Source organism: Garra rufa, chromosome 1 (genome assembly GCF_049309525.1).
Source record: "Garra rufa chromosome 1, GarRuf1.0, whole genome shotgun sequence".
NCBI classification, from domain to species: Eukaryota; Metazoa; Chordata; class Actinopteri; order Cypriniformes; family Cyprinidae; genus Garra; species Garra rufa.
In genome coordinates, this window is record NC_133361.1 from 86,122,212 (window position 1) to 86,261,176 (window position 138,965).

A 138,965-nucleotide genomic window follows, 5' to 3' on the forward strand; every position below is an offset into this window, starting at 1 on the left:
GTCATAAATGCACTAGATGTTGTATTTAAATCTAAATTTAACATTCAACGACTGACATGAATATTTTTGCGCAGAGTAGCCTATTAATTGTCTCACGCCAACACGCTCATTCAGTAAAGATTTAAACTTAACACAGACTGCCAGAATGGACTTTAATGCATAAATGGAAATGCTTGTGTGAATTTGTGACATTTACAGATAAGGATATGACTGTAAACTGAAAGTTTTCATATGAGATGCAAACGGTTCTCAAAGCACCTCAAGCCATTACATTATTAGCTTCAAGTTTAAAATAAGGAATTCTGATGTTTTGGGCAGCTTGGATCACGTAACTCTCCTGCAGCGTCTCAGTCTGTTTCCTCCACTATTTTTAGATGCATTTTGTCTATAGAAATGCGTCATTCAGTGCTGTAATTTGACGTGATCCTCTGAAGTGCACACTGTGGGCGGACCCGACTAATCGATAATGAGAATCGAATTTCATTATCGATAATAATCGATTTTATCGATTAGTTGTTGCAGCCCTAGTAAATTCAGAAGTTAATTTGCTGGTATCTGAAAATTTGTTTTGCCATTAAAATTGTTTTAAAAGTCTGAAATGTTGGTGTCAGTTGATAACTTAATATGAAAATGTGGGAAATAAACAGTGGTGCTGACTGTCTCTAACTCAGATAAACTCTGCCTTTGTTCAAAACCCGCTTTGGCCCAAGATATTCAAATGATAAGGCATATGTGAGGTTGATGAATGATAGGCAAATGTTTTTATTTCCTGCCCGTAATTAGGCCCACCTCAAGGACCAGCTGTTAACAAACTGTTCGATATTGACATGGACCGTTTTTTCTGTGACTGACCAAATAATAAAATTTCAGTTGACTAAGTTGAATTTTTTGAACTACAACTCTCTGGCTGAGTGAACGCTGGCGCAACTGGCTGCCGCTGTTCGCCGAACTTTACTTGAACTTTACTTGATTTCGTCGAATTTTAATTTTTGTCTGACAAAATGTGGACTTACCATTTCTGCATCATTGTGTGGATTAACTTATCATTGTTCCATTCGGCAACCTCGCTGTTTGTATATACAGCGACTGAACTTTACCGGCTGCGGTGTTTCTCTGATCAGCCCCCGCATCTGTTTTACACTCAACCGGACATCATCTATCGACCTCGCCCGAAATACATCCATCGAGGTTCGCGACGGGGCTTCAGGTATGACGAGTCAAAAACTATACGGTCATTTTGAATTTTGGACCCTTGGCCCTCGAGTCGCACGGAAATCTCAGCGGTCTGTTGACCAAAGCGTGTTAGCCAGCATTGACAGATTGGCTAAACCCTTACTGGGGGACACTGGGCTCAAAATTGGACTTTTTAATGTTCGTTCACTTTCAAACAAAGGCATTCTTATAAATGACATCGTGGAGGACAGCGCGTTTGATTTCTTCTGTCTCGTTGAGACCTGGCAGCAAGAAAATGACTTTTTAGAACTCAATAATGCATGCCCTCCTGGGTTTGTTTACATATCGCAACCTCGCGCCTGTGGACGTGGAGGAGGTCTTGCGATTCTACATAAACGGTCTTACAAAGTTTCTCCATTAACTTTGTCGACATATGCTTCTTTTGAATCAGTTGTTTTATCCATTAGCAGTCCTACACCCACTATTTTAGCTGTTGTTTATAGGCCACCTAAATACTATAACGCATTTTTAACTGATCTCTGTTCATTCTTAACTTCACTGTGTACTCTGTCACCTAATATTATTTTGTTGGGTGATTTTAATATACACGTGGACAATGCTGGTAACTCAGTTGCTAGGGAATTTATTTCCTGCCTAGACAGCTTTGGTCTTAAGCAATATGTGAACTTCCCAACCCATTCTAAAGGACACACACTGGACCTTGTCTGCTGCTCTGGTGTTACACCAATGGATTGTGCAGCCACTGTTCTACCCATATCAGATCATAAACTGCTCTCTTTTAATGTCAATATTACGCTCTCTAGATCCAAACAACAACGTTCCATGATGTTCCGTAATATAAAAAAGATTAATGTTTCAGATTTCGCAGCTGCTATCACTGATCTTTCTCAAGGTAATCATCTTTTTTCCACTGATGATTTGGTTTCCTTTTATAATTCTGAGCTGCAGTTGCTCTTGGAAAATTTTGCACCTCTTAAATCCCGCACAGTATCTTTTACTCACTCTGCACCTTGGTACACTTCTGATCTTCGTCAGTGTGATGGGTCTCTGTTCTCCCTACTACGGCCGGCCAGTGGGCGGGGCCAGGAGACTCATCAAGTGAATGATGTCCACCTGTTCTTCCTGCCATAAATGCTGGGGCTGTGTTGGCATGAGGAGAGCCTGCTCCCGACTTTTGTTTGTTAGTTTATTTTGGGATTTCATTATTAGTTAAACTTGGTTCGGTCGGACGTTTTGGCAACATGGTCCGACCGAAATAGTGTTTATGTTGATTTTGTGATTTATTTGTTTTTTTACTTATGTTAATAAATATTCTTTGTTGCAACTAAACCAACCCGACTTTGTCCTCCATTGATTTGTCACGGCTCTGAGCCTGACGTGACAAATATGGGGGCTCGTCCTAATTCGAGTAGTAGGTAATTTAATTTGTTTGTTTCGTTAAATTGAAAACAAATTCGTTAAGTATGGATTTTTTTTTAGCAATATTTGTATTTTACGAATTCTTGGAGGATTATGTCAGTTGGTTTGGTTTCTTAGTTTGCGGGAGTTCGACTTTGATTTGGGTAAGTGTTGGCTATTTGTATATTTGAGGAGAGATTGTTTTGGATTATGATTTCCCTGGATAGGTTTAGCGGGGTATCCTTGCTAGGATACTTCGATTTTCTTTTTTTAGTTTGTTTTGTTTGTATGGTGAAAGCAGTTAGAGCAGTTATCTCGGGAACACGTCCGTGTTTGGTAATGGTGACTCGTTAATCGGTCCCTATTGCAAACACTGGTTTATAGTGTATAAGAACCCGCTGCAAGTAACTGTACGAAGATTAGGGTTGATGTTAGGTAGTTTTAAAATTTAGTTAGAGGGAATTGTTTTCCAATTTTATTCTCCTCAAATATTTCACGAGTTCGCGCTTACATATAATTAGCCGGAGAATAGAAATGCATGTTTGGCGTGCTGTCCGGTGAAGGGCTCCGAGCTCGGGGATGGCCCGAACCCAGAGTACCCCCCAATAGGAGTAGTGAGAACTCGGAGTGAGGAGATGGGGTGGTGGAGGGTTACTGATAAACCATCAAGTGAATGGAGGTGAGTCAGCTGTATTTAACCTATGGCGCTGATTGACTTGAGTGGGCTCCTCTTGTGCTGTTTACGCTAAGTATCTGACGCGCTTCTCCCGAACTTTGTTAATGAAACATCATTTCACGAGTTCGCGCTTACATATAATTAGCCGGAGAATAGAAATGCATGTTTGGCGTGCTGTCCGGTGAAGGGCTCCGAGCTCGGGGATGGCCCGAACCCAGAGTACCCCCCAAAAAGCAAATAGATAGAAGGACAGCCGCCGGATTAAAGACACCCCCCAAAATAGGCACTAATGTGACGGGGGCTGATGATCGGGAAGTTGGCAGGTAGGCAGGCCCGAGTGCTCTGGTTTGAGGCTACAGTCAGGTAGGCCCTGCCGGCTGTTGATGTTGAAGTACGTGATTTGGGGTCGGAAGGACTACTGAGATGATAGGCGGGAGATTATGGCACGCGGCGTTGGATAGATGAGTCTCGCTTGTGGGCGGCGAGTATGTAGGCCCGACCGGGAGGGCTCTCACCGGCGGGGAGGCAGAATGAAAAGCCCGCCTGGGAGGGCTCTCTTGGCAACGATGGGAGATCAAGACTCCTAGCGTTGCACCAGGCGGGGGGAAGGGAGAGTTTAGCCCCTGGGTGGGGGGATGAGAGAAAAACCTGCCTGGGAGGGCTCTCATGGCAATGATAGGAGATCAAGACTCCTAGCATTGCACCAGGCAGGGTGAAGGCGTAGCGTTTGGCCCGCCCGCTGGGTGGGAAGGGAAAAATGAACGAACCTGCCTGGGAGGGCTCTCATGGCAATGATAGGAGATCGACTCCTAGCATTGCACCAGGCAGGGGGAAGGTGTAATGTTTGGCCCGCCCGCTGGGTGGGAAGGGAAAAATGAACGAACCTGCCTGGGAGGGCTCTCATGGCAATGATAGGAGATCAAGACTCCTAGCATTGCACCAGGCAGGGTGAAGGCGTAGTGTTTGGCCCGCCCGCTGGGTGGGAAGGGAAAAATGAACGAACCTGCCTGGGAGGGCTCTCATGGCAATGATAGGAGATCAAGACTCCTAGCATTGCACCAGGCGGGGGGAGGAGGCGTAGAGTTTGGCCCACCAGGCGGGAATGGAAAACTTGCCTGGAAGGGCTCTCGTGGCAATGATGGGAGATCACGGCGCTTAGCATTGCATCGGACAGAGGAAGGCATACCGTTTGGCCCGCTGGGCGGGAGGCGGAAAGACAAGCCCGCCTGGGAGGGCTCTCATGGCAGCTATGGAGATTAAGACTCCTAGCGTTGCACCAGGCGGGGGGAGGAGGCATAGAGTCTGGCCGGCCGGGCGGGAAGGGAAAGTGAAAGAACCTGCCTGGGAGGGCTCTCATGGCAATAATGGGAGATCAAGACTCCTAGTGTTGCACCAGGCAGGGGAAGGTGTAGGGTTAGGCCCGCCAGGCCGGGAGGGAGAAAAGACCCGCCTGGGAGGGCTCTCATGGCAACGATGGGAGATCAAGACTCCTAGCATTGCACCAGGCGGGGGGGGGGGGTGGGGGTAGGGAGACCTGGAGTGGGAAGGTTACTTTGGATGGCTTATGGGCCGATGAGGGTTTTGTGGGCTTCTTTGATATGTCACTGGCTAGTTCTGATTTAGCTCTGAAAGGCTTCTGATGTCCATCTTCCTAGGGTTTGGATCTGCTGTTTGGAGAGGCCTTTCTGGGCTGCTGATGTTGCTGCCCCGATGCGAAAAGAGTGGATTGAGAAATTTCCTGCTAGGATGCCTGATGATTGCAGGACGGACTTGAGATGTATTTTGGAACCAGAAGCTATTAGCAGGTCTTTTGGCTTCGTCTAAGAACGAGGGCTCGCGGGGGGATTTAGCCTGGGTATTTCTGAGGCAGAGAAACTGAAGGATGGACTGGTAGGGTTGGATTGGAGAAGGGAGGTTGAAGATGTAGATGAGGTGGCCTTTTTTGGCTTGGTCTGTCTTGCTTTGTTTAATTAGGAAGGAAATTGTACCGTTATCGTGTACTGTTAAATCTGAAATGGTGGGGTTGGTATTTGGATCAAATTTAGAAGAGATGGTGAGTTCCAAGCATCTGAGGAACCCGAAGAAGGCTAAAATGAACATGGCATCGACTGTCGGGGCAGTACTGAGAGGCTGGTAACTGGTGCGGAGTGTGTGTGAGAGGATGTATAGCATTATGGGAAGTCTAGGGTAGGGCCGGGTGGGCCTGGATCGTTGAAACCCCTGATCAGTAGAGAGGTTTGTGAGTTATTTATTTTGGGAGAGGGTGCCCCGAACATCAGCTTGTGGAAAAATTGAATGCGCTCAGGTAGCTCTTGATGGGCCCGGCTTGGAGTCCCTTGATCCTGTCGAGAAAAGAGATGAATGAGGTGATTGAGAGTAGGGAAAAAATCCGGGAAGGGTGTGTTGTATGAGAGGTAGAAAGCTTTGAAGCATTTCCACGCAGTTATGTATGACTGGAGGGTTCATGGAGAGAATGCTTGGAGGATGGTGTTGAGGGACGCGTCGAGGAGGGGTTTCAGTGGGTGGTTTAGGGGAATCTTAATCCTGAATAATGAGGAACTGGAGTTGGGGATTGTTCCGCCTCTGGAGCCAGCATCCTGAATTTCTGCCAGTATCTGTGCTCGGATGCTGTGGGCCACTTGGGGAGGCTCTGAAGCTGTGGCATTTGATGGCATGGGCATTGGTGTTGCAGTGAAGAGCGAGTACTGTGGTTGAAGGAGTGAGCTGTAGGAGGCTGGTGGAGGGGCTGTGTGAGACAGCCAGTGCGACCAGGCGCTCGCTTGAGCTGCGAGCCCCGAGCTGACGGCAGAGGGAGGCGGGGCTGTGTGTGACAGCCAGTGCGGCCAGGTGCTCGCTTGAGCTGCGAGCCCCGAGCTGACGGCAGCGGGAGGCGGGGCTGTGTGTGACAGCCAGTGCGGCCAGGTGCTCGCTTGAGCTGGGAGATCCGAGCTGACGGCAGCGGGAGGCGGGGCTGTGTGAGGCGGCAAGTGCGGCCAAGCACTCGCTTGAGCTGCGAGATCCGAGCTGACATGAGCTGGAGGCGGGGCTGTGTGTGACAGCCAGTGCGGCCAAGTGCTCGCTTGAGCTGCGAGATCCGAGCTGACGGCAGCGGGAGGCGGGGCTGTGTGAGGCGGCAAGTGCGGCCAAGCCCTCGCTTGAGCTGCGAGATCCGAGCTGACATGAGCTGGAGGCGGGGCTGTGTGTGACAGCCAGTGTGGCCAGGTGCTCGCTTGAGCTGCGAGATCCGAGCTGACGGCAGCGGGAGGCGGGGCTGTGTGAGGCGGCCATTGTGGCCAAGCGCTCGCTTGAGCTTCGAGCCCCGAGCTGCCGGGGGCGGGCGGTGGAGCTGAGACTGGTGGCCAAGCGCTTGCTTGGGCTGCAAACTCCACGAGAAAGAAGTTGGTGGCCAGGGCTGCGATTGGCAGACGAAGCGGCCAAATGCTGGCTTGGGCTGCGGGCCCAGGCATTGCTTGAGGAGGAGCTGCGGTGGAGGGCTGGGCTGCGGCCATTGTTCTGTGTAGGGTTGTTTGATTCCGAAATTTTTGGAATCAATTTCGATTCCTGGTTCAGAATCGATTTCCTCACTGTTGTTTTCAATTCTTGCCATTTAAATTGGAGGAAGCTAATTTTGCAATGACTGCAGGATATTGAAGTCAAAGAAAGTAGCTTTCTCATAATATGAAGCTTCATTGTAAAAATATGAAAATGTACAATATTTTTGTAGCTCTGACAGATTTTAAATTGTAATTTGTCTGCATTGCCCATGGAATTAGTCATAACCCAGGGCTCAGCAGTGGACATGCATTTATTGCAATACTAAAACAAGTGTTACAACCACCTGGCTCAGGGTGAAGCAACATTACAAAGAGAGGGGAGGCCACACACAAACTGAATTTAACAAAATAAACATTTAATTAGAAATAAATCGAAATACAAAAATTAAGTAAAAATAAAAGAAAGAAACAACAAAAAGAAACAATCCAGGACTGAAGAGGGAAGACGAACGGCACCAAAGTCCAGCGCTGCTTCTACTGTCTGAATCAAAGTCTTTTAAACCCAAACGCCAATCATAGGTAACACTCCACACCTGTATTCAAGTCTCACTCTGGAAAAGACAAAAATCACAGAACACCACCTAGTGGACTAATGCGGAAAGGACACGGCAACCGTGACACCTCCCCTCTTAAAACAGAGGCCCTAAAAGGGAACTCTGTAAACACCAATGATAATAAACAAAAACACTAAACACAATCAAACCGGTTTACACCGACATGCAACTTGAGGGCTCCCATACAAATCTCACTTACCCCCTCTCATCTCAGCACCTACTCCAACTCCATTGTCTACTATTTTCAGGCGCCTTGAAAACACCAAACAAAAAAAGAAGGAGCAAATAACAGAGTGACAGTTCTTTTTTTTTTTTTTTTATTCCTCAACCGGAGAACGAGATAGAGCATCAGCCATTACATTGTCCCGCCCTCGAATATGGCGAATATCTAAGCTGTATGGTTGTAATATTAAAGCCCAACGAATGAGTCGTTGGTTAGGACTTCGCAATGATTGTAAAAACGTAAGTGGATTGTGATCTGAAAATACAACTACAGGCATTGCACCACCTCCTACATACACCTCGAAGTGTTGCAATGCCCACACCAAAGCCAGTGTTTCCTTTTCAATCGTGGAATAATTTAGTTGGTATGAATTAAATTTCTTAGAAAAGAAACTGACTGGACGATCAACTTCATCATCATCTTTTTGCAGTAATATAGCTCCTGCACCCACCTGGCTTGCATACACGAAGGAGTATCTGAAAAGAGTGCAGGGAACTCAGTTATCAAATCGATCAATTGTTGACAATTTTCTTCACTCAAATGTTTCAACATATCGTCCAATTTAGTCAATTGCTCCGAATTACAAAGTCGAGGTTGAACGATACAATCAGGTGGACTTCTCTCCCCTTCGTTGACATTTGTAGCCGTAGTCCTAAAAGCACTACTCACTTCCGAAACCAACGCCACTGGCTTGATTTCAGCACCAGGGACAGCATTCTCACCTACGCGACAAAAGTAAGATTTTAACAAATTTACGTGACAAAGTTGGGTAGATTTTCTCCTATTCGGAGTCGAAACAATATAATTTTGGTCCGATATACGTTTAACAACAGTGTAAGGTCCAGTAAATCTTGCCAAGAAAGACGACCCAGTAACAGGTAGTAACATTAAAACTTGATCTCCAGGACTAAATTCGCGGCACTCAGATCGACGATCAAACCAGGTTTTCATTTTCAACTGTGCTTTACCTAGGTTTTCACGGGCTAATTTACCTGCCAAATATAATCTATGTCGGAAGCCATTTACATAGTCCAAGAGATTTACTGGCGGTTCAGTTTCAGTTATCTCATTCGTCAAAAGTGTTAGTGGACCTCTTACTTTGTGACCAAACACCAGATCATTAGGGCTAAAACCCAAACTCTCTTGAACAACTTCGCGCGCTGCTAACATTAACCACGGGAATCCCTCTTCCCAATCTTTATTCAGTTCATGGCAGTATGCTCTCAACAACTGCTTTAACGTTTGATGGAAACGTTCGAGAGATCCCTGACTCTCCGGATGAAATGCACTACTTTTGTGATGCTTCACACGCAGTTGTTGTAATATTTGTGCAAACATGTGGGATGTGAAATTAGTTCCTCTGTCAGTTTGGATAATCTTTGGAATACCAAATACTGAAATGAATTGTGACAGAGCCTTCACAACTGCCTTAGTGGTTATTTTCCGTAAGGGATAAACAGCGGGGTAGCGAGTCGTCTGACACATTACCGTTAACATGTAAATAGAACCTGATTTAGACGGACTTAACGGACCCACACAATCGATAGTTAAATACTCAAAAGGATTACTCACAGCAGGGATGGGGTACAATGGCGCAGGAGCTAATACCTCATTAGGTTTGCCTACTATTTGGCATGTGTGGCAAGTCTTAATAAAACTCGACACATCTCTCTTCAGCCGAGGCCAAAAAAAGTATCGCATTACGCTATGGTAAGTTTTCTTAACCCCCCAGTGTCCAGCTATATCACCATGAGCCGTTTTTAGCACCAAATCACGCAATCCGGCTGGAATAACGATCTGAAATATTGGTTCACCCAAGGCACGATCGCTACCCGGCGTCCACTTACGAATCAAAACGCCGTCTTTTATAAAATAACCAGAAACTGCGCTTTCAGTGTCATCATTGGATTGAACGGACGCAAATAAAGTTGTTAACCCGGCATCTTTTCCCTGAGCCGCAATGAGCTCATCACGGGAGATCGACGAAGGAAGCAAAGTCAAGTTAGCTAACGGGTCAAAGGAAAATTCCCCTTCACTCTGGGTCACATTTTTTTCGGCACGCATTGCTCGAGTTACAGCACAGGAGACAAAAACGTCAGGAAAATCTTGGACGTTCTTATCTGGATCCGCAGACAAGGTTGGAGTAGTTTTCACCACTGGAGGTACCGCAGCACGCCACACGCGATTTCCGGCCAAATTATTTCCCAAAATTAGATCTATGCCTTCCATGGGTAACGAAGGTCGTAGCGCAATCTCAACGTCTCCGTTTACAAGTTCAGAATCCAACTGAATTTTGTGTAAAGGAGCAGAAAATATTTCTAACCCAATTCCTTGGATCAGAACACTCTTCCCTGTACTTGATTCGGAAGAGAAATTTAATTTGGAGTCCAAAAGAAAGGATTCTGAAGAGCCAGTGTCGCGCAAAATCTTAACAGATTTTTTAACAGGACAGTTAACCAAGGAAACAAATCCCGTCGTAATAAAAGGACCATAATTTGTCTGATTCCCTACGTACTCATCTGCGTTTTGATTTTTGTCAGGAATTTCCCTAACGCAGAATCGTTCACTAGGTGCACAAGAATAAACTGACGCAAGTCCAACTGCCTTAGTGGACTTATACTTGCTTTTCAACACTGGACATTCTTTTTTCCAGTGGCCCTTTTCCAGACAGTACCTACAAGAGGAATTTGGATCGATTTGTCTGGATCTATACACAACGTTTGACATCGGTCGCTCTTGATTTTCATAATTGCGCTCTTTTTGATACCCACTGGAATTTTTATGAGTTAACACGAATTCGTCCGCTAAAACTGCTGCTTCAGCCGCCGTTTTCACCTTTTGTTCATTTATGTAGGTTGCGATTCGTTCAGGAACAATATTTTTGAACTGCTCCAAAATCATCAAGTTACAAAGACTGTCAAAAGAATCTACTCCTAACGAAGTGCACCAGCGATTAAAGTGACTTGTGAGCTCGCGCGCAACTTCCAGATGAGTTTGTCTTTCTCCCTTTCTCCATCCCCTAAATCGGCGACGGTAAGCTTCAGGGACCAGTTCATACGCTTTTAAAATGGTGTCTTTTACGATTTTATAATCTTTTCGATCCACTGGTGAGAGTGAAATAAAAACTTCTTGAGCTTTACCCTCCAGAATGCTTTGTAATAAAAGAGTACATTCGGCATCATTCCAACCCCGATCTTCAACAACACTTTCGAACAATGAAAAGAACGCATCCAAATTTTTCTCATTAAATTTAGGCAACAATTTGGCCATACTTGTAATATTTAAAGCAGTGTTTGCAACCAGCTGCTCACCCGAGGAGTTAATGCTTACGCTTCCTATTTTCCCCTCGGCAACTAGTTTCATACGTTCTGCCTCTTGAGCCAATTTAGCCTCCTGAATTCTTTGTTCACTCTTAAACTTCTCAAATTGTCGTTCACGTTCTCTTTCTTGAACTCGCATTTTCTCTAATTCGAGCTGTCTATCTAACTCGCGTTCCTTACTCTGCAAATTCAAAATTTCTAATTGTTGCTCAAAAGTTAAACCTGTCTGTATCCCCGTCCTAACAAGCGGCGTTGAAGTGCTCTCAGGTGACAACGCTTCTTCAGATTGTATATCTAAAGTTAAAATCATCCCCTCGATTAATTTCTCTTTTACAATATCACGAAAAGTTTTTAATTTTATACTTTTAGTTACTGCTACCTCCAAATCAAAGTGCTCAACTACTTTACACAGTTGCTCTTTTGTAAGCTCATTCAATCCTTCTATTGTAGGAGCAGCCACAAAGTCATGTAATTTATCCATTTTTGGTAGTTAATGTAAGCTACTATACTCATTCAATTTTTCAAAGCCGCAATAAATAACGTTGCCGTTTTATCAAATATCCCTAAATGCACAGACCAGAGGAAAACATTAACCAAATGAATATCACTATAAATGCAAGAAGAAATTAAGAACCATCCCGTATCTAACAAAGACATAAACTAAATAACTCAACCCTAGTCTTCAGTACGCCCACATGCAGCTCAGCGGCTAATCCGCCTACCCGCGTCCGACGCACCAAAAACAAAAAATCAAAATAACAAACTAAAATAAAAAATAGCGTTACCGCTCTACAACCTAACACGGGAGTTCGTATGGCTTTGACGGTCTAACCCGTCTACTCAATACTTCTTAGCATTTAAAGCATAAACCCTTACTTACCTCTGGTCATGTACAAAAAAGGTTTAACCCGCTGCCAAAGTCCTTATACTTTGACTGCAGGAGAATTCTTTCCTCTCCAGTCCCAGCCAAAATTATCCAAAATTATCCAAATCGAAATCCAATCTTTGAGTGTGACATCCTACAAACACTCCCCAAATCAATCAAAACATTCCATAACAATTACTCAAACTCATTCCATTATCTCTTCAACCAAATTATTTTACCAAATTTACTAAATTTATAGACGAGCCCCCATAATGTTACAACCACCTGGCTCAGGGTGAAGCAACATTACAAAGAGAGGGGAGGCCACACACAAACTGAATTTAACAAAATAAACATTTAATTAGAAATAAATCGAAATACAAAAATTAAGTAAAAATAAAAGAAAGAAACAACAAAAAGAAACAATCCAGGACTGAAGAGGGAAGACGAACGGCACCAAAGTCCAGCGCTGCTTCTACTGTCTGAATCAAAGTCTTTTAAACCCAAACGCCAATCATAGGTAACACTCCACACCTGTATTCAAGTCTCACTCTGGAAAAGACAAAAATCACAGAACACCACCTAGTGGACTAATGCGGAAAGGACACGGCAACCGTGACACAAGTCATGAAGTGTCTAATGTCCACAGTTCAGCTGAATGATATTTACTTTAACAGTATGCGTCGCACAAAATTAGCAAACGATACAGTGAAACAAAATAAACAACTTTAACAACAACACTAATGTTAGAGCTTGTGGATTAGCTGTCAATCAGGTGCACTCTAGAGACCACTGATTGGTGCTCTCTGCATTTTCTTTCAGAATTATCATTGGCTGATAAAGGTTAAAGATAGCATTTATATATAGGGTGTAAATAAGATGACGTCATTCACGTCTATTCCGTCGTGCAGCGCTCAAATTTGTGGACAATTATCAGTGAGCAAGAGCCGAATTAATGGGTGTTTCAGACGAGCTCTGTAATGATCGTTTCATTCAGTTTATTTTCATGAATCGCCGAAAACGTTCGGCAACATTTGATGACTAGCAGCTGAGATATGCAGCCTTCGTGGGATGCAGTCTTTCGTTTGACAGGCATCTATATACATAGATATAAGTTGTTGAACGGAACACGGCTCTGAATAAGGAGTCAATTCCCCTTGATGGGATCGATTCCAAACTTTGGAATCGACTCTCAATTCCTAATGCTTCGGAATCGATTCTTTGGAATCGATTCTCAGCCCTGTGAGAGGCCTCGCACGGGAGAAAGACATTGGCGTCGGCGCGGCCGGAGGTTTGTGTTTCCTTTTGGTCGACTTTGGGGTTAGAGGGGGAGAGGTTAGTTAGTTGCGGATTATTGTACAAGTTAAATACTTCTGTTTTGTTTAACTTGCGTGAAGGCTGGACATCGGATTTTGCCAGCGCTAGTTTCATACTCGCCATAGTCCGTTTCTCTATGGGCGGAATTGATTGCCTGACCGAGCGGATGATGCTGGGGAATCGGCTGGTGTTCTCGCCGATGGAGGCGAGGGCAGGCCGAGGCGTTGTGAGGCGGTCCGGGCCGAGCAGCGGCCGCGAGATGAGGCCTGGGGCTCAATTGAAGCGAAATGCGGGGAAGACACGGTCCTGGAGCCGGCCGGAGGAGAGTCGGAATCGTCTCCTTTTGTGGCAGTTTGTCTTTGCGACGTAGTAGCGGACAGGCGAACCAGTTACTGATAAACCATCAAGTGAATGGAGGTGAGTCAGCTGTATTTAACCTATGGCGCTGATTGACTTGAGTGGGCTCCTCTTGTGCTGTTTACGCTAAGTATCTGACGCGCTTCTCCCGAACTTTGTTAATGAAACATCATTTTTTGGTAGATTTAATAGCCTTCTCTTTGATTTGAAATTGACTTCAAAAATTGAAGAATTTGTTAATGCTCTGTCGGAAGACTTATTAAATGGTTTCACTAAGGACCAACTAATAGAACTGGCAGGTCACTATGAAATTAATTTGGTAAGTGTTGGACTTTCAAATAGTCCTATGCGTGTTCAAAAATGGTTCAGGAGTCAATCAATGAAAGTTTAAAGTTTTATTAAGTTCAGTAATAGGAGAAATCAAGAGTATCAAACAGCGCTGGAGAAGAACTCTGTGTGTTTCCGAGTTCCTCTGAATTCTCTTTCAGAAACACTCCCTTATATATTTTACTTCTTCCTTGCATCTTCTCTCGACTGTTGGCGTCTTAAAGCAGAAGTTTCTTGCTCATACATCCTGTTAGACTTTCAAAAGTATCTGTTCTTATCTTAGAGCTTCCTGTTATGATCTGCTATTCTCAGCGCTCTGCAGCACTTTTGCACATAATATTTCGTTTAACCCTTTCAGACAGTTTCACAGTAATTAGCACTCTATAGTTTAATTATTAAAGCCTTCTTATGCAAATGGAAAATATATAAAACATATTCAAACTGAAAAGTACCACATAAGTCAAGATAAACGTCTAAAGGATAACGTTAAGTTATTGGTAAAAACTGAATTAACTGAACGTGGAATTTTAGCATCTCAGCTTTCAGTCGATCTGTCTGATTCAGTTGATGCCACAGCAATGTCTCATTTAACATTTGAGCAACAAAAACAGTTGTTGTTAATTCAAAAGGAGATGAAAGAAAAAATATTGGAAGTACAAAGTCGTGTTGAGATGTCTAAACTTCAAGTTCAACAACAACAACTAGATATGGAACGTTATCGTTTAGATTTGATAAAGGAGGGTAAATTATTTGTATCTGGAGGTGTCGAATATGGTATGGAACGGAATATGGCTTCGTATAATTCTGATCTAGTGGCTAATATGAGGTTGGTCCCTAAGTTTGATGAGAAAGATGTTGAGCGTTTCTTTTTGTTGTTTGAGCGCGTGGCAGAAGCGCGAAATTGGCCTGATGAAGATCGCACGCTTATGTTGCAGTCTGTTTTTACAGGTAAAGCTCAAGAAGTGTATTCGTGTCTTAGTGTAGAAGATGCTAAGGATTATTTGACAGTTAAGAACGCTGTATTGAGGGCTTACGAGTTGGTCCCAGAGGCTTATAGACAAAAGTTTAGATCTTGGAAAAAAACAGAAAAAACAAACACGTTGAATTTGTGCACGACATCTCAGTTTATTTCAATCGTTGGTGTACAGCATCTGGCGTGAAAACATTAGAAGATTTGAAAGAATTGATGTTGCTTGAACAGTTTAAAAACTCCGTTTCAGAACGTATAGCAACATATATTAGTGAACGTAAACCCGATATGGTCAGTGAGGCAGCCGTTATGGCTGACGAGTTTTTTCTGATCCATAAGACCTCTGTTAGTCATAAAAACACGGAAGGAAATTTTTCGAAACAATCGTGGTATGATCCTAGTAAGTCATCAAAATTTGTGCGTGCTTTATCTGAGAAACAGAGTTATGCCTCTGTTGGAGAAAAAGAAAGATCAAACATGTGTAATTATTGTCACATGATGGGCCATTGGAAGAATGAGTGTCCGTCTTTAAAAATGTAAAAGACATTCCAAAAACGAAATCTAAGTCTTTACCTTCAGTTAAACCTGTAGCTTTCGTGGTGACTACCTCAGAAGTACATAATACACAACAGAGTTGTTCGTTAGTGGATTCAACTTTCTCCCCATTTGTTACTGACGGCTCTGTGAGATTGGTTAATTCTACTGAGGCCGTATCGGTTAAAGTCCTCCGTGACACTGGATCAGCAGAAACTTTAGTTTTAGAGTCTGTTTTACCTTTTTCAAGTGACTCTTATACTGGAAACAATGTGTTGATTCGAGGTATTGGTTTGAATGTAATATCTGTTCCCATACATAAAATTGTTTTGTATTCTGACTTGATCCAGGGGGAGGTGGAGGTTGCAGTGCGTTCCTGTTTGCCTGTTGAAGGAGTGCAGGTAATCCTGGGTAATTATTTGGCTGGTGAACGCGTTTGGCCAAGTGTTTCACCAAACCTGGTGGTAACACCATCTGTGACTTCTGAGACAGGTGTTGACACATTTTTTTGTTCATCAAATGTGTTCCCCGTCATGTGTGACAACACGTTCTATGTCAAAAGAGCAACCTGATCTTAGGCCTGAATTAGGAAGGGTGAATGCACCTCTAGAAGTTCCCTCCATCTTGTCTGTGTCACGAGATGATTTGATTAAAGAACAAAAATCTGACTCTACTCTCACCGAATTGTTTGATCGAGTTGTTCCCTACAATACAATTGTTGATCTTCCTTCGGGATATTATCTGGAGGAAGATGTGTGTCGAAAGTGGGTACCACATGGAGAATTTGTAATTGGCGATCCTGTAGTGCAAATTGTAGTACCTCAGTCACTCCGCCACGTTGTTTTGAAAACAGCACATGATATGTCTGGACATTTGGGAGTGAAAAAAACATATAAATTGCTGTTGAAAAACTTCTTTTGGCCAAAATTGAAGCGTGATGTGTCTAAATACATCAAGTCTTGTCAAACGTGTCAGCTTACGGGTAAGCCAAACCAGTCTCTGAAACCAGCTCCTCTCTATCCAATTCCTGCTATTAGCCAACCATTTGAACACCTTATAGTGGATTGTGTTGGACCATTACCAAAGTCAAAAGCGGGTAACGAATATTTGCTTACTGTGATGTGCCAAGTGACAAGGTATCCGGCTGTTTACCCGTTACGTTCTCTAACGGCAAAGTTAGTTCTAAAAGCATTGACTCAGTTTATCTCAATTTTTGGAATACCTCGAATTATTCAGTCTGATCAAGGCAGTAATTTTACTTCCAATTTGTTTAACCAGGTTCTGAAGCAGCTTCATATTCAACATAATCTTTCCAGTGCTTTTCGGCCTCAGAGTCAAGGTGCTCTGGAAAGATTTCACCAAACGTTAAAGTCTTTGTTAAGATCATATTGTGTTCAGATGGGTAAAGACTGGGAAACTGGGTTACCCTGGTTAATGATGTCGGCCCGTGAAGCCGCTCAGGAAAGTACTGGATTTAGTCCGAATGACCTTGTTTTTGGTCATGATGTGCGTGGTCCGTTATCTGTTTGGAAAAAAAATGAACCACCTAAAAATGTTCTGGCATATGTAAGTGATTTCCGTAGGCGGATTTTTGAAGCATGCCAGTTGGCAAAAGAATCTTTGAGCAAAGCACAAGATCGAATGAAACGACTTTTCGATCGTCGTACAGAGTTGCGTTCGTTTCAGTCGGGTGATCAGGTCCTTGCTTTGTTGCCTATTGTGGGTTCACCATTTCAGGCCAAATTTGCAGGTCCATATAGGGTTGCTCGTAAAATTTCTGATCTTAATTATTTAATAAACACACCAGATCGAAGGAAAAAAACTCGACTGTGTCATGTCAATTTGTTAAAACCTTTTTATGGTTCTGAATATTCTGTAGATTCTAACGAAAATAAAACAGACACGATTGATGTACCTAACCCTTGTGTTAAACCTGTTTTGCTTGCAGGTTCTTCCGATGTTGCTGACTCGGAGTGTCCAGTCACTTCATTCTTGATAGATGGGGGTCAGGATGAAATTGATCCTGGAGATTCTGTTCTCCAGGGTCGGTTACGAAATTCAGAAGCATTGACCTCTTTGAATGATCGGTTTAGTCATTTAACAGAGGTGCAACGTATGGATTTGATTATCTGATTTTTGAATACGTTACACTTTTTCCCGATTCTCCGTCTTGCACAAAACTGATTGAGCACGACATCGATGTGGGAGATTCAGCTCCTATTCGTCAGCGCTATTATAGAGTATCTGAGACAAAAAAAACAACAACTAGAGAAGGAAATTGATTATATGTTGGAAAATGGTATCATTGAACCTTCTTGTTCTAGTTGGGCATCTCCATCGTTGCTGGTGAATAAACCTGATGGTTCGTTCAGGTTCTGTACTGACTATAGAAAAGTAAATGCAGTGACAAAACCTGATTCGTTTCCATTACCTCGAATTGAAGATTGTATTGATCAAGTAGGAAACGCAAAATTTGTTAGTAAATTTGATTTACTAAAAGGTTATTGGCAAGTGCCTCTAACTGAAAGAGCTCAAGACATTTCAGCTTTCGTGGTGCCATCAGGGTTGTATTCGTACAAGGTTATGAGTTTTGGGTTGCGGAATGCACCAGCAACGTTTCAGCGTTTGATGATTCGTGTTATTTCTGGGTTGAGGGGATGTGCTGTATATTTGGACGATGTAATCGTCTAAAGTCAGACTTGGGAGGAACACACAGGTCAAATTAGAGCATTATTTGATCAATTTTTGAAGGCTAATTTAACTGTTAATTTGTTAAAATGTGAGTTTGCGAAGGCCACAGTTGTTTATTTGGGGAAGGTGGTGGGGCAAGGCCAAGTGCGCCCTGTCCGGGCAAAAGTGGAAGCGATCGATAATTACCCTACTCCTACCACAAAGAAGGAACTTATGCGATTTCTTGGAATGGTAGGGTTTTATTGTTGTTTTTGTAGGAATTTTTCTACAGTGGTGGCCCCTCTGACAAATTTGTTACGCACAGGGAAAGATTTTTGCTGGACTTTGGGTTGTCAACAAGCATTTAAAAAAATAAAAATGCTCCTTACAGAGGGTCCTGTTCTGAAAGCTCCAGGGTTTGATCAGCCATTTCGCTTGCAAGTGGATGCTAGCAATGTGGGTGCTTGGGCCGTTCTGTTACAAACTTCTGAAGAAGGCATTGATCACCCAGTTGGGTTCTTTTCTAGGAAGTTTAATTCTTATCAACTTAATTATTCAGTGATTGAAAAGGAGGCTCTTGCCCTGATTTGGGCTTTGCAGCACTTTGAGGTGTATGTGGGATCGACGGTGGGTCCTCTGTTGGTTTTTACTGATCACAACCCTTTAGTTTTCCTTCACTCCTTACAAAACCCAAACCAAAGGTTAATGCGGTGGTGCTTGTTTTTGAAGGGATACCTGTTGGAGATTCGCCACATTAAAGGTTCTGAGAACGTCACTGCGGATGCATTGTCTCGTGTCTAAGTAGTTTAGGTGTGGTAAAGTTGTCTTATTTCTCGCTCTTTCTTCTCTCTGTTCTTTTCTTTCTTTTGCTTCCTAGGCGCCAAGGTTGCTGGAAGGAGCTGGAGTTGGAGGATAGTGGAGATCGGGACAAATACCTTTTACTTGAATTGCTGGGATTTTCTTTTTTTTTTTGGCAACATGGTCCGACCGAAATAGTGTTTATGTTGATTTTGTGATTTATTTGTTTTTTTACTTATGTTAATAAATATTCTTCGTTGCAACTAAACCAACCCGACTTTGTCCTCCATTGATTTGTCACGGCTCTGAGCCTGACGTGACAGTCAGTTAAAATCTAAAGGCAGGCGTTTGGAACGCCTTTATGGACGGACTGGTCTTACTGTACATAGAGAACTGTACAGCGGGCACATTCTTCTTTATAAGAATGCTATTTCTACTGCCAAAAGTGATTACTATGCACATTTAATTGACTCTGGAGACAGTAATAACAAAGCTTTGTTCTCCATGGTCAATCGCCTTCTGAAACCACCTGATAGTCTTCCTGCATACCTGTACTGCACTGCTCAGTGTGATAAGTTTATGGCATTTTTCAATGACAAGATAAGTTCTATTTACTAGCATTTGGCCTCTCCGGCTAATCTACATTGTAACTTACCGCACAGTGTTTTGTCTAATATACCTTCTGTTTTTTTTATCTGCTTTTTTCTTGCCATCTGAACAAGAAATTTCCAAACTGATTTACAAATCTAATTCCTCGACATGTATACTTGATCCCTTACCAACTCATCTCGTCAAAGCCTGTCTGCCTTCCCTTTCCTCTTTTATTACTCGCATTGTTCATTCCTCTCTCAGCTCAGGTATTGTTCCGTCATCTCTCAAAATAGCTGCTATAACCCTAATTCTTAAGAAACCTGGTGCAGACCCTAATAATTTAAATCATTTTCGACCAATTTCAAATCTCCCTTTTATTTCTAAAGTCCTTGAAAAAGCAGTTGCAGTACAGGTTCAGGAACATCTTACCAACAATAACCTTTATTGGATTTCGCTCTAAGCATAGCACAGAAACTGCTTTGGTCAGAGTAACCAATTATCTTTTAATGGCTGCTGATGGTGGGTTTTTATCGATTCTTGTTTTACTCGATCTGACAGCAGCTTTTGATACTGTCTCACATACTATTTTGCTCAGCCGGTTATCTGCTATTGGCATCTCTGGTATCCCTCTTGCCTGGTTTGCCTCTTATCTGTCCAACCGTACACAGTTTGTACAACTTAAAAAATTTAACTCAAAGCCTTTCTCTGTTAATTGTGGTGTCCCTCAAGGCTCTGTCCTTGGCCCTGTATTGTTTCTTATCTATCTTCTCCCACTTGGTAAAATACTTTCTGACTTTGGTATTAATTTTCATTGTTATGCTGATGACACACAGCTTTATGTATCCACTAAGCCTGACTCCACTCTTCCACCCGACTCTCTTACTAATTGTCTCCATAAACTTAAAACCTGGTTCTCTGCTAATTTTCTTCAACTTAATAGTAGCAAGACTGAAGTTCTCCTTATAGGATCTAACTCCAGTCTTACTCTCAAGTCCCATACATTTTCTTTATCAATTGATGGCTCCTCTGTTTCACCTTCCTCCCAGGTTAGGAACTTAGGGGTCATCTTTGACAGCACCCTCTCATTTGAAGCACACATTAATAGTATAACTTGGTCTTGTCAATTTCATCTTCGTAATATTGCTCGTCTTCGTTCATTTCTCACTCCACATAGTACTGCTATTCTTGTTCACTCACTTGTCACTTCTCGCATTGATTATTGTAATTCTTTATTATTTGGTCTATCACACAAATCTCTCCACAAACTTCAGCTGATTCAGAATTCTGCTGCTCGTATCATAACTCGGACACCATCTATGCAACATATTACTCCAACTCTTCAACAGCTTCACTGGCTTCCCATTAAGTCTCGCATTGAATTTAAGATTCTTTTGATTACATACAAAACTCTCCACAATCTGGCTCCACGTTATCTCTCAGAACTCATTCAACCCTACACTCCTTCTCGCTCTCTTCGTTCTTCTTCACTGGGTCTCCTTCAAACACCCAATGCTCGTTTAACCACTATGGGTCACAGAGCCTTTAGCCGTGCTGCTCCTCGTCTTTGGAATTCCCTCCCAGCCAACTTACGTGACATAGACTCTTTATCCCAATTTAAGGCTCAGCTGAAAACCTATTTATTTAGATTAGCTTATCTTACATAATTGCTGTTCTTAATTACATTATTTTTACTGCTGTCACTTTGTAATTGCTGTTTTTTTTTTTTTTGGTTTTTATTATCTTAATTCTTTTATATTTCTGCTTTTCTGTACAGTGAGCTTGAGTGGCTTGAAAGGCGCCTTAAATAAAATGCATTAATTAATTAATTAATTAATTAATCTGCTGCATTTGATTTTTCAGCTGCTCCTCCTTCAGTTTGAGCTCATTTGTCAATTGCTGTGTCTACCGTATTTGATTTTTCATCTGCTCCTCCTTCAGTTTGAGCTCATTTGTCAGTTGCTGCATCTACCGTATTTGATTTTTCAGCTGCTCCTCCTTCAGTTTGAGCTCATTTGTCAGTTGCTGCATGTGCTGCGTTTGATTTTTCAGCTGCTCCTCCTTCAGTTTGAGCTCATTTGTCAATTGCTGTCTACCGTATTTGATTTTTCATCCGCTCCTCCTTCAGTTTGAGCTCATTTGTCAGTTGCTGCATCTACCGTATTTGATTTTTCAGCTGCTCCTCCTTCAGTTTGAGCTCATTTGTCAGTTGCTGCATGTGCTGCGTTTGATTTTTCAGCTGCTCCTCCTTCAGTTTGAGCTCATTTGTCCAGCGTCTGCTGCGTTTGATTTTTCATCCGCTCCTCCTTCAGTTTGAGCCCATTTGTCAGTTGCTGTGTCTACCGTATTTGATTTTTCATCTGCTCCTCCTTCAGTTGCTGCATTTCCTCCTCCTTCAGTTTGAGCTCATTTGTCAATTGCTGTGTCTACCGTATTTGATTTTTCATCTGCTCCTCCTTCAGTTTGAGCTCATTTGTCAATTGCTGTCTACCGTATTTGATTTTTCATCTGCTCCTCCTTCAGTTTGAACTCATTTGTCAGTTGCTGCATGTGCTGCGTTTGATTTTTCAGCTGCTCCTCCTTCAGTTTGAGCTCATTTGTCAGTTGCTGCATCTGCTGCGTTTGATTTTTCATCCGCTCCTCCTTCAGTTTGAGCTCATTTGTCCTGCGTCTGCTGCGTTTGATTTTTCATCCGCTCCTCCTTCAGTTTGAGCTCATTTGTCAGTTGCTGCATCTGCTGCGTTTGATTTTTCAGCTGCTCCTCCTTCAGTTTGAGCTCATTTGTCAATTGCTGTGTCTACCGTATTTGATTTTTCATCCGCTCCTCCTTCAGTTTGAGCTCATTTGTCAGTTGCTGCATCTGCTGCGTTTGATTTTTCAGCTGCTCCTCCTTCAGTTTGAGCTCATTTGTCAGTTGCTGCATCTGCTGCGTTTGATTTTTCCATCCGCTCCTCCTTCAGTTTGAGCTCATTTGTCAGTTGCTGCATCTGCTGCGTTTGATTTTTCATCCGCTCCTCCTTCAGTTTGAGCTCATTTGTCAATTGCTGTGTCAACCGTATTTGATTTTTCATCCGCTCCTCCTTCAGTTTGAGCTCATTTGTCAATTGCTGTGTCTACCGTATTTGATTTTTCATCTGCTCCTCCTTCGGTTTGAGCTCATTTGTCAATTGCTGTGTCTACCGTATTTGATTTTTCATCTGCTCCTCCTTCAGTTTGAGCTCATTTGTCAGTTGCTGCATCTGCTGCATTTGATTTTTCAGCTGCTCCTCCTTCAGTTTGAGCTCATTTGTCAGTTGCTGCATGTGCTGCGTTTGATTTTTCAGCTGCTCCTCCTTCAGTTTGAGCTCATTTGTCCAGCGTCTGCTGCGTTTGATTTTTCATCCGCTCCTCCTTCAGTTTGAGCTCATTTGTCAGTTGCTGCATCTCCTGAATTAGATTTTTCAGCTGCTGCTCCTCCTTAAGTTTGAGTTCCTGTTTCAGCTGCTCCTTCTGTTTAAACTCATTTGTCAGTTGCTGTGTCTCCTGAATTAGATTTTTCAGCTGGTCCTCCTTCAGTTTGAGCTCATTTGTCAGTTGCTGCGTTTCCTACGTTTTATTTTTCCATCTGCTCCTCCTTCAGTTTGAGCTCATTTGTCAGTTGCTGCATCTGCTGCGTTTGATTTTTCATCTGCTCCTCCTTCAGTTTGAGCTCATTTGTCAGTTGCTGCATCTGCTGCATTTGATTTTTCAGCTGCTCCTCCTTCAGTTTGAGCTCATTTGTCAGTTGCTGCATGTGCTGCGTTTGATTTTTCAGCTGCTCCTCCTTCAGTTTGAGCTCATTTGTCCAGCGTCTGCTGCGTTTGATTTTTCATCCGCTCCTCCTTCAGTTTGAGCTCATTTGTCAGTTGCTGCATCTGCTGCGTTTGATTTTTCATCTGCTCCTCCTTCAGTTTGAGCTCATTTGTCAGTTGCTGTGTCTACCGTATTTGATTTTTCAGCTGCTCCTCCTTCAGTTTGAGCTCATTTGTCAGTTGCTGCATCTGCTGCGTTTGATTTTTCAGCTGCTCCTCCTTCAGTTTGAGCTCATTTGTCAGTTGCTGCATCTGCTGCGTTTGATTTTTCATCTGCTCCTCCAGTTTGAGCTCATTTGTCAGTTGCTGCATGTGCTGCGTTTGATTTTTCATCCGCTCCTCCTTCAGTTTGAGCTCATTTGTCAGTTGCTGCATTTGCTGCGTTTGATTTTTCAGCTGCTCCTCCTTCAGTTTGAGCTCATTTGTCAGTTGCTGCATGTGCTGCGTTTGATTTTTCAGCTGCTCCTCCTTCAGTTTGAGCTCATTTGTCAGTTGCTGCATTTGCTGCGTTTGATTTTTCAGCTGCTCCTCCTTCAGTTTGAGCTCATTTGTCAGTTGCTGCATTTGCTGCGTTTGATTTTTCAGCTGCTCCTCCTTCAGTTTGAGCTCATTTGTCAGTTGCTGCATGTGCTGCGTTTGATTTTTCAGCTGCTCCTCCTTCAGTTTGAGCTCATTTGTCAGTTGCTGCGTCTGCTGTGTTTGATTTTTCAGCTGCTCCTCCTTCAGTTTGAGCTCATTTGTCAGTTGCTGCGTCTGCTGTGTTTGATTTTTCATCTGCTCCTCCTTCAGTTTGAGCTCATTTGTCAATTGCTGTCTACCGTATTTGATTTTTCATCTGCTCCTCCTTCAGTTTGAGCTCATTTGTCAATTGCTGTGTCTACCGTATTTGATTTTTCATCCGCTCCTCCTTCAGTTTGAGCTCATTTGTCAATTGCTGTGTCTACCGTATTTGATTTTTCATCTGCTCCTCCTTCAGTTTGAGCTCATTTGTCAGTTGCTGCATCTGCTGCATTTGATTTTTCAGCTGCTCCTCCTTCAGTTTGAGCTCATTTGTCAGTTGCTGCGTTTCCTACGTTTTATTTTTCCATCTGCTCCTCCTTCAGTTTGAGCTCATTTGTCAGTTGCTGCATCTGCTGCGTTTGATTTTTCATCTGCTCCTCCTTCAGTTTGAGCTCATTTGTCAGTTGCTGTGTCTACCGTATTTGATTTTTCAGCTGCTCCTCCTTCAGTTTGAGCTCATTTGTCAGTTGCTGCATCTGCTGCGTTTGATTTTTCAGCTGCTCCTCCTTCAGTTTGAGCTCATTTGTCAGTTGCTGCATCGGCTGCGTTTGATTTTTCATCTGCTCCTCCTTCAGTTTGAGCTCATTTGTCAGTTGCTGTGTCTACCGTATTTGATTTTTCAGCTGCTCCTCCTTCAGTTTGAGCTCATTTGTCAGTTGCTGCGTCTGCTGCGTTTGATTTTTCAGCTGCTCCTCCTTCAGTTTGAGCTCATTTGTCAGTTGCTGCATCGGCTGCGTTTGATTTTTCATCTGCTCCTCCAGTTTGAGCTCATTTGTCAGTTGCTGCATGTGCTGCGTTTGATTTTTCATCCGCTCCTCCTTCAGTTTGAGCTCATTTGTCAGTTGCTGCATTTGCTGCGTTTGATTTTTCAGCTGCTCCTCCTTCAGTTTGAGCTCATTTGTCAGTTGCTGCATGTGCTGCGTTTGATTTTTCAGCTGCTCCTCCTTCAGTTTGAGCTAATTTGTCAGTTGCTGCATTTGCTGCGTTTGATTTTTCAGCTGCTCCTCCTTCAGTTTGAGCTCATTTGTCAGTTGCTGCATTTGCTGCGTTTGATTTTTCAGCTGCTCCTCCTTCAGTTTGAGCTCATTTGTCAGTTGCTGCATTTGCTGCGTTTGATTTTTCAGCTGCTCCTCCTTCAGTTTGAGCTCATTTGTCAGTTGCTGCATGTGCTGCGTTTGATTTTTCAGCTGCTCCTCCTTCAGTTTGAGCTCATTTGTCAGTTGCTGCGTCTGCTGTGTTTGATTTTTCAGCTGCTCCTCCTTCAGTTTGAGCTCATTTGTCAGTTGCTGCATCTGCTGCGTTTGATTTTTCATCTGCTCCTCCTTCAGTTTGAGCTCATTTGTCAATTGCTGTCTACCGTATTTGATTTTTCATCTGCTCCTCCTTCAGTTTGAGCTCATTTGTCAATTGCTGTGTCTACCGTATTTGATTTTTCATCCGCTCCTCCTTCAGTTTGAGCTCATTTGTCAATTGCTGTGTCTACCGTATTTGATTTTTCATCTGCTCCTCCTTCAGTTTGAGCTCATTTGTCAGTTGCTGCATCTGCTGCATTTGATTTTTCAGCTGCTCCTCCTTCAGTTTGAGCTCATTTGTCAGTTGCTGCATGTGCTGCGTTTGATTTTTCAGCTGCTCCTCCTTCAGTTTGAGCTCATTTGTCCAGCGTCTGCTGCGTTTGATTTTTCATCCGCTCCTCCTTCACTTTGAGCTCATTTGTCAGTTGCTGCGTCTCCTACGTTTGATTTTTCAGCTGGTCATCCTTCAGTTTGAGCTCATTTGTCAGTTGCTGCATTTGCTGCGTTTGATTTTTCAGCTGCTCCTCCTTCAGTTTGAGCTCATTTGTCAGTTGCTGCATTTGCTGCGTTTGATTTTTCAGCTGCTCCTCCTTCAGTTTGAGCTCATTTGTCAGTTGCTGCATGTGCTGCGTTTGATTTTTCAGCTGCTCCTCCTTCAGTTTGAGCTCATTTGTCAGTTGCTGCGTCTGCTGTGTTTGATTTTTCAGCTGCTCCTCCTTCAGTTTGAGCTCATTTGTCAGTTGCTGCATCTGCTGCGTTTGATTTTTCATCTGCTCCTCCTTCAGTTTGAGCTCATTTGTCAATTGCTGTCTACCGTATTTGATTTTTCATCTGCTCCTCCTTCAGTTTGAGCTCATTTGTCAATTGCTGTGTCTACCGTATTTGATTTTTCATCCGCTCCTCCTTCAGTTTGAGCTCATTTGTCAATTGCTGTGTCTACCGTATTTGATTTTTCATCTGCTCCTCCTTCAGTTTGAGCTCATTTGTCAGTTGCTGCATCTGCTGCATTTGATTTTTCAGCTGCTCCTCCTTCAGTTTGAGCTCATTTGTCAGTTGCTGCATGTGCTGCGTTTGATTTTTCAGCTGCTCCTCCTTCAGTTTGAGCTCATTTGTCCAGCGTCTGCTGCGTTTGATTTTTCATCCGCTCCTCCTTCACTTTGAGCTCATTTGTCAGTTGCTGCGTCTCCTACGTTTGATTTTTCAGCTGGTCATCCTTCAGTTTGAGCTCATTTGTCAGTTGCTGCATCTGCTGCGTTTGATTTTTCATCCGCTCCTCCTTCAGTTTGAGCTTATTTGTCAGTTGCTGCGTCTGCTGCGTTTTATTTTTCCATCCGCTCCTCCTTCAGTTTGAGCTCATTTGTCAATTGCTGTGTCTACCGTATTTGATTTTTCATCCGCTCCTCCTTCAGTTTGAGCTCATTTGTCAATTGCTGTGTCCACCGTATTTGATTTTTCATCTGCTCCTCCTTCGGTTTGAGCTCATTTGTCAATTGCTGTGTCTACCGTATTTGATTTTTCATCTGCTCCTCCTTCAGTTTGAGCTCATTTGTCAGTTGCTGCATCTGCTGCATTTGATTTTTCAGCTGCTCCTCCTTCAGTTTGAGCTCATTTGTCAGTTGCTGCATGTGCTGCGTTTGATTTTTCAGCTGCTCCTCCTTCAGTTTGAGCTCATTTGTCCAGCGTCTGCTGCGTTTGATTTTTCATCCGCTCCTCCTTCAGTTTGAGCTCATTTGTCAGTTGCTGCATCTCCTGAATTAGATTTTTCAGCTGCTGCTCCTCCTTAAGTTTGAGTTCCTGTTTCAGCTGCTCCTTCTGTTTAAACTCATTTGTCAGTTGCTGTGTCTCCTGAATTAGATTTTTCAGCTGGTCCTCCTTCAGTTTGAGCTCATTTGTCAGTTGCTGCGTTTCCTACGTTTTATTTTTCCATCTGCTCCTCCTTCAGTTTGAGCTCATTTGTCAGTTGCTGCATCTGCTGCGTTTGATTTTTCATCTGCTCCTCCTTCAGTTTGAGCTCATTTGTCAGTTGCTGTGTCTACCGTATTTGATTTTTCAGCTGCTCCTCCTTCAGTTTGAGCTCATTTGTCAGTTGCTGCATCTGCTGCGTTTGATTTTTCAGCTGCTCCTCCTTCAGTTTGAGCTCATTTGTCAGTTGCTGCATCGGCTGCGTTTGATTTTTCATCTGCTCCTCCTTCAGTTTGAGCTCATTTGTCAGTTGCTGTGTCTACCGTATTTGATTTTTCAGCTGCTCCTCCTTCAGTTTGAGCTCATTTGTCAGTTGCTGCGTCTGCTGCGTTTGATTTTTCAGCTGCTCCTCCTTCAGTTTGAGCTCATTTGTCAGTTGCTGCATCGGCTGCGTTTGATTTTTCATCTGCTCCTCCAGTTTGAGCTCATTTGTCAGTTGCTGCATGTGCTGCGTTTGATTTTTCATCCGCTCCTCCTTCAGTTTGAGCTCATTTGTCAGTTGCTGCATTTGCTGCGTTTGATTTTTCAGCTGCTCCTCCTTCAGTTTGAGCTCATTTGTCAGTTGCTGCATGTGCTGCGTTTGATTTTTCAGCTGCTCCTCCTTCAGTTTGAGCTCATTTGTCAGTTGCTGCATTTGCTGCGTTTGATTTTTCAGCTGCTCCTCCTTCAGTTTGAGCTCATTTGTCAGTTGCTGCATTTGCTGCGTTTGATTTTTCAGCTGCTCCTCCTTCAGTTTGAGCTCATTTGTCAGTTGCTGCATTTGCTGCGTTTGATTTTTCAGCTGCTCCTCCTTCAGTTTGAGCTCATTTGTCAGTTGCTGCATGTGCTGCGTTTGATTTTTCAGCTGCTCCTCCTTCAGTTTGAGCTCATTTGTCCTGCGTCTGCTGCGTTTGATTTTTCATCCGCTCCTCCTTCAGTTTGAGCTCATTTGTCAGTTGCTGCATCTGCTGCGTTTGATTTTTCAGCTGCTCCTCCTTCAGTTTGAGCTCATTTGTCAATTGCTGTGTCTACCGTATTTGATTTTTCATCCGCTCCTCCTTCAGTTTGAGCTCATTTGTCAGTTGCTGCATCTGCTGCGTTTGATTTTTCAGCTGCTCCTCCTTCAGTTTGAGCTCATTTGTCAGTTGCTGCATCTGCTGCGTTTGATTTTTCCATCCGCTCCTCCTTCAGTTTGAGCTCATTTGTCAGTTGCTGCATCTGCTGCGTTTGATTTTTCATCCGCTCCTCCTTCAGTTTGAGCTCATTTGTCAATTGCTGTGTCTACCGTATTTGATTTTTCATCCGCTCCTCCTTCAGTTTGAGCTCATTTGTCAATTGCTGTGTCTACCGTATTTGATTTTTCATCTGCTCCTCCTTCGGTTTGAGCTCATTTGTCAATTGCTGTGTCTACCGTATTTGATTTTTCATCTGCTCCTCCTTCAGTTTGAGCTCATTTGTCAGTTGCTGCATCTGCTGCATTTGATTTTTCAGCTGCTCCTCCTTCAGTTTGAGCTCATTTGTCAGTTGCTGCATGTGCTGCGTTTGATTTTTCAGCTGCTCCTCCTTCAGTTTGAGCTCATTTGTCCAGCGTCTGCTGCGTTTGATTTTTCATCCGCTCCTCCTTCAGTTTGAGCTCATTTGTCAGTTGCTGCATCTCCTGAATTAGATTTTTCAGCTGCTGCTCCTCCTTAAGTTTGAGTTCCTGTTTCAGCTGCTCCTTCTGTTTAAACTCATTTGTCAGTTGCTGTGTCTCCTGAATTAGATTTTTCAGCTGGTCCTCCTTCAGTTTGAGCTCATTTGTCAGTTGCTGCGTTTCCTACGTTTTATTTTTCCATCTGCTCCTCCTTCAGTTTGAGCTCATTTGTCAGTTGCTGCATCTGCTGCGTTTGATTTTTCATCTGCTCCTCCTTCAGTTTGAGCTCATTTGTCAGTTGCTGCATCTGCTGCATTTGATTTTTCAGCTGCTCCTCCTTCAGTTTGAGCTCATTTGTCAGTTGCTGCATGTGCTGCGTTTGATTTTTCAGCTGCTCCTCCTTCAGTTTGAGCTCATTTGTCAGTTGCTGCATCTGCTGCGTTTGATTTTTCATCTGCTCCTCCTTCAGTTTGAGCTCATTTGTCAGTTGCTGCATCTGCTGCGTTTGATTTTTCATCTGCTCCTCCTTCAGTTTGAGCTCATTTGTCAGTTGCTGCATCTGCTGCGTTTGATTTTTCAGCTGCTCCTCCTTCAGTTTGAGCTCATTTGTCAGTTGCTGCGTCTGCTGTGTTTGATTTTTCAGCTGCTCCTCCTTCAGTTTGAGCTCATTTGTCAGTTGCTGCATCTGCTGCGTTTGATTTTTCATCTGCTCCTCCTTCAGTTTGAGCTCATTTGTCAATTGCTGTCTACCGTATTTGATTTTTCATCTGCTCCTCCTTCAGTTTGAGCTCATTTGTCAATTGCTGTGTCTACCGTATTTGATTTTTCATCCGCTCCTCCTTCAGTTTGAGCTCATTTGTCAATTGCTGTGTCTACCGTATTTGATTTTTCATCTGCTCCTCCTTCAGTTTGAGCTCATTTGTCAGTTGCTGCATGTGCTGCGTTTGATTTTTCAGCTGCTCCTCCTTCAGTTTGAGCTCATTTGTCAGTTGCTGCATGTGCTGCGTTTGATTTTTCAGCTGCTCCTCCTTCAGTTTGAGCTCATTTGTCCAGCGTCTGCTGCGTTTGATTTTTCATCCGCTCCTCCTTCACTTTGAGCTCATTTGTCAGTTGCTGCGTCTCCTACGTTTGATTTTTCAGCTGGTCATCCTTCAGTTTGAGCTCATTTGTCAGTTGCTGCATCTGCTGCGTTTGATTTTTCATCCGCTCCTCCTTCAGTTTGAGCTTATTTGTCAGTTGCTGCGTCTGCTGCGTTTTATTTTTCCATCCGCTCCTCCTTCAGTTTGAGCTCATTTGTCAATTGCTGTGTCTACCGTATTTGATTTTTCATCCGCTCCTCCTTCAGTTTGAGCTCATTTGTCAATTGCTGTGTCCACCGTATTTGATTTTTCATCTGCTCCTCCTTCGGTTTGAGCTCATTTGTCAATTGCTGTGTCTACCGTATTTGATTTTTCATCTGCTCCTCCTTCAGTTTGAGCTCATTTGTCAGTTGCTGCATCTGCTGCATTTGATTTTTCAGCTGCTCCTCCTTCAGTTTGAGCTCATTTGTCAGTTGCTGCATGTGCTGCGTTTGATTTTTCAGCTGCTCCTCCTTCAGTTTGAGCTCATTTGTCCAGCGTCTGCTGCGTTTGATTTTTCATCCGCTCCTCCTTCAGTTTGAGCTCATTTGTCAGTTGCTGCATCTCCTGAATTAGATTTTTCAGCTGCTGCTCCTCCTTAAGTTTGAGTTCCTGTTTCAGCTGCTCCTTCTGTTTAAACTCATTTGTCAGTTGCTGTGTCTCCTGAATTAGATTTTTCAGCTGGTCCTCCTTCAGTTTGAGCTCATTTGTCAGTTGCTGCGTTTCCTACGTTTTATTTTTCCATCTGCTCCTCCTTCAGTTTGAGCTCATTTGTCAGTTGCTGCATCTGCTGCGTTTGATTTTTCATCTGCTCCTCCTTCAGTTTGAGCTCATTTGTCAGTTGCTGTGTCTACCGTATTTGATTTTTCAGCTGCTCCTCCTTCAGTTTGAGCTCATTTGTCAGTTGCTGCATCTGCTGCGTTTGATTTTTCAGCTGCTCCTCCTTCAGTTTGAGCTCATTTGTCAGTTGCTGCATCGGCTGCGTTTGATTTTTCATCTGCTCCTCCTTCAGTTTGAGCTCATTTGTCAGTTGCTGTGTCTACCGTATTTGATTTTTCAGCTGCTCCTCCTTCAGTTTGAGCTCATTTGTCAGTTGCTGCGTCTGCTGCGTTTGATTTTTCAGCTGCTCCTCCTTCAGTTTGAGCTCATTTGTCAGTTGCTGCATCGGCTGCGTTTGATTTTTCATCTGCTCCTCCAGTTTGAGCTCATTTGTCAGTTGCTGCATGTGCTGCGTTTGATTTTTCATCCGCTCCTCCTTCAGTTTGAGCTCATTTGTCAGTTGCTGCATTTGCTGCGTTTGATTTTTCAGCTGCTCCTCCTTCAGTTTGAGCTCATTTGTCAGTTGCTGCATGTGCTGCGTTTGATTTTTCAGCTGCTCCTCCTTCAGTTTGAGCTCATTTGTCAGTTGCTGCATTTGCTGCGTTTGATTTTTCAGCTGCTCCTCCTTCAGTTTGAGCTCATTTGTCAGTTGCTGCATTTGCTGCGTTTGATTTTTCAGCTGCTCCTCCTTCAGTTTGAGCTCATTTGTCAGTTGCTGCATTTGCTGCGTTTGATTTTTCAGCTGCTCCTCCTTCAGTTTGAGCTCATTTGTCAGTTGCTGCATGTGCTGCGTTTGATTTTTCAGCTGCTCCTCCTTCAGTTTGAGCTCATTTGTCCTGCGTCTGCTGCGTTTGATTTTTCATCCGCTCCTCCTTCAGTTTGAGCTCATTTGTCAGTTGCTGCATCTGCTGCGTTTGATTTTTCAGCTGCTCCTCCTTCAGTTTGAGCTCATTTGTCAATTGCTGTGTCTACCGTATTTGATTTTTCATCCGCTCCTCCTTCAGTTTGAGCTCATTTGTCAGTTGCTGCATCTGCTGCGTTTGATTTTTCAGCTGCTCCTCCTTCAGTTTGAGCTCATTTGTCAGTTGCTGCATCTGCTGCGTTTGATTTTTCCATCCGCTCCTCCTTCAGTTTGAGCTCATTTGTCAGTTGCTGCATCTGCTGCGTTTGATTTTTCATCCGCTCCTCCTTCAGTTTGAGCTCATTTGTCAATTGCTGTGTCTACCGTATTTGATTTTTCATCCGCTCCTCCTTCAGTTTGAGCTCATTTGTCAATTGCTGTGTCTACCGTATTTGATTTTTCATCTGCTCCTCCTTCGGTTTGAGCTCATTTGTCAATTGCTGTGTCTACCGTATTTGATTTTTCATCTGCTCCTCCTTCAGTTTGAGCTCATTTGTCAGTTGCTGCATCTGCTGCATTTGATTTTTCAGCTGCTCCTCCTTCAGTTTGAGCTCATTTGTCAGTTGCTGCATGTGCTGCGTTTGATTTTTCAGCTGCTCCTCCTTCAGTTTGAGCTCATTTGTCCAGCGTCTGCTGCGTTTGATTTTTCATCCGCTCCTCCTTCAGTTTGAGCTCATTTGTCAGTTGCTGCATCTCCTGAATTAGATTTTTCAGCTGCTGCTCCTCCTTAAGTTTGAGTTCCTGTTTCAGCTGCTCCTTCTGTTTAAACTCATTTGTCAGTTGCTGTGTCTCCTGAATTAGATTTTTCAGCTGGTCCTCCTTCAGTTTGAGCTCATTTGTCAGTTGCTGCGTTTCCTACGTTTTATTTTTCCATCTGCTCCTCCTTCAGTTTGAGCTCATTTGTCAGTTGCTGCATCTGCTGCGTTTGATTTTTCATCTGCTCCTCCTTCAGTTTGAGCTCATTTGTCAGTTGCTGCATCTGCTGCATTTGATTTTTCAGCTGCTCCTCCTTCAGTTTGAGCTCATTTGTCAGTTGCTGCATGTGCTGCGTTTGATTTTTCAGCTGCTCCTCCTTCAGTTTGAGCTCATTTGTCAGTTGCTGCATCTGCTGCGTTTGATTTTTCATCTGCTCCTCCTTCAGTTTGAGCTCATTTGTCAGTTGCTGCATCTGCTGCGTTTGATTTTTCATCTGCTCCTCCTTCAGTTTGAGCTCATTTGTCAGTTGCTGCATCTGCTGCGTTTGATTTTTCATCTGCTCCTCCTTCAGTTTGAGCTCATTTGTCAGTTGCTGCGTCTGCTGCGTTTGATTTTTCATCCGCTCCTCCTTCAGTTTGAGCTCATTTGTCAGTTGCTGCATCTGCTGCGTTTGATTTTTCATCTGCTCCTCCTTCAGTTTGAGCTCATTTGTCAATTGCTGTGTCTACCGTATTTGATTTTTCATCTGCTCCTCCTTCAGTTTGAGCTCATTTGTCAGTTGCTGCATCTGCTGCATTTGATTTTTCAGCTGCTCCTCCTTCAGTTTGAGCTCATTTGTCAGTTGCTGCGTTTCCTACGTTTTATTTTTCCATCTGCTCCTCCTTCAGTTTGAGCTCATTTGTCAGTTGCTGCATCTGCTGCGTTTGATTTTTCAGCTGCTCCTCCTTCAGTTTGAGCTCATTTGTCAGTTGCTGCATTTGCTGCGTTTGATTTTTCAGCTGCTCCTCCTTCAGTTTGAGCTCATTTGTCAGTTGCTGCATTTGCTGCGTTTGATTTTTCAGCTGCTCCTCCTTCAGTTTGAGCTCATTTGTCAGTTGCTGCATTTGCTGCGTTTGATTTTTCAGCTGCTCCTCCTTCAGTTTGAGCTCATTTGTCAGTTGCTGCATGTGCTGCGTTTGATTTTTCAGCTGCTCCTCCTTCAGTTTGAGCTCATTTGTCAGTTGCTGCGTCTGCTGTGTTTGATTTTTCAGCTGCTCCTCCTTCAGTTTGAGCTCATTTGTCAGTTGCTGCATCTGCTGCGTTTGATTTTTCATCTGCTCCTCCTTCAGTTTGAGCTCATTTGTCAATTGCTGTCTACCGTATTTGATTTTTCATCTGCTCCTCCTTCAGTTTGAGCTCATTTGTCAATTGCTGTGTCTACCGTATTTGATTTTTCATCCGCTCCTCCTTCAGTTTGAGCTCATTTGTCAATTGCTGTGTCTACCGTATTTGATTTTTCATCTGCTCCTCCTTCAGTTTGAGCTCATTTGTCAGTTGCTGCATCTGCTGCATTTGATTTTTCAGCTGCTCCTCCTTCAGTTTGAGCTCATTTGTCAGTTGCTGCATGTGCTGCGTTTGATTTTTCAGCTGCTCCTCCTTCAGTTTGAGCTCATTTGTCCAGCGTCTGCTGCGTTTGATTTTTCATCCGCTCCTCCTTCACTTTGAGCTCATTTGTCAGTTGCTGCGTCTCCTACGTTTGATTTTTCAGCTGGTCATCCTTCAGTTTGAGCTCATTTGTCAGTTGCTGCATTTGCTGCGTTTGATTTTTCAGCTGCTCCTCCTTCAGTTTGAGCTCATTTGTCAGTTGCTGCATTTGCTGCGTTTGATTTTTCAGCTGCTCCTCCTTCAGTTTGAGCTCATTTGTCAGTTGCTGCATGTGCTGCGTTTGATTTTTCAGCTGCTCCTCCTTCAGTTTGAGCTCATTTGTCAGTTGCTGCGTCTGCTGTGTTTGATTTTTCAGCTGCTCCTCCTTCAGTTTGAGCTCATTTGTCAGTTGCTGCATCTGCTGCGTTTGATTTTTCATCTGCTCCTCCTTCAGTTTGAGCTCATTTGTCAATTGCTGTCTACCGTATTTGATTTTTCATCTGCTCCTCCTTCAGTTTGAGCTCATTTGTCAATTGCTGTGTCTACCGTATTTGATTTTTCATCCGCTCCTCCTTCAGTTTGAGCTCATTTGTCAATTGCTGTGTCTACCGTATTTGATTTTTCATCTGCTCCTCCTTCAGTTTGAGCTCATTTGTCAGTTGCTGCATCTGCTGCATTTGATTTTTCAGCTGCTCCTCCTTCAGTTTGAGCTCATTTGTCAGTTGCTGCATGTGCTGCGTTTGATTTTTCAGCTGCTCCTCCTTCAGTTTGAGCTCATTTGTCCAGCGTCTGCTGCGTTTGATTTTTCATCCGCTCCTCCTTCACTTTGAGCTCATTTGTCAGTTGCTGCGTCTCCTACGTTTGATTTTTCAGCTGGTCATCCTTCAGTTTGAGCTCATTTGTCAGTTGCTGCATCTGCTGCGTTTGATTTTTCATCCGCTCCTCCTTCAGTTTGAGCTTATTTGTCAGTTGCTGCGTCTGCTGCGTTTTATTTTTCCATCCGCTCCTCCTTCAGTTTGAGCTCATTTGTCAATTGCTGTGTCTACCGTATTTGATTTTTCATCCGCTCCTCCTTCAGTTTGAGCTCATTTGTCAATTGCTGTGTCCACCGTATTTGATTTTTCATCTGCTCCTCCTTCGGTTTGAGCTCATTTGTCAATTGCTGTGTCTACCGTATTTGATTTTTCATCTGCTCCTCCTTCAGTTTGAGCTCATTTGTCAGTTGCTGCATCTGCTGCATTTGATTTTTCAGCTGCTCCTCCTTCAGTTTGAGCTCATTTGTCAGTTGCTGCATGTGCTGCGTTTGATTTTTCAGCTGCTCCTCCTTCAGTTTGAGCTCATTTGTCCAGCGTCTGCTGCGTTTGATTTTTCATCCGCTCCTCCTTCAGTTTGAGCTCATTTGTCAGTTGCTGCATCTCCTGAATTAGATTTTTCAGCTGCTGCTCCTCCTTAAGTTTGAGTTCCTGTTTCAGCTGCTCCTTCTGTTTAAACTCATTTGTCAGTTGCTGTGTCTCCTGAATTAGATTTTTCAGCTGGTCCTCCTTCAGTTTGAGCTCATTTGTCAGTTGCTGCGTTTCCTACGTTTTATTTTTCCATCTGCTCCTCCTTCAGTTTGAGCTCATTTGTCAGTTGCTGCATCTGCTGCGTTTGATTTTTCATCTGCTCCTCCTTCAGTTTGAGCTCATTTGTCAGTTGCTGTGTCTACCGTATTTGATTTTTCAGCTGCTCCTCCTTCAGTTTGAGCTCATTTGTCAGTTGCTGCATCTGCTGCGTTTGATTTTTCAGCTGCTCCTCCTTCAGTTTGAGCTCATTTGTCAGTTGCTGCATCGGCTGCGTTTGATTTTTCATCTGCTCCTCCTTCAGTTTGAGCTCATTTGTCAGTTGCTGTGTCTACCGTATTTGATTTTTCAGCTGCTCCTCCTTCAGTTTGAGCTCATTTGTCAGTTGCTGCGTCTGCTGCGTTTGATTTTTCAGCTGCTCCTCCTTCAGTTTGAGCTCATTTGTCAGTTGCTGCATCGGCTGCGTTTGATTTTTCATCTGCTCCTCCAGTTTGAGCTCATTTGTCAGTTGCTGCATGTGCTGCGTTTGATTTTTCATCCGCTCCTCCTTCAGTTTGAGCTCATTTGTCAGTTGCTGCATTTGCTGCGTTTGATTTTTCAGCTGCTCCTCCTTCAGTTTGAGCTCATTTGTCAGTTGCTGCATGTGCTGCGTTTGATTTTTCAGCTGCTCCTCCTTCAGTTTGAGCTCATTTGTCAGTTGCTGCATTTGCTGCGTTTGATTTTTCAGCTGCTCCTCCTTCAGTTTGAGCTCATTTGTCAGTTGCTGCATTTGCTGCGTTTGATTTTTCAGCTGCTCCTCCTTCAGTTTGAGCTCATTTGTCAGTTGCTGCATTTGCTGCGTTTGATTTTTCAGCTGCTCCTCCTTCAGTTTGAGCTCATTTGTCAGTTGCTGCATGTGCTGCGTTTGATTTTTCAGCTGCTCCTCCTTCAGTTTGAGCTCATTTGTCCTGCGTCTGCTGCGTTTGATTTTTCATCCGCTCCTCCTTCAGTTTGAGCTCATTTGTCAGTTGCTGCATCTGCTGCGTTTGATTTTTCAGCTGCTCCTCCTTCAGTTTGAGCTCATTTGTCAATTGCTGTGTCTACCGTATTTGATTTTTCATCCGCTCCTCCTTCAGTTTGAGCTCATTTGTCAGTTGCTGCATCTGCTGCGTTTGATTTTTCAGCTGCTCCTCCTTCAGTTTGAGCTCATTTGTCAGTTGCTGCATCTGCTGCGTTTGATTTTTCCATCCGCTCCTCCTTCAGTTTGAGCTCATTTGTCAGTTGCTGCATCTGCTGCGTTTGATTTTTCATCCGCTCCTCCTTCAGTTTGAGCTCATTTGTCAATTGCTGTGTCTACCGTATTTGATTTTTCATCCGCTCCTCCTTCAGTTTGAGCTCATTTGTCAATTGCTGTGTCTACCGTATTTGATTTTTCATCTGCTCCTCCTTCGGTTTGAGCTCATTTGTCAATTGCTGTGTCTACCGTATTTGATTTTTCATCTGCTCCTCCTTCAGTTTGAGCTCATTTGTCAGTTGCTGCATCTGCTGCATTTGATTTTTCAGCTGCTCCTCCTTCAGTTTGAGCTCATTTGTCAGTTGCTGCATGTGCTGCGTTTGATTTTTCAGCTGCTCCTCCTTCAGTTTGAGCTCATTTGTCCAGCGTCTGCTGCGTTTGATTTTTCATCCGCTCCTCCTTCAGTTTGAGCTCATTTGTCAGTTGCTGCATCTCCTGAATTAGATTTTTCAGCTGCTGCTCCTCCTTAAGTTTGAGTTCCTGTTTCAGCTGCTCCTTCTGTTTAAACTCATTTGTCAGTTGCTGTGTCTCCTGAATTAGATTTTTCAGCTGGTCCTCCTTCAGTTTGAGCTCATTTGTCAGTTGCTGCGTTTCCTACGTTTTATTTTTCCATCTGCTCCTCCTTCAGTTTGAGCTCATTTGTCAGTTGCTGCATCTGCTGCGTTTGATTTTTCATCTGCTCCTCCTTCAGTTTGAGCTCATTTGTCAGTTGCTGCATCTGCTGCATTTGATTTTTCAGCTGCTCCTCCTTCAGTTTGAGCTCATTTGTCAGTTGCTGCATGTGCTGCGTTTGATTTTTCAGCTGCTCCTCCTTCAGTTTGAGCTCATTTGTCAGTTGCTGCATTTGCTGCGTTTGATTTTTCAGCTGCTCCTCCTTCAGTTTGAGCTCATTTGTCAGTTGCTGCATTTGCTGCGTTTGATTTTTCAGCTGCTCCTCCTTCAGTTTGAGCTCATTTGTCAGTTGCTGCATTTGCTGCGTTTGATTTTTCAGCTGCTCCTCCTTCAGTTTGAGCTCATTTGTCAGTTGCTGCATGTGCTGCGTTTGATTTTTCAGCTGCTCCTCCTTCAGTTTGAGCTCATTTGTCAGTTGCTGCGTCTGCTGTGTTTGATTTTTCAGCTGCTCCTCCTTCAGTTTGAGCTCATTTGTCAGTTGCTGCATCTGCTGCGTTTGATTTTTCATCTGCTCCTCCTTCAGTTTGAGCTCATTTGTCAATTGCTGTCTACCGTATTTGATTTTTCATCTGCTCCTCCTTCAGTTTGAGCTCATTTGTCAATTGCTGTGTCTACCGTATTTGATTTTTCATCCGCTCCTCCTTCAGTTTGAGCTCATTTGTCAATTGCTGTGTCTACCGTATTTGATTTTTCATCTGCTCCTCCTTCAGTTTGAGCTCATTTGTCAGTTGCTGCATCTGCTGCATTTGATTTTTCAGCTGCTCCTCCTTCAGTTTGAGCTCATTTGTCAGTTGCTGCATGTGCTGCGTTTGATTTTTCAGCTGCTCCTCCTTCAGTTTGAGCTCATTTGTCAATTGCTGTGTCTACCGTATTTGATTTTTCATCCGCTCCTCCTTCAGTTTGAGCTCATTTGTCAGTTGCTGCATCTGCTGCGTTTGATTTTTCAGCTGCTCCTCCTTCAGTTTGAGCTCATTTGTCAGTTGCTGCATCTGCTGCGTTTGATTTTTCCATCCGCTCCTCCTTCAGTTTGAGCTCATTTGTCAGTTGCTGCATCTGCTGCGTTTGATTTTTCATCCGCTCCTCCTTCAGTTTGAGCTCATTTGTCAATTGCTGTGTCTACCGTATTTGATTTTTCATCCGCTCCTCCTTCAGTTTGAGCTCATTTGTCAATTGCTGTGTCTACCGTATTTGATTTTTCATCTGCTCCTCCTTCGGTTTGAGCTCATTTGTCAATTGCTGTGTCTACCGTATTTGATTTTTCATCTGCTCCTCCTTCAGTTTGAGCTCATTTGTCAGTTGCTGCATCTGCTGCATTTGATTTTTCAGCTGCTCCTCCTTCAGTTTGAGCTCATTTGTCAGTTGCTGCATGTGCTGCGTTTGATTTTTCAGCTGCTCCTCCTTCAGTTTGAGCTCATTTGTCCAGCGTCTGCTGCGTTTGATTTTTCATCCGCTCCTCCTTCAGTTTGAGCTCATTTGTCAGTTGCTGCATCTCCTGAATTAGATTTTTCAGCTGCTGCTCCTCCTTAAGTTTGAGTTCCTGTTTCAGCTGCTCCTTCTGTTTAAACTCATTTGTCAGTTGCTGTGTCTCCTGAATTAGATTTTTCAGCTGGTCCTCCTTCAGTTTGAGCTCATTTGTCAGTTGCTGCGTTTCCTACGTTTTATTTTTCCATCTGCTCCTCCTTCAGTTTGAGCTCATTTGTCAGTTGCTGCATCTGCTGCGTTTGATTTTTCATCTGCTCCTCCTTCAGTTTGAGCTCATTTGTCAGTTGCTGCATCTGCTGCATTTGATTTTTCAGCTGCTCCTCCTTCAGTTTGAGCTCATTTGTCAGTTGCTGCATGTGCTGCGTTTGATTTTTCAGCTGCTCCTCCTTCAGTTTGAGCTCATTTGTCCAGCGTCTGCTGCGTTTGATTTTTCATCCGCTCCTCCTTCAGTTTGAGCTCATTTGTCAGTTGCTGCATCTGCTGCGTTTGATTTTTCATCTGCTCCTCCTTCAGTTTGAGCTCATTTGTCAATTGCTGTGTCTACCGTATTTGATTTTTCATCTGCTCCTCCTTCAGTTTGAGCTCATTTGTCAGTTGCTGCATCTGCTGCATTTGATTTTTCAGCTGCTCCTCCTTCAGTTTGAGCTCATTTGTCAGTTGCTGCATTTGCTGCGTTTGATTTTTCATCTGCTCCTCCTTCAGTTTGAGCTCATTTGTCAGTTGCTGCATCTGCTGCATTTGATTTTTCAGCTGGTCATCCTTCAGTTTGAGCTCATTTGTCAGTTGCTGCATTTGCTGCGTTTGATTTTTCAGCTGCTCCTCCTTCAGTTTGAGCTCATTTGTCAGTTGCTGCATTTGCTGCGTTTGATTTTTCAGCTGCTCCTCCTTCAGTTTGAGCTCATTTGTCAGTTGCTGCATGTGCTGCGTTTGATTTTTCAGCTGCTCCTCCTTCAGTTTGAGCTCATTTGTCAGTTGCTGCGTCTGCTGTGTTTGATTTTTCAGCTGCTCCTCCTTCAGTTTGAGCTCATTTGTCAGTTGCTGCATCTGCTGCGTTTGATTTTTCATCTGCTCCTCCTTCAGTTTGAGCTCATTTGTCAATTGCTGTCTACCGTATTTGATTTTTCATCTGCTCCTCCTTCAGTTTGAGCTCATTTGTCAATTGCTGTGTCTACCGTATTTGATTTTTCATCCGCTCCTCCTTCAGTTTGAGCTCATTTGTCAATTGCTGTGTCTACCGTATTTGATTTTTCATCTGCTCCTCCTTCAGTTTGAGCTCATTTGTCAGTTGCTGCATCTGCTGCATTTGATTTTTCAGCTGCTCCTCCTTCAGTTTGAGCTCATTTGTCAGTTGCTGCATGTGCTGCGTTTGATTTTTCAGCTGCTCCTCCTTCAGTTTGAGCTCATTTGTCCAGCGTCTGCTGCGTTTGATTTTTCATCCGCTCCTCCTTCACTTTGAGCTCATTTGTCAGTTGCTGCGTCTCCTACGTTTGATTTTTCAGCTGGTCATCCTTCAGTTTGAGCTCATTTGTCAGTTGCTGCATCTGCTGCGTTTGATTTTTCATCCGCTCCTCCTTCAGTTTGAGCTTATTTGTCAGTTGCTGCGTCTGCTGCGTTTTATTTTTCCATCCGCTCCTCCTTCAGTTTGAGCTCATTTGTCAATTGCTGTGTCTACCGTATTTGATTTTTCATCCGCTCCTCCTTCAGTTTGAGCTCATTTGTCAATTGCTGTGTCCACCGTATTTGATTTTTCATCTGCTCCTCCTTCGGTTTGAGCTCATTTGTCAATTGCTGTGTCTACCGTATTTGATTTTTCATCTGCTCCTCCTTCAGTTTGAGCTCATTTGTCAGTTGCTGCATCTGCTGCATTTGATTTTTCAGCTGCTCCTCCTTCAGTTTGAGCTCATTTGTCAGTTGCTGCATGTGCTGCGTTTGATTTTTCAGCTGCTCCTCCTTCAGTTTGAGCTCATTTGTCCAGCGTCTGCTGCGTTTGATTTTTCATCCGCTCCTCCTTCAGTTTGAGCTCATTTGTCAGTTGCTGCATCTCCTGAATTAGATTTTTCAGCTGCTGCTCCTCCTTAAGTTTGAGTTCCTGTTTCAGCTGCTCCTTCTGTTTAAACTCATTTGTCAGTTGCTGTGTCTCCTGAATTAGATTTTTCAGCTGGTCCTCCTTCAGTTTGAGCTCATTTGTCAGTTGCTGCGTTTCCTACGTTTTATTTTTCCATCTGCTCCTCCTTCAGTTTGAGCTCATTTGTCAGTTGCTGCATCTGCTGCGTTTGATTTTTCATCTGCTCCTCCTTCAGTTTGAGCTCATTTGTCAGTTGCTGTGTCTACCGTATTTGATTTTTCAGCTGCTCCTCCTTCAGTTTGAGCTCATTTGTCAGTTGCTGCATCTGCTGCGTTTGATTTTTCAGCTGCTCCTCCTTCAGTTTGAGCTCATTTGTCAGTTGCTGCATCGGCTGCGTTTGATTTTTCATCTGCTCCTCCTTCAGTTTGAGCTCATTTGTCAGTTGCTGTGTCTACCGTATTTGATTTTTCAGCTGCTCCTCCTTCAGTTTGAGCTCATTTGTCAGTTGCTGCGTCTGCTGCGTTTGATTTTTCAGCTGCTCCTCCTTCAGTTTGAGCTCATTTGTCAGTTGCTGCATCGGCTGCGTTTGATTTTTCATCTGCTCCTCCAGTTTGAGCTCATTTGTCAGTTGCTGCATGTGCTGCGTTTGATTTTTCATCCGCTCCTCCTTCAGTTTGAGCTCATTTGTCAGTTGCTGCATTTGCTGCGTTTGATTTTTCAGCTGCTCCTCCTTCAGTTTGAGCTCATTTGTCAGTTGCTGCATGTGCTGCGTTTGATTTTTCAGCTGCTCCTCCTTCAGTTTGAGCTCATTTGTCAGTTGCTGCATTTGCTGCGTTTGATTTTTCAGCTGCTCCTCCTTCAGTTTGAGCTCATTTGTCAGTTGCTGCATTTGCTGCGTTTGATTTTTCAGCTGCTCCTCCTTCAGTTTGAGCTCATTTGTCAGTTGCTGCATTTGCTGCGTTTGATTTTTCAGCTGCTCCTCCTTCAGTTTGAGCTCATTTGTCAGTTGCTGCATGTGCTGCGTTTGATTTTTCAGCTGCTCCTCCTTCAGTTTGAGCTCATTTGTCCTGCGTCTGCTGCGTTTGATTTTTCATCCGCTCCTCCTTCAGTTTGAGCTCATTTGTCAGTTGCTGCATCTGCTGCGTTTGATTTTTCAGCTGCTCCTCCTTCAGTTTGAGCTCATTTGTCAATTGCTGTGTCTACCGTATTTGATTTTTCATCCGCTCCTCCTTCAGTTTGAGCTCATTTGTCAGTTGCTGCATCTGCTGCGTTTGATTTTTCAGCTGCTCCTCCTTCAGTTTGAGCTCATTTGTCAGTTGCTGCATCTGCTGCGTTTGATTTTTCCATCCGCTCCTCCTTCAGTTTGAGCTCATTTGTCAGTTGCTGCATCTGCTGCGTTTGATTTTTCATCCGCTCCTCCTTCAGTTTGAGCTCATTTGTCAATTGCTGTGTCTACCGTATTTGATTTTTCATCCGCTCCTCCTTCAGTTTGAGCTCATTTGTCAATTGCTGTGTCTACCGTATTTGATTTTTCATCTGCTCCTCCTTCGGTTTGAGCTCATTTGTCAATTGCTGTGTCTACCGTATTTGATTTTTCATCTGCTCCTCCTTCAGTTTGAGCTCATTTGTCAGTTGCTGCATCTGCTGCATTTGATTTTTCAGCTGCTCCTCCTTCAGTTTGAGCTCATTTGTCAGTTGCTGCATGTGCTGCGTTTGATTTTTCAGCTGCTCCTCCTTCAGTTTGAGCTCATTTGTCCAGCGTCTGCTGCGTTTGATTTTTCATCCGCTCCTCCTTCAGTTTGAGCTCATTTGTCAGTTGCTGCATCTCCTGAATTAGATTTTTCAGCTGCTGCTCCTCCTTAAGTTTGAGTTCCTGTTTCAGCTGCTCCTTCTGTTTAAACTCATTTGTCAGTTGCTGTGTCTCCTGAATTAGATTTTTCAGCTGGTCCTCCTTCAGTTTGAGCTCATTTGTCAGTTGCTGCGTTTCCTACGTTTTATTTTTCCATCTGCTCCTCCTTCAGTTTGAGCTCATTTGTCAGTTGCTGCATCTGCTGCGTTTGATTTTTCATCTGCTCCTCCTTCAGTTTGAGCTCATTTGTCAGTTGCTGCATCTGCTGCATTTGATTTTTCAGCTGCTCCTCCTTCAGTTTGAGCTCATTTGTCAGTTGCTGCATGTGCTGCGTTTGATTTTTCAGCTGCTCCTCCTTCAGTTTGAGCTCATTTGTCAGTTGCTGCATCTGCTGCGTTTGATTTTTCATCTGCTCCTCCTTCAGTTTGAGCTCATTTGTCAGTTGCTGCATCTGCTGCGTTTGATTTTTCATCTGCTCCTCCTTCAGTTTGAGCTCATTTGTCAGTTGCTGCATCTGCTGCGTTTGATTTTTCAGCTGCTCCTCCTTCAGTTTGAGCTCATTTGTCAATTGCTGTCTACCGTATTTGATTTTTCATCTGCTCCTCCTTCAGTTTGAGCTCATTTGTCAATTGCTGTGTCTACCGTATTTGATTTTTCATCCGCTCCTCCTTCAGTTTGAGCTCATTTGTCAATTGCTGTGTCTACCGTATTTGATTTTTCATCTGCTCCTCCTTCAGTTTGAGCTCATTTGTCAGTTGCTGCATGTGCTGCGTTTGATTTTTCAGCTGCTCCTCCTTCAGTTTGAGCTCATTTGTCAGTTGCTGCATGTGCTGCGTTTGATTTTTCAGCTGCTCCTCCTTCAGTTTGAGCTCATTTGTCCAGCGTCTGCTGCGTTTGATTTTTCATCCGCTCCTCCTTCACTTTGAGCTCATTTGTCAGTTGCTGCGTCTCCTACGTTTGATTTTTCAGCTGGTCATCCTTCAGTTTGAGCTCATTTGTCAGTTGCTGCATCTGCTGCGTTTGATTTTTCATCCGCTCCTCCTTCAGTTTGAGCTTATTTGTCAGTTGCTGCGTCTGCTGCGTTTTATTTTTCCATCCGCTCCTCCTTCAGTTTGAGCTCATTTGTCAATTGCTGTGTCTACCGTATTTGATTTTTCATCCGCTCCTCCTTCAGTTTGAGCTCATTTGTCAATTGCTGTGTCCACCATATTTGATTTTTCATCTGCTCCTCCTTCGGTTTGAGCTCATTTGTCAATTGCTGTGTCTACCGTATTTGATTTTTCATCTGCTCCTCCTTCAGTTTGAGCTCATTTGTCAGTTGCTGCATCTGCTGCATTTGATTTTTCAGCTGCTCCTCCTTCAGTTTGAGCTCATTTGTCAGTTGCTGCATGTGCTGCGTTTGATTTTTCAGCTGCTCCTCCTTCAGTTTGAGCTCATTTGTCCAGCGTCTGCTGCGTTTGATTTTTCATCCGCTCCTCCTTCAGTTTGAGCTCATTTGTCAGTTGCTGCATCTCCTGAATTAGATTTTTCAGCTGCTGCTCCTCCTTAAGTTTGAGTTCCTGTTTCAGCTGCTCCTTCTGTTTAAACTCATTTGTCAGTTGCTGTGTCTCCTGAATTAGATTTTTCAGCTGGTCCTCCTTCAGTTTGAGCTCATTTGTCAGTTGCTGCGTTTCCTACGTTTTATTTTTCCATCTGCTCCTCCTTCAGTTTGAGCTCATTTGTCAGTTGCTGCATCTGCTGCGTTTGATTTTTCATCTGCTCCTCCTTCAGTTTGAGCTCATTTGTCAGTTGCTGTGTCTACCGTATTTGATTTTTCAGCTGCTCCTCCTTCAGTTTGAGCTCATTTGTCAGTTGCTGCATCTGCTGCGTTTGATTTTTCAGCTGCTCCTCCTTCAGTTTGAGCTCATTTGTCAGTTGCTGCATCGGCTGCGTTTGATTTTTCATCTGCTCCTCCTTCAGTTTGAGCTCATTTGTCAGTTGCTGTGTCTACCGTATTTGATTTTTCAGCTGCTCCTCCTTCAGTTTGAGCTCATTTGTCAGTTGCTGCGTCTGCTGCGTTTGATTTTTCAGCTGCTCCTCCTTCAGTTTGAGCTCATTTGTCAGTTGCTGCATCGGCTGCGTTTGATTTTTCATCTGCTCCTCCAGTTTGAGCTCATTTGTCAGTTGCTGCATGTGCTGCGTTTGATTTTTCATCCGCTCCTCCTTCAGTTTGAGCTCATTTGTCAGTTGCTGCATTTGCTGCGTTTGATTTTTCAGCTGCTCCTCCTTCAGTTTGAGCTCATTTGTCAGTTGCTGCATGTGCTGCGTTTGATTTTTCATCTGCTCCTCCTTCAGTTTGAGCTCATTTGTCAGTTGCTGCATTTGCTGCGTTTGATTTTTCAGCTGCTCCTCCTTCAGTTTGAGCTCATTTGTCAGTTGCTGCATTTGCTGCGTTTGATTTTTCAGCTGCTCCTCCTTCAGTTTGAGCTCATTTGTCAGTTGCTGCATTTGCTGCGTTTGATTTTTCAGCTGCTCCTCCTTCAGTTTGAGCTCATTTGTCAGTTGCTGCATGTGCTGCGTTTGATTTTTCAGCTGCTCCTCCTTCAGTTTGAGCTCATTTGTCCTGCGTCTGCTGCGTTTGATTTTTCATCCGCTCCTCCTTCAGTTTGAGCTCATTTGTCAGTTGCTGCATCTGCTGCGTTTGATTTTTCAGCTGCTCCTCCTTCAGTTTGAGCTCATTTGTCAATTGCTGTGTCTACCGTATTTGATTTTTCATCCGCTCCTCCTTCAGTTTGAGCTCATTTGTCAGTTGCTGCATCTGCTGCGTTTGATTTTTCAGCTGCTCCTCCTTCAGTTTGAGCTCATTTGTCAGTTGCTGCATCTGCTGCGTTTGATTTTTCCATCCGCTCCTCCTTCAGTTTGAGCTCATTTGTCAGTTGCTGCATCTGCTGCGTTTGATTTTTCATCCGCTCCTCCTTCAGTTTGAGCTCATTTGTCAATTGCTGTGTCTACCGTATTTGATTTTTCATCCGCTCCTCCTTCAGTTTGAGCTCATTTGTCAATTGCTGTGTCTACCGTATTTGATTTTTCATCTGCTCCTCCTTCGGTTTGAGCTCATTTGTCAATTGCTGTGTCTACCGTATTTGATTTTTCATCTGCTCCTCCTTCAGTTTGAGCTCATTTGTCAGTTGCTGCATCTGCTGCATTTGATTTTTCAGCTGCTCCTCCTTCAGTTTGAGCTCATTTGTCAGTTGCTGCATGTGCTGCGTTTGATTTTTCAGCTGCTCCTCCTTCAGTTTGAGCTCATTTGTCCAGCGTCTGCTGCGTTTGATTTTTCATCCGCTCCTCCTTCAGTTTGAGCTCATTTGTCAGTTGCTGCATCTCCTGAATTAGATTTTTCAGCTGCTGCTCCTCCTTAAGTTTGAGTTCCTGTTTCAGCTGCTCCTTCTGTTTAAACTCATTTGTCAGTTGCTGTGTCTCCTGAATTAGATTTTTCAGCTGGTCCTCCTTCAGTTTGAGCTCATTTGTCAGTTGCTGCGTTTCCTACGTTTTATTTTTCCATCTGCTCCTCCTTCAGTTTGAGCTCATTTGTCAGTTGCTGCATCTGCTGCATTTGATTTTTCAGCTGCTCCTCCTTCAGTTTGAGCTCATTTGTCAGTTGCTGCATGTGCTGCGTTTGATTTTTCAGCTGCTCCTCCTTCAGTTTGAGCTCATTTGTCAGTTGCTGCATCTGCTGCGTTTGATTTTTCATCTGCTCCTCCTTCAGTTTGAGCTCATTTGTCAGTTGCTGCATCTGCTGCGTTTGATTTTTCATCTGCTCCTCCTTCAGTTTGAGCTCATTTGTCAGTTGCTGCATCTGCTGCGTTTGATTTTTCATCTGCTCCTCCTTCAGTTTGAGCTCATTTGTCAGTTGCTGCGTCTGCTGCGTTTGATTTTTCATCCGCTCCTCCTTCAGTTTGAGCTCATTTGTCAGTTGCTGCATCTGCTGCGTTTGATTTTTCATCTGCTCCTCCTTCAGTTTGAGCTCATTTGTCAATTGCTGTGTCTACCGTATTTGATTTTTCATCTGCTCCTCCTTCAGTTTGAGCTCATTTGTCAGTTGCTGCATCTGCTGCATTTGATTTTTCAGCTGCTCCTCCTTCAGTTTGAGCTCATTTGTCAGTTGCTGCGTTTCCTACGTTTTATTTTTCCATCTGCTCCTCCTTCAGTTTGAGCTCATTTGTCAGTTGCTGCATCTGCTGCGTTTGATTTTTCATCTGCTCCTCCTTCAGTTTGAGCTCATTTGTCAGGTGCTGTGTCTACCGTATTTGATTTTTCAGCTGCTCCTCCTTCAGTTTGAGCTCATTTGTCAGTTGCTGCATCGGCTGCGTTTGATTTTTCATCTGCTCCTCCTTCAGTTTGAGCTCATTTGTCAGTTGCTGTGTCTACCGTATTTGATTTTTCAGCTGCTCCTCCTTCAGTTTGAGCTCATTTGTCAGTTGCTGCGTCTGCTGCGTTTGATTTTTCAGCTGCTCCTCCTTCAGTTTGAGCTCATTTGTCAGTTGCTGCATCGGCTGCGTTTGATTTTTCATCTGCTCCTCCAGTTTGAGCTCATTTGTCAGTTGCTGCATGTGCTGCGTTTGATTTTTCATCCGCTCCTCCTTCAGTTTGAGCTCATTTGTCAGTTGCTGCATTTGCTGCGTTTGATTTTTCAGCTGCTCCTCCTTCAGTTTGAGCTCATTTGTCAGTTGCTGCGTCTGCTGCGTTTGATTTTTCATCCGCTCCTCCTTCAGTTTGAGCTCATTTGTCAGTTGCTGCATCTGCTGCGTTTGATTTTTCATCTGCTCCTCCTTCAGTTTGAGCTCATTTGTCAATTGCTGTGTCTACCGTATTTGATTTTTCATCTGCTCCTCCTTCAGTTTGAGCTCATTTGTCAGTTGCTGCATCTGCTGCATTTGATTTTTCAGCTGCTCCTCCTTCAGTTTGAGCTCATTTGTCAGTTGCTGCGTTTCCTACGTTTTATTTTTCCATCTGCTCCTCCTTCAGTTTGAGCTCATTTGTCAGTTGCTGCATCTGCTGCGTTTGATTTTTCATCTGCTCCTCCTTCAGTTTGAGCTCATTTGTCAGTTGCTGTGTCTACCGTATTTGATTTTTCAGCTGCTCCTCCTTCAGTTTGAGCTCATTTGTCAGTTGCTGCATCTGCTGCGTTTGATTTTTCAGCTGCTCCTCCTTCAGTTTGAGCTCATTTGTCAGTTGCTGCATCGGCTGCGTTTGATTTTTCATCTGCTCCTCCTTCAGTTTGAGCTCATTTGTCAGTTGCTGTGTCTACCGTATTTGATTTTTCAGCTGCTCCTCCTTCAGTTTGAGCTCATTTGTCAGTTGCTGCGTCTGCTGCGTTTGATTTTTCAGCTGCTCCTCCTTCAGTTTGAGCTCATTTGTCAGTTGCTGCATCGGCTGCGTTTGATTTTTCATCTGCTCCTCCAGTTTGAGCTCATTTGTCAGTTGCTGCATGTGCTGCGTTTGATTTTTCATCCGCTCCTCCTTCAGTTTGAGCTCATTTGTCAGTTGCTGCATTTGCTGCGTTTGATTTTTCAGCTGCTCCTCCTTCAGTTTGAGCTCATTTGTCAGTTGCTGCATGTGCTGCGTTTGATTTTTCAGCTGCTCCTCCTTCAGTTTGAGCTCATTTGTCAGTTGCTGCATTTGCTGCGTTTGATTTTTCAGCTGCTCCTCCTTCAGTTTGAGCTCATTTGTCAGTTGCTGCATTTGCTGCGTTTGATTTTTCAGCTGCTCCTCCTTCAGTTTGAGCTCATTTGTCAGTTGCTGCATTTGCTGCGTTTGATTTTTCAGCTGCTCCTCCTTCAGTTTGAGCTCATTTGTCAGTTGCTGCATGTGCTGCGTTTGATTTTTCAGCTGCTCCTCCTTCAGTTTGAGCTCATTTGTCAGTTGCTGCGTCTGCTGTGTTTGATTTTTCAGCTGCTCCTCCTTCAGTTTGAGCTCATTTGTCAGTTGCTGCATCTGCTGCGTTTGATTTTTCATCTGCTCCTCCTTCAGTTTGAGCTCATTTGTCAATTGCTGTCTACCGTATTTGATTTTTCATCTGCTCCTCCTTCAGTTTGAGCTCATTTGTCAATTGCTGTGTCTACCGTATTTGATTTTTCATCCGCTCCTCCTTCAGTTTGAGCTCATTTGTCAATTGCTGTGTCTACCGTATTTGATTTTTCATCTGCTCCTCCTTCAGTTTGAGCTCATTTGTCAGTTGCTGCATCTGCTGCATTTGATTTTTCAGCTGCTCCTCCTTCAGTTTGAGCTCATTTGTCAGTTGCTGCATGTGCTGCGTTTGATTTTTCAGCTGCTCCTCCTTCAGTTTGAGCTCATTTGTCAATTGCTGTGTCTACCGTATTTGATTTTTCATCCGCTCCTCCTTCAGTTTGAGCTCATTTGTCAGTTGCTGCATCTGCTGCGTTTGATTTTTCAGCTGCTCCTCCTTCAGTTTGAGCTCATTTGTCAGTTGCTGCATCTGCTGCGTTTGATTTTTCCATCCGCTCCTCCTTCAGTTTGAGCTCATTTGTCAGTTGCTGCATCTGCTGCGTTTGATTTTTCATCCGCTCCTCCTTCAGTTTGAGCTCATTTGTCAATTGCTGTGTCTACCGTATTTGATTTTTCATCCGCTCCTCCTTCAGTTTGAGCTCATTTGTCAATTGCTGTGTCTACCGTATTTGATTTTTCATCTGCTCCTCCTTCGGTTTGAGCTCATTTGTCAATTGCTGTGTCTACCGTATTTGATTTTTCATCTGCTCCTCCTTCAGTTTGAGCTCATTTGTCAGTTGCTGCATCTGCTGCATTTGATTTTTCAGCTGCTCCTCCTTCAGTTTGAGCTCATTTGTCAGTTGCTGCATGTGCTGCGTTTGATTTTTCAGCTGCTCCTCCTTCAGTTTGAGCTCATTTGTCCAGCGTCTGCTGCGTTTGATTTTTCATCCGCTCCTCCTTCAGTTTGAGCTCATTTGTCAGTTGCTGCATCTCCTGAATTAGATTTTTCAGCTGCTGCTCCTCCTTAAGTTTGAGTTCCTGTTTCAGCTGCTCCTTCTGTTTAAACTCATTTGTCAGTTGCTGTGTCTCCTGAATTAGATTTTTCAGCTGGTCCTCCTTCAGTTTGAGCTCATTTGTCAGTTGCTGCGTTTCCTACGTTTTATTTTTCCATCTGCTCCTCCTTCAGTTTGAGCTCATTTGTCAGTTGCTGCATCTGCTGCGTTTGATTTTTCATCTGCTCCTCCTTCAGTTTGAGCTCATTTGTCAGTTGCTGCATCTGCTGCATTTGATTTTTCAGCTGCTCCTCCTTCAGTTTGAGCTCATTTGTCAGTTGCTGCATGTGCTGCGTTTGATTTTTCAGCTGCTCCTCCTTCAGTTTGAGCTCATTTGTCCAGCGTCTGCTGCGTTTGATTTTTCATCCGCTCCTCCTTCAGTTTGAGCTCATTTGTCAGTTGCTGCATCTGCTGCGTTTGATTTTTCATCTGCTCCTCCTTCAGTTTGAGCTCATTTGTCAATTGCTGTGTCTACCGTATTTGATTTTTCATCTGCTCCTCCTTCAGTTTGAGCTCATTTGTCAGTTGCTGCATCTGCTGCATTTGATTTTTCAGCTGCTCCTCCTTCAGTTTGAGCTCATTTGTCAGTTGCTGCGTTTCCTACGTTTTATTTTTCCATCTGCTCCTCCTTCAGTTTGAGCTCATTTGTCAGTTGCTGCATCTGCTGCGTTTGATTTTTCATCTGCTCCTCCTTCAGTTTGAGCTCATTTGTCAGTTGCTGTGTCTACCGTATTTGATTTTTCAGCTGCTCCTCCTTCAGTTTGAGCTCATTTGTCAGTTGCTGCATCTGCTGCGTTTGATTTTTCAGCTGCTCCTCCTTCAGTTTGAGCTCATTTGTCAGTTGCTGCATCGGCTGCGTTTGATTTTTCATCTGCTCCTCCTTCAGTTTGAGCTCATTTGTCAGTTGCTGTGTCTACCGTATTTGATTTTTCAGCTGCTCCTCCTTCAGTTTGAGCTCATTTGTCAGTTGCTGCGTCTGCTGCGTTTGATTTTTCAGCTGCTCCTCCTTCAGTTTGAGCTCATTTGTCAGTTGCTGCATCGGCTGCGTTTGATTTTTCATCTGCTCCTCCAGTTTGAGCTCATTTGTCAGTTGCTGCATGTGCTGCGTTTGATTTTTCATCCGCTCCTCCTTCAGTTTGAGCTCATTTGTCAGTTGCTGCATTTGCTGCGTTTGATTTTTCAGCTGCTCCTCCTTCAGTTTGAGCTCATTTGTCAGTTGCTGCATGTGCTGCGTTTGATTTTTCAGCTGCTCCTCCTTCAGTTTGAGCTCATTTGTCAGTTGCTGCATTTGCTGCGTTTGATTTTTCAGCTGCTCCTCCTTCAGTTTGAGCTCATTTGTCAGTTGCTGCATTTGCTGCGTTTGATTTTTCAGCTGCTCCTCCTTCAGTTTGAGCTCATTTGTCAGTTGCTGCATTTGCTGCGTTTGATTTTTCAGCTGCTCCTCCTTCAGTTTGAGCTCATTTGTCAGTTGCTGCATGTGCTGCGTTTGATTTTTCAGCTGCTCCTCCTTCAGTTTGAGCTCATTTGTCCTGCGTCTGCTGCGTTTGATTTTTCATCCGCTCCTCCTTCAGTTTGAGCTCATTTGTCAGTTGCTGCATCTGCTGCGTTTGATTTTTCAGCTGCTCCTCCTTCAGTTTGTGCTCATTTGTCAATTGCTGTGTCTACCGTATTTGATTTTTCATCCGCTCCTCCTTCAGTTTGAGCTCATTTGTCAGTTGCTGCATCTGCTGCGTTTGATTTTTCAGCTGCTCCTCCTTCAGTTTGAGCTCATTTGTCAGTTGCTGCATCTGCTGCGTTTGATTTTTCCATCCGCTCCTCCTTCAGTTTGAGCTCATTTGTCAGTTGCTGCATCTGCTGCGTTTGATTTTTCATCCGCTCCTCCTTCAGTTTGAGCTCATTTGTCAATTGCTGTGTCTACCGTATTTGATTTTTCATCCGCTCCTCCTTCAGTTTGAGCTCATTTGTCAATTGCTGTGTCTACCGTATTTGATTTTTCATCTGCTCCTCCTTCGGTTTGAGCTCATTTGTCAATTGCTGTGTCTACCGTATTTGATTTTTCATCTGCTCCTCCTTCAGTTTGAGCTCATTTGTCAGTTGCTGCATCTGCTGCATTTGATTTTTCAGCTGCTCCTCCTTCAGTTTGAGCTCATTTGTCAGTTGCTGCATGTGCTGCGTTTGATTTTTCAGCTGCTCCTCCTTCAGTTTGAGCTCATTTGTCCAGCGTCTGCTACGTTTGATTTTTCATCCGCTCCTCCTTCAGTTTGAGCTCATTTGTCAGTTGCTGCATCTCCTGAATTAGATTTTTCAGCTGCTGCTCCTCCTTAAGTTTGAGTTCCTGTTTCAGCTGCTCCTTCTGTTTAAACTCATTTGTCAGTTGCTGTGTCTCCTGAATTAGATTTTTCAGCTGGTCCTCCTTCAGTTTGAGCTCATTTGTCAGTTGCTGCGTTTCCTACGTTTTATTTTTCCATCTGCTCCTCCTTCAGTTTGAGCTCATTTGTCAGTTGCTGCATCTGCTGCGTTTGATTTTTCATCTGCTCCTCCTTCAGTTTGAGCTCATTTGTCAGTTGCTGCATCTGCTGCATTTGATTTTTCAGCTGCTCCTCCTTCAGTTTGAGCTCATTTGTCAGTTGCTGCATGTGCTGCGTTTGATTTTTCAGCTGCTCCTCCTTCAGTTTGAGCTCATTTGTCCAGCGTCTGCTGCGTTTGATTTTTCATCCGCTCCTCCTTCAGTTTGAGCTCATTTGTCAGTTGCTGCATCTGCTGCGTTTGATTTTTCATCTGCTCCTCCTTCAGTTTGAGCTCATTTGTCAATTGCTGTGTCTACCGTATTTGATTTTTCATCTGCTCCTCCTTCAGTTTGAGCTCATTTGTCAATTGCTGTGTCTACCGTATTTGATTTTTCATCTGCTCCTCCTTCAGTTTGAGCTCATTTGTCAGTTGCTGCATCTGCTGCATTTGATTTTTCAGCTGCTCCTCCTTCAGTTTGAGCTCATTTGTCATTTGCTGCGTTTCCTACGTTTTATTTTTCCATCTGCTCCTCCTTCAGTTTGAGCTCATTTGTCAGTTGCTGCATCTGCTGCGTTTGATTTTTCATCTGCTCCTCCTTCAGTTTGAGCTCATTTGTCAGTTGCTGTGTCTACCGTATTTGATTTTTCAGCTGCTCCTCCTTCAGTTTGAGCTCATTTGTCAGTTGCTGCATCTGCTGCGTTTGATTTTTCAGCTGCTCCTCCTTCAGTTTGAGCTCATTTGTCAGTTGCTGCATCGGCTGCGTTTGATTTTTCATCTGCTCCTCCTTCAGTTTGAGCTCATTTGTCAGTTGCTGTGTCTACCGTATTTGATTTTTCAGCTGCTCCTCCTTCAGTTTGAGCTCATTTGTCAGTTGCTGCGTCTGCTGCGTTTGATTTTTCAGCTGCTCCTCCTTCAGTTTGAGCTCATTTGTCAGTTGCTGCATCGGCTGCGTTTGATTTTTCATCTGCTCCTCCAGTTTGAGCTCATTTGTCAGTTGCTGCATGTGCTGCGTTTGATTTTTCATCCGCTCCTCCTTCAGTTTGAGCTCATTTGTCAGTTGCTGCATTTGCTGCGTTTGATTTTTCAGCTGCTCCTCCTTCAGTTTGAGCTCATTTGTCAGTTGCTGCATGTGCTGCGTTTGATTTTTCAGCTGCTCCTCCTTCAGTTTGAGCTCATTTGTCAGTTGCTGCATTTGCTGCGTTTGATTTTTCAGCTGCTCCTCCTTCAGTTTGAGCTCATTTGTCAGTTGCTGCATTTGCTGCGTTTGATTTTTCAGCTGCTCCTCCTTCAGTTTGAGCTCATTTGTCAGTTGCTGCATTTGCTGCGTTTGATTTTTCAGCTGCTCCTCCTTCAGTTTGAGCTCATTTGTCAGTTGCTGCATGTGCTGCGTTTGATTTTTCAGCTGCTCCTCCTTCAGTTTGAGCTCATTTGTCAGTTGCTGCGTCTGCTGTGTTTGATTTTTCAGCTGCTCCTCCTTCAGTTTGAGCTCATTTGTCAGTTGCTGCATCTGCTGCGTTTGATTTTTCATCTGCTCCTCCTTCAGTTTGAGCTCATTTGTCAATTGCTGTCTACCGTATTTGATTTTTCATCTGCTCCTCCTTCAGTTTGAGCTCATTTGTCAATTGCTGTGTCTACCGTATTTGATTTTTCATCCGCTCCTCCTTCAGTTTGAGCTCATTTGTCAATTGCTGTGTCTACCGTATTTGATTTTTCATCTGCTCCTCCTTCAGTTTGAGCTCATTTGTCAGTTGCTGCATCTGCTGCATTTGATTTTTCAGCTGCTCCTCCTTCAGTTTGAGCTCATTTGTCAGTTGCTGCATGTGCTGCGTTTGATTTTTCAGCTGCTCCTCCTTCAGTTTGAGCTCATTTGTCCAGCGTCTGCTGCGTTTGATTTTTCATCCGCTCCTCCTTCACTTTGAGCTCATTTGTCAGTTGCTGCGTCTCCTACGTTTGATTTTTCAGCTGGTCATCCTTCAGTTTGAGCTCATTTGTCAGTTGCTGCATCTGCTGCGTTTGATTTTTCATCCGCTCCTCCTTCAGTTTGAGCTTATTTGTCAGTTGCTGCGTCTGCTGCGTTTTATTTTTCCATCCGCTCCTCCTTCAGTTTGAGCTCATTTGTCAATTGCTGTGTCTACCGTATTTGATTTTTCATCCGCTCCTCCTTCAGTTTGAGCTCATTTGTCAATTGCTGTGTCCACCGTATTTGATTTTTCATCTGCTCCTCCTTCGGTTTGAGCTCATTTGTCAATTGCTGTGTCTACCGTATTTGATTTTTCATCTGCTCCTCCTTCAGTTTGAGCTCATTTGTCAGTTGCTGCATCTGCTGCATTTGATTTTTCAGCTGCTCCTCCTTCAGTTTGAGCTCATTTGTCAGTTGCTGCATGTGCTGCGTTTGATTTTTCAGCTGCTCCTCCTTCAGTTTGAGCTCATTTGTCCAGCGTCTGCTGCGTTTGATTTTTCATCCGCTCCTCCTTCAGTTTGAGCTCATTTGTCAGTTGCTGCATCTCCTGAATTAGATTTTTCAGCTGCTGCTCCTCCTTAAGTTTGAGTTCCTGTTTCAGCTGCTCCTTCTGTTTAAACTCATTTGTCAGTTGCTGTGTCTCCTGAATTAGATTTTTCAGCTGGTCCTCCTTCAGTTTGAGCTCATTTGTCAGTTGCTGCGTTTCCTACGTTTTATTTTTCCATCTGCTCCTCCTTCAGTTTGAGCTCATTTGTCAGTTGCTGCATCTGCTGCGTTTGATTTTTCATCTGCTCCTCCTTCAGTTTGAGCTCATTTGTCAGTTGCTGTGTCTACCGTATTTGATTTTTCAGCTGCTCCTCCTTCAGTTTGAGCTCATTTGTCAGTTGCTGCATCGGCTGCGTTTGATTTTTCATCTGCTCCTCCAGTTTGAGCTCATTTGTCAGTTGCTGCATGTGCTGCGTTTGATTTTTCATCCGCTCCTCCTTCAGTTTGAGCTCATTTGTCAGTTGCTGCATTTGCTGCGTTTGATTTTTCATCCGCTCCTCCTTCAGTTTGAGCTCATTTGTCAGTTGCTGCATTTGCTGCGTTTGATTTTTCAGCTGCTCCTCCTTCAGTTTGAGCTCATTTGTCAGTTGCTGCATGTGCTGCGTTTGATTTTTCAGCTGCTCCTCCTTCAGTTTGAGCTCATTTGTCAGTTGCTGCATTTGCTGCGTTTGATTTTTCAGCTGCTCCTCCTTCAGTTTGAGCTCATTTGTCAGTTGCTGCATTTGCTGCGTTTGATTTTTCAGCTGCTCCTCCTTCAGTTTGAGCTCATTTGTCAGTTGCTGCATTTGCTGCGTTTGATTTTTCAGCTGCTCCTCCTTCAGTTTGAGCTCATTTGTCAGTTGCTGCATGTGCTGCGTTTGATTTTTCAGCTGCTCCTCCTTCAGTTTGAGCTCATTTGTCCTGCGTCTGCTGCGTTTGATTTTTCATCCGCTCCTCCTTCAGTTTGAGCTCATTTGTCAGTTGCTGCATCTGCTGCGTTTGATTTTTCAGCTGCTCCTCCTTCAGTTTGAGCTCATTTGTCAATTGCTGTGTCTACCGTATTTGATTTTTCATCCGCTCCTCCTTCAGTTTGAGCTCATTTGTCAGTTGCTGCATCTGCTGCGTTTGATTTTTCAGCTGCTCCTCCTTCAGTTTGAGCTCATTTGTCAGTTGCTGCATCTGCTGCGTTTGATTTTTCCATCCGCTCCTCCTTCAGTTTGAGCTCATTTGTCAGTTGCTGCATCTGCTGCGTTTGATTTTTCATCCGCTCCTCCTTCAGTTTGAGCTCATTTGTCAATTGCTGTGTCTACCGTATTTGATTTTTCATCTGCTCCTCCTTCAGTTTGAGCTCATTTGTCAGTTGCTGCATCGGCTGCGTTTGATTTTTCATCTGCTCCTCCAGTTTGAGCTCATTTGTCAGTTGCTGCATGTGCTGCGTTTGATTTTTCATCCGCTCCTCCTTCAGTTTGAGCTCATTTGTCAGTTGCTGCATTTGCTGCGTTTGATTTTTCAGCTGCTCCTCCTTCAGTTTGAGCTCATTTGTCAGTTGCTGCATTTGCTGCGTTTGATTTTTCAGCTGCTCCTCCTTCAGTTTGAGCTCATTTGTCAGTTGCTGCATGTGCTGCGTTTGATTTTTCAGCTGCTCCTCCTTCAGTTTGAGCTCATTTGTCAGTTGCTGCATTTGCTGCGTTTGATTTTTCAGCTGCTCCTCCTTCAGTTTGAGCTCATTTGTCAGTTGCTGCATTTGCTGCGTTTGATTTTTCAGCTGCTCCTCCTTCAGTTTGAGCTCATTTGTCAGTTGCTGCATGTGCTGCGTTTGATTTTTCAGCTGCTCCTCCTTCAGTTTGAGCTCATTTGTCAGTTGCTGCGTCTGCTGTGTTTGATTTTTCAGCTGCTCCTCCTTCAGTTTGAGCTCATTTGTCAGTTGCTGCATCTGCTGCGTTTGATTTTTCATCTGCTCCTCCTTCAGTTTGAGCTCATTTGTCAATTGCTGTCTACCGTATTTGATTTTTCATCTGCTCCTCCTTCAGTTTGAGCTCATTTGTCAATTGCTGTGTCTACCGTATTTGATTTTTCATCCGCTCCTCCTTCAGTTTGAGCTCATTTGTCAATTGCTGTGTCTACCGTATTTGATTTTTCATCTGCTCCTCCTTCAGTTTGAGCTCATTTGTCAGTTGCTGCATCTGCTGCATTTGATTTTTCAGCTGCTCCTCCTTCAGTTTGAGCTCATTTGTCAGTTGCTGCATGTGCTGCGTTTGATTTTTCAGCTGCTCCTCCTTCAGTTTGAGCTCATTTGTCAATTGCTGTGTCTACCGTATTTGATTTTTCATCCGCTCCTCCTTCAGTTTGAGCTCATTTGTCAGTTGCTGCATCTGCTGCGTTTGATTTTTCAGCTGCTCCTCCTTCAGTTTGAGCTCATTTGTCAGTTGCTGCATCTGCTGCGTTTGATTTTTCCATCCGCTCCTCCTTCAGTTTGAGCTCATTTGTCAGTTGCTGCATCTGCTGCGTTTGATTTTTCATCCGCTCCTCCTTCAGTTTGAGCTCATTTGTCAATTGCTGTGTCTACCGTATTTGATTTTTCATCCGCTCCTCCTTCAGTTTGAGCTCATTTGTCAATTGCTGTGTCTACCGTATTTGATTTTTCATCTGCTCCTCCTTCGGTTTGAGCTCATTTGTCAATTGCTGTGTCTACCGTATTTGATTTTTCATCTGCTCCTCCTTCAGTTTGAGCTCATTTGTCAGTTGCTGCATCTGCTGCATTTGATTTTTCAGCTGCTCCTCCTTCAGTTTGAGCTCATTTGTCAGTTGCTGCATGTGCTGCGTTTGATTTTTCAGCTGCTCCTCCTTCAGTTTGAGCTCATTTGTCCAGCGTCTGCTGCGTTTGATTTTTCATCCGCTCCTCCTTCAGTTTGAGCTCATTTGTCAGTTGCTGCATCTCCTGAATTAGATTTTTCAGCTGCTGCTCCTCCTTAAGTTTGAGTTCCTGTTTCAGCTGCTCCTTCTGTTTAAACTCATTTGTCAGTTGCTGTGTCTCCTGAATTAGATTTTTCAGCTGGTCCTCCTTCAGTTTGAGCTCATTTGTCAGTTGCTGCGTTTCCTACGTTTTATTTTTCCATCTGCTCCTCCTTCAGTTTGAGCTCATTTGTCAGTTGCTGCATCTGCTGCGTTTGATTTTTCATCTGCTCCTCCTTCAGTTTGAGCTCATTTGTCAGTTGCTGCATCTGCTGCATTTGATTTTTCAGCTGCTCCTCCTTCAGTTTGAGCTCATTTGTCAGTTGCTGCATGTGCTGCGTTTGATTTTTCAGCTGCTCCTCCTTCAGTTTGAGCTCATTTGTCCAGCGTCTGCTGCGTTTGATTTTTCATCCGCTCCTCCTTCAGTTTGAGCTCATTTGTCAGTTGCTGCATCTGCTGCGTTTGATTTTTCATCTGCTCCTCCTTCAGTTTGAGCTCATTTGTCAATTGCTGTGTCTACCGTATTTGATTTTTCATCTGCTCCTCCTTCAGTTTGAGCTCATTTGTCAGTTGCTGCATCTGCTGCATTTGATTTTTCAGCTGCTCCTCCTTCAGTTTGAGCTCATTTGTCAGTTGCTGCGTTTCCTACGTTTTATTTTTCCATCTGCTCCTCCTTCAGTTTGAGCTCATTTGTCAGTTGCTGCATCTGCTGCGTTTGATTTTTCATCTGCTCCTCCTTCAGTTTGAGCTCATTTGTCAGTTGCTGTGTCTACCGTATTTGATTTTTCAGCTGCTCCTCCTTCAGTTTGAGCTCATTTGTCAGTTGCTGCATCTGCTGCGTTTGATTTTTCAGCTGCTCCTCCTTCAGTTTGAGCTCATTTGTCAGTTGCTGCATCGGCTGCGTTTGATTTTTCATCTGCTCCTCCTTCAGTTTGAGCTCATTTGTCAGTTGCTGTGTCTACCGTATTTGATTTTTCAGCTGCTCCTCCTTCAGTTTGAGCTCATTTGTCAGTTGCTGCGTCTGCTGCGTTTGATTTTTCAGCTGCTCCTCCTTCAGTTTGAGCTCATTTGTCAGTTGCTGCATCGGCTGCGTTTGATTTTTCATCTGCTCCTCCAGTTTGAGCTCATTTGTCAGTTGCTGCATGTGCTGCGTTTGATTTTTCATCCGCTCCTCCTTCAGTTTGAGCTCATTTGTCAGTTGCTGCATTTGCTGCGTTTGATTTTTCAGCTGCTCCTCCTTCAGTTTGAGCTCATTTGTCAGTTGCTGCATGTGCTGCGTTTGATTTTTCAGCTGCTCCTCCTTCAGTTTGAGCTCATTTGTCAGTTGCTGCATTTGCTGCGTTTGATTTTTCAGCTGCTCCTCCTTCAGTTTGAGCTCATTTGTCAGTTGCTGCATTTGCTGCGTTTGATTTTTCAGCTGCTCCTCCTTCAGTTTGAGCTCATTTGTCAGTTGCTGCATTTGCTGCGTTTGATTTTTCAGCTGCTCCTCCTTCAGTTTGAGCTCATTTGTCAGTTGCTGCATGTGCTGCGTTTGATTTTTCAGCTGCTCCTCCTTCAGTTTGAGCTCATTTGTCCTGCGTCTGCTGCGTTTGATTTTTCATCCGCTCCTCCTTCAGTTTGAGCTCATTTGTCAGTTGCTGCATCTGCTGCGTTTGATTTTTCAGCTGCTCCTCCTTCAGTTTGAGCTCATTTGTCAATTGCTGTGTCTACCGTATTTGATTTTTCATCCGCTCCTCCTTCAGTTTGAGCTCATTTGTCAGTTGCTGCATCTGCTGCGTTTGATTTTTCAGCTGCTCCTCCTTCAGTTTGAGCTCATTTGTCAGTTGCTGCATCTGCTGCGTTTGATTTTTCCATCCGCTCCTCCTTCAGTTTGAGCTCATTTGTCAGTTGCTGCATCTGCTGCGTTTGATTTTTCATCCGCTCCTCCTTCAGTTTGAGCTCATTTGTCAATTGCTGTGTCTACCGTATTTGATTTTTCATCCGCTCCTCCTTCAGTTTGAGCTCATTTGTCAATTGCTGTGTCTACCGTATTTGATTTTTCATCTGCTCCTCCTTCGGTTTGAGCTCATTTGTCAATTGCTGTGTCTACCGTATTTGATTTTTCATCTGCTCCTCCTTCAGTTTGAGCTCATTTGTCAGTTGCTGCATCTGCTGCATTTGATTTTTCAGCTGCTCCTCCTTCAGTTTGAGCTCATTTGTCAGTTGCTGCATGTGCTGCGTTTGATTTTTCAGCTGCTCCTCCTTCAGTTTGAGCTCATTTGTCCAGCGTCTGCTGCGTTTGATTTTTCATCCGCTCCTCCTTCAGTTTGAGCTCATTTGTCAGTTGCTGCATCTCCTGAATTAGATTTTTCAGCTGCTGCTCCTCCTTAAGTTTGAGTTCCTGTTTCAGCTGCTCCTTCTGTTTAAACTCATTTGTCAGTTGCTGTGTCTCCTGAATTAGATTTTTCAGCTGGTCCTCCTTCAGTTTGAGCTCATTTGTCAGTTGCTGCGTTTCCTACGTTTTATTTTTCCATCTGCTCCTCCTTCAGTTTGAGCTCATTTGTCAGTTGCTGCATCTGCTGCGTTTGATTTTTCATCTGCTCCTCCTTCAGTTTGAGCTCATTTGTCAGTTGCTGCATCTGCTGCATTTGATTTTTCAGCTGCTCCTCCTTCAGTTTGAGCTCATTTGTCAGTTGCTGCATGTGCTGCGTTTGATTTTTCAGCTGCTCCTCCTTCAGTTTGAGCTCATTTGTCCAGCGTCTGCTGCGTTTGATTTTTCATCCGCTCCTCCTTCAGTTTGAGCTCATTTGTCAGTTGCTGCATCTGCTGCGTTTGATTTTTCATCTGCTCCTCCTTCAGTTTGAGCTCATTTGTCAATTGCTGTGTCTACCGTATTTGATTTTTCATCTGCTCCTCCTTCAGTTTGAGCTCATTTGTCAATTGCTGTGTCTACCGTATTTGATTTTTCATCTGCTCCTCCTTCAGTTTGAGCTCATTTGTCAGTTGCTGCATCTGCTGCATTTGATTTTTCAGCTGCTCCTCCTTCAGTTTGAGCTCATTTGTCAGTTGCTGCGTTTCCTACGTTTTATTTTTCCATCTGCTCCTCCTTCAGTTTGAGCTCATTTGTCAGTTGCTGCATCTGCTGCGTTTGATTTTTCATCTGCTCCTCCTTCAGTTTGAGCTCATTTGTCAGTTGCTGTGTCTACCGTATTTGATTTTTCAGCTGCTCCTCCTTCAGTTTGAGCTCATTTGTCAGTTGCTGCATCTGCTGCGTTTGATTTTTCAGCTGCTCCTCCTTCAGTTTGAGCTCATTTGTCAGTTGCTGCATCGGCTGCGTTTGATTTTTCATCTGCTCCTCCTTCAGTTTGAGCTCATTTGTCAGTTGCTGTGTCTACCGTATTTGATTTTTCAGCTGCTCCTCCTTCAGTTTGAGCTCATTTGTCAGTTGCTGCGTCTGCTGCGTTTGATTTTTCAGCTGCTCCTCCTTCAGTTTGAGCTCATTTGTCAGTTGCTGCATCGGCTGCGTTTGATTTTTCATCTGCTCCTCCAGTTTGAGCTCATTTGTCAGTTGCTGCATGTGCTGCGTTTGATTTTTCATCCGCTCCTCCTTCAGTTTGAGCTCATTTGTCAGTTGCTGCATTTGCTGCGTTTGATTTTTCAGCTGCTCCTCCTTCAGTTTGAGCTCATTTGTCAGTTGCTGCATGTGCTGCGTTTGATTTTTCAGCTGCTCCTCCTTCAGTTTGAGCTCATTTGTCAGTTGCTGCATTTGCTGCGTTTGATTTTTCAGCTGCTCCTCCTTCAGTTTGAGCTCATTTGTCAGTTGCTGCATTTGCTGCGTTTGATTTTTCAGCTGCTCCTCCTTCAGTTTGAGCTCATTTGTCAGTTGCTGCATTTGCTGCGTTTGATTTTTCAGCTGCTCCTCCTTCAGTTTGAGCTCATTTGTCAGTTGCTGCATGTGCTGCGTTTGATTTTTCAGCTGCTCCTCCTTCAGTTTGAGCTCATTTGTCAGTTGCTGCGTCTGCTGTGTTTGATTTTTCAGCTGCTCCTCCTTCAGTTTGAGCTCATTTGTCAGTTGCTGCATCTGCTGCGTTTGATTTTTCATCTGCTCCTCCTTCAGTTTGAGCTCATTTGTCAATTGCTGTCTACCGTATTTGATTTTTCATCTGCTCCTCCTTCAGTTTGAGCTCATTTGTCAATTGCTGTGTCTACCGTATTTGATTTTTCATCCGCTCCTCCTTCAGTTTGAGCTCATTTGTCAATTGCTGTGTCTACCGTATTTGATTTTTCATCTGCTCCTCCTTCAGTTTGAGCTCATTTGTCAGTTGCTGCATCTGCTGCATTTGATTTTTCAGCTGCTCCTCCTTCAGTTTGAGCTCATTTGTCAGTTGCTGCATGTGCTGCGTTTGATTTTTCAGCTGCTCCTCCTTCAGTTTGAGCTCATTTGTCCAGCGTCTGCTGCGTTTGATTTTTCATCCGCTCCTCCTTCACTTTGAGCTCATTTGTCAGTTGCTGCGTCTCCTACGTTTGATTTTTCAGCTGGTCATCCTTCAGTTTGAGCTCATTTGTCAGTTGCTGCATCTGCTGCGTTTGATTTTTCATCCGCTCCTCCTTCAGTTTGAGCTTATTTGTCAGTTGCTGCGTCTGCTGCGTTTTATTTTTCCATCCGCTCCTCCTTCAGTTTGAGCTCATTTGTCAATTGCTGTGTCTACCGTATTTGATTTTTCATCCGCTCCTCCTTCAGTTTGAGCTCATTTGTCAATTGCTGTGTCCACCGTATTTGATTTTTCATCTGCTCCTCCTTCGGTTTGAGCTCATTTGTCAATTGCTGTGTCTACCGTATTTGATTTTTCATCTGCTCCTCCTTCAGTTTGAGCTCATTTGTCAGTTGCTGCATCTGCTGCATTTGATTTTTCAGCTGCTCCTCCTTCAGTTTGAGCTCATTTGTCAGTTGCTGCATGTGCTGCGTTTGATTTTTCAGCTGCTCCTCCTTCAGTTTGAGCTCATTTGTCCAGCGTCTGCTGCGTTTGATTTTTCATCCGCTCCTCCTTCAGTTTGAGCTCATTTGTCAGTTGCTGCATCTCCTGAATTAGATTTTTCAGCTGCTGCTCCTCCTTAAGTTTGAGTTCCTGTTTCAGCTGCTCCTTCTGTTTAAACTCATTTGTCAGTTGCTGTGTCTCCTGAATTAGATTTTTCAGCTGCTCCTCCTTCAGTTTGAGCTCATTTGTCAGTTGCTGCGTTTCCTACGTTTTATTTTTCCATCTGCTCCTCCTTCAGTTTGAGCTCATTTGTCAGTTGCTGCATCTGCTGCGTTTGATTTTTCATCTGCTCCTCCTTCAGTTTGAGCTCATTTGTCAGTTGCTGTGTCTACCGTATTTGATTTTTCAGCTGCTCCTCCTTCAGTTTGAGCTCATTTGTCAGTTGCTGCATCGGCTGCGTTTGATTTTTCATCTGCTCCTCCAGTTTGAGCTCATTTGTCAGTTGCTGCATGTGCTGCGTTTGATTTTTCATCCGCTCCTCCTTCAGTTTGAGCTCATTTGTCAGTTGCTGCATTTGCTGCGTTTGATTTTTCATCCGCTCCTCCTTCAGTTTGAGCTCATTTGTCAGTTGCTGCATTTGCTGCGTTTGATTTTTCAGCTGCTCCTCCTTCAGTTTGAGCTCATTTGTCAGTTGCTGCATGTGCTGCGTTTGATTTTTCAGCTGCTCCTCCTTCAGTTTGAGCTCATTTGTCAGTTGCTGCATTTGCTGCGTTTGATTTTTCAGCTGCTCCTCCTTCAGTTTGAGCTCATTTGTCAGTTGCTGCATGTGCTGCGTTTGATTTTTCAGCTGCTCCTCCTTCAGTTTGAGCTCATTTGTCCTGCGTCTGCTGCGTTTGATTTTTCATCCGCTCCTCCTTCAGTTTGAGCTCATTTGTCAGTTGCTGCATCTGCTGCGTTTGATTTTTCAGCTGCTCCTCCTTCAGTTTGAGCTCATTTGTCAATTGCTGTGTCTACCGTATTTGATTTTTCATCCGCTCCTCCTTCAGTTTGAGCTCATTTGTCAGTTGCTGCATCTGCTGCGTTTGATTTTTCAGCTGCTCCTCCTTCAGTTTGAGCTCATTTGTCAGTTGCTGCATCTGCTGCGTTTGATTTTTCCATCCGCTCCTCCTTCAGTTTGAGCTCATTTGTCAGTTGCTGCATCTGCTGCGTTTGATTTTTCATCCGCTCCTCCTTCAGTTTGAGCTCATTTGTCAATTGCTGTGTCTACCGTATTTGATTTTTCATCCGCTCCTCCTTCAGTTTGAGCTCATTTGTCAATTGCTGTGTCTACCGTATTTGATTTTTCATCTGCTCCTCCTTCGGTTTGAGCTCATTTGTCAATTGCTGTGTCTACCGTATTTGATTTTTCATCTGCTCCTCCTTCAGTTTGAGCTCATTTGTCAGTTGCTGCATCTGCTGCATTTGATTTTTCAGCTGCTCCTCCTTCAGTTTGAGCTCATTTGTCAGTTGCTGCATGTGCTGCGTTTGATTTTTCAGCTGCTCCTCCTTCAGTTTGAGCTCATTTGTCCAGCGTCTGCTGCGTTTGATTTTTCATCCGCTCCTCCTTCAGTTTGAGCTCATTTGTCAGTTGCTGCATCTCCTGAATTAGATTTTTCAGCTGCTGCTCCTCCTTAAGTTTGAGTTCCTGTTTCAGCTGCTCCTTCTGTTTAAACTCATTTGTCAGTTGCTGTGTCTCCTGAATTAGATTTTTCAGCTGGTCCTCCTTCAGTTTGAGCTCATTTGTCAGTTGCTGCGTTTCCTACGTTTTATTTTTCCATCTGCTCCTCCTTCAGTTTGAGCTCATTTGTCAGTTGCTGCATCTGCTGCGTTTGATTTTTCATCTGCTCCTCCTTCAGTTTGAGCTCATTTGTCAGTTGCTGCATCTGCTGCATTTGATTTTTCAGCTGCTCCTCCTTCAGTTTGAGCTCATTTGTCAGTTGCTGCATGTGCTGCGTTTGATTTTTCAGCTGCTCCTCCTTCAGTTTGAGCTCATTTGTCCAGCGTCTGCTGCGTTTGATTTTTCATCCGCTCCTCCTTCAGTTTGAGCTCATTTGTCAGTTGCTGCATCTGCTGCGTTTGATTTTTCATCTGCTCCTCCTTCAGTTTGAGCTCATTTGTCAATTGCTGTGTCTACCGTATTTGATTTTTCATCTGCTCCTCCTTCAGTTTGAGCTCATTTGTCAGTTGCTGCATCTGCTGCATTTGATTTTTCAGCTGCTCCTCCTTCAGTTTGAGCTCATTTGTCAGTTGCTGCGTTTCCTACGTTTTATTTTTCCATCTGCTCCTCCTTCAGTTTGAGCTCATTTGTCAGTTGCTGCATCTGCTGCGTTTGATTTTTCATCTGCTCCTCCTTCAGTTTGAGCTCATTTGTCAGTTGCTGTGTCTACCGTATTTGATTTTTCAGCTGCTCCTCCTTCAGTTTGAGCTCATTTGTCAGTTGCTGCATCTGCTGCGTTTGATTTTTCAGCTGCTCCTCCTTCAGTTTGAGCTCATTTGTCAGTTGCTGCATCGGCTGCGTTTGATTTTTCAGCTGCTCCTCCTTCAGTTTGAGCTCATTTGTCAGTTGCTGCGTCTGCTGCGTTTGATTTTTCAGCTGCTCCTCCTTCAGTTTGAGCTCATTTGTCAGTTGCTGCATCGGCTGCGTTTGATTTTTCATCTGCTCCTCCAGTTTGAGCTCATTTGTCAGTTGCTGCATGTGCTGCGTTTGATTTTTCATCCGCTCCTCCTTCAGTTTGAGCTCATTTGTCAGTTGCTGCATTTGCTGCGTTTGATTTTTCAGCTGCTCCTCCTTCAGTTTGAGCTCATTTGTCAGTTGCTGCATGTGCTGCGTTTGATTTTTCAGCTGCTCCTCCTTCAGTTTGAGCTCATTTGTCAGTTGCTGCATTTGCTGCGTTTGATTTTTCAGCTGCTCCTCCTTCAGTTTGAGCTCATTTGTCAGTTGCTGCATTTGCTGCGTTTGATTTTTCAGCTGCTCCTCCTTCATTTTGAGCTTATTTGTCAGTTGCTGCATTTGCTGCGTTTGATTTTTCAGCTGCTCCTCCTTCAGTTTGAGCTCATTTGTCAGTTGCTGCATGTGCTGCGTTTGATTTTTCAGCTGCTCCTCCTTCAGTTTGAGCTCATTTGTCAGTTGCTGCGTCTGCTGTGTTTGATTTTTCAGCTGCTCCTCCTTCAGTTTGAGCTCATTTGTCAGTTGCTGCATCTGCTGCGTTTGATTTTTCATCTGCTCCTCCTTCAGTTTGAGCTCATTTGTCAATTGCTGTCTACCGTATTTGATTTTTCATCTGCTCCTCCTTCAGTTTGAGCTCATTTGTCAATTGCTGTGTCTACCGTATTTGATTTTTCATCCGCTCCTCCTTCAGTTTGAGCTCATTTGTCAATTGCTGTGTCTACCGTATTTGATTTTTCATCTGCTCCTCCTTCAGTTTGAGCTCATTTGTCAGTTGCTGCATCTGCTGCATTTGATTTTTCAGCTGCTCCTCCTTCAGTTTGAGCTCATTTGTCAGTTGCTGCATGTGCTGCGTTTGATTTTTCAGCTGCTCCTCCTTCAGTTTGAGCTCATTTGTCCAGCGTCTGCTGCGTTTGATTTTTCATCCGCTCCTCCTTCACTTTGAGCTCATTTGTCAGTTGCTGCGTCTCCTACGTTTGATTTTTCAGCTGGTCATCCTTCAGTTTGAGCTCATTTGTCAGTTGCTGCATCTGCTGCGTTTGATTTTTCATCCGCTCCTCCTTCAGTTTGAGCTTATTTGTCAGTTGCTGCGTCTGCTGCGTTTTATTTTTCCATCCGCTCCTCCTTCAGTTTGAGCTCATTTGTCAATTGCTGTGTCTACCGTATTTGATTTTTCATCCGCTCCTCCTTCAGTTTGAGCTCATTTGTCAATTGCTGTGTCCACCGTATTTGATTTTTCATCTGCTCCTCCTTCGGTTTGAGCTCATTTGTCAATTGCTGTGTCTACCGTATTTGATTTTTCATCTGCTCCTCCTTCAGTTTGAGCTCATTTGTCAGTTGCTGCATCTGCTGCATTTGATTTTTCAGCTGCTCCTCCTTCAGTTTGAGCTCATTTGTCAGTTGCTGCATGTGCTGCGTTTGATTTTTCAGCTGCTCCTCCTTCAGTTTGAGCTCATTTGTCCAGCGTCTGCTGCGTTTGATTTTTCATCCGCTCCTCCTTCAGTTTGAGCTCATTTGTCAGTTGCTGCATCTCCTGAATTAGATTTTTCAGCTGCTGCTCCTCCTTAAGTTTGAGTTCCTGTTTCAGCTGCTCCTTCTGTTTAAACTCATTTGTCAGTTGCTGTGTCTCCTGAATTAGATTTTTCAGCTGGTCCTCCTTCAGTTTGAGCTCATTTGTCAGTTGCTGCGTTTCCTACGTTTTATTTTTCCATCTGCTCCTCCTTCAGTTTGAGCTCATTTGTCAGTTGCTGCATCTGCTGCGTTTGATTTTTCATCTGCTCCTCCTTCAGTTTGAGCTCATTTGTCAGTTGCTGTGTCTACCGTATTTGATTTTTCAGCTGCTCCTCCTTCAGTTTGAGCTCATTTGTCAGTTGCTGCATCTGCTGCGTTTGATTTTTCAGCTGCTCCTCCTTCAGTTTGAGCTCATTTGTCAGTTGCTGCATCGGCTGCGTTTGATTTTTCATCTGCTCCTCCTTCAGTTTGAGCTCATTTGTCAGTTGCTGTGTCTACCGTATTTGATTTTTCAGCTGCTCCTCCTTCAGTTTGAGCTCATTTGTCAGTTGCTGCGTCTGCTGCGTTTGATTTTTCAGCTGCTCCTCCTTCAGTTTGAGCTCATTTGTCAGTTGCTGCATCGGCTGCGTTTGATTTTTCATCTGCTCCTCCAGTTTGAGCTCATTTGTCAGTTGCTGCATGTGCTGCGTTTGATTTTTCATCCGCTCCTCCTTCAGTTTGAGCTCATTTGTCAGTTGCTGCATTTGCTGCGTTTGATTTTTCAGCTGCTCCTCCTTCAGTTTGAGCTCATTTGTCAGTTGCTGCATGTGCTGCGTTTGATTTTTCAGCTGCTCCTCCTTCAGTTTGAGCTCATTTGTCAGTTGCTGCATTTGCTGCGTTTGATTTTTCAGCTGCTCCTCCTTCAGTTTGAGCTCATTTGTCAGTTGCTGCATTTGCTGCGTTTGATTTTTCAGCTGCTCCTCCTTCAGTTTGAGCTCATTTGTCAGTTGCTGCATTTGCTGCGTTTGATTTTTCAGCTGCTCCTCCTTCAGTTTGAGCTCATTTGTCAGTTGCTGCATGTGCTGCGTTTGATTTTTCAGCTGCTCCTCCTTCAGTTTGAGCTCATTTGTCCTGCGTCTGCTGCGTTTGATTTTTCATCCGCTCCTCCTTCAGTTTGAGCTCATTTGTCAGTTGCTGCATCTGCTGCGTTTGATTTTTCAGCTGCTCCTCCTTCAGTTTGAGCTCATTTGTCAATTGCTGTGTCTACCGTATTTGATTTTTCATCCGCTCCTCCTTCAGTTTGAGCTCATTTGTCAGTTGCTGCATCTGCTGCGTTTGATTTTTCAGCTGCTCCTCCTTCAGTTTGAGCTCATTTGTCAGTTGCTGCATCTGCTGCGTTTGATTTTTCCATCCGCTCCTCCTTCAGTTTGAGCTCATTTGTCAGTTGCTGCATCTGCTGCGTTTGATTTTTCATCCGCTCCTCCTTCAGTTTGAGCTCATTTGTCAATTGCTGTGTCTACCGTATTTGATTTTTCATCCGCTCCTCCTTCAGTTTGAGCTCATTTGTCAATTGCTGTGTCTACCGTATTTGATTTTTCATCTGCTCCTCCTTCGGTTTGAGCTCATTTGTCAATTGCTGTGTCTACCGTATTTGATTTTTCATCTGCTCCTCCTTCAGTTTGAGCTCATTTGTCAGTTGCTGCATCTGCTGCATTTGATTTTTCAGCTGCTCCTCCTTCAGTTTGAGCTCATTTGTCAGTTGCTGCATGTGCTGCGTTTGATTTTTCAGCTGCTCCTCCTTCAGTTTGAGCTCATTTGTCCAGCGTCTGCTGCGTTTGATTTTTCATCCGCTCCTCCTTCAGTTTGAGCTCATTTGTCAGTTGCTGCATCTCCTGAATTAGATTTTTCAGCTGCTGCTCCTCCTTAAGTTTGAGTTCCTGTTTCAGCTGCTCCTTCTGTTTAAACTCATTTGTCAGTTGCTGTGTCTCCTGAATTAGATTTTTCAGCTGGTCCTCCTTCAGTTTGAGCTCATTTGTCAGTTGCTGCGTTTCCTACGTTTTATTTTTCCATCTGCTCCTCCTTCAGTTTGAGCTCATTTGTCAGTTGCTGCATCTGCTGCGTTTGATTTTTCATCTGCTCCTCCTTCAGTTTGAGCTCATTTGTCAGTTGCTGCATCTGCTGCATTTGATTTTTCAGCTGCTCCTCCTTCAGTTTGAGCTCATTTGTCAGTTGCTGCATGTGCTGCGTTTGATTTTTCAGCTGCTCCTCCTTCAGTTTGAGCTCATTTGTCCAGCGTCTGCTGCGTTTGATTTTTCATCCGCTCCTCCTTCAGTTTGAGCTCATTTGTCAGTTGCTGCATCTGCTGCGTTTGATTTTTCATCTGCTCCTCCTTCAGTTTGAGCTCATTTGTCAGTTGCTGTGTCTACCGTATTTGATTTTTCAGCTGCTCCTCCTTCAGTTTGAGCTCATTTGTCAGTTGCTGCATCTGCTGCGTTTGATTTTTCAGCTGCTCCTCCTTCAGTTTGAGCTCATTTGTCAGTTGCTGCATCTGCTGCGTTTGATTTTTCATCTGCTCCTCCAGTTTGAGCTCATTTGTCAGTTGCTGCATGTGCTGCGTTTGATTTTTCATCCGCTCCTCCTTCAGTTTGAGCTCATTTGTCAGTTGCTGCATTTGCTGCGTTTGATTTTTCAGCTGCTCCTCCTTCAGTTTGAGCTCATTTGTCAGTTGCTGCATTTGCTGCGTTTGATTTTTCAGCTGCTCCTCCTTCAGTTTGAGCTCATTTGTCAGTTGCTGCATTTGCTGCGTTTGATTTTTCAGCTGCTCCTCCTTCAGTTTGAGCTCATTTGTCAGTTGCTGCATGTGCTGCGTTTGATTTTTCAGCTGCTCCTCCTTCAGTTTGAGCTCATTTGTCAGTTGCTGCGTCTGCTGTGTTTGATTTTTCAGCTGCTCCTCCTTCAGTTTGAGCTCATTTGTCAGTTGCTGCGTCTGCTGTGTTTGATTTTTCATCTGCTCCTCCTTCAGTTTGAGCTCATTTGTCAATTGCTGTCTACCGTATTTGATTTTTCATCTGCTCCTCCTTCAGTTTGAGCTCATTTGTCAATTGCTGTGTCTACCGTATTTGATTTTTCATCCGCTCCTCCTTCAGTTTGAGCTCATTTGTCAATTGCTGTGTCTACCGTATTTGATTTTTCATCTGCTCCTCCTTCAGTTTGAGCTCATTTGTCAGTTGCTGCATCTGCTGCATTTGATTTTTCAGCTGCTCCTCCTTCAGTTTGAGCTCATTTGTCAGTTGCTGCGTTTCCTACGTTTTATTTTTCCATCTGCTCCTCCTTCAGTTTGAGCTCATTTGTCAGTTGCTGCATCTGCTGCGTTTGATTTTTCATCTGCTCCTCCTTCAGTTTGAGCTCATTTGTCAGTTGCTGCATTTGCTGCGTTTGATTTTTCATCTGCTCCTCCTTCAGTTTGAGCTCATTTGTCAGTTGCTGCATCTGCTGCGTTTGATTTTTCATCTGCTCCTCCTTCAGTTTGAGCTCATTTGTCAGTTGCTGCATCTGCTGCGTTTGATTTTTCATCTGCTCCTCCTTCAGTTTGAGCTCATTTGTCAGTTGCTGCATCTGCTGCATTTGATTTTTCAGCTGCTCCTCCTTCAGTTTGAGCTCATTTGTCAGTTGCTGCATCTGCTGCGTTTGATTTTTCAGCTGCTCCTCCTTCAGTTTGAGCTCATTTGTCAGTTGCTGCATCTGCTGCGTTTGATTTTTCATCTGCTCCTCCTTCAGTTTGAGCTCATTTGTCAGTTGCTGCATCTGCTGCGTTTGATTTTTCATCTGCTCCTCCTTCAGTTTGAGCTCATTTGTCAGTTGCTGCATCTGCTGCATTTGATTTTTCAGCTGCTCCTCCTTCAGTTTGAGCTCATTTGTCAGTTGCTGCATTTGCTGCGTTTGATTTTCCATCTGCTCCTCCTTCAGTTTGAGCTCATTTGTCAGTTGCTGCATCTGCTGCGTTTGATTTTTCATCTGCTCCTCCTTCAGTTTGAGCTCATTTGTCAGTTGCTGCATCTGCTGCGTTTGATTTTTCAGCTGCTCCTCCTTCAGTTTGAGCTCATTTGTCAGTTGCTGTGTCTACCGTATTTGATTTTTCAGCTGCTCCTCCTTCAGTTTGAGCTCATTTGTCAGTTGCTGCATCTGCTGCGTTTGATTTTTCAGCTGCTCCTCCTTCAGTTTGAGCTCATTTGTCAGTTGCTGCATCGGCTGCGTTTGATTTTTCATCTGCTCCTCCTTCAGTTTGAGCTCATTTGTCAGTTGCTGTGTCTACCGTATTTGATTTTTCAGCTGCTCCTCCTTCAGTTTGAGCTCATTTGTCAGTTGCTGCGTCTGCTGCGTTTGATTTTTCAGCTGCTCCTCCTTCAGTTTGAGCTCATTTGTCAGTTGCTGCATCGGCTGCGTTTGATTTTTCATCTGCTCCTCCAGTTTGAGCTCATTTGTCAGTTGCTGCATGTGCTGCGTTTGATTTTTCATCCGCTCCTCCTTCAGTTTGAGCTCATTTGTCAGTTGCTGCATTTGCTGCGTTTGATTTTTCAGCTGCTCCTCCTTCAGTTTGAGCTCATTTGTCAGTTGCTGCATGTGCTGCGTTTGATTTTTCAGCTGCTCCTCCTTCAGTTTGAGCTCATTTGTCAGTTGCTGCATTTGCTGCGTTTGATTTTTCAGCTGCTCCTCCTTCAGTTTGAGCTCATTTGTCAGTTGCTGCATGTGCTGCGTTTGATTTTTCAGCTGCTCCTCCTTCAGTTTGAGCTCATTTGTCAGTTGCTGCATTTGCTGCGTTTGATTTTTCAGCTGCTCCTCCTTCAGTTTGAGCTCATTTGTCAGTTGCTGCATTTGCTGCGTTTGATTTTTCAGCTGCTCCTCCTTCAGTTTGAGCTCATTTGTCAGTTGCTGCATTTGCTGCGTTTGATTTTTCAGCTGCTCCTCCTTCAGTTTGAGCTCATTTGTCAGTTGCTGCATGTGCTGCGTTTGATTTTTCAGCTGCTCCTCCTTCAGTTTGAGCTCATTTGTCAGTTGCTGCGTCTGCTGTGTTTGATTTTTCAGCTGCTCCTCCTTCAGTTTGAGCTCATTTGTCAGTTGCTGCATCTGCTGCGTTTGATTTTTCATCTGCTCCTCCTTCAGTTTGAGCTCATTTGTCAATTGCTGTCTACCGTATTTGATTTTTCATCTGCTCCTCCTTCAGTTTGAGCTCATTTGTCAATTGCTGTGTCTACCGTATTTGATTTTTCATCCGCTCCTCCTTCAGTTTGAGCTCATTTGTCAATTGCTGTGTCTACCGTATTTGATTTTTCATCTGCTCCTCCTTCAGTTTGAGCTCATTTGTCAGTTGCTGCATCTGCTGCATTTGATTTTTCAGCTGCTCCTCCTTCAGTTTGAGCTCATTTGTCAGTTGCTGCATGTGCTGCGTTTGATTTTTCAGCTGCTCCTCCTTCAGTTTGAGCTCATTTGTCCAGCGTCTGCTGCGTTTGATTTTTCATCCGCTCCTCCTTCACTTTGAGCTCATTTGTCAGTTGCTGCGTCTCCTACGTTTGATTTTTCAGCTGGTCATCCTTCAGTTTGAGCTCATTTGTCAGTTGCTGCATCTGCTGCGTTTGATTTTTCATCCGCTCCTCCTTCAGTTTGAGCTTATTTGTCAGTTGCTGCGTCTGCTGCGTTTTATTTTTCCATCCGCTCCTCCTTCAGTTTGAGCTCATTTGTCAATTGCTGTGTCTACCGTATTTGATTTTTCATCCGCTCCTCCTTCAGTTTGAGCTCATTTGTCAATTGCTGTGTCCACCGTATTTGATTTTTCATCTGCTCCTCCTTCGGTTTGAGCTCATTTGTCAATTGCTGTGTCTACCGTATTTGATTTTTCATCTGCTCCTCCTTCAGTTTGAGCTCATTTGTCAGTTGCTGCATCTGCTGCATTTGATTTTTCAGCTGCTCCTCCTTCAGTTTGAGCTCATTTGTCAGTTGCTGCATGTGCTGCGTTTGATTTTTCAGCTGCTCCTCCTTCAGTTTGAGCTCATTTGTCCTGCGTCTGCTGCGTTTGATTTTTCATCCGCTCCTCCTTCAGTTTGAGCTCATTTGTCAGTTGCTGCATCTGCTGCGTTTGATTTTTCAGCTGCTCCTCCTTCAGTTTGAGCTCATTTGTCAATTGCTGTGTCTACCGTATTTGATTTTTCATCCGCTCCTCCTTCAGTTTGAGCTCATTTGTCAGTTGCTGCATCTGCTGCGTTTGATTTTTCAGCTGCTCCTCCTTCAGTTTGAGCTCATTTGTCAGTTGCTGCATCTGCTGCGTTTGATTTTTCCATCCGCTCCTCCTTCAGTTTGAGCTCATTTGTCAGTTGCTGCATCTGCTGCGTTTGATTTTTCATCCGCTCCTCCTTCAGTTTGAGCTCATTTGTCAATTGCTGTGTCTACCGTATTTGATTTTTCATCCGCTCCTCCTTCAGTTTGAGCTCATTTGTCAATTGCTGTGTCTACCGTATTTGATTTTTCATCTGCTCCTCCTTCGGTTTGAGCTCATTTGTCAATTGCTGTGTCTACCGTATTTGATTTTTCATCTGCTCCTCCTTCAGTTTGAGCTCATTTGTCAGTTGCTGCATCTGCTGCATTTGATTTTTCAGCTGCTCCTCCTTCAGTTTGAGCTCATTTGTCAGTTGCTGCATGTGCTGCGTTTGATTTTTCAGCTGCTCCTCCTTCAGTTTGAGCTCATTTGTCCAGCGTCTGCTGCGTTTGATTTTTCATCCGCTCCTCCTTCAGTTTGAGCTCATTTGTCAGTTGCTGCATCTCCTGAATTAGATTTTTCAGCTGCTGCTCCTCCTTAAGTTTGAGTTCCTGTTTCAGCTGCTCCTTCTGTTTAAACTCATTTGTCAGTTGCTGTGTCTCCTGAATTAGATTTTTCAGCTGGTCCTCCTTCAGTTTGAGCTCATTTGTCAGTTGCTGCGTTTCCTACGTTTTATTTTTCCATCTGCTCCTCCTTCAGTTTGAGCTCATTTGTCAGTTGCTGCATCTGCTGCGTTTGATTTTTCATCTGCTCCTCCTTCAGTTTGAGCTCATTTGTCAGTTGCTGCATCTGCTGCATTTGATTTTTCAGCTGCTCCTCCTTCAGTTTGAGCTCATTTGTCAGTTGCTGCATGTGCTGCGTTTGATTTTTCAGCTGCTCCTCCTTCAGTTTGAGCTCATTTGTCCAGCGTCTGCTGCGTTTGATTTTTCATCCGCTCCTCCTTCAGTTTGAGCTCATTTGTCAGTTGCTGCATCTGCTGCGTTTGATTTTTCATCTGCTCCTCCTTCAGTTTGAGCTCATTTGTCAGTTGCTGTGTCTACCGTATTTGATTTTTCAGCTGCTCCTCCTTCAGTTTGAGCTCATTTGTCAGTTGCTGCATCTGCTGCGTTTGATTTTTCAGCTGCTCCTCCTTCAGTTTGAGCTCATTTGTCAGTTGCTGCATCTGCTGCGTTTGATTTTTCATCTGCTCCTCCAGTTTGAGCTCATTTGTCAGTTGCTGCATGTGCTGCGTTTGATTTTTCATCCGCTCCTCCTTCAGTTTGAGCTCATTTGTCAGTTGCTGCATTTGTTGCGTTTGATTTTTCAGCTGCTCCTCCTTCAGTTTGAGCTCATTTGTCAGTTGCTGCATTTGCTGCGTTTGATTTTTCAGCTGCTCCTCCTTCAGTTTGAGCTCATTTGTCAGTTGCTGCATTTGCTGCGTTTGATTTTTCAGCTGCTCCTCCTTCAGTTTGAGCTCATTTGTCAGTTGCTGCATGTGCTGCGTTTGATTTTTCAGCTGCTCCTCCTTCAGTTTGAGCTCATTTGTCAGTTGCTGCGTCTGCTGTGTTTGATTTTTCAGCTGCTCCTCCTTCAGTTTGAGCTCATTTGTCAGTTGCTGCGTCTGCTGTGTTTGATTTTTCATCTGCTCCTCCTTCAGTTTGAGCTCATTTGTCAATTGCTGTCTACCGTATTTGATTTTTCATCTGCTCCTCCTTCAGTTTGAGCTCATTTGTCAATTGCTGTGTCTACTGTATTTGATTTTTCATCCGCTCCTCCTTCAGTTTGAGCTCATTTGTCAATTGCTGTGTCTACCGTATTTGATTTTTCATCTGCTCCTCCTTCAGTTTGAGCTCATTTGTCAGTTGCTGCATCTGCTGCATTTGATTTTTCAGCTGCTCCTCCTTCAGTTTGAGCTCATTTGTCAGTTGCTGCGTTTCCTACGTTTTATTTTTCCATCTGCTCCTCCTTCAGTTTGAGCTCATTTGTCAGTTGCTGCATCTGCTGCGTTTGATTTTTCATCTGCTCCTCCTTCAGTTTGAGCTCATTTGTCAGTTGCTGCATTTGCTGCGTTTGATTTTTCATCTGCTCCTCCTTCAGTTTGAGCTCATTTGTCAGTTGCTGCATCTGCTGCGTTTGATTTTTCAGCTGCTCCTCCTTCAGTTTGAGCTCATTTGTCAGTTGCTGCATCTGCTGCGTTTGATTTTTCATCTGCTCCTCCTTCAGTTTGAGCTCATTTGTCAGTTGCTGCATCTGCTGCGTTTGATTTTTCATCTGCTCCTCCTTCAGTTTGAGCTCATTTGTCAGTTGCTGCATCTGCTGCATTTGATTTTTCAGCTGCTCCTCCTTCAGTTTGAGCTCATTTGTCAGTTGCTGCATTTGCTGCGTTTGATTTTCCATCTGCTCCTCCTTCAGTTTGAGCTCATTTGTCAGTTGCTGCATCTGCTGCGTTTGATTTTTCATCTGCTCCTCCTTCAGTTTGAGCTCATTTGTCAGTTGCTGCATCTGCTGCGTTTGATTTTTCAGCTGCTCCTCCTTCAGTTTGAGCTCATTTGTCAGTTGCTGTGTCTACCGTATTTGATTTTTCAGCTGCTCCTCCTTCAGTTTGAGCTCATTTGTCAGTTGCTGCATCTGCTGCGTTTGATTTTTCAGCTGCTCCTCCTTCAGTTTGAGCTCATTTGTCAGTTGCTGCATCGGCTGCGTTTGATTTTTCATCTGCTCCTCCTTCAGTTTGAGCTCATTTGTCAGTTGCTGTGTCTACCGTATTTGATTTTTCAGCTGCTCCTCCTTCAGTTTGAGCTCATTTGTCAGTTGCTGCGTCTGCTGCGTTTGATTTTTCAGCTGCTCCTCCTTCAGTTTGAGCTCATTTGTCAGTTGCTGCATCGGCTGCGTTTGATTTTTCATCTGCTCCTCCAGTTTGAGCTCATTTGTCAGTTGCTGCATGTGCTGCGTTTGATTTTTCATCCGCTCCTCCTTCAGTTTGAGCTCATTTGTCAGTTGCTGCATTTGCTGCGTTTGATTTTTCAGCTGCTCCTCCTTCAGTTTGAGCTCATTTGTCAGTTGCTGCATGTGCTGCGTTTGATTTTTCAGCTGCTCCTCCTTCAGTTTGAGCTCATTTGTCAGTTGCTGCATTTGCTGCGTTTGATTTTTCAGCTGCTCCTCCTTCAGTTTGAGCTCATTTGTCAGTTGCTGCATTTGCTGCGTTTGATTTTTCAGCTGCTCCTCCTTCAGTTTGAGCTCATTTGTCAGTTGCTGCATTTGCTGCGTTTGATTTTTCAGCTGCTCCTCCTTCAGTTTGAGCTCATTTGTCAGTTGCTGCATGTGCTGCGTTTGATTTTTCAGCTGCTCCTCCTTCAGTTTGAGCTCATTTGTCAGTTGCTGCGTCTGCTGTGTTTGATTTTTCAGCTGCTCCTCCTTCAGTTTGAGCTCATTTGTCAGTTGCTGCATCTGCTGCGTTTGATTTTTCATCTGCTCCTCCTTCAGTTTGAGCTCATTTGTCAATTGCTGTCTACCGTATTTGATTTTTCATCTGCTCCTCCTTCAGTTTGAGCTCATTTGTCAATTGCTGTGTCTACCGTATTTGATTTTTCATCCGCTCCTCCTTCAGTTTGAGCTCATTTGTCAATTGCTGTGTCTACCGTATTTGATTTTTCATCTGCTCCTCCTTCAGTTTGAGCTCATTTGTCAGTTGCTGCATCTGCTGCATTTGATTTTTCAACTGCTCCTCCTTCAGTTTGAGCTCATTTGTCAGTTGCTGCATGTGCTGCGTTTGATTTTTCAGCTGCTCCTCCTTCAGTTTGAGCTCATTTGTCCAGCGTCTGCTGCGTTTGATTTTTCATCCGCTCCTCCTTCACTTTGAGCTCATTTGTCAGTTGCTGCGTCTCCTACGTTTGATTTTTCAGCTGGTCATCCTTCAGTTTGAGCTCATTTGTCAGTTGCTGCATCTGCTGCGTTTGATTTTTCATCCGCTCCTCCTTCAGTTTGAGCTTATTTGTCAGTTGCTGCGTCTGCTGCGTTTTATTTTTCCATCCGCTCCTCCTTCAGTTTGAGCTCATTTGTCAATTGCTGTGTCTACCGTATTTGATTTTTCATCCGCTCCTCCTTCAGTTTGAGCTCATTTGTCAATTGCTGTGTCCACCGTATTTGATTTTTCATCTGCTCCTCCTTCGGTTTGAGCTCATTTGTCAATTGCTGTGTCTACCGTATTTGATTTTTCATCTGCTCCTCCTTCAGTTTGAGCTCATTTGTCAGTTGCTGCATCTGCTGCATTTGATTTTTCAGCTGCTCCTCCTTCAGTTTGAGCTCATTTGTCAGTTGCTGCATGTGCTGCGTTTGATTTTTCAGCTGCTCCTCCTTCAGTTTGAGCTCATTTGTCCAGCGTCTGCTGCGTTTGATTTTTCATCCGCTCCTCCTTCAGTTTGAGCTCATTTGTCAGTTGCTGCATCTCCTGAATTAGATTTTTCAGCTGCTGCTCCTCCTTAAGTTTGAGTTCCTGTTTCAGCTGCTCCTTCTGTTTAAACTCATTTGTCAGTTGCTGTGTCTCCTGAATTAGATTTTTCAGCTGCTCCTCCTTCAGTTTGAGCTCATTTGTCAGTTGCTGCGTTTCCTACGTTTTATTTTTCCATCTGCTCCTCCTTCAGTTTGAGCTCATTTGTCAGTTGCTGCATCTGCTGCGTTTGATTTTTCATCTGCTCCTCCTTCAGTTTGAGCTCATTTGTCAGTTGCTGTGTCTACCGTATTTGATTTTTCAGCTGCTCCTCCTTCAGTTTGAGCTCATTTGTCAGTTGCTGCATCGGCTGCGTTTGATTTTTCATCTGCTCCTCCAGTTTGAGCTCATTTGTCAGTTGCTGCATGTGCTGCGTTTGATTTTTCATCCGCTCCTCCTTCAGTTTGAGCTCATTTGTCAGTTGCTGCATTTGCTGCGTTTGATTTTTCATCCGCTCCTCCTTCAGTTTGAGCTCATTTGTCAGTTGCTGCATTTGCTGCGTTTGATTTTTCAGCTGCTCCTCCTTCAGTTTGAGCTCATTTGTCAGTTGCTGCATGTGCTGCGTTTGATTTTTCAGCTGCTCCTCCTTCAGTTTGAGCTCATTTGTCAGTTGCTGCATTTGCTGCGTTTGATTTTTCAGCTGCTCCTCCTTCAGTTTGAGCTCATTTGTCAGTTGCTGCATTTGCTGCGTTTGATTTTTCAGCTGCTCCTCCTTCAGTTTGAGCTCATTTGTCCTGCGTCTGCTGCGTTTGATTTTTCATCCGCTCCTCCTTCAGTTTGAGCTCATTTGTCAGTTGCTGCATCTGCTGCGTTTGATTTTTCAGCTGCTCCTCCTTCAGTTTGAGCTCATTTGTCAATTGCTGTGTCTACCGTATTTGATTTTTCATCCGCTCCTCCTTCAGTTTGAGCTCATTTGTCAGTTGCTGCATCTGCTGCGTTTGATTTTTCAGCTGCTCCTCCTTCAGTTTGAGCTCATTTGTCAGTTGCTGCATCTGCTGCGTTTGATTTTTCCATCCGCTCCTCCTTCAGTTTGAGCTCATTTGTCAGTTGCTGCATCTGCTGCGTTTGATTTTTCATCCGCTCCTCCTTCAGTTTGAGCTCATTTGTCAATTGCTGTGTCTACCGTATTTGATTTTTCATCTGCTCCTCCTTCAGTTTGAGCTCATTTGTCAGTTGCTGCATCGGCTGCGTTTGATTTTTCATCTGCTCCTCCAGTTTGAGCTCATTTGTCAGTTGCTGCATGTGCTGCGTTTGATTTTTCATCCGCTCCTCCTTCAGTTTGAGCTCATTTGTCAGTTGCTGCATTTGCTGCGTTTGATTTTTCAGCTGCTCCTCCTTCAGTTTGAGCTCATTTGTCAGTTGCTGCATGTGCTGCGTTTGATTTTTCAGCTGCTCCTCCTTCAGTTTGAGCTCATTTGTCAGTTGCTGCATTTGCTGCGTTTGATTTTTCAGCTGCTCCTCCTTCAGTTTGAGCTCATTTGTCAGTTGCTGCATTTGCTGCGTTTGATTTTTCAGCTGCTCCTCCTTCAGTTTGAGCTCATTTGTCAGTTGCTGCATTTGCTGCGTTTGATTTTTCAGCTGCTCCTCCTTCAGTTTGAGCTCATTTGTCAGTTGCTGCATGTGCTGCGTTTGATTTTTCAGCTGCTCCTCCTTCAGTTTGAGCTCATTTGTCAGTTGCTGCGTCTGCTGTGTTTGATTTTTCAGCTGCTCCTCCTTCAGTTTGAGCTCATTTGTCAGTTGCTGCATCTGCTGCGTTTGATTTTTCATCTGCTCCTCCTTCAGTTTGAGCTCATTTGTCAATTGCTGTCTACCGTATTTGATTTTTCATCTGCTCCTCCTTCAGTTTGAGCTCATTTGTCAATTGCTGTGTCTACCGTATTTGATTTTTCATCCGCTCCTCCTTCAGTTTGAGCTCATTTGTCAATTGCTGTGTCTACCGTATTTGATTTTTCATCTGCTCCTCCTTCAGTTTGAGCTCATTTGTCAGTTGCTGCATCTGCTGCATTTGATTTTTCAGCTGCTCCTCCTTCAGTTTGAGCTCATTTGTCAGTTGCTGCATGTGCTGCGTTTGATTTTTCAGCTGCTCCTCCTTCAGTTTGAGCTCATTTGTCAATTGCTGTGTCTACCGTATTTGATTTTTCATCCGCTCCTCCTTCAGTTTGAGCTCATTTGTCAGTTGCTGCATCTGCTGCGTTTGATTTTTCAGCTGCTCCTCCTTCAGTTTGAGCTCATTTGTCAGTTGCTGCATCTGCTGCGTTTGATTTTTCCATCCGCTCCTCCTTCAGTTTGAGCTCATTTGTCAGTTGCTGCATCTGCTGCGTTTGATTTTTCATCCGCTCCTCCTTCAGTTTGAGCTCATTTGTCAATTGCTGTGTCTACCGTATTTGATTTTTCATCCGCTCCTCCTTCAGTTTGAGCTCATTTGTCAATTGCTGTGTCTACCGTATTTGATTTTTCATCTGCTCCTCCTTCGGTTTGAGCTCATTTGTCAATTGCTGTGTCTACCGTATTTGATTTTTCATCTGCTCCTCCTTCAGTTTGAGCTCATTTGTCAGTTGCTGCATCTGCTGCATTTGATTTTTCAGCTGCTCCTCCTTCAGTTTGAGCTCATTTGTCAGTTGCTGCATGTGCTGCGTTTGATTTTTCAGCTGCTCCTCCTTCAGTTTGAGCTCATTTGTCCAGCGTCTGCTGCGTTTGATTTTTCATCCGCTCCTCCTTCAGTTTGAGCTCATTTGTCAGTTGCTGCATCTCCTGAATTAGATTTTTCAGCTGCTGCTCCTCCTTAAGTTTGAGTTCCTGTTTCAGCTGCTCCTTCTGTTTAAACTCATTTGTCAGTTGCTGTGTCTCCTGAATTAGATTTTTCAGCTGCTCCTCCTTCAGTTTGAGCTCATTTGTCAGTTGCTGCGTTTCCTACGTTTTATTTTTCCATCTGCTCCTCCTTCAGTTTGAGCTCATTTGTCAGTTGCTGCATCTGCTGCGTTTGATTTTTCATCTGCTCCTCCTTCAGTTTGAGCTCATTTGTCAGTTGCTGTGTCTACCGTATTTGATTTTTCAGCTGCTCCTCCTTCAGTTTGAGCTCATTTGTCAGTTGCTGCATCTGCTGCGTTTGATTTTTCAGCTGCTCCTCCTTCAGTTTGAGCTCATTTGTCAGTTGCTGCATCGGCTGCGTTTGATTTTTCATCTGCTCCTCCTTCAGTTTGAGCTCATTTGTCAGTTGCTGTGTCTACCGTATTTGATTTTTCAGCTGCTCCTCCTTCAGTTTGAGCTCATTTGTCAATTGCTGTGTCTACCGTATTTGATTTTTCATCTGCTCCTCCTTCAGTTTGAGCTCATTTGTCAGTTGCTGCATCTGCTGCATTTGATTTTTCAGCTGCTCCTCCTTCAGTTTGAGCTCATTTGTCAGTTGCTGCGTTTCCTACGTTTTATTTTTCCATCTGCTCCTCCTTCAGTTTGAGCTCATTTGTCAGTTGCTGCATCTGCTGCGTTTGATTTTTCATCTGCTCCTCCTTCAGTTTGAGCTCATTTGTCAGTTGCTGTGTCTACCGTATTTGATTTTTCAGCTGCTCCTCCTTCAGTTTGAGCTCATTTGTCAGTTGCTGCATCTGCTGCGTTTGATTTTTCAGCTGCTCCTCCTTCAGTTTGAGCTCATTTGTCAGTTGCTGCATCGGCTGCGTTTGATTTTTCATCTGCTCCTCCTTCAGTTTGAGCTCATTTGTCAGTTGCTGTGTCTACCGTATTTGATTTTTCAGCTGCTCCTCCTTCAGTTTGAGCTCATTTGTCAGTTGCTGCGTCTGCTGCGTTTGATTTTTCAGCTGCTCCTCCTTCAGTTTGAGCTCATTTGTCAGTTGCTGCATCGGCTGCGTTTGATTTTTCATCTGCTCCTCCAGTTTGAGCTCATTTGTCAGTTGCTGCATGTGCTGCGTTTGATTTTTCATCCGCTCCTCCTTCAGTTTGAGCTCATTTGTCAGTTGCTGCATTTGCTGCGTTTGATTTTTCAGCTGCTCCTCCTTCAGTTTGAGCTCATTTGTCAGTTGCTGCATGTGCTGCGTTTGATTTTTCAGCTGCTCCTCCTTCAGTTTGAGCTCATTTGTCAGTTGCTGCATTTGCTGCGTTTGATTTTTCAGCTGCTCCTCCTTCAGTTTGAGCTCATTTGTCAGTTGCTGCATTTGCTGCGTTTGATTTTTCAGCTGCTCCTCCTTCAGTTTGAGCTCATTTGTCAGTTGCTGCATTTGCTGCGTTTGATTTTTCAGCTGCTCCTCCTTCAGTTTGAGCTCATTTGTCAGTTGCTGCATGTGCTGCGTTTGATTTTTCAGCTGCTCCTCCTTCAGTTTGAGCTCATTTGTCCTGCGTCTGCTGCGTTTGATTTTTCATCCGCTCCTCCTTCAGTTTGAGCTCATTTGTCAGTTGCTGCATCTGCTGCGTTTGATTTTTCAGCTGCTCCTCCTTCAGTTTGAGCTCATTTGTCAATTGCTGTGTCTACCGTATTTGATTTTTCATCCGCTCCTCCTTCAGTTTGAGCTCATTTGTCAGTTGCTGCATCTGCTGCGTTTGATTTTTCAGCTGCTCCTCCTTCAGTTTGAGCTCATTTGTCAGTTGCTGCATCTGCTGCGTTTGATTTTTCCATCCGCTCCTCCTTCAGTTTGAGCTCATTTGTCAGTTGCTGCATCTGCTGCGTTTGATTTTTCATCCGCTCCTCCTTCAGTTTGAGCTCATTTGTCAATTGCTGTGTCTACCGTATTTGATTTTTCATCCGCTCCTCCTTCAGTTTGAGCTCATTTGTCAATTGCTGTGTCTACCGTATTTGATTTTTCATCTGCTCCTCCTTCGGTTTGAGCTCATTTGTCAATTGCTGTGTCTACCGTATTTGATTTTTCATCTGCTCCTCCTTCAGTTTGAGCTCATTTGTCAGTTGCTGCATCTGCTGCATTTGATTTTTCAGCTGCTCCTCCTTCAGTTTGAGCTCATTTGTCAGTTGCTGCATGTGCTGCGTTTGATTTTTCAGCTGCTCCTCCTTCAGTTTGAGCTCATTTGTCCAGCGTCTGCTGCGTTTGATTTTTCATCCGCTCCTCCTTCAGTTTGAGCTCATTTGTCAGTTGCTGCATCTCCTGAATTAGATTTTTCAGCTGCTGCTCCTCCTTAAGTTTGAGTTCCTGTTTCAGCTGCTCCTTCTGTTTAAACTCATTTGTCAGTTGCTGTGTCTCCTGAATTAGATTTTTCAGCTGGTCCTCCTTCAGTTTGAGCTCATTTGTCAGTTGCTGCGTTTCCTACGTTTTATTTTTCCATCTGCTCCTCCTTCAGTTTGAGCTCATTTGTCAGTTGCTGCATCTGCTGCGTTTGATTTTTCATCTGCTCCTCCTTCAGTTTGAGCTCATTTGTCAGTTGCTGCATCTGCTGCATTTGATTTTTCAGCTGCTCCTCCTTCAGTTTGAGCTCATTTGTCAGTTGCTGCATGTGCTGCGTTTGATTTTTCAGCTGCTCCTCCTTCAGTTTGAGCTCATTTGTCCAGCGTCTGCTGCGTTTGATTTTTCATCCGCTCCTCCTTCAGTTTGAGCTCATTTGTCAGTTGCTGCATCTGCTGCGTTTGATTTTTCATCTGCTCCTCCTTCAGTTTGAGCTCATTTGTCAATTGCTGTGTCTACCGTATTTGATTTTTCATCTGCTCCTCCTTCAGTTTGAGCTCATTTGTCAATTGCTGTGTCTACCGTATTTGATTTTTCATCTGCTCCTCCTTCAGTTTGAGCTCATTTGTCAGTTGCTGCATCTGCTGCATTTGATTTTTCAGCTGCTCCTCCTTCAGTTTGAGCTCATTTGTCAGTTGCTGCGTTTCCTACGTTTTATTTTTCCATCTGCTCCTCCTTCAGTTTGAGCTCATTTGTCAGTTGCTGCATCTGCTGCGTTTGATTTTTCATCTGCTCCTCCTTCAGTTTGAGCTCATTTGTCAGTTGCTGTGTCTACCGTATTTGATTTTTCAGCTGCTCCTCCTTCAGTTTGAGCTCATTTGTCAGTTGCTGCATCTGCTGCGTTTGATTTTTCAGCTGCTCCTCCTTCAGTTTGAGCTCATTTGTCAGTTGCTGCATCGGCTGCGTTTGATTTTTCATCTGCTCCTCCTTCAGTTTGAGCTCATTTGTCAGTTGCTGTGTCTACCGTATTTGATTTTTCAGCTGCTCCTCCTTCAGTTTGAGCTCATTTGTCAGTTGCTGCGTCTGCTGCGTTTGATTTTTCAGCTGCTCCTCCTTCAGTTTGAGCTCATTTGTCAGTTGCTGCATCGGCTGCGTTTGATTTTTCATCTGCTCCTCCAGTTTGAGCTCATTTGTCAGTTGCTGCATGTGCTGCGTTTGATTTTTCATCCGCTCCTCCTTCAGTTTGAGCTCATTTGTCAGTTGCTGCATTTGCTGCGTTTGATTTTTCAGCTGCTCCTCCTTCAGTTTGAGCTCATTTGTCAGTTGCTGCATGTGCTGCGTTTGATTTTTCAGCTGCTCCTCCTTCAGTTTGAGCTCATTTGTCAGTTGCTGCATTTGCTGCGTTTGATTTTTCAGCTGCTCCTCCTTCAGTTTGAGCTCATTTGTCAGTTGCTGCATTTGCTGCGTTTGATTTTTCAGCTGCTCCTCCTTCAGTTTGAGCTCATTTGTCAGTTGCTGCATTTGCTGCGTTTGATTTTTCAGCTGCTCCTCCTTCAGTTTGAGCTCATTTGTCAGTTGCTGCATGTGCTGCGTTTGATTTTTCAGCTGCTCCTCCTTCAGTTTGAGCTCATTTGTCAGTTGCTGCGTCTGCTGTGTTTGATTTTTCAGCTGCTCCTCCTTCAGTTTGAGCTCATTTGTCAGTTGCTGCATCTGCTGCGTTTGATTTTTCATCTGCTCCTCCTTCAGTTTGAGCTCATTTGTCAATTGCTGTCTACCGTATTTGATTTTTCATCTGCTCCTCCTTCAGTTTGAGCTCATTTGTCAATTGCTGTGTCTACCGTATTTGATTTTTCATCCGCTCCTCCTTCAGTTTGAGCTCATTTGTCAATTGCTGTGTCTACCGTATTTGATTTTTCATCTGCTCCTCCTTCAGTTTGAGCTCATTTGTCAGTTGCTGCATCTGCTGCATTTGATTTTTCAGCTGCTCCTCCTTCAGTTTGAGCTCATTTGTCAGTTGCTGCATGTGCTGCGTTTGATTTTTCAGCTGCTCCTCCTTCAGTTTGAGCTCATTTGTCAATTGCTGTGTCTACCGTATTTGATTTTTCATCCGCTCCTCCTTCAGTTTGAGCTCATTTGTCAGTTGCTGCATCTGCTGCGTTTGATTTTTCAGCTGCTCCTCCTTCAGTTTGAGCTCATTTGTCAGTTGCTGCATCTGCTGCGTTTGATTTTTCCATCCGCTCCTCCTTCAGTTTGAGCTCATTTGTCAGTTGCTGCATCTGCTGCGTTTGATTTTTCATCCGCTCCTCCTTCAGTTTGAGCTCATTTGTCAATTGCTGTGTCTACCGTATTTGATTTTTCATCCGCTCCTCCTTCAGTTTGAGCTCATTTGTCAATTGCTGTGTCTACCGTATTTGATTTTTCATCTGCTCCTCCTTCGGTTTGAGCTCATTTGTCAATTGCTGTGTCTACCGTATTTGATTTTTCATCTGCTCCTCCTTCAGTTTGAGCTCATTTGTCAGTTGCTGCATCTGCTGCATTTGATTTTTCAGCTGCTCCTCCTTCAGTTTGAGCTCATTTGTCAGTTGCTGCATGTGCTGCGTTTGATTTTTCAGCTGCTCCTCCTTCAGTTTGAGCTCATTTGTCCAGCGTCTGCTGCGTTTGATTTTTCATCCGCTCCTCCTTCAGTTTGAGCTCATTTGTCAGTTGCTGCATCTCCTGAATTAGATTTTTCAGCTGCTGCTCCTCCTTAAGTTTGAGTTCCTGTTTCAGCTGCTCCTTCTGTTTAAACTCATTTGTCAGTTGCTGTGTCTCCTGAATTAGATTTTTCAGCTGCTCCTCCTTCAGTTTGAGCTCATTTGTCAGTTGCTGCGTTTCCTACGTTTTATTTTTCCATCTGCTCCTCCTTCAGTTTGAGCTCATTTGTCAGTTGCTGCATCTGCTGCGTTTGATTTTTCATCTGCTCCTCCTTCAGTTTGAGCTCATTTGTCAGTTGCTGTGTCTACCGTATTTGATTTTTCAGCTGCTCCTCCTTCAGTTTGAGCTCATTTGTCAGTTGCTGCATCTGCTGCGTTTGATTTTTCAGCTGCTCCTCCTTCAGTTTGAGCTCATTTGTCAGTTGCTGCATCGGCTGCGTTTGATTTTTCATCTGCTCCTCCTTCAGTTTGAGCTCATTTGTCAGTTGCTGTGTCTACCGTATTTGATTTTTCAGCTGCTCCTCCTTCAGTTTGAGCTCATTTGTCAATTGCTGTGTCTACCGTATTTGATTTTTCATCTGCTCCTCCTTCAGTTTGAGCTCATTTGTCAGTTGCTGCATCTGCTGCATTTGATTTTTCAGCTGCTCCTCCTTCAGTTTGAGCTCATTTGTCAGTTGCTGCGTTTCCTACGTTTTATTTTTCCATCTGCTCCTCCTTCAGTTTGAGCTCATTTGTCAGTTGCTGCATCTGCTGCGTTTGATTTTTCATCTGCTCCTCCTTCAGTTTGAGCTCATTTGTCAGTTGCTGTGTCTACCGTATTTGATTTTTCAGCTGCTCCTCCTTCAGTTTGAGCTCATTTGTCAGTTGCTGCATCTGCTGCGTTTGATTTTTCAGCTGCTCCTCCTTCAGTTTGAGCTCATTTGTCAGTTGCTGCATCGGCTGCGTTTGATTTTTCATCTGCTCCTCCTTCAGTTTGAGCTCATTTGTCAGTTGCTGTGTCTACCGTATTTGATTTTTCAGCTGCTCCTCCTTCAGTTTGAGCTCATTTGTCAGTTGCTGCGTCTGCTGCGTTTGATTTTTCAGCTGCTCCTCCTTCAGTTTGAGCTCATTTGTCAGTTGCTGCATCGGCTGCGTTTGATTTTTCATCTGCTCCTCCAGTTTGAGCTCATTTGTCAGTTGCTGCATGTGCTGCGTTTGATTTTTCATCCGCTCCTCCTTCAGTTTGAGCTCATTTGTCAGTTGCTGCATTTGCTGCGTTTGATTTTTCAGCTGCTCCTCCTTCAGTTTGAGCTCATTTGTCAGTTGCTGCATGTGCTGCGTTTGATTTTTCAGCTGCTCCTCCTTCAGTTTGAGCTCATTTGTCAGTTGCTGCATTTGCTGCGTTTGATTTTTCAGCTGCTCCTCCTTCAGTTTGAGCTCATTTGTCAGTTGCTGCATTTGCTGCGTTTGATTTTTCAGCTGCTCCTCCTTCAGTTTGAGCTCATTTGTCAGTTGCTGCATTTGCTGCGTTTGATTTTTCAGCTGCTCCTCCTTCAGTTTGAGCTCATTTGTCAGTTGCTGCATGTGCTGCGTTTGATTTTTCAGCTGCTCCTCCTTCAGTTTGAGCTCATTTGTCCTGCGTCTGCTGCGTTTGATTTTTCATCCGCTCCTCCTTCAGTTTGAGCTCATTTGTCAGTTGCTGCATCTGCTGCGTTTGATTTTTCAGCTGCTCCTCCTTCAGTTTGAGCTCATTTGTCAATTGCTGTGTCTACCGTATTTGATTTTTCATCCGCTCCTCCTTCAGTTTGAGCTCATTTGTCAGTTGCTGCATCTGCTGCGTTTGATTTTTCAGCTGCTCCTCCTTCAGTTTGAGCTCATTTGTCAGTTGCTGCATCTGCTGCGTTTGATTTTTCCATCCGCTCCTCCTTCAGTTTGAGCTCATTTGTCAGTTGCTGCATCTGCTGCGTTTGATTTTTCATCCGCTCCTCCTTCAGTTTGAGCTCATTTGTCAATTGCTGTGTCTACCGTATTTGATTTTTCATCCGCTCCTCCTTCAGTTTGAGCTCATTTGTCAATTGCTGTGTCTACCGTATTTGATTTTTCATCTGCTCCTCCTTCGGTTTGAGCTCATTTGTCAATTGCTGTGTCTACCGTATTTGATTTTTCATCTGCTCCTCCTTCAGTTTGAGCTCATTTGTCAGTTGCTGCATCTGCTGCATTTGATTTTTCAGCTGCTCCTCCTTCAGTTTGAGCTCATTTGTCAGTTGCTGCATGTGCTGCGTTTGATTTTTCAGCTGCTCCTCCTTCAGTTTGAGCTCATTTGTCCAGCGTCTGCTGCGTTTGATTTTTCATCCGCTCCTCCTTCAGTTTGAGCTCATTTGTCAGTTGCTGCATCTCCTGAATTAGATTTTTCAGCTGCTGCTCCTCCTTAAGTTTGAGTTCCTGTTTCAGCTGCTCCTTCTGTTTAAACTCATTTGTCAGTTGCTGTGTCTCCTGAATTAGATTTTTCAGCTGGTCCTCCTTCAGTTTGAGCTCATTTGTCAGTTGCTGCGTTTCCTACGTTTTATTTTTCCATCTGCTCCTCCTTCAGTTTGAGCTCATTTGTCAGTTGCTGCATCTGCTGCGTTTGATTTTTCATCTGCTCCTCCTTCAGTTTGAGCTCATTTGTCAGTTGCTGCATCTGCTGCATTTGATTTTTCAGCTGCTCCTCCTTCAGTTTGAGCTCATTTGTCAGTTGCTGCATGTGCTGCGTTTGATTTTTCAGCTGCTCCTCCTTCAGTTTGAGCTCATTTGTCCAGCGTCTGCTGCGTTTGATTTTTCATCCGCTCCTCCTTCAGTTTGAGCTCATTTGTCAGTTGCTGCATCTGCTGCGTTTGATTTTTCATCTGCTCCTCCTTCAGTTTGAGCTCATTTGTCAATTGCTGTGTCTACCGTATTTGATTTTTCATCTGCTCCTCCTTCAGTTTGAGCTCATTTGTCAATTGCTGTGTCTACCGTATTTGATTTTTCATCTGCTCCTCCTTCAGTTTGAGCTCATTTGTCAGTTGCTGCATCTGCTGCATTTGATTTTTCAGCTGCTCCTCCTTCAGTTTGAGCTCATTTGTCAGTTGCTGCGTTTCCTACGTTTTATTTTTCCATCTGCTCCTCCTTCAGTTTGAGCTCATTTGTCAGTTGCTGCATCTGCTGCGTTTGATTTTTCATCTGCTCCTCCTTCAGTTTGAGCTCATTTGTCAGTTGCTGTGTCTACCGTATTTGATTTTTCAGCTGCTCCTCCTTCAGTTTGAGCTCATTTGTCAGTTGCTGCATCTGCTGCGTTTGATTTTTCAGCTGCTCCTCCTTCAGTTTGAGCTCATTTGTCAGTTGCTGCATCGGCTGCGTTTGATTTTTCATCTGCTCCTCCTTCAGTTTGAGCTCATTTGTCAGTTGCTGTGTCTACCGTATTTGATTTTTCAGCTGCTCCTCCTTCAGTTTGAGCTCATTTGTCAGTTGCTGCGTCTGCTGCGTTTGATTTTTCAGCTGCTCCTCCTTCAGTTTGAGCTCATTTGTCAGTTGCTGCATCGGCTGCGTTTGATTTTTCATCTGCTCCTCCAGTTTGAGCTCATTTGTCAGTTGCTGCATGTGCTGCGTTTGATTTTTCATCCGCTCCTCCTTCAGTTTGAGCTCATTTGTCAGTTGCTGCATTTGCTGCGTTTGATTTTTCAGCTGCTCCTCCTTCAGTTTGAGCTCATTTGTCAGTTGCTGCATGTGCTGCGTTTGATTTTTCAGCTGCTCCTCCTTCAGTTTGAGCTCATTTGTCAGTTGCTGCATTTGCTGCGTTTGATTTTTCAGCTGCTCCTCCTTCAGTTTGAGCTCATTTGTCAGTTGCTGCATTTGCTGCGTTTGATTTTTCAGCTGCTCCTCCTTCAGTTTGAGCTCATTTGTCAGTTGCTGCATTTGCTGCGTTTGATTTTTCAGCTGCTCCTCCTTCAGTTTGAGCTCATTTGTCAGTTGCTGCATGTGCTGCGTTTGATTTTTCAGCTGCTCCTCCTTCAGTTTGAGCTCATTTGTCAGTTGCTGCGTCTGCTGTGTTTGATTTTTCAGCTGCTCCTCCTTCAGTTTGAGCTCATTTGTCAGTTGCTGCATCTGCTGCGTTTGATTTTTCATCTGCTCCTCCTTCAGTTTGAGCTCATTTGTCAATTGCTGTCTACCGTATTTGATTTTTCATCTGCTCCTCCTTCAGTTTGAGCTCATTTGTCAATTGCTGTGTCTACCGTATTTGATTTTTCATCCGCTCCTCCTTCAGTTTGAGCTCATTTGTCAATTGCTGTGTCTACCGTATTTGATTTTTCATCTGCTCCTCCTTCAGTTTGAGCTCATTTGTCAGTTGCTGCATCTGCTGCATTTGATTTTTCAGCTGCTCCTCCTTCAGTTTGAGCTCATTTGTCAGTTGCTGCATGTGCTGCGTTTGATTTTTCAGCTGCTCCTCCTTCAGTTTGAGCTCATTTGTCCAGCGTCTGCTGCGTTTGATTTTTCATCCGCTCCTCCTTCACTTTGAGCTCATTTGTCAGTTGCTGCGTCTCCTACGTTTGATTTTTCAGCTGGTCATCCTTCAGTTTGAGCTCATTTGTCAGTTGCTGCATCTGCTGCGTTTGATTTTTCAGCTGCTCCTCCTTCAGTTTGAGCTCATTTGTCAGTTGCTGCATCGGCTGCGTTTGATTTTTCATCCGCTCCTCCTTCAGTTTGAGCTCATTTGTCAGTTGCTGCATCTCCTGAATTAGATTTTTCAGCTGCTGCTCCTCCTTAAGTTTGAGTTCCTGTTTCAGCTGCTCCTTCTGTTTAAACTCATTTGTCAGTTGCTGTGTCTCCTGAATTAGATTTTTCAGCTGCTCCTCCTTCAGTTTGAGCTCATTTGTCAGTTGCTGCGTTTCCTACGTTTTATTTTTCCATCTGCTCCTCCTTCAGTTTGAGCTCATTTGTCAGTTGCTGCATCTGCTGCGTTTGATTTTTCATCTGCTCCTCCTTCAGTTTGAGCTCATTTGTCAGTTGCTGTGTCTACCGTATTTGATTTTTCAGCTGCTCCTCCTTCAGTTTGAGCTCATTTGTCAGTTGCTGCATCTGCTGCGTTTGATTTTTCAGCTGCTCCTCCTTCAGTTTGAGCTCATTTGTCAGTTGCTGCATCGGCTGCGTTTGATTTTTCATCTGCTCCTCCTTCAGTTTGAGCTCATTTGTCAGTTGCTGTGTCTACCGTATTTGATTTTTCAGCTGCTCCTCCTTCAGTTTGAGCTCATTTGTCAATTGCTGTGTCTACCGTATTTGATTTTTCATCTGCTCCTCCTTCAGTTTGAGCTCATTTGTCAGTTGCTGCATCTGCTGCATTTGATTTTTCAGCTGCTCCTCCTTCAGTTTGAGCTCATTTGTCAGTTGCTGCGTTTCCTACGTTTTATTTTTCCATCTGCTCCTCCTTCAGTTTGAGCTCATTTGTCAGTTGCTGCATCTGCTGCGTTTGATTTTTCATCTGCTCCTCCTTCAGTTTGAGCTCATTTGTCAGTTGCTGTGTCTACCGTATTTGATTTTTCAGCTGCTCCTCCTTCAGTTTGAGCTCATTTGTCAGTTGCTGCATCTGCTGCGTTTGATTTTTCAGCTGCTCCTCCTTCAGTTTGAGCTCATTTGTCAGTTGCTGCATCGGCTGCGTTTGATTTTTCATCTGCTCCTCCTTCAGTTTGAGCTCATTTGTCAGTTGCTGTGTCTACCGTATTTGATTTTTCAGCTGCTCCTCCTTCAGTTTGAGCTCATTTGTCAGTTGCTGCGTCTGCTGCGTTTGATTTTTCAGCTGCTCCTCCTTCAGTTTGAGCTCATTTGTCAGTTGCTGCATCGGCTGCGTTTGATTTTTCATCTGCTCCTCCAGTTTGAGCTCATTTGTCAGTTGCTGCATGTGCTGCGTTTGATTTTTCATCCGCTCCTCCTTCAGTTTGAGCTCATTTGTCAGTTGCTGCATTTGCTGCGTTTGATTTTTCAGCTGCTCCTCCTTCAGTTTGAGCTCATTTGTCAGTTGCTGCATGTGCTGCGTTTGATTTTTCAGCTGCTCCTCCTTCAGTTTGAGCTCATTTGTCAGTTGCTGCATTTGCTGCGTTTGATTTTTCAGCTGCTCCTCCTTCAGTTTGAGCTCATTTGTCAGTTGCTGCATTTGCTGCGTTTGATTTTTCAGCTGCTCCTCCTTCAGTTTGAGCTCATTTGTCAGTTGCTGCATTTGCTGCGTTTGATTTTTCAGCTGCTCCTCCTTCAGTTTGAGCTCATTTGTCAGTTGCTGCATGTGCTGCGTTTGATTTTTCAGCTGCTCCTCCTTCAGTTTGAGCTCATTTGTCCTGCGTCTGCTGCGTTTGATTTTTCATCCGCTCCTCCTTCAGTTTGAGCTCATTTGTCAGTTGCTGCATCTGCTGCGTTTGATTTTTCAGCTGCTCCTCCTTCAGTTTGAGCTCATTTGTCAATTGCTGTGTCTACCGTATTTGATTTTTCATCCGCTCCTCCTTCAGTTTGAGCTCATTTGTCAGTTGCTGCATCTGCTGCGTTTGATTTTTCAGCTGCTCCTCCTTCAGTTTGAGCTCATTTGTCAGTTGCTGCATCTGCTGCGTTTGATTTTTCCATCCGCTCCTCCTTCAGTTTGAGCTCATTTGTCAGTTGCTGCATCTGCTGCGTTTGATTTTTCATCCGCTCCTCCTTCAGTTTGAGCTCATTTGTCAATTGCTGTGTCTACCGTATTTGATTTTTCATCCGCTCCTCCTTCAGTTTGAGCTCATTTGTCAATTGCTGTGTCTACCGTATTTGATTTTTCATCTGCTCCTCCTTCGGTTTGAGCTCATTTGTCAATTGCTGTGTCTACCGTATTTGATTTTTCATCTGCTCCTCCTTCAGTTTGAGCTCATTTGTCAGTTGCTGCATCTGCTGCATTTGATTTTTCAGCTGCTCCTCCTTCAGTTTGAGCTCATTTGTCAGTTGCTGCATGTGCTGCGTTTGATTTTTCAGCTGCTCCTCCTTCAGTTTGAGCTCATTTGTCCAGCGTCTGCTGCGTTTGATTTTTCATCCGCTCCTCCTTCAGTTTGAGCTCATTTGTCAGTTGCTGCATCTCCTGAATTAGATTTTTCAGCTGCTGCTCCTCCTTAAGTTTGAGTTCCTGTTTCAGCTGCTCCTTCTGTTTAAACTCATTTGTCAGTTGCTGTGTCTCCTGAATTAGATTTTTCAGCTGGTCCTCCTTCAGTTTGAGCTCATTTGTCAGTTGCTGCGTTTCCTACGTTTTATTTTTCCATCTGCTCCTCCTTCAGTTTGAGCTCATTTGTCAGTTGCTGCATCTGCTGCGTTTGATTTTTCATCTGCTCCTCCTTCAGTTTGAGCTCATTTGTCAGTTGCTGCATCTGCTGCATTTGATTTTTCAGCTGCTCCTCCTTCAGTTTGAGCTCATTTGTCAGTTGCTGCATGTGCTGCGTTTGATTTTTCAGCTGCTCCTCCTTCAGTTTGAGCTCATTTGTCCAGCGTCTGCTGCGTTTGATTTTTCATCCGCTCCTCCTTCAGTTTGAGCTCATTTGTCAGTTGCTGCATCTGCTGCGTTTGATTTTTCATCTGCTCCTCCTTCAGTTTGAGCTCATTTGTCAATTGCTGTGTCTACCGTATTTGATTTTTCATCTGCTCCTCCTTCAGTTTGAGCTCATTTGTCAATTGCTGTGTCTACCGTATTTGATTTTTCATCTGCTCCTCCTTCAGTTTGAGCTCATTTGTCAGTTGCTGCATCTGCTGCATTTGATTTTTCAGCTGCTCCTCCTTCAGTTTGAGCTCATTTGTCAGTTGCTGCGTTTCCTACGTTTTATTTTTCCATCTGCTCCTCCTTCAGTTTGAGCTCATTTGTCAGTTGCTGCATCTGCTGCGTTTGATTTTTCATCTGCTCCTCCTTCAGTTTGAGCTCATTTGTCAGTTGCTGTGTCTACCGTATTTGATTTTTCAGCTGCTCCTCCTTCAGTTTGAGCTCATTTGTCAGTTGCTGCATCTGCTGCGTTTGATTTTTCAGCTGCTCCTCCTTCAGTTTGAGCTCATTTGTCAGTTGCTGCATCGGCTGCGTTTGATTTTTCATCTGCTCCTCCTTCAGTTTGAGCTCATTTGTCAGTTGCTGTGTCTACCGTATTTGATTTTTCAGCTGCTCCTCCTTCAGTTTGAGCTCATTTGTCAGTTGCTGCGTCTGCTGCGTTTGATTTTTCAGCTGCTCCTCCTTCAGTTTGAGCTCATTTGTCAGTTGCTGCATCGGCTGCGTTTGATTTTTCATCTGCTCCTCCAGTTTGAGCTCATTTGTCAGTTGCTGCATGTGCTGCGTTTGATTTTTCATCCGCTCCTCCTTCAGTTTGAGCTCATTTGTCAGTTGCTGCATTTGCTGCGTTTGATTTTTCAGCTGCTCCTCCTTCAGTTTGAGCTCATTTGTCAGTTGCTGCATGTGCTGCGTTTGATTTTTCAGCTGCTCCTCCTTCAGTTTGAGCTCATTTGTCAGTTGCTGCATTTGCTGCGTTTGATTTTTCAGCTGCTCCTCCTTCAGTTTGAGCTCATTTGTCAGTTGCTGCATTTGCTGCGTTTGATTTTTCAGCTGCTCCTCCTTCAGTTTGAGCTCATTTGTCAGTTGCTGCATTTGCTGCGTTTGATTTTTCAGCTGCTCCTCCTTCAGTTTGAGCTCATTTGTCAGTTGCTGCATGTGCTGCGTTTGATTTTTCAGCTGCTCCTCCTTCAGTTTGAGCTCATTTGTCAGTTGCTGCGTCTGCTGTGTTTGATTTTTCAGCTGCTCCTCCTTCAGTTTGAGCTCATTTGTCAGTTGCTGCATCTGCTGCGTTTGATTTTTCATCTGCTCCTCCTTCAGTTTGAGCTCATTTGTCAATTGCTGTCTACCGTATTTGATTTTTCATCTGCTCCTCCTTCAGTTTGAGCTCATTTGTCAATTGCTGTGTCTACCGTATTTGATTTTTCATCCGCTCCTCCTTCAGTTTGAGCTCATTTGTCAATTGCTGTGTCTACCGTATTTGATTTTTCATCTGCTCCTCCTTCAGTTTGAGCTCATTTGTCAGTTGCTGCATCTGCTGCATTTGATTTTTCAGCTGCTCCTCCTTCAGTTTGAGCTCATTTGTCAGTTGCTGCATGTGCTGCGTTTGATTTTTCAGCTGCTCCTCCTTCAGTTTGAGCTCATTTGTCAATTGCTGTGTCTACCGTATTTGATTTTTCATCCGCTCCTCCTTCAGTTTGAGCTCATTTGTCAGTTGCTGCATCTGCTGCGTTTGATTTTTCAGCTGCTCCTCCTTCAGTTTGAGCTCATTTGTCAGTTGCTGCATCTGCTGCGTTTGATTTTTCCATCCGCTCCTCCTTCAGTTTGAGCTCATTTGTCAGTTGCTGCATCTGCTGCGTTTGATTTTTCATCCGCTCCTCCTTCAGTTTGAGCTCATTTGTCAATTGCTGTGTCTACCGTATTTGATTTTTCATCCGCTCCTCCTTCAGTTTGAGCTCATTTGTCAATTGCTGTGTCTACCGTATTTGATTTTTCATCTGCTCCTCCTTCGGTTTGAGCTCATTTGTCAATTGCTGTGTCTACCGTATTTGATTTTTCATCTGCTCCTCCTTCAGTTTGAGCTCATTTGTCAGTTGCTGCATCTGCTGCATTTGATTTTTCAGCTGCTCCTCCTTCAGTTTGAGCTCATTTGTCAGTTGCTGCATGTGCTGCGTTTGATTTTTCAGCTGCTCCTCCTTCAGTTTGAGCTCATTTGTCCAGCGTCTGCTGCGTTTGATTTTTCATCCGCTCCTCCTTCAGTTTGAGCTCATTTGTCAGTTGCTGCATCTCCTGAATTAGATTTTTCAGCTGCTGCTCCTCCTTAAGTTTGAGTTCCTGTTTCAGCTGCTCCTTCTGTTTAAACTCATTTGTCAGTTGCTGTGTCTCCTGAATTAGATTTTTCAGCTGCTCCTCCTTCAGTTTGAGCTCATTTGTCAGTTGCTGCGTTTCCTACGTTTTATTTTTCCATCTGCTCCTCCTTCAGTTTGAGCTCATTTGTCAGTTGCTGCATCTGCTGCGTTTGATTTTTCATCTGCTCCTCCTTCAGTTTGAGCTCATTTGTCAGTTGCTGTGTCTACCGTATTTGATTTTTCAGCTGCTCCTCCTTCAGTTTGAGCTCATTTGTCAGTTGCTGCATCTGCTGCGTTTGATTTTTCAGCTGCTCCTCCTTCAGTTTGAGCTCATTTGTCAGTTGCTGCATCGGCTGCGTTTGATTTTTCATCTGCTCCTCCTTCAGTTTGAGCTCATTTGTCAGTTGCTGTGTCTACCGTATTTGATTTTTCAGCTGCTCCTCCTTCAGTTTGAGCTCATTTGTCAATTGCTGTGTCTACCGTATTTGATTTTTCATCTGCTCCTCCTTCAGTTTGAGCTCATTTGTCAGTTGCTGCATCTGCTGCATTTGATTTTTCAGCTGCTCCTCCTTCAGTTTGAGCTCATTTGTCAGTTGCTGCGTTTCCTACGTTTTATTTTTCCATCTGCTCCTCCTTCAGTTTGAGCTCATTTGTCAGTTGCTGCATCTGCTGCGTTTGATTTTTCATCTGCTCCTCCTTCAGTTTGAGCTCATTTGTCAGTTGCTGTGTCTACCGTATTTGATTTTTCAGCTGCTCCTCCTTCAGTTTGAGCTCATTTGTCAGTTGCTGCATCTGCTGCGTTTGATTTTTCAGCTGCTCCTCCTTCAGTTTGAGCTCATTTGTCAGTTGCTGCATCGGCTGCGTTTGATTTTTCATCTGCTCCTCCTTCAGTTTGAGCTCATTTGTCAGTTGCTGTGTCTACCGTATTTGATTTTTCAGCTGCTCCTCCTTCAGTTTGAGCTCATTTGTCAGTTGCTGCGTCTGCTGCGTTTGATTTTTCAGCTGCTCCTCCTTCAGTTTGAGCTCATTTGTCAGTTGCTGCATCGGCTGCGTTTGATTTTTCATCTGCTCCTCCAGTTTGAGCTCATTTGTCAGTTGCTGCATGTGCTGCGTTTGATTTTTCATCCGCTCCTCCTTCAGTTTGAGCTCATTTGTCAGTTGCTGCATTTGCTGCGTTTGATTTTTCAGCTGCTCCTCCTTCAGTTTGAGCTCATTTGTCAGTTGCTGCATGTGCTGCGTTTGATTTTTCAGCTGCTCCTCCTTCAGTTTGAGCTCATTTGTCAGTTGCTGCATTTGCTGCGTTTGATTTTTCAGCTGCTCCTCCTTCAGTTTGAGCTCATTTGTCAGTTGCTGCATTTGCTGCGTTTGATTTTTCAGCTGCTCCTCCTTCAGTTTGAGCTCATTTGTCAGTTGCTGCATTTGCTGCGTTTGATTTTTCAGCTGCTCCTCCTTCAGTTTGAGCTCATTTGTCAGTTGCTGCATGTGCTGCGTTTGATTTTTCAGCTGCTCCTCCTTCAGTTTGAGCTCATTTGTCCTGCGTCTGCTGCGTTTGATTTTTCATCCGCTCCTCCTTCAGTTTGAGCTCATTTGTCAGTTGCTGCATCTGCTGCGTTTGATTTTTCAGCTGCTCCTCCTTCAGTTTGAGCTCATTTGTCAATTGCTGTGTCTACCGTATTTGATTTTTCATCCGCTCCTCCTTCAGTTTGAGCTCATTTGTCAGTTGCTGCATCTGCTGCGTTTGATTTTTCAGCTGCTCCTCCTTCAGTTTGAGCTCATTTGTCAGTTGCTGCATCTGCTGCGTTTGATTTTTCCATCCGCTCCTCCTTCAGTTTGAGCTCATTTGTCAGTTGCTGCATCTGCTGCGTTTGATTTTTCATCCGCTCCTCCTTCAGTTTGAGCTCATTTGTCAATTGCTGTGTCTACCGTATTTGATTTTTCATCCGCTCCTCCTTCAGTTTGAGCTCATTTGTCAATTGCTGTGTCTACCGTATTTGATTTTTCATCTGCTCCTCCTTCGGTTTGAGCTCATTTGTCAATTGCTGTGTCTACCGTATTTGATTTTTCATCTGCTCCTCCTTCAGTTTGAGCTCATTTGTCAGTTGCTGCATCTGCTGCATTTGATTTTTCAGCTGCTCCTCCTTCAGTTTGAGCTCATTTGTCAGTTGCTGCATGTGCTGCGTTTGATTTTTCAGCTGCTCCTCCTTCAGTTTGAGCTCATTTGTCCAGCGTCTGCTGCGTTTGATTTTTCATCCGCTCCTCCTTCAGTTTGAGCTCATTTGTCAGTTGCTGCATCTCCTGAATTAGATTTTTCAGCTGCTGCTCCTCCTTAAGTTTGAGTTCCTGTTTCAGCTGCTCCTTCTGTTTAAACTCATTTGTCAGTTGCTGTGTCTCCTGAATTAGATTTTTCAGCTGGTCCTCCTTCAGTTTGAGCTCATTTGTCAGTTGCTGCGTTTCCTACGTTTTATTTTTCCATCTGCTCCTCCTTCAGTTTGAGCTCATTTGTCAGTTGCTGCATCTGCTGCGTTTGATTTTTCATCTGCTCCTCCTTCAGTTTGAGCTCATTTGTCAGTTGCTGCATCTGCTGCATTTGATTTTTCAGCTGCTCCTCCTTCAGTTTGAGCTCATTTGTCAGTTGCTGCATGTGCTGCGTTTGATTTTTCAGCTGCTCCTCCTTCAGTTTGAGCTCATTTGTCCAGCGTCTGCTGCGTTTGATTTTTCATCCGCTCCTCCTTCAGTTTGAGCTCATTTGTCAGTTGCTGCATCTGCTGCGTTTGATTTTTCATCTGCTCCTCCTTCAGTTTGAGCTCATTTGTCAATTGCTGTGTCTACCGTATTTGATTTTTCATCTGCTCCTCCTTCAGTTTGAGCTCATTTGTCAATTGCTGTGTCTACCGTATTTGATTTTTCATCTGCTCCTCCTTCAGTTTGAGCTCATTTGTCAGTTGCTGCATCTGCTGCATTTGATTTTTCAGCTGCTCCTCCTTCAGTTTGAGCTCATTTGTCAGTTGCTGCGTTTCCTACGTTTTATTTTTCCATCTGCTCCTCCTTCAGTTTGAGCTCATTTGTCAGTTGCTGCATCTGCTGCGTTTGATTTTTCATCTGCTCCTCCTTCAGTTTGAGCTCATTTGTCAGTTGCTGTGTCTACCGTATTTGATTTTTCAGCTGCTCCTCCTTCAGTTTGAGCTCATTTGTCAGTTGCTGCATCTGCTGCGTTTGATTTTTCAGCTGCTCCTCCTTCAGTTTGAGCTCATTTGTCAGTTGCTGCATCGGCTGCGTTTGATTTTTCATCTGCTCCTCCTTCAGTTTGAGCTCATTTGTCAGTTGCTGTGTCTACCGTATTTGATTTTTCAGCTGCTCCTCCTTCAGTTTGAGCTCATTTGTCAGTTGCTGCGTCTGCTGCGTTTGATTTTTCAGCTGCTCCTCCTTCAGTTTGAGCTCATTTGTCAGTTGCTGCATCGGCTGCGTTTGATTTTTCATCTGCTCCTCCAGTTTGAGCTCATTTGTCAGTTGCTGCATGTGCTGCGTTTGATTTTTCATCCGCTCCTCCTTCAGTTTGAGCTCATTTGTCAGTTGCTGCATTTGCTGCGTTTGATTTTTCAGCTGCTCCTCCTTCAGTTTGAGCTCATTTGTCAGTTGCTGCATGTGCTGCGTTTGATTTTTCAGCTGCTCCTCCTTCAGTTTGAGCTCATTTGTCAGTTGCTGCATTTGCTGCGTTTGATTTTTCAGCTGCTCCTCCTTCAGTTTGAGCTCATTTGTCAGTTGCTGCATTTGCTGCGTTTGATTTTTCAGCTGCTCCTCCTTCAGTTTGAGCTCATTTGTCAGTTGCTGCATTTGCTGCGTTTGATTTTTCAGCTGCTCCTCCTTCAGTTTGAGCTCATTTGTCAGTTGCTGCATGTGCTGCGTTTGATTTTTCAGCTGCTCCTCCTTCAGTTTGAGCTCATTTGTCAGTTGCTGCGTCTGCTGTGTTTGATTTTTCAGCTGCTCCTCCTTCAGTTTGAGCTCATTTGTCAGTTGCTGCATCTGCTGCGTTTGATTTTTCATCTGCTCCTCCTTCAGTTTGAGCTCATTTGTCAATTGCTGTCTACCGTATTTGATTTTTCATCTGCTCCTCCTTCAGTTTGAGCTCATTTGTCAATTGCTGTGTCTACCGTATTTGATTTTTCATCCGCTCCTCCTTCAGTTTGAGCTCATTTGTCAATTGCTGTGTCTACCGTATTTGATTTTTCATCTGCTCCTCCTTCAGTTTGAGCTCATTTGTCAGTTGCTGCATCTGCTGCATTTGATTTTTCAGCTGCTCCTCCTTCAGTTTGAGCTCATTTGTCAGTTGCTGCATGTGCTGCGTTTGATTTTTCAGCTGCTCCTCCTTCAGTTTGAGCTCATTTGTCCAGCGTCTGCTGCGTTTGATTTTTCATCCGCTCCTCCTTCACTTTGAGCTCATTTGTCAGTTGCTGCGTCTCCTACGTTTGATTTTTCAGCTGGTCATCCTTCAGTTTGAGCTCATTTGTCAGTTGCTGCATCTGCTGCGTTTGATTTTTCAGCTGCTCCTCCTTCAGTTTGAGCTCATTTGTCAGTTGCTGCATCGGCTGCGTTTGATTTTTCATCCGCTCCTCCTTCAGTTTGAGCTCATTTGTCAGTTGCTGCATCTCCTGAATTAGATTTTTCAGCTGCTGCTCCTCCTTAAGTTTGAGTTCCTGTTTCAGCTGCTCCTTCTGTTTAAACTCATTTGTCAGTTGCTGTGTCTCCTGAATTAGATTTTTCAGCTGGTCCTCCTTCAGTTTGAGCTCATTTGTCAGTTGCTGCGTTTCCTACGTTTTATTTTTCCATCTGCTCCTCCTTCAGTTTGAGCTCATTTGTCAGTTGCTGCATCTGCTGCGTTTGATTTTTCATCTGCTCCTCCTTCAGTTTGAGCTCATTTGTCAGTTGCTGTGTCTACCGTATTTGATTTTTCAGCTGCTCCTCCTTCAGTTTGAGCTCATTTGTCAGTTGCTGCATCGGCTGCGTTTGATTTTTCATCTGCTCCTCCAGTTTGAGCTCATTTGTCAGTTGCTGCATGTGCTGCGTTTGATTTTTCATCCGCTCCTCCTTCAGTTTGAGCTCATTTGTCAGTTGCTGCATTTGCTGCGTTTGATTTTTCATCCGCTCCTCCTTCAGTTTGAGCTCATTTGTCAGTTGCTGCATTTGCTGCGTTTGATTTTTCAGCTGCTCCTCCTTCAGTTTGAGCTCATTTGTCAGTTGCTGCATGTGCTGCGTTTGATTTTTCAGCTGCTCCTCCTTCAGTTTGAGCTCATTTGTCAGTTGCTGCATTTGCTGCGTTTGATTTTTCAGCTGCTCCTCCTTCAGTTTGAGCTCATTTGTCAGTTGCTGCATTTGCTGCGTTTGATTTTTCAGCTGCTCCTCCTTCAGTTTGAGCTCATTTGTCAGTTGCTGCATTTGCTGCGTTTGATTTTTCAGCTGCTCCTCCTTCAGTTTGAGCTCATTTGTCAGTTGCTGCATGTGCTGCGTTTGATTTTTCAGCTGCTCCTCCTTCAGTTTGAGCTCATTTGTCCTGCGTCTGCTGCGTTTGATTTTTCATCCGCTCCTCCTTCAGTTTGAGCTCATTTGTCAGTTGCTGCATCTGCTGCGTTTGATTTTTCAGCTGCTCCTCCTTCAGTTTGAGCTCATTTGTCAATTGCTGTGTCTACCGTATTTGATTTTTCATCCGCTCCTCCTTCAGTTTGAGCTCATTTGTCAGTTGCTGCATCTGCTGCGTTTGATTTTTCAGCTGCTCCTCCTTCAGTTTGAGCTCATTTGTCAGTTGCTGCATCTGCTGCGTTTGATTTTTCCATCCGCTCCTCCTTCAGTTTGAGCTCATTTGTCAGTTGCTGCATCTGCTGCGTTTGATTTTTCATCCGCTCCTCCTTCAGTTTGAGCTCATTTGTCAATTGCTGTGTCTACCGTATTTGATTTTTCATCCGCTCCTCCTTCAGTTTGAGCTCATTTGTCAATTGCTGTGTCTACCGTATTTGATTTTTCATCTGCTCCTCCTTCGGTTTGAGCTCATTTGTCAATTGCTGTGTCTACCGTATTTGATTTTTCATCTGCTCCTCCTTCAGTTTGAGCTCATTTGTCAGTTGCTGCATCTGCTGCATTTGATTTTTCAGCTGCTCCTCCTTCAGTTTGAGCTCATTTGTCCAGCGTCTGCTGCGTTTGATTTTTCATCCGCTCCTCCTTCAGTTTGAGCTCATTTGTCAGTTGCTGCATCTCCTGAATTAGATTTTTCAGCTGCTGCTCCTCCTTAAGTTTGAGTTCCTGTTTCAGCTGCTCCTTCTGTTTAAACTCATTTGTCAGTTGCTGTGTCTCCTGAATTAGATTTTTCAGCTGGTCCTCCTTCAGTTTGAGCTCATTTGTCAGTTGCTGCGTTTCCTACGTTTTATTTTTCCATCTGCTCCTCCTTCAGTTTGAGCTCATTTGTCAGTTGCTGCATCTGCTGCGTTTGATTTTTCATCTGCTCCTCCTTCAGTTTGAGCTCATTTGTCAGTTGCTGCATCTGCTGCATTTGATTTTTCAGCTGCTCCTCCTTCAGTTTGAGCTCATTTGTCAGTTGCTGCGTTTCCTACGTTTTATTTTTCCATCTGCTCCTCCTTCAGTTTGAGCTCATTTGTCAGTTGCTGCATCTGCTGCGTTTGATTTTTCATCTGCTCCTCCTTCAGTTTGAGCTCATTTGTCAGTTGCTGTGTCTACCGTATTTGATTTTTCAGCTGCTCCTCCTTCAGTTTGAGCTCATTTGTCAGTTGCTGCATCTGCTGCGTTTGATTTTTCAGCTGCTCCTCCTTCAGTTTGAGCTCATTTGTCAGTTGCTGCATCGGCTGCGTTTGATTTTTCATCTGCTCCTCCTTCAGTTTGAGCTCATTTGTCAGTTGCTGTGTCTACCGTATTTGATTTTTCAGCTGCTCCTCCTTCAGTTTGAGCTCATTTGTCAGTTGCTGCGTCTGCTGCGTTTGATTTTTCAGCTGCTCCTCCTTCAGTTTGAGCTCATTTGTCAGTTGCTGCATCGGCTGCGTTTGATTTTTCATCTGCTCCTCCAGTTTGAGCTCATTTGTCAGTTGCTGCATGTGCTGCGTTTGATTTTTCATCCGCTCCTCCTTCAGTTTGAGCTCATTTGTCAGTTGCTGCATTTGCTGCGTTTGATTTTTCAGCTGCTCCTCCTTCAGTTTGAGCTCATTTGTCAGTTGCTGCATGTGCTGCGTTTGATTTTTCAGCTGCTCCTCCTTCAGTTTGAGCTCATTTGTCAGTTGCTGCATTTGCTGCGTTTGATTTTTCAGCTGCTCCTCCTTCAGTTTGAGCTCATTTGTCAGTTGCTGCATTTGCTGCGTTTGATTTTTCAGCTGCTCCTCCTTCAGTTTGAGCTCATTTGTCAGTTGCTGCATTTGCTGCGTTTGATTTTTCAGCTGCTCCTCCTTCAGTTTGAGCTCATTTGTCAGTTGCTGCATGTGCTGCGTTTGATTTTTCAGCTGCTCCTCCTTCAGTTTGAGCTCATTTGTCAGTTGCTGCGTCTGCTGTGTTTGATTTTTCAGCTGCTCCTCCTTCAGTTTGAGCTCATTTGTCAGTTGCTGCATCTGCTGCGTTTGATTTTTCATCTGCTCCTCCTTCAGTTTGAGCTCATTTGTCAATTGCTGTCTACCGTATTTGATTTTTCATCTGCTCCTCCTTCAGTTTGAGCTCATTTGTCAATTGCTGTGTCTACCGTATTTGATTTTTCATCCGCTCCTCCTTCAGTTTGAGCTCATTTGTCAATTGCTGTGTCTACCGTATTTGATTTTTCATCTGCTCCTCCTTCAGTTTGAGCTCATTTGTCAGTTGCTGCATCTGCTGCATTTGATTTTTCAGCTGCTCCTCCTTCAGTTTGAGCTCATTTGTCAGTTGCTGCATGTGCTGCGTTTGATTTTTCAGCTGCTCCTCCTTCAGTTTGAGCTCATTTGTCCAGCGTCTGCTGCGTTTGATTTTTCATCCGCTCCTCCTTCACTTTGAGCTCATTTGTCAGTTGCTGCGTCTCCTACGTTTGATTTTTCAGCTGGTCATCCTTCAGTTTGAGCTCATTTGTCAGTTGCTGCATCTGCTGCGTTTGATTTTTCAGCTGCTCCTCCTTCAGTTTGAGCTCATTTGTCAGTTGCTGCATCGGCTGCGTTTGATTTTTCATCCGCTCCTCCTTCAGTTTGAGCTCATTTGTCAGTTGCTGCATCTCCTGAATTAGATTTTTCAGCTGCTGCTCCTCCTTAAGTTTGAGTTCCTGTTTCAGCTGCTCCTTCTGTTTAAACTCATTTGTCAGTTGCTGTGTCTCCTGAATTAGATTTTTCAGCTGCTCCTCCTTCAGTTTGAGCTCATTTGTCAGTTGCTGCGTTTCCTACGTTTTATTTTTCCATCTGCTCCTCCTTCAGTTTGAGCTCATTTGTCAGTTGCTGCATCTGCTGCGTTTGATTTTTCATCTGCTCCTCCTTCAGTTTGAGCTCATTTGTCAGTTGCTGTGTCTACCGTATTTGATTTTTCAGCTGCTCCTCCTTCAGTTTGAGCTCATTTGTCAGTTGCTGCATCTGCTGCGTTTGATTTTTCAGCTGCTCCTCCTTCAGTTTGAGCTCATTTGTCAGTTGCTGCATCGGCTGCGTTTGATTTTTCATCTGCTCCTCCTTCAGTTTGAGCTCATTTGTCAGTTGCTGTGTCTACCGTATTTGATTTTTCAGCTGCTCCTCCTTCAGTTTGAGCTCATTTGTCAATTGCTGTGTCTACCGTATTTGATTTTTCATCTGCTCCTCCTTCAGTTTGAGCTCATTTGTCAGTTGCTGCATCTGCTGCATTTGATTTTTCAGCTGCTCCTCCTTCAGTTTGAGCTCATTTGTCAGTTGCTGCGTTTCCTACGTTTTATTTTTCCATCTGCTCCTCCTTCAGTTTGAGCTCATTTGTCAGTTGCTGCATCTGCTGCGTTTGATTTTTCATCTGCTCCTCCTTCAGTTTGAGCTCATTTGTCAGTTGCTGTGTCTACCGTATTTGATTTTTCAGCTGCTCCTCCTTCAGTTTGAGCTCATTTGTCAGTTGCTGCATCTGCTGCGTTTGATTTTTCAGCTGCTCCTCCTTCAGTTTGAGCTCATTTGTCAGTTGCTGCATCGGCTGCGTTTGATTTTTCATCTGCTCCTCCTTCAGTTTGAGCTCATTTGTCAGTTGCTGTGTCTACCGTATTTGATTTTTCAGCTGCTCCTCCTTCAGTTTGAGCTCATTTGTCAGTTGCTGCGTCTGCTGCGTTTGATTTTTCAGCTGCTCCTCCTTCAGTTTGAGCTCATTTGTCAGTTGCTGCATCGGCTGCGTTTGATTTTTCATCTGCTCCTCCAGTTTGAGCTCATTTGTCAGTTGCTGCATGTGCTGCGTTTGATTTTTCATCCGCTCCTCCTTCAGTTTGAGCTCATTTGTCAGTTGCTGCATTTGCTGCGTTTGATTTTTCAGCTGCTCCTCCTTCAGTTTGAGCTCATTTGTCAGTTGCTGCATGTGCTGCGTTTGATTTTTCAGCTGCTCCTCCTTCAGTTTGAGCTCATTTGTCAGTTGCTGCATTTGCTGCGTTTGATTTTTCAGCTGCTCCTCCTTCAGTTTGAGCTCATTTGTCAGTTGCTGCATTTGCTGCGTTTGATTTTTCAGCTGCTCCTCCTTCAGTTTGAGCTCATTTGTCAGTTGCTGCATTTGCTGCGTTTGATTTTTCAGCTGCTCCTCCTTCAGTTTGAGCTCATTTGTCAGTTGCTGCATGTGCTGCGTTTGATTTTTCAGCTGCTCCTCCTTCAGTTTGAGCTCATTTGTCCTGCGTCTGCTGCGTTTGATTTTTCATCCGCTCCTCCTTCAGTTTGAGCTCATTTGTCAGTTGCTGCATCTGCTGCGTTTGATTTTTCAGCTGCTCCTCCTTCAGTTTGAGCTCATTTGTCAATTGCTGTGTCTACCGTATTTGATTTTTCATCCGCTCCTCCTTCAGTTTGAGCTCATTTGTCAGTTGCTGCATCTGCTGCGTTTGATTTTTCAGCTGCTCCTCCTTCAGTTTGAGCTCATTTGTCAGTTGCTGCATCTGCTGCGTTTGATTTTTCCATCCGCTCCTCCTTCAGTTTGAGCTCATTTGTCAGTTGCTGCATCTGCTGCGTTTGATTTTTCATCCGCTCCTCCTTCAGTTTGAGCTCATTTGTCAATTGCTGTGTCTACCGTATTTGATTTTTCATCCGCTCCTCCTTCAGTTTGAGCTCATTTGTCAATTGCTGTGTCTACCGTATTTGATTTTTCATCTGCTCCTCCTTCGGTTTGAGCTCATTTGTCAATTGCTGTGTCTACCGTATTTGATTTTTCATCTGCTCCTCCTTCAGTTTGAGCTCATTTGTCAGTTGCTGCATCTGCTGCATTTGATTTTTCAGCTGCTCCTCCTTCAGTTTGAGCTCATTTGTCAGTTGCTGCATGTGCTGCGTTTGATTTTTCAGCTGCTCCTCCTTCAGTTTGAGCTCATTTGTCCAGCGTCTGCTGCGTTTGATTTTTCATCCGCTCCTCCTTCAGTTTGAGCTCATTTGTCAGTTGCTGCATCTCCTGAATTAGATTTTTCAGCTGCTGCTCCTCCTTAAGTTTGAGTTCCTGTTTCAGCTGCTCCTTCTGTTTAAACTCATTTGTCAGTTGCTGTGTCTCCTGAATTAGATTTTTCAGCTGGTCCTCCTTCAGTTTGAGCTCATTTGTCAGTTGCTGCGTTTCCTACGTTTTATTTTTCCATCTGCTCCTCCTTCAGTTTGAGCTCATTTGTCAGTTGCTGCATCTGCTGCGTTTGATTTTTCATCTGCTCCTCCTTCAGTTTGAGCTCATTTGTCAGTTGCTGCATCTGCTGCATTTGATTTTTCAGCTGCTCCTCCTTCAGTTTGAGCTCATTTGTCAGTTGCTGCATGTGCTGCGTTTGATTTTTCAGCTGCTCCTCCTTCAGTTTGAGCTCATTTGTCCAGCGTCTGCTGCGTTTGATTTTTCATCCGCTCCTCCTTCAGTTTGAGCTCATTTGTCAGTTGCTGCATCTGCTGCGTTTGATTTTTCATCTGCTCCTCCTTCAGTTTGAGCTCATTTGTCAATTGCTGTGTCTACCGTATTTGATTTTTCATCTGCTCCTCCTTCAGTTTGAGCTCATTTGTCAATTGCTGTGTCTACCGTATTTGATTTTTCATCTGCTCCTCCTTCAGTTTGAGCTCATTTGTCAGTTGCTGCATCTGCTGCATTTGATTTTTCAGCTGCTCCTCCTTCAGTTTGAGCTCATTTGTCAGTTGCTGCGTTTCCTACGTTTTATTTTTCCATCTGCTCCTCCTTCAGTTTGAGCTCATTTGTCAGTTGCTGCATCTGCTGCGTTTGATTTTTCATCTGCTCCTCCTTCAGTTTGAGCTCATTTGTCAGTTGCTGTGTCTACCGTATTTGATTTTTCAGCTGCTCCTCCTTCAGTTTGAGCTCATTTGTCAGTTGCTGCATCTGCTGCGTTTGATTTTTCAGCTGCTCCTCCTTCAGTTTGAGCTCATTTGTCAGTTGCTGCATCGGCTGCGTTTGATTTTTCATCTGCTCCTCCTTCAGTTTGAGCTCATTTGTCAGTTGCTGTGTCTACCGTATTTGATTTTTCAGCTGCTCCTCCTTCAGTTTGAGCTCATTTGTCAGTTGCTGCGTCTGCTGCGTTTGATTTTTCAGCTGCTCCTCCTTCAGTTTGAGCTCATTTGTCAGTTGCTGCATCGGCTGCGTTTGATTTTTCATCTGCTCCTCCAGTTTGAGCTCATTTGTCAGTTGCTGCATGTGCTGCGTTTGATTTTTCATCCGCTCCTCCTTCAGTTTGAGCTCATTTGTCAGTTGCTGCATTTGCTGCGTTTGATTTTTCAGCTGCTCCTCCTTCAGTTTGAGCTCATTTGTCAGTTGCTGCATGTGCTGCGTTTGATTTTTCAGCTGCTCCTCCTTCAGTTTGAGCTCATTTGTCAGTTGCTGCATTTGCTGCGTTTGATTTTTCAGCTGCTCCTCCTTCAGTTTGAGCTCATTTGTCAGTTGCTGCATTTGCTGCGTTTGATTTTTCAGCTGCTCCTCCTTCAGTTTGAGCTCATTTGTCAGTTGCTGCATTTGCTGCGTTTGATTTTTCAGCTGCTCCTCCTTCAGTTTGAGCTCATTTGTCAGTTGCTGCATGTGCTGCGTTTGATTTTTCAGCTGCTCCTCCTTCAGTTTGAGCTCATTTGTCAGTTGCTGCGTCTGCTGTGTTTGATTTTTCAGCTGCTCCTCCTTCAGTTTGAGCTCATTTGTCAGTTGCTGCATCTGCTGCGTTTGATTTTTCATCTGCTCCTCCTTCAGTTTGAGCTCATTTGTCAATTGCTGTCTACCGTATTTGATTTTTCATCTGCTCCTCCTTCAGTTTGAGCTCATTTGTCAATTGCTGTGTCTACCGTATTTGATTTTTCATCCGCTCCTCCTTCAGTTTGAGCTCATTTGTCAATTGCTGTGTCTACCGTATTTGATTTTTCATCTGCTCCTCCTTCAGTTTGAGCTCATTTGTCAGTTGCTGCATCTGCTGCATTTGATTTTTCAGCTGCTCCTCCTTCAGTTTGAGCTCATTTGTCAGTTGCTGCATGTGCTGCGTTTGATTTTTCAGCTGCTCCTCCTTCAGTTTGAGCTCATTTGTCAATTGCTGTGTCTACCGTATTTGATTTTTCATCCGCTCCTCCTTCAGTTTGAGCTCATTTGTCAGTTGCTGCATCTGCTGCGTTTGATTTTTCAGCTGCTCCTCCTTCAGTTTGAGCTCATTTGTCAGTTGCTGCATCTGCTGCGTTTGATTTTTCCATCCGCTCCTCCTTCAGTTTGAGCTCATTTGTCAGTTGCTGCATCTGCTGCGTTTGATTTTTCATCCGCTCCTCCTTCAGTTTGAGCTCATTTGTCAATTGCTGTGTCTACCGTATTTGATTTTTCATCCGCTCCTCCTTCAGTTTGAGCTCATTTGTCAATTGCTGTGTCTACCGTATTTGATTTTTCATCTGCTCCTCCTTCGGTTTGAGCTCATTTGTCAATTGCTGTGTCTACCGTATTTGATTTTTCATCTGCTCCTCCTTCAGTTTGAGCTCATTTGTCAGTTGCTGCATCTGCTGCATTTGATTTTTCAGCTGCTCCTCCTTCAGTTTGAGCTCATTTGTCAGTTGCTGCATGTGCTGCGTTTGATTTTTCAGCTGCTCCTCCTTCAGTTTGAGCTCATTTGTCCAGCGTCTGCTGCGTTTGATTTTTCATCCGCTCCTCCTTCAGTTTGAGCTCATTTGTCAGTTGCTGCATCTCCTGAATTAGATTTTTCAGCTGCTGCTCCTCCTTAAGTTTGAGTTCCTGTTTCAGCTGCTCCTTCTGTTTAAACTCATTTGTCAGTTGCTGTGTCTCCTGAATTAGATTTTTCAGCTGCTCCTCCTTCAGTTTGAGCTCATTTGTCAGTTGCTGCGTTTCCTACGTTTTATTTTTCCATCTGCTCCTCCTTCAGTTTGAGCTCATTTGTCAGTTGCTGCATCTGCTGCGTTTGATTTTTCATCTGCTCCTCCTTCAGTTTGAGCTCATTTGTCAGTTGCTGTGTCTACCGTATTTGATTTTTCAGCTGCTCCTCCTTCAGTTTGAGCTCATTTGTCAGTTGCTGCATCTGCTGCGTTTGATTTTTCAGCTGCTCCTCCTTCAGTTTGAGCTCATTTGTCAGTTGCTGCATCGGCTGCGTTTGATTTTTCATCTGCTCCTCCTTCAGTTTGAGCTCATTTGTCAGTTGCTGTGTCTACCGTATTTGATTTTTCAGCTGCTCCTCCTTCAGTTTGAGCTCATTTGTCAATTGCTGTGTCTACCGTATTTGATTTTTCATCTGCTCCTCCTTCAGTTTGAGCTCATTTGTCAGTTGCTGCATCTGCTGCATTTGATTTTTCAGCTGCTCCTCCTTCAGTTTGAGCTCATTTGTCAGTTGCTGCGTTTCCTACGTTTTATTTTTCCATCTGCTCCTCCTTCAGTTTGAGCTCATTTGTCAGTTGCTGCATCTGCTGCGTTTGATTTTTCATCTGCTCCTCCTTCAGTTTGAGCTCATTTGTCAGTTGCTGTGTCTACCGTATTTGATTTTTCAGCTGCTCCTCCTTCAGTTTGAGCTCATTTGTCAGTTGCTGCATCTGCTGCGTTTGATTTTTCAGCTGCTCCTCCTTCAGTTTGAGCTCATTTGTCAGTTGCTGCATCGGCTGCGTTTGATTTTTCATCTGCTCCTCCTTCAGTTTGAGCTCATTTGTCAGTTGCTGTGTCTACCGTATTTGATTTTTCAGCTGCTCCTCCTTCAGTTTGAGCTCATTTGTCAGTTGCTGCGTCTGCTGCGTTTGATTTTTCAGCTGCTCCTCCTTCAGTTTGAGCTCATTTGTCAGTTGCTGCATCGGCTGCGTTTGATTTTTCATCTGCTCCTCCAGTTTGAGCTCATTTGTCAGTTGCTGCATGTGCTGCGTTTGATTTTTCATCCGCTCCTCCTTCAGTTTGAGCTCATTTGTCAGTTGCTGCATTTGCTGCGTTTGATTTTTCAGCTGCTCCTCCTTCAGTTTGAGCTCATTTGTCAGTTGCTGCATGTGCTGCGTTTGATTTTTCAGCTGCTCCTCCTTCAGTTTGAGCTCATTTGTCAGTTGCTGCATTTGCTGCGTTTGATTTTTCAGCTGCTCCTCCTTCAGTTTGAGCTCATTTGTCAGTTGCTGCATTTGCTGCGTTTGATTTTTCAGCTGCTCCTCCTTCAGTTTGAGCTCATTTGTCAGTTGCTGCATTTGCTGCGTTTGATTTTTCAGCTGCTCCTCCTTCAGTTTGAGCTCATTTGTCAGTTGCTGCATGTGCTGCGTTTGATTTTTCAGCTGCTCCTCCTTCAGTTTGAGCTCATTTGTCCTGCGTCTGCTGCGTTTGATTTTTCATCCGCTCCTCCTTCAGTTTGAGCTCATTTGTCAGTTGCTGCATCTGCTGCGTTTGATTTTTCAGCTGCTCCTCCTTCAGTTTGAGCTCATTTGTCAATTGCTGTGTCTACCGTATTTGATTTTTCATCCGCTCCTCCTTCAGTTTGAGCTCATTTGTCAGTTGCTGCATCTGCTGCGTTTGATTTTTCAGCTGCTCCTCCTTCAGTTTGAGCTCATTTGTCAGTTGCTGCATCTGCTGCGTTTGATTTTTCCATCCGCTCCTCCTTCAGTTTGAGCTCATTTGTCAGTTGCTGCATCTGCTGCGTTTGATTTTTCATCCGCTCCTCCTTCAGTTTGAGCTCATTTGTCAATTGCTGTGTCTACCGTATTTGATTTTTCATCCGCTCCTCCTTCAGTTTGAGCTCATTTGTCAATTGCTGTGTCTACCGTATTTGATTTTTCATCTGCTCCTCCTTCGGTTTGAGCTCATTTGTCAATTGCTGTGTCTACCGTATTTGATTTTTCATCTGCTCCTCCTTCAGTTTGAGCTCATTTGTCAGTTGCTGCATCTGCTGCATTTGATTTTTCAGCTGCTCCTCCTTCAGTTTGAGCTCATTTGTCAGTTGCTGCATGTGCTGCGTTTGATTTTTCAGCTGCTCCTCCTTCAGTTTGAGCTCATTTGTCCAGCGTCTGCTGCGTTTGATTTTTCATCCGCTCCTCCTTCAGTTTGAGCTCATTTGTCAGTTGCTGCATCTCCTGAATTAGATTTTTCAGCTGCTGCTCCTCCTTAAGTTTGAGTTCCTGTTTCAGCTGCTCCTTCTGTTTAAACTCATTTGTCAGTTGCTGTGTCTCCTGAATTAGATTTTTCAGCTGGTCCTCCTTCAGTTTGAGCTCATTTGTCAGTTGCTGCGTTTCCTACGTTTTATTTTTCCATCTGCTCCTCCTTCAGTTTGAGCTCATTTGTCAGTTGCTGCATCTGCTGCGTTTGATTTTTCATCTGCTCCTCCTTCAGTTTGAGCTCATTTGTCAGTTGCTGCATCTGCTGCATTTGATTTTTCAGCTGCTCCTCCTTCAGTTTGAGCTCATTTGTCAGTTGCTGCATGTGCTGCGTTTGATTTTTCAGCTGCTCCTCCTTCAGTTTGAGCTCATTTGTCCAGCGTCTGCTGCGTTTGATTTTTCATCCGCTCCTCCTTCAGTTTGAGCTCATTTGTCAGTTGCTGCATCTGCTGCGTTTGATTTTTCATCTGCTCCTCCTTCAGTTTGAGCTCATTTGTCAATTGCTGTGTCTACCGTATTTGATTTTTCATCTGCTCCTCCTTCAGTTTGAGCTCATTTGTCAATTGCTGTGTCTACCGTATTTGATTTTTCATCTGCTCCTCCTTCAGTTTGAGCTCATTTGTCAGTTGCTGCATCTGCTGCATTTGATTTTTCAGCTGCTCCTCCTTCAGTTTGAGCTCATTTGTCAGTTGCTGCGTTTCCTACGTTTTATTTTTCCATCTGCTCCTCCTTCAGTTTGAGCTCATTTGTCAGTTGCTGCATCTGCTGCGTTTGATTTTTCATCTGCTCCTCCTTCAGTTTGAGCTCATTTGTCAGTTGCTGTGTCTACCGTATTTGATTTTTCAGCTGCTCCTCCTTCAGTTTGAGCTCATTTGTCAGTTGCTGCATCTGCTGCGTTTGATTTTTCAGCTGCTCCTCCTTCAGTTTGAGCTCATTTGTCAGTTGCTGCATCGGCTGCGTTTGATTTTTCATCTGCTCCTCCTTCAGTTTGAGCTCATTTGTCAGTTGCTGTGTCTACCGTATTTGATTTTTCAGCTGCTCCTCCTTCAGTTTGAGCTCATTTGTCAGTTGCTGCGTCTGCTGCGTTTGATTTTTCAGCTGCTCCTCCTTCAGTTTGAGCTCATTTGTCAGTTGCTGCATCGGCTGCGTTTGATTTTTCATCTGCTCCTCCAGTTTGAGCTCATTTGTCAGTTGCTGCATGTGCTGCGTTTGATTTTTCATCCGCTCCTCCTTCAGTTTGAGCTCATTTGTCAGTTGCTGCATTTGCTGCGTTTGATTTTTCAGCTGCTCCTCCTTCAGTTTGAGCTCATTTGTCAGTTGCTGCATGTGCTGCGTTTGATTTTTCAGCTGCTCCTCCTTCAGTTTGAGCTCATTTGTCAGTTGCTGCATTTGCTGCGTTTGATTTTTCAGCTGCTCCTCCTTCAGTTTGAGCTCATTTGTCAGTTGCTGCATTTGCTGCGTTTGATTTTTCAGCTGCTCCTCCTTCAGTTTGAGCTCATTTGTCAGTTGCTGCATTTGCTGCGTTTGATTTTTCAGCTGCTCCTCCTTCAGTTTGAGCTCATTTGTCAGTTGCTGCATGTGCTGCGTTTGATTTTTCAGCTGCTCCTCCTTCAGTTTGAGCTCATTTGTCAGTTGCTGCGTCTGCTGTGTTTGATTTTTCAGCTGCTCCTCCTTCAGTTTGAGCTCATTTGTCAGTTGCTGCATCTGCTGCGTTTGATTTTTCATCTGCTCCTCCTTCAGTTTGAGCTCATTTGTCAATTGCTGTCTACCGTATTTGATTTTTCATCTGCTCCTCCTTCAGTTTGAGCTCATTTGTCAATTGCTGTGTCTACCGTATTTGATTTTTCATCCGCTCCTCCTTCAGTTTGAGCTCATTTGTCAATTGCTGTGTCTACCGTATTTGATTTTTCATCTGCTCCTCCTTCAGTTTGAGCTCATTTGTCAGTTGCTGCATCTGCTGCATTTGATTTTTCAGCTGCTCCTCCTTCAGTTTGAGCTCATTTGTCAGTTGCTGCATGTGCTGCGTTTGATTTTTCAGCTGCTCCTCCTTCAGTTTGAGCTCATTTGTCCAGCGTCTGCTGCGTTTGATTTTTCATCCGCTCCTCCTTCACTTTGAGCTCATTTGTCAGTTGCTGCGTCTCCTACGTTTGATTTTTCAGCTGGTCATCCTTCAGTTTGAGCTCATTTGTCAGTTGCTGCATCTGCTGCGTTTGATTTTTCAGCTGCTCCTCCTTCAGTTTGAGCTCATTTGTCAGTTGCTGCATCGGCTGCGTTTGATTTTTCATCCGCTCCTCCTTCAGTTTGAGCTCATTTGTCAGTTGCTGCATCTCCTGAATTAGATTTTTCAGCTGCTGCTCCTCCTTAAGTTTGAGTTCCTGTTTCAGCTGCTCCTTCTGTTTAAACTCATTTGTCAGTTGCTGTGTCTCCTGAATTAGATTTTTCAGCTGGTCCTCCTTCAGTTTGAGCTCATTTGTCAGTTGCTGCGTTTCCTACGTTTTATTTTTCCATCTGCTCCTCCTTCAGTTTGAGCTCATTTGTCAGTTGCTGCATCTGCTGCGTTTGATTTTTCATCTGCTCCTCCTTCAGTTTGAGCTCATTTGTCAGTTGCTGTGTCTACCGTATTTGATTTTTCAGCTGCTCCTCCTTCAGTTTGAGCTCATTTGTCAGTTGCTGCATCGGCTGCGTTTGATTTTTCATCTGCTCCTCCAGTTTGAGCTCATTTGTCAGTTGCTGCATGTGCTGCGTTTGATTTTTCATCCGCTCCTCCTTCAGTTTGAGCTCATTTGTCAGTTGCTGCATTTGCTGCGTTTGATTTTTCATCCGCTCCTCCTTCAGTTTGAGCTCATTTGTCAGTTGCTGCATTTGCTGCGTTTGATTTTTCAGCTGCTCCTCCTTCAGTTTGAGCTCATTTGTCAGTTGCTGCATGTGCTGCGTTTGATTTTTCAGCTGCTCCTCCTTCAGTTTGAGCTCATTTGTCAGTTGCTGCATTTGCTGCGTTTGATTTTTCAGCTGCTCCTCCTTCAGTTTGAGCTCATTTGTCAGTTGCTGCATTTGCTGCGTTTGATTTTTCAGCTGCTCCTCCTTCAGTTTGAGCTCATTTGTCAGTTGCTGCATTTGCTGCGTTTGATTTTTCAGCTGCTCCTCCTTCAGTTTGAGCTCATTTGTCAGTTGCTGCATGTGCTGCGTTTGATTTTTCAGCTGCTCCTCCTTCAGTTTGAGCTCATTTGTCCTGCGTCTGCTGCGTTTGATTTTTCATCCGCTCCTCCTTCAGTTTGAGCTCATTTGTCAGTTGCTGCATCTGCTGCGTTTGATTTTTCAGCTGCTCCTCCTTCAGTTTGAGCTCATTTGTCAATTGCTGTGTCTACCGTATTTGATTTTTCATCCGCTCCTCCTTCAGTTTGAGCTCATTTGTCAGTTGCTGCATCTGCTGCGTTTGATTTTTCAGCTGCTCCTCCTTCAGTTTGAGCTCATTTGTCAGTTGCTGCATCTGCTGCGTTTGATTTTTCCATCCGCTCCTCCTTCAGTTTGAGCTCATTTGTCAGTTGCTGCATCTGCTGCGTTTGATTTTTCATCCGCTCCTCCTTCAGTTTGAGCTCATTTGTCAATTGCTGTGTCTACCGTATTTGATTTTTCATCCGCTCCTCCTTCAGTTTGAGCTCATTTGTCAATTGCTGTGTCTACCGTATTTGATTTTTCATCTGCTCCTCCTTCGGTTTGAGCTCATTTGTCAATTGCTGTGTCTACCGTATTTGATTTTTCATCTGCTCCTCCTTCAGTTTGAGCTCATTTGTCAGTTGCTGCATCTGCTGCATTTGATTTTTCAGCTGCTCCTCCTTCAGTTTGAGCTCATTTGTCCAGCGTCTGCTGCGTTTGATTTTTCATCCGCTCCTCCTTCAGTTTGAGCTCATTTGTCAGTTGCTGCATCTCCTGAATTAGATTTTTCAGCTGCTGCTCCTCCTTAAGTTTGAGTTCCTGTTTCAGCTGCTCCTTCTGTTTAAACTCATTTGTCAGTTGCTGTGTCTCCTGAATTAGATTTTTCAGCTGGTCCTCCTTCAGTTTGAGCTCATTTGTCAGTTGCTGCGTTTCCTACGTTTTATTTTTCCATCTGCTCCTCCTTCAGTTTGAGCTCATTTGTCAGTTGCTGCATCTGCTGCGTTTGATTTTTCATCTGCTCCTCCTTCAGTTTGAGCTCATTTGTCAGTTGCTGCATCTGCTGCATTTGATTTTTCAGCTGCTCCTCCTTCAGTTTGAGCTCATTTGTCAGTTGCTGCATGTGCTGCGTTTGATTTTTCAGCTGCTCCTCCTTCAGTTTGAGCTCATTTGTCCAGCGTCTGCTGCGTTTGATTTTTCATCCGCTCCTCCTTCAGTTTGAGCTCATTTGTCAGTTGCTGCATCTGCTGTGTTTGATTTTTCATCTGCTCCTCCTTCAGTTTGAGCTCATTTGTCAATTGCTGTGTCTACCGTATTTGATTTTTCATCTGCTCCTCCTTCAGTTTGAGCTCATTTGTCAGTTGCTGTATCTGCTGCATTTGATTTTTCAGCTGCTCCTCCTTCAGTTTGAGCTCATTTGTCAGTTGCTGCGTTTCCTACGTTTTATTTTTCCATCTGCTCCTCCTTCAGTTTGAGCTCATTTGTCAGTTGCTGCATCTGCTGCGTTTGATTTTTCATCTGCTCCTCCTTCAGTTTGAGCTCATTTGTCAGTTGCTGTGTCTACCGTATTTGATTTTTCAGCTGCTCCTCCTTCAGTTTGAGCTCATTTGTCAGTTGCTGCATCTGCTGCGTTTGATTTTTCAGCTGCTCCTCCTTCAGTTTGAGCTCATTTGTCAGTTGCTGCATCGGCTGCGTTTGATTTTTCAGCTGCTCCTCCTTCAGTTTGAGCTCATTTGTCAGTTGCTGCGTCTGCTGCGTTTGATTTTTCAGCTGCTCCTCCTTCAGTTTGAGCTCATTTGTCAGTTGCTGCATCGGCTGCGTTTGATTTTTCATCTGCTCCTCCTTCAGTTTGAGCTCATTTGTCAATTGCTGTCTACCGTATTTGATTTTTCATCTGCTCCTCCTTCAGTTTGAGCTCATTTGTCAATTGCTGTGTCTACCGTATTTGATTTTTCATCCGCTCCTCCTTCAGTTTGAGCTCATTTGTCAATTGCTGTGTCTACCGTATTTGATTTTTCATCTGCTCCTCCTTCAGTTTGAGCTCATTTGTCAGTTGCTGCATCTGCTGCATTTGATTTTTCAGCTGCTCCTCCTTCAGTTTGAGCTCATTTGTCAGTTGCTGCATGTGCTGCGTTTGATTTTTCAGCTGCTCCTCCTTCAGTTTGAGCTCATTTGTCCAGCGTCTGCTGCGTTTGATTTTTCATCCGCTCCTCCTTCACTTTGAGCTCATTTGTCAGTTGCTGCGTCTCCTACGTTTGATTTTTCAGCTGGTCATCCTTCAGTTTGAGCTCATTTGTCAGTTGCTGCATCTGCTGCGTTTGATTTTTCAGCTGCTCCTCCTTCAGTTTGAGCTCATTTGTCAGTTGCTGCATCGGCTGCGTTTGATTTTTCATCCGCTCCTCCTTCAGTTTGAGCTCATTTGTCAGTTGCTGCATCTCCTGAATTAGATTTTTCAGCTGCTGCTCCTCCTTAAGTTTGAGTTCCTGTTTCAGCTGCTCCTTCTGTTTAAACTCATTTGTCAGTTGCTGTGTCTCCTGAATTAGATTTTTCAGCTGGTCCTCCTTCAGTTTGAGCTCATTTGTCAGTTGCTGCGTTTCCTACGTTTTATTTTTCCATCTGCTCCTCCTTCAGTTTGAGCTCATTTGTCAGTTGCTGCATCTGCTGCGTTTGATTTTTCATCTGCTCCTCCTTCAGTTTGAGCTCATTTGTCAGTTGCTGTGTCTACCGTATTTGATTTTTCAGCTGCTCCTCCTTCAGTTTGAGCTCATTTGTCAGTTGCTGCATCGGCTGCGTTTGATTTTTCATCTGCTCCTCCAGTTTGAGCTCATTTGTCAGTTGCTGCATGTGCTGCGTTTGATTTTTCATCCGCTCCTCCTTCAGTTTGAGCTCATTTGTCAGTTGCTGCATTTGCTGCGTTTGATTTTTCATCCGCTCCTCCTTCAGTTTGAGCTCATTTGTCAGTTGCTGCATTTGCTGCGTTTGATTTTTCAGCTGCTCCTCCTTCAGTTTGAGCTCATTTGTCAGTTGCTGCATGTGCTGCGTTTGATTTTTCAGCTGCTCCTCCTTCAGTTTGAGCTCATTTGTCAGTTGCTGCATTTGCTGCGTTTGATTTTTCAGCTGCTCCTCCTTCAGTTTGAGCTCATTTGTCAGTTGCTGCATTTGCTGCGTTTGATTTTTCAGCTGCTCCTCCTTCAGTTTGAGCTCATTTGTCAGTTGCTGCATTTGCTGCGTTTGATTTTTCAGCTGCTCCTCCTTCAGTTTGAGCTCATTTGTCAGTTGCTGCATGTGCTGCGTTTGATTTTTCAGCTGCTCCTCCTTCAGTTTGAGCTCATTTGTCCTGCGTCTGCTGCGTTTGATTTTTCATCCGCTCCTCCTTCAGTTTGAGCTCATTTGTCAGTTGCTGCATCTGCTGCGTTTGATTTTTCAGCTGCTCCTCCTTCAGTTTGAGCTCATTTGTCAATTGCTGTGTCTACCGTATTTGATTTTTCATCCGCTCCTCCTTCAGTTTGAGCTCATTTGTCAGTTGCTGCATCTGCTGCGTTTGATTTTTCAGCTGCTCCTCCTTCAGTTTGAGCTCATTTGTCAGTTGCTGCATCTGCTGCGTTTGATTTTTCCATCCGCTCCTCCTTCAGTTTGAGCTCATTTGTCAGTTGCTGCATCTGCTGCGTTTGATTTTTCATCCGCTCCTCCTTCAGTTTGAGCTCATTTGTCAATTGCTGTGTCTACCGTATTTGATTTTTCATCCGCTCCTCCTTCAGTTTGAGCTCATTTGTCAATTGCTGTGTCTACCGTATTTGATTTTTCATCTGCTCCTCCTTCGGTTTGAGCTCATTTGTCAATTGCTGTGTCTACCGTATTTGATTTTTCATCTGCTCCTCCTTCAGTTTGAGCTCATTTGTCAGTTGCTGCATCTGCTGCATTTGATTTTTCAGCTGCTCCTCCTTCAGTTTGAGCTCATTTGTCAGTTGCTGCATGTGCTGCGTTTGATTTTTCAGCTGCTCCTCCTTCAGTTTGAGCTCATTTGTCCAGCGTCTGCTGCGTTTGATTTTTCATCCGCTCCTCCTTCAGTTTGAGCTCATTTGTCAGTTGCTGCATCTCCTGAATTAGATTTTTCAGCTGCTGCTCCTCCTTAAGTTTGAGTTCCTGTTTCAGCTGCTCCTTCTGTTTAAACTCATTTGTCAGTTGCTGTGTCTCCTGAATTAGATTTTTCAGCTGGTCCTCCTTCAGTTTGAGCTCATTTGTCAGTTGCTGCGTTTCCTACGTTTTATTTTTCCATCTGCTCCTCCTTCAGTTTGAGCTCATTTGTCAGTTGCTGCATCTGCTGCGTTTGATTTTTCATCTGCTCCTCCTTCAGTTTGAGCTCATTTGTCAGTTGCTGCATCTGCTGCATTTGATTTTTCAGCTGCTCCTCCTTCAGTTTGAGCTCATTTGTCAGTTGCTGCATGTGCTGCGTTTGATTTTTCAGCTGCTCCTCCTTCAGTTTGAGCTCATTTGTCCAGCGTCTGCTGCGTTTGATTTTTCATCCGCTCCTCCTTCAGTTTGAGCTCATTTGTCAGTTGCTGCATCTGCTGTGTTTGATTTTTCATCTGCTCCTCCTTCAGTTTGAGCTCATTTGTCAATTGCTGTGTCTACCGTATTTGATTTTTCATCTGCTCCTCCTTCAGTTTGAGCTCATTTGTCAGTTGCTGCATCTGCTGCATTTGATTTTTCAGCTGCTCCTCCTTCAGTTTGAGCTCATTTGTCAGTTGCTGCGTTTCCTACGTTTTATTTTTCCATCTGCTCCTCCTTCAGTTTGAGCTCATTTGTCAGTTGCTGCATCTGCTGCGTTTGATTTTTCATCTGCTCCTCCTTCAGTTTGAGCTCATTTGTCAGTTGCTGTGTCTACCGTATTTGATTTTTCAGCTGCTCCTCCTTCAGTTTGAGCTCATTTGTCAGTTGCTGCATCTGCTGCGTTTGATTTTTCAGCTGCTCCTCCTTCAGTTTGAGCTCATTTGTCAGTTGCTGCATCGGCTGCGTTTGATTTTTCAGCTGCTCCTCCTTCAGTTTGAGCTCATTTGTCAGTTGCTGCGTCTGCTGCGTTTGATTTTTCAGCTGCTCCTCCTTCAGTTTGAGCTCATTTGTCAGTTGCTGCATCGGCTGCGTTTGATTTTTCATCTGCTCCTCCAGTTTGAGCTCATTTGTCAGTTGCTGCATGTGCTGCGTTTGATTTTTCATCCGCTCCTCCTTCAGTTTGAGCTCATTTGTCAGTTGCTGCATTTGCTGCGTTTGATTTTTCAGCTGCTCCTCCTTCAGTTTGAGCTCATTTGTCAGTTGCTGCATGTGCTGCGTTTGATTTTTCAGCTGCTCCTCCTTCAGTTTGAGCTCATTTGTCAGTTGCTGCATTTGCTGCGTTTGATTTTTCAGCTGCTCCTCCTTCAGTTTGAGCTCATTTGTCAGTTGCTGCATTTGCTGCGTTTGATTTTTCAGCTGCTCCTCCTTCATTTTGAGCTTATTTGTCAGTTGCTGCATTTGCTGCGTTTGATTTTTCAGCTGCTCCTCCTTCAGTTTGAGCTCATTTGTCAGTTGCTGCATGTGCTGCGTTTGATTTTTCAGCTGCTCCTCCTTCAGTTTTAGCTCATTTGTCAGTTGCTGCGTCTGCTGTGTTTGATTTTTCAGCTGCTCCTCCTTCAGTTTGAGCTCATTTGTCAGTTGCTGCATCTGCTGCGTTTGATTTTTCATCTGCTCCTCCTTCAGTTTGAGCTCATTTGTCAATTGCTGTCTACCGTATTTGATTTTTCATCTGCTCCTCCTTCAGTTTGAGCTCATTTGTCAATTGCTGTGTCTACCGTATTTGATTTTTCATCCGCTCCTCCTTCAGTTTGAGCTCATTTGTCAATTGCTGTGTCTACCGTATTTGATTTTTCATCTGCTCCTCCTTCAGTTTGAGCTCATTTGTCAGTTGCTGCATCTGCTGCATTTGATTTTTCAGCTGCTCCTCCTTCAGTTTGAGCTCATTTGTCAGTTGCTGCATGTGCTGCGTTTGATTTTTCAGCTGCTCCTCCTTCAGTTTGAGCTCATTTGTCCAGCGTCTGCTGCGTTTGATTTTTCATCCGCTCCTCCTTCACTTTGAGCTCATTTGTCAGTTGCTGCGTCTCCTACGTTTGATTTTTCAGCTGGTCATCCTTCAGTTTGAGCTCATTTGTCAGTTGCTGCATCTGCTGCGTTTGATTTTTCATCCGCTCCTCCTTCAGTTTGAGCTTATTTGTCAGTTGCTGCGTCTGCTGCGTTTTATTTTTCCATCCGCTCCTCCTTCAGTTTGAGCTCATTTGTCAATTGCTGTGTCTACCGTATTTGATTTTTCATCCGCTCCTCCTTCAGTTTGAGCTCATTTGTCAATTGCTGTGTCCACCGTATTTGATTTTTCATCTGCTCCTCCTTCGGTTTGAGCTCATTTGTCAATTGCTGTGTCTACCGTATTTGATTTTTCATCTGCTCCTCCTTCAGTTTGAGCTCATTTGTCAGTTGCTGCATCTGCTGCATTTGATTTTTCAGCTGCTCCTCCTTCAGTTTGAGCTCATTTGTCAGTTGCTGCATGTGCTGCGTTTGATTTTTCAGCTGCTCCTCCTTCAGTTTGAGCTCATTTGTCCAGCGTCTGCTGCGTTTGATTTTTCATCCGCTCCTCCTTCAGTTTGAGCTCATTTGTCAGTTGCTGCATCTCCTGAATTAGATTTTTCAGCTGCTGCTCCTCCTTAAGTTTGAGTTCCTGTTTCAGCTGCTCCTTCTGTTTAAACTCATTTGTCAGTTGCTGTGTCTCCTGAATTAGATTTTTCAGCTGGTCCTCCTTCAGTTTGAGCTCATTTGTCAGTTGCTGCGTTTCCTACGTTTTATTTTTCCATCTGCTCCTCCTTCAGTTTGAGCTCATTTGTCAGTTGCTGCATCTGCTGCGTTTGATTTTTCATCTGCTCCTCCTTCAGTTTGAGCTCATTTGTCAGTTGCTGTGTCTACCGTATTTGATTTTTCAGCTGCTCCTCCTTCAGTTTGAGCTCATTTGTCAGTTGCTGCATCTGCTGCGTTTGATTTTTCAGCTGCTCCTCCTTCAGTTTGAGCTCATTTGTCAGTTGCTGCATCGGCTGCGTTTGATTTTTCATCTGCTCCTCCTTCAGTTTGAGCTCATTTGTCAGTTGCTGTGTCTACCGTATTTGATTTTTCAGCTGCTCCTCCTTCAGTTTGAGCTCATTTGTCAGTTGCTGCGTCTGCTGCGTTTGATTTTTCAGCTGCTCCTCCTTCAGTTTGAGCTCATTTGTCAGTTGCTGCATCGGCTGCGTTTGATTTTTCATCTGCTCCTCCAGTTTGAGCTCATTTGTCAGTTGCTGCATGTGCTGCGTTTGATTTTTCATCCGCTCCTCCTTCAGTTTGAGCTCATTTGTCAGTTGCTGCATTTGCTGCGTTTGATTTTTCAGCTGCTCCTCCTTCAGTTTGAGCTCATTTGTCAGTTGCTGCATGTGCTGCGTTTGATTTTTCAGCTGCTCCTCCTTCAGTTTGAGCTCATTTGTCAGTTGCTGCATTTGCTGCGTTTGATTTTTCAGCTGCTCCTCCTTCAGTTTGAGCTCATTTGTCAGTTGCTGCATTTGCTGCGTTTGATTTTTCAGCTGCTCCTCCTTCAGTTTGAGCTCATTTGTCAGTTGCTGCATTTGCTGCGTTTGATTTTTCAGCTGCTCCTCCTTCAGTTTGAGCTCATTTGTCAGTTGCTGCATGTGCTGCGTTTGATTTTTCAGCTGCTCCTCCTTCAGTTTGAGCTCATTTGTCCTGCGTCTGCTGCGTTTGATTTTTCATCCGCTCCTCCTTCAGTTTGAGCTCATTTGTCAGTTGCTGCATCTGCTGCGTTTGATTTTTCAGCTGCTCCTCCTTCAGTTTGAGCTCATTTGTCAATTGCTGTGTCTACCGTATTTGATTTTTCATCCGCTCCTCCTTCAGTTTGAGCTCATTTGTCAGTTGCTGCATCTGCTGCGTTTGATTTTTCAGCTGCTCCTCCTTCAGTTTGAGCTCATTTGTCAGTTGCTGCATCTGCTGCGTTTGATTTTTCCATCCGCTCCTCCTTCAGTTTGAGCTCATTTGTCAGTTGCTGCATCTGCTGCGTTTGATTTTTCATCCGCTCCTCCTTCAGTTTGAGCTCATTTGTCAATTGCTGTGTCTACCGTATTTGATTTTTCATCCGCTCCTCCTTCAGTTTGAGCTCATTTGTCAATTGCTGTGTCTACCGTATTTGATTTTTCATCTGCTCCTCCTTCGGTTTGAGCTCATTTGTCAATTGCTGTGTCTACCGTATTTGATTTTTCATCTGCTCCTCCTTCAGTTTGAGCTCATTTGTCAGTTGCTGCATCTGCTGCATTTGATTTTTCAGCTGCTCCTCCTTCAGTTTGAGCTCATTTGTCAGTTGCTGCATGTGCTGCGTTTGATTTTTCAGCTGCTCCTCCTTCAGTTTGAGCTCATTTGTCCAGCGTCTGCTGCGTTTGATTTTTCATCCGCTCCTCCTTCAGTTTGAGCTCATTTGTCAGTTGCTGCATCTCCTGAATTAGATTTTTCAGCTGCTGCTCCTCCTTAAGTTTGAGTTCCTGTTTCAGCTGCTCCTTCTGTTTAAACTCATTTGTCAGTTGCTGTGTCTCCTGAATTAGATTTTTCAGCTGGTCCTCCTTCAGTTTGAGCTCATTTGTCAGTTGCTGCGTTTCCTACGTTTTATTTTTCCATCTGCTCCTCCTTCAGTTTGAGCTCATTTGTCAGTTGCTGCATCTGCTGCGTTTGATTTTTCATCTGCTCCTCCTTCAGTTTGAGCTCATTTGTCAGTTGCTGCATCTGCTGCATTTGATTTTTCAGCTGCTCCTCCTTCAGTTTGAGCTCATTTGTCAGTTGCTGCATGTGCTGCGTTTGATTTTTCAGCTGCTCCTCCTTCAGTTTGAGCTCATTTGTCCAGCGTCTGCTGCGTTTGATTTTTCATCCGCTCCTCCTTCAGTTTGAGCTCATTTGTCAGTTGCTGCATCTGCTGCGTTTGATTTTTCATCTGCTCCTCCTTCAGTTTGAGCTCATTTGTCAATTGCTGTGTCTACCGTATTTGATTTTTCATCTGCTCCTCCTTCAGTTTGAGCTCATTTGTCAGTTGCTGCATCTGCTGCATTTGATTTTTCAGCTGCTCCTCCTTCAGTTTGAGCTCATTTGTCAGTTGCTGCGTTTCCTACGTTTTATTTTTCCATCTGCTCCTCCTTCAGTTTGAGCTCATTTGTCAGTTGCTGCATCTGCTGCGTTTGATTTTTCATCTGCTCCTCCTTCAGTTTGAGCTCATTTGTCAGTTGCTGTGTCTACCGTATTTGATTTTTCAGCTGCTCCTCCTTCAGTTTGAGCTCATTTGTCAGTTGCTGCATCTGCTGCGTTTGATTTTTCAGCTGCTCCTCCTTCAGTTTGAGCTCATTTGTCAGTTGCTGCATCGGCTGCGTTTGATTTTTCAGCTGCTCCTCCTTCAGTTTGAGCTCATTTGTCAGTTGCTGCGTCTGCTGCGTTTGATTTTTCAGCTGCTCCTCCTTCAGTTTGAGCTCATTTGTCAGTTGCTGAATCGGCTGCGTTTGATTTTTCATCTGCTCCTCCAGTTTGAGCTCATTTGTCAGTTGCTGCATGTGCTGCGTTTGATTTTTCATCCGCTCCTCCTTCAGTTTGAGCTCATTTGTCAGTTGCTGCATTTGCTGCGTTTGATTTTTCAGCTGCTCCTCCTTCAGTTTGAGCTCATTTGTCAGTTGCTGCATGTGCTGCGTTTGATTTTTCAGCTGCTCCTCCTTCAGTTTGAGCTCATTTGTCAGTTGCTGCATTTGCTGCGTTTGATTTTTCAGCTGCTCCTCCTTCAGTTTGAGCTCATTTGTCAGTTGCTGCATTTGCTGCGTTTGATTTTTCAGCTGCTCCTCCTTCATTTTGAGCTTATTTGTCAGTTGCTGCATTTGCTGCGTTTGATTTTTCAGCTGCTCCTCCTTCAGTTTGAGCTCATTTGTCAGTTGCTGCATGTGCTGCGTTTGATTTTTCAGCTGCTCCTCCTTCAGTTTGAGCTCATTTGTCAGTTGCTGCGTCTGCTGTGTTTGATTTTTCAGCTGCTCCTCCTTCAGTTTGAGCTCATTTGTCAGTTGCTGCATCTGCTGCGTTTGATTTTTCATCTGCTCCTCCTTCAGTTTGAGCTCATTTGTCAATTGCTGTCTACCGTATTTGATTTTTCATCTGCTCCTCCTTCAGTTTGAGCTCATTTGTCAATTGCTGTGTCTACCGTATTTGATTTTTCATCCGCTCCTCCTTCAGTTTGAGCTCATTTGTCAATTGCTGTGTCTACCGTATTTGATTTTTCATCTGCTCCTCCTTCAGTTTGAGCTCATTTGTCAGTTGCTGCATCTGCTGCATTTGATTTTTCAGCTGCTCCTCCTTCAGTTTGAGCTCATTTGTCAGTTGCTGCATGTGCTGCGTTTGATTTTTCAGCTGCTCCTCCTTCAGTTTGAGCTCATTTGTCCAGCGTCTGCTGCGTTTGATTTTTCATCCGCTCCTCCTTCACTTTGAGCTCATTTGTCAGTTGCTGCGTCTCCTACGTTTGATTTTTCAGCTGGTCATCCTTCAGTTTGAGCTCATTTGTCAGTTGCTGCATCTGCTGCGTTTGATTTTTCATCCGCTCCTCCTTCAGTTTGAGCTTATTTGTCAGTTGCTGCGTCTGCTGCGTTTTATTTTTCCATCCGCTCCTCCTTCAGTTTGAGCTCATTTGTCAATTGCTGTGTCTACCGTATTTGATTTTTCATCCGCTCCTCCTTCAGTTTGAGCTCATTTGTCAATTGCTGTGTCCACCGTATTTGATTTTTCATCTGCTCCTCCTTCGGTTTGAGCTCATTTGTCAATTGCTGTGTCTACCGTATTTGATTTTTCATCTGCTCCTCCTTCAGTTTGAGCTCATTTGTCAGTTGCTGCATCTGCTGCATTTGATTTTTCAGCTGCTCCTCCTTCAGTTTGAGCTCATTTGTCAGTTGCTGCATGTGCTGCGTTTGATTTTTCAGCTGCTCCTCCTTCAGTTTGAGCTCATTTGTCCAGCGTCTGCTGCGTTTGATTTTTCATCCGCTCCTCCTTCAGTTTGAGCTCATTTGTCAGTTGCTGCATCTCCTGAATTAGATTTTTCAGCTGCTGCTCCTCCTTAAGTTTGAGTTCCTGTTTCAGCTGCTCCTTCTGTTTAAACTCATTTGTCAGTTGCTGTGTCTCCTGAATTAGATTTTTCAGCTGGTCCTCCTTCAGTTTGAGCTCATTTGTCAGTTGCTGCGTTTCCTACGTTTTATTTTTCCATCTGCTCCTCCTTCAGTTTGAGCTCATTTGTCAGTTGCTGCATCTGCTGCGTTTGATTTTTCATCTGCTCCTCCTTCAGTTTGAGCTCATTTGTCAGTTGCTGTGTCTACCGTATTTGATTTTTCAGCTGCTCCTCCTTCAGTTTGAGCTCATTTGTCAGTTGCTGCATCTGCTGCGTTTGATTTTTCAGCTGCTCCTCCTTCAGTTTGAGCTCATTTGTCAGTTGCTGCATCGGCTGCGTTTGATTTTTCATCTGCTCCTCCTTCAGTTTGAGCTCATTTGTCAGTTGCTGTGTCTACCGTATTTGATTTTTCAGCTGCTCCTCCTTCAGTTTGAGCTCATTTGTCAGTTGCTGCGTCTGCTGCGTTTGATTTTTCAGCTGCTCCTCCTTCAGTTTGAGCTCATTTGTCAGTTGCTGCATCGGCTGCGTTTGATTTTTCATCTGCTCCTCCAGTTTGAGCTCATTTGTCAGTTGCTGCATGTGCTGCGTTTGATTTTTCATCCGCTCCTCCTTCAGTTTGAGCTCATTTGTCAGTTGCTGCATTTGCTGCGTTTGATTTTTCAGCTGCTCCTCCTTCAGTTTGAGCTCATTTGTCAGTTGCTGCATGTGCTGCGTTTGATTTTTCAGCTGCTCCTCCTTCAGTTTGAGCTCATTTGTCAGTTGCTGCATTTGCTGCGTTTGATTTTTCAGCTGCTCCTCCTTCAGTTTGAGCTCATTTGTCAGTTGCTGCATTTGCTGCGTTTGATTTTTCAGCTGCTCCTCCTTCAGTTTGAGCTCATTTGTCAGTTGCTGCATTTGCTGCGTTTGATTTTTCAGCTGCTCCTCCTTCAGTTTGAGCTCATTTGTCAGTTGCTGCATTTGCTGCGTTTGATTTTTCAGCTGCTCCTCCTTCAGTTTGAGCTCATTTGTCAGTTGCTGCATGTGCTGCGTTTGATTTTTCAGCTGCTCCTCCTTCAGTTTGAGCTCATTTGTCCTGCGTCTGCTGCGTTTGATTTTTCATCCGCTCCTCCTTCAGTTTGAGCTCATTTGTCAGTTGCTGCATCTGCTGCGTTTGATTTTTCAGCTGCTCCTCCTTCAGTTTGAGCTCATTTGTCAATTGCTGTGTCTACCGTATTTGATTTTTCATCCGCTCCTCCTTCAGTTTGAGCTCATTTGTCAGTTGCTGCATCTGCTGCGTTTGATTTTTCAGCTGCTCCTCCTTCAGTTTGAGCTCATTTGTCAGTTGCTGCATCTGCTGCGTTTGATTTTTCATCCGCTCCTCCTTCAGTTTGAGCTCATTTGTCAATTGCTGTGTCTACCGTATTTGATTTTTCATCCGCTCCTCCTTCAGTTTGAGCTCATTTGTCAATTGCTGTGTCTACCGTATTTGATTTTTCATCTGCTCCTCCTTCGGTTTGAGCTCATTTGTCAATTGCTGTGTCTACCGTATTTGATTTTTCATCTGCTCCTCCTTCAGTTTGAGCTCATTTGTCAGTTGCTGCATCTGCTGCATTTGATTTTTCAGCTGCTCCTCCTTCAGTTTGAGCTCATTTGTCAGTTGCTGCATGTGCTGCGTTTGATTTTTCAGCTGCTCCTCCTTCAGTTTGAGCTCATTTGTCCAGCGTCTGCTGCGTTTGATTTTTCATCCGCTCCTCCTTCAGTTTGAGCTCATTTGTCAGTTGCTGCATCTCCTGAATTAGATTTTTCAGCTGCTGCTCCTCCTTAAGTTTGAGTTCCTGTTTCAGCTGCTCCTTCTGTTTAAACTCATTTGTCAGTTGCTGTGTCTCCTGAATTAGATTTTTCAGCTGGTCCTCCTTCAGTTTGAGCTCATTTGTCAGTTGCTGCGTTTCCTACGTTTTATTTTTCCATCTGCTCCTCCTTCAGTTTGAGCTCATTTGTCAGTTGCTGCATCTGCTGCGTTTGATTTTTCATCTGCTCCTCCTTCAGTTTGAGCTCATTTGTCAGTTGCTGCATGTGCTGCGTTTGATTTTTCAGCTGCTCCTCCTTCAGTTTGAGCTCATTTGTCCAGCGTCTGCTGCGTTTGATTTTTCATCCGCTCCTCCTTCAGTTTGAGCTCATTTGTCAGTTGCTGCATCTGCTGCGTTTGATTTTTCATCTGCTCCTCCTTCAGTTTGAGCTCATTTGTCAGTTGCTGTGTCTACCGTATTTGATTTTTCAGCTGCTCCTCCTTCAGTTTGAGCTCATTTGTCAGTTGCTGCATCTGCTGCGTTTGATTTTTCAGCTGCTCCTCCTTCAGTTTGAGCTCATTTGTCAGTTGCTGCATCTGCTGCGTTTGATTTTTCATCTGCTCCTCCAGTTTGAGCTCATTTGTCAGTTGCTGCATGTGCTGCGTTTGATTTTTCATCCGCTCCTCCTTCAGTTTGAGCTCATTTGTCAGTTGCTGCATTTGCTGCGTTTGATTTTTCAGCTGCTCCTCCTTCAGTTTGAGCTCATTTGTCAGTTGCTGCATTTGCTGCGTTTGATTTTTCAGCTGCTCCTCCTTCAGTTTGAGCTCATTTGTCAGTTGCTGCATTTGCTGCGTTTGATTTTTCAGCTGCTCCTCCTTCAGTTTGAGCTCATTTGTCAGTTGCTGCGTCTGCTGTGTTTGATTTTTCAGCTGCTCCTCCTTCAGTTTGAGCTCATTTGTCAGTTGCTGCGTCTGCTGTGTTTGATTTTTCATCTGCTCCTCCTTCAGTTTGAGCTCATTTGTCAATTGCTGTCTACCGTATTTGATTTTTCATCTGCTCCTCCTTCAGTTTGAGCTCATTTGTCAATTGCTGTGTCTACCGTATTTGATTTTTCATCCGCTCCTCCTTCAGTTTGAGCTCATTTGTCAATTGCTGTGTCTACCGTATTTGATTTTTCATCTGCTCCTCCTTCAGTTTGAGCTCATTTGTCAGTTGCTGCATCTGCTGCATTTGATTTTTCAGCTGCTCCTCCTTCAGTTTGAGCTCATTTGTCAGTTGCTGCGTTTCCTACGTTTTATTTTTCCATCTGCTCCTCCTTCAGTTTGAGCTCATTTGTCAGTTGCTGCATCTGCTGCGTTTGATTTTTCATCTGCTCCTCCTTCAGTTTGAGCTCATTTGTCAGTTGCTGCATTTGCTGCGTTTGATTTTTCATCTGCTCCTCCTTCAGTTTGAGCTCATTTGTCAGTTGCTGCATCTGCTGCGTTTGATTTTTCAGCTGCTCCTCCTTCAGTTTGAGCTCATTTGTCAGTTGCTGCATCTGCTGCGTTTGATTTTTCATCTGCTCCTCCTTCAGTTTGAGCTCATTTGTCAGTTGCTGCATCTGCTGCGTTTGATTTTTCATCTGCTCCTCCTTCAGTTTGAGCTCATTTGTCAGTTACTGCATCTGCTGCATTTGATTTTTCAGCTGCTCCTCCTTCAGTTTGAGCTCATTTGTCAGTTGCTGCATTTGCTGCGTTTGATTTTCCATCTGCTCCTCCTTCAGTTTGAGCTCATTTGTCAGTTGCTGCATCTGCTGCGTTTGATTTTTCATCTGCTCCTCCTTCAGTTTGAGCTCATTTGTCAGTTGCTGCATCTGCTGCGTTTGATTTTTCAGCTGCTCCTCCTTCAGTTTGAGCTCATTTGTCAGTTGCTGTTTCTACCGTATTTGATTTTTCAGCTGCTCCTCCTTCAGTTTGAGCTCATTTGTCAGTTGCTGCATCTGCTGCGTTTGATTTTTCAGCTGCTCCTCCTTCAGTTTGAGCTCATTTGTCAGTTGCTGCATCGGCTGCGTTTGATTTTTCATCTGCTCCTCCTTCAGTTTGAGCTCATTTGTCAGTTGCTGTGTCTACCGTATTTGATTTTTCAGCTGCTCCTCCTTCAGTTTGAGCTCATTTGTCAGTTGCTGCGTCTGCTGCGTTTGATTTTTCAGCTGCTCCTCCTTCAGTTTGAGCTCATTTGTCAGTTGCTGCATCGGCTGCGTTTGATTTTTCATCTGCTCCTCCAGTTTGAGCTCATTTGTCAGTTGCTGCATGTGCTGCGTTTGATTTTTCATCCGCTCCTCCTTCAGTTTGAGCTCATTTGTCAGTTGCTGCATTTGCTGCGTTTGATTTTTCAGCTGCTCCTCCTTCAGTTTGAGCTCATTTGTCAGTTGCTGCATGTGCTGCGTTTGATTTTTCAGCTGCTCCTCCTTCAGTTTGAGCTCATTTGTCAGTTGCTGCATTTGCTGCGTTTGATTTTTCAGCTGCTCCTCCTTCAGTTTGAGCTCATTTGTCAGTTGCTGCATTTGCTGCGTTTGATTTTTCAGCTGCTCCTCCTTCAGTTTGAGCTCATTTGTCAGTTGCTGCATTTGCTGCGTTTGATTTTTCAGCTGCTCCTCCTTCAGTTTGAGCTCATTTGTCAGTTGCTGCATGTGCTGCGTTTGATTTTTCAGCTGCTCCTCCTTCAGTTTGAGCTCATTTGTCAGTTGCTGCGTCTGCTGTGTTTGATTTTTCAGCTGCTCCTCCTTCAGTTTGAGCTCATTTGTCAGTTGCTGCATCTGCTGCGTTTGATTTTTCATCTGCTCCTCCTTCAGTTTGAGCTCATTTGTCAATTGCTGTCTACCGTATTTGATTTTTCATCTGCTCCTCCTTCAGTTTGAGCTCATTTGTCAATTGCTGTGTCTACCGTATTTGATTTTTCATCCGCTCCTCCTTCAGTTTGAGCTCATTTGTCAATTGCTGTGTCTACCGTATTTGATTTTTCATCTGCTCCTCCTTCAGTTTGAGCTCATTTGTCAGTTGCTGCATCTGCTGCATTTGATTTTTCAGCTGCTCCTCCTTCAGTTTGAGCTCATTTGTCAGTTGCTGCATGTGCTGCGTTTGATTTTTCAGCTGCTCCTCCTTCAGTTTGAGCTCATTTGTCCAGCGTCTGCTGCGTTTGATTTTTCATCCGCTCCTCCTTCACTTTGAGCTCATTTGTCAGTTGCTGCGTCTCCTACGTTTGATTTTTCAGCTGGTCATCCTTCAGTTTGAGCTCATTTGTCAGTTGCTGCATCTGCTGCGTTTGATTTTTCATCCGCTCCTCCTTCAGTTTGAGCTTATTTGTCAGTTGCTGCGTCTGCTGCGTTTTATTTTTCCATCCGCTCCTCCTTCAGTTTGAGCTCATTTGTCAATTGCTGTGTCTACCGTATTTGATTTTTCATCCGCTCCTCCTTCAGTTTGAGCTCATTTGTCAATTGCTGTGTCCACCGTATTTGATTTTTCATCTGCTCCTCCTTCGGTTTGAGCTCATTTGTCAATTGCTGTGTCTACCGTATTTGATTTTTCATCTGCTCCTCCTTCAGTTTGAGCTCATTTGTCAGTTGCTGCATCTGCTGCATTTGATTTTTCAGCTGCTCCTCCTTCAGTTTGAGCTCATTTGTCAGTTGCTGCATGTGCTGCGTTTGATTTTTCAGCTGCTCCTCCTTCAGTTTGAGCTCATTTGTCCAGCGTCTGCTGCGTTTGATTTTTCATCCGCTCCTCCTTCAGTTTGAGCTCATTTGTCAGTTGCTGCATCTCCTGAATTAGATTTTTCAGCTGCTGCTCCTCCTTAAGTTTGAGTTCCTGTTTCAGCTGCTCCTTCTGTTTAAACTCATTTGTCAGTTGCTGTGTCTCCTGAATTAGATTTTTCAGCTGCTCCTCCTTCAGTTTGAGCTCATTTGTCAGTTGCTGCGTTTCCTACGTTTTATTTTTCCATCTGCTCCTCCTTCAGTTTGAGCTCATTTGTCAGTTGCTGCATCTGCTGCGTTTGATTTTTCATCTGCTCCTCCTTCAGTTTGAGCTCATTTGTCAGTTGCTGTGTCTACCGTATTTGATTTTTCAGCTGCTCCTCCTTCAGTTTGAGCTCATTTGTCAGTTGCTGCATCTGCTGCGTTTGATTTTTCAGCTGCTCCTCCTTCAGTTTGAGCTCATTTGTCAGTTGCTGCATCGGCTGCGTTTGATTTTTCATCTGCTCCTCCTTCAGTTTGAGCTCATTTGTCAGTTGCTGCATCTGCTGCGTTTGATTTTTCAGCTGCTCCTCCTTCAGTTTGAGCTCATTTGTCAGTTGCTGCATCGGCTGCGTTTGATTTTTCATCTGCTCCTCCTTCAGTTTGAGCTCATTTGTCAGTTGCTGTGTCTACCGTATTTGATTTTTCAGCTGCTCCTCCTTCAGTTTGAGCTCATTTGTCAGTTGCTGCGTCTGCTGCGTTTGATTTTTCAGCTGCTCCTCCTTCAGTTTGAGCTCATTTGTCAGTTGCTGCATCGGCTGCGTTTGATTTTTCATCTGCTCCTCCAGTTTGAGCTCATTTGTCAGTTGCTGCATGTGCTGCGTTTGATTTTTCATCCGCTCCTCCTTCAGTTTGAGCTCATTTGTCAGTTGCTGCATTTGCTGCGTTTGATTTTTCAGCTGCTCCTCCTTCAGTTTGAGCTCATTTGTCAGTTGCTGCATTTGCTGCGTTTGATTTTTCAGCTGCTCCTCCTTCAGTTTGAGCTCATTTGTCAGTTGCTGCATTTGCTGCGTTTGATTTTTCAGCTGCTCCTCCTTCAGTTTGAGCTCATTTGTCAGTTGCTGCATTTGCTGCGTTTGATTTTTCAGCTGCTCCTCCTTCAGTTTGAGCTCATTTGTCAGTTGCTGCATGTGCTGCGTTTGATTTTTCAGCTGCTCCTCCTTCAGTTTGAGCTCATTTGTCCTGCGTCTGCTGCGTTTGATTTTTCATCCGCTCCTCCTTCAGTTTGAGCTCATTTGTCCTGCGTCTGCTGCGTTTGATTTTTCATCCGCTCCTCCTTCAGTTTGAGCTCATTTGTCAGTTGCTGCATCTGCTGCGTTTGATTTTTCAGCTGCTCCTCCTTCAGTTTGAGCTCATTTGTCAATTGCTGTGTCTACCGTATTTGATTTTTCATCCGCTCCTCCTTCAGTTTGAGCTCATTTGTCAGTTGCTGCATCTGCTGCGTTTGATTTTTCAGCTGCTCCTCCTTCAGTTTGAGCTCATTTGTCAGTTGCTGCATCTGCTGCGTTTGATTTTTCCATCCGCTCCTCCTTCAGTTTGAGCTCATTTGTCAGTTGCTGCATCTGCTGCGTTTGATTTTTCATCCGCTCCTCCTTCAGTTTGAGCTCATTTGTCAATTGCTGTGTCTACCGTATTTGATTTTTCATCCGCTCCTCCTTCAGTTTGAGCTCATTTGTCAATTGCTGTGTCTACCGTATTTGATTTTTCATCTGCTCCTCCTTCGGTTTGAGCTCATTTGTCAATTGCTGTGTCTACCGTATTTGATTTTTCATCTGCTCCTCCTTCAGTTTGAGCTCATTTGTCAGTTGCTGCATCTGCTGCATTTGATTTTTCAGCTGCTCCTCCTTCAGTTTGAGCTCATTTGTCAGTTGCTGCATGTGCTGCGTTTGATTTTTCAGCTGCTCCTCCTTCAGTTTGAGCTCATTTGTCAGTTGCTGCATCTGCTGCATTTGATTTTTCAGCTGCTCCTCCTTCAGTTTGAGCTCATTTGTCAGTTGCTGCATCTCCTGAATTAGATTTTTCAGCTGCTGCTCCTCCTTAAGTTTGAGTTCCTGTTTCAGCTGCTCCTTCTGTTTAAACTCATTTGTCAGTTGCTGTGTCTCCTGAATTAGATTTTTCAGCTGGTCCTCCTTCAGTTTGAGCTCATTTGTCAGTTGCTGCGTTTCCTACGTTTTATTTTTCCATCTGCTCCTCCTTCAGTTTGAGCTCATTTGTCAGTTGCTGCATCTGCTGCGTTTGATTTTTCATCTGCTCCTCCTTCAGTTTGAGCTCATTTGTCAGTTGCTGCATCTGCTGCATTTGATTTTTCAGCTGCTCCTCCTTCAGTTTGAGCTCATTTGTCAGTTGCTGCATGTGCTGCGTTTGATTTTTCAGCTGCTCCTCCTTCAGTTTGAGCTCATTTGTCAGTTGCTGCGTTTCCTACGTTTTATTTTTCCATCTGCTCCTCCTTCAGTTTGAGCTCATTTGTCAGTTGCTGCATCTGCTGCGTTTGATTTTTCATCTGCTCCTCCTTCAGTTTGAGCTCATTTGTCAGTTGCTGTGTCTACCGTATTTGATTTTTCAGCTGCTCCTCCTTCAGTTTGAGCTCATTTGTCAGTTGCTGCATCTGCTGCGTTTGATTTTTCAGCTGCTCCTCCTTCAGTTTGAGCTCATTTGTCAGTTGCTGCATCGGCTGCGTTTGATTTTTCAGCTGCTCCTCCTTCAGTTTGAGCTCATTTGTCAGTTGCTGCGTCTGCTGCGTTTGATTTTTCAGCTGCTCCTCCTTCAGTTTGAGCTCATTTGTCAGTTGCTGCATCGGCTGCGTTTGATTTTTCATCTGCTCCTCCAGTTTGAGCTCATTTGTCAGTTGCTGCATGTGCTGCGTTTGATTTTTCATCCGCTCCTCCTTCAGTTTGAGCTCATTTGTCAGTTGCTGCATTTGCTGCGTTTGATTTTTCAGCTGCTCCTCCTTCAGTTTGAGCTCATTTGTCAGTTGCTGCATGTGCTGCGTTTGATTTTTCAGCTGCTCCTCCTTCAGTTTGAGCTCATTTGTCAGTTGCTGCATTTGCTGCGTTTGATTTTTCAGCTGCTCCTCCTTCAGTTTGAGCTCATTTGTCAGTTGCTGCATTTGCTGCGTTTGATTTTTCAGCTGCTCCTCCTTCAGTTTGAGCTCATTTGTCAGTTGCTGCATTTGCTGCGTTTGATTTTTCAGCTGCTCCTCCTTCAGTTTGAGCTCATTTGTCAGTTGCTGCATGTGCTGCGTTTGATTTTTCAGCTGCTCCTCCTTCAGTTTGAGCTCATTTGTCAGTTGCTGCGTCTGCTGTGTTTGATTTTTCAGCTGCTCCTCCTTCAGTTTGAGCTCATTTGTCAGTTGCTGCATCTGCTGCGTTTGATTTTTCATCTGCTCCTCCTTCAGTTTGAGCTCATTTGTCAATTGCTGTCTACCGTATTTGATTTTTCATCTGCTCCTCCTTCAGTTTGAGCTCATTTGTCAATTGCTGTGTCTACCGTATTTGATTTTTCATCCGCTCCTCCTTCAGTTTGAGCTCATTTGTCAATTGCTGTGTCTACCGTATTTGATTTTTCATCTGCTCCTCCTTCAGTTTGAGCTCATTTGTCAGTTGCTGCATCTGCTGCATTTGATTTTTCAGCTGCTCCTCCTTCAGTTTGAGCTCATTTGTCAGTTGCTGCATGTGCTGCGTTTGATTTTTCAGCTGCTCCTCCTTCAGTTTGAGCTCATTTGTCCAGCGTCTGCTGCGTTTGATTTTTCATCCGCTCCTCCTTCACTTTGAGCTCATTTGTCAGTTGCTGCGTCTCCTACGTTTGATTTTTCAGCTGGTCATCCTTCAGTTTGAGCTCATTTGTCAGTTGCTGCATCTGCTGCGTTTGATTTTTCATCCGCTCCTCCTTCAGTTTGAGCTTATTTGTCAGTTGCTGCGTCTGCTGCGTTTTATTTTTCCATCCGCTCCTCCTTCAGTTTGAGCTCATTTGTCAATTGCTGTGTCTACCGTATTTGATTTTTCATCCGCTCCTCCTTCAGTTTGAGCTCATTTGTCAATTGCTGTGTCCACCGTATTTGATTTTTCATCTGCTCCTCCTTCGGTTTGAGCTCATTTGTTAATTGCTGTGTCTACCGTATTTGATTTTTCATCTGCTCCTCCTTCAGTTTGAGCTCATTTGTCAGTTGCTGTGTCTACCGTATTTGATTTTTCAGCTGCTCCTCCTTCAGTTTGAGCTCATTTGTCAGTTGCTGCATCGGCTGCGTTTGATTTTTCATCTGCTCCTCCTTCAGTTTGAGCTCATTTTTCAGTTGCTGTGTCTACCGTATTTGATTTTTCAGCTGCTCCTCCTTCAGTTTGAGCTCATTTGTCAGTTGCTGCGTCTGCTGCGTTTGATTTTTCAGCTGCTCCTCCTTCAGTTTGAGCTCATTTGTCAGTTGCTGCATCGGCTGCGTTTGATTTTTCATCTGCTCCTCCAGTTTGAGCTCATTTGTCAGTTGCTGCATGTGCTGCGTTTGATTTTTCATCCGCTCCTCCTTCAGTTTGAGCTCATTTGTCAGTTGCTGCATTTGCTGCGTTTGATTTTTCAGCTGCTCCTCCTTCAGTTTGAGCTCATTTGTCAGTTGCTGCATGTGCTGCGTTTGATTTTTCAGCTGCTCCTCCTTCAGTTTGAGCTCATTTGTCAGTTGCTGCATTTGCTGCGTTTGATTTTTCAGCTGCTCCTCCTTCAGTTTGAGCTCATTTGTCAGTTGCTGCATTTGCTGCGTTTGATTTTTCAGCTGCTCCTCCTTCAGTTTGAGCTCATTTGTCAGTTGCTGCATTTGCTGCGTTTGATTTTTCAGCTGCTCCTCCTTCAGTTTGAGCTCATTTGTCAGTTGCTGCATGTGCTGCGTTTGATTTTTCAGCTGCTCCTCCTTCAGTTTGAGCTCATTTGTCCTGCGTCTGCTGCGTTTGATTTTTCATCCGCTCCTCCTTCAGTTTGAGCTCATTTGTCAGTTGCTGCATCTGCTGCGTTTGATTTTTCAGCTGCTCCTCCTTCAGTTTGAGCTCATTTGTCAATTGCTGTGTCTACCGTATTTGATTTTTCATCCGCTCCTCCTTCAGTTTGAGCTCATTTGTCAGTTGCTGCATCTGCTGCGTTTGATTTTTCAGCTGCTCCTCCTTCAGTTTGAGCTCATTTGTCAGTTGCTGCATCTGCTGCGTTTGATTTTTCCATCCGCTCCTCCTTCAGTTTGAGCTCATTTGTCAGTTGCTGCATCTGCTGCGTTTGATTTTTCATCCGCTCCTCCTTCAGTTTGAGCTCATTTGTCAATTGCTGTGTCTACCGTATTTGATTTTTCATCCGCTCCTCCTTCAGTTTGAGCTCATTTGTCAATTGCTGTGTCTACCGTATTTGATTTTTCATCTGCTCCTCCTTCGGTTTGAGCTCATTTGTCAATTGCTGTGTCTACCGTATTTGATTTTTCATCTGCTCCTCCTTCAGTTTGAGCTCATTTGTCAGTTGCTGCATCTGCTGCATTTGATTTTTCAGCTGCTCCTCCTTCAGTTTGAGCTCATTTGTCAGTTGCTGCATGTGCTGCGTTTGATTTTTCAGCTGCTCCTCCTTCAGTTTGAGCTCATTTGTCCAGCGTCTGCTGCGTTTGATTTTTCATCCGCTCCTCCTTCAGTTTGAGCTCATTTGTCAGTTGCTGCATCTCCTGAATTAGATTTTTCAGCTGCTGCTCCTCCTTAAGTTTGAGTTCCTGTTTCAGCTGCTCCTTCTGTTTAAACTCATTTGTCAGTTGCTGTGTCTCCTGAATTAGATTTTTCAGCTGGTCCTCCTTCAGTTTGAGCTCATTTGTCAGTTGCTGCGTTTCCTACGTTTTATTTTTCCATCTGCTCCTCCTTCAGTTTGAGCTCATTTGTCAGTTGCTGCATCTGCTGCGTTTGATTTTTCATCTGCTCCTCCTTCAGTTTGAGCTCATTTGTCAGTTGCTGCATCTGCTGCATTTGATTTTTCAGCTGCTCCTCCTTCAGTTTGAGCTCATTTGTCAGTTGCTGCATGTGCTGCGTTTGATTTTTCAGCTGCTCCTCCTTCAGTTTGAGCTCATTTGTCCAGCGTCTGCTGCGTTTGATTTTTCATCCGCTCCTCCTTCAGTTTGAGCTCATTTGTCAGTTGCTGCATCTGCTGCGTTTGATTTTTCATCTGCTCCTCCTTCAGTTTGAGCTCATTTGTCAATTGCTGTGTCTACCGTATTTGATTTTTCATCTGCTCCTCCTTCAGTTTGAGCTCATTTGTCAATTGCTGTGTCTACCGTATTTGATTTTTCATCTGCTCCTCCTTCAGTTTGAGCTCATTTGTCAGTTGCTGCATCTGCTGCATTTGATTTTTCAGCTGCTCCTCCTTCAGTTTGAGCTCATTTGTCAGTTGCTGCGTTTCCTACGTTTTATTTTTCCATCTGCTCCTCCTTCAGTTTGAGCTCATTTGTCAGTTGCTGCATCTGCTGCGTTTGATTTTTCATCTGCTCCTCCTTCAGTTTGAGCTCATTTGTCAGTTGCTGTGTCTACCGTATTTGATTTTTCAGCTGCTCCTCCTTCAGTTTGAGCTCATTTGTCAGTTGCTGCATCTGCTGCGTTTGATTTTTCAGCTGCTCCTCCTTCAGTTTGAGCTCATTTGTCAGTTGCTGCATCGGCTGCGTTTGATTTTTCATCTGCTCCTCCTTCAGTTTGAGCTCATTTGTCAGTTGCTGTGTCTACCGTATTTGATTTTTCAGCTGCTCCTCCTTCAGTTTGAGCTCATTTGTCAGTTGCTGCGTCTGCTGCGTTTGATTTTTCAGCTGCTCCTCCTTCAGTTTGAGCTCATTTGTCAGTTGCTGCATCGGCTGCGTTTGATTTTTCATCTGCTCCTCCAGTTTGAGCTCATTTGTCAGTTGCTGCATGTGCTGCGTTTGATTTTTCATCCGCTCCTCCTTCAGTTTGAGCTCATTTGTCAGTTGCTGCATTTGCTGCGTTTGATTTTTCAGCTGCTCCTCCTTCAGTTTGAGCTCATTTGTCAGTTGCTGCATGTGCTGCGTTTGATTTTTCAGCTGCTCCTCCTTCAGTTTGAGCTCATTTGTCAGTTGCTGCATTTGCTGCGTTTGATTTTTCAGCTGCTCCTCCTTCAGTTTGAGCTCATTTGTCAGTTGCTGCATTTGCTGCGTTTGATTTTTCAGCTGCTCCTCCTTCAGTTTGAGCTCATTTGTCAGTTGCTGCATTTGCTGCGTTTGATTTTTCAGCTGCTCCTCCTTCAGTTTGAGCTCATTTGTCAGTTGCTGCATGTGCTGCGTTTGATTTTTCAGCTGCTCCTCCTTCAGTTTGAGCTCATTTGTCAGTTGCTGCGTCTGCTGTGTTTGATTTTTCAGCTGCTCCTCCTTCAGTTTGAGCTCATTTGTCAGTTGCTGCATCTGCTGCGTTTGATTTTTCATCTGCTCCTCCTTCAGTTTGAGCTCATTTGTCAATTGCTGTCTACCGTATTTGATTTTTCATCTGCTCCTCCTTCAGTTTGAGCTCATTTGTCAATTGCTGTGTCTACCGTATTTGATTTTTCATCCGCTCCTCCTTCAGTTTGAGCTCATTTGTCAATTGCTGTGTCTACCGTATTTGATTTTTCATCTGCTCCTCCTTCAGTTTGAGCTCATTTGTCAGTTGCTGCATCTGCTGCATTTGATTTTTCAGCTGCTCCTCCTTCAGTTTGAGCTCATTTGTCAGTTGCTGCATGTGCTGCGTTTGATTTTTCAGCTGCTCCTCCTTCAGTTTGAGCTCATTTGTCCAGCGTCTGCTGCGTTTGATTTTTCATCCGCTCCTCCTTCACTTTGAGCTCATTTGTCAGTTGCTGCGTCTCCTACGTTTGATTTTTCAGCTGGTCATCCTTCAGTTTGAGCTCATTTGTCAGTTGCTGCATCTGCTGCGTTTGATTTTTCATCCG